This window comes from Aquarana catesbeiana, linkage group LG12, assembly GCF_042186555.1.
Source record: "Aquarana catesbeiana isolate 2022-GZ linkage group LG12, ASM4218655v1, whole genome shotgun sequence".
In the NCBI taxonomy this organism is placed as follows: Eukaryota; Metazoa; Chordata; class Amphibia; order Anura; family Ranidae; genus Aquarana; species Aquarana catesbeiana.
In genome coordinates, this window is record NC_133335.1 from 206,932,778 (window position 1) to 207,076,956 (window position 144,179).

The 144,179-nt window shown below is 43.3% G+C and overlaps 1 protein-coding gene across 2 annotated transcripts; it reads left to right on the forward strand.

Annotated features, from left to right (window-relative positions):
• Positions 1 to 16,285: 16,285 nt before the first annotated feature.
• Positions 16,286 to 98,712, forward strand: LOC141113455 (protein-glutamine gamma-glutamyltransferase E-like). Of its 2 annotated transcripts, XM_073606554.1 has the most exons (14): positions 16,286 to 16,387; positions 30,332 to 30,520; positions 33,396 to 33,608; positions 40,483 to 40,601; positions 44,243 to 44,371; positions 53,762 to 53,936; positions 55,903 to 56,038; positions 58,603 to 58,706; positions 67,026 to 67,268; positions 72,146 to 72,460; positions 86,379 to 86,441; positions 89,340 to 89,497; positions 90,743 to 90,876; positions 97,503 to 98,712. In XM_073606554.1, the coding sequence occupies exons 1-14, from the start codon at positions 16,366 to 16,368 to the stop codon at positions 97,657 to 97,659; spliced, it is 2,157 nt and encodes a 718-aa protein (XP_073462655.1). In that variant the 5' UTR covers positions 16,286 to 16,365; the 3' UTR covers positions 97,660 to 98,712. The 2 variants fall into 2 exon arrangements, with proteins under 2 accessions (XP_073462655.1, XP_073462656.1); XM_073606555.1 differs by lacking the exon at positions 86,379 to 86,441.
• Positions 98,713 to 144,179: the final 45,467 nt, after the last annotated feature.

The window sequence follows — 144,179 nt, forward strand, 5'->3', positions numbered from 1 at the left end:
AATGATTTGGATCAAGGTCCATAAAGACATGGATGAGCGAGTTTGGGGTGGAGGAACTTGACTGGCCTGCACAGATTCCTGACCTCAACCCAACAGAACACCTTTGGGATGAATTTGTGCGGAGATTGCAAGCCAGACCTTCTCATCCAGCATCAGTGCCGAACCTCACAAGTACACTTAACAACTCAATATTGAACCCTATGGACTAAGTCTGGGATGCCATTAAAGTTCATGTGCATGCAAAGGCAGTCTTCCCAATACTTTTGACAGTATACTGTATTTGCCGCTTTGAACTTTAGGATTATTGTGCATTTATGATGTCATAGATCTATTTTTATTGAGTAAAATCGTCATTCTTCATCCTGGAGAATGCAGTTGTTGACACAGAAAAGTTGCTAAAAGCCTGAAAGAATGAATCATTAAAACAATAGAAACTACAGGCCTGACAAATGCTTCATCAATGAACAGTAGCTTGTACTAAATTTTTGACATTGTCACACTGTCTGAGTGTTATGTCTGTAAATTAGACTTTGCAATTAATTCATGACTCACGGAGCTTTATGTCCTCAGAGCATACCTATTCAACAACAGCTAATGCCATTCATACCAGCGTCTCACAACTTACAGGGAGATAGCCTCGTATTTTACTCAGGTCTGTCATTTTCTTACTCACGTCAAGTCGCTCACTTATGTCTCCTCCCTATTCTTACCCAGCTTACCTTTGTATTTGGAAACAGTTGTCACACCCGCCATAAATCTGGTAATGGAAATGTATTATACTGCATTATTACAAATTGAAAATGGAAATGCTTTATGAAAATGGAAATTTTGTGCTGACCAGCAAAAGCAGGCATGAAATATTTTTACGAGCTGAGACCTAGACATATTCCATTACCTCTAGCCTGGGAGGAAGTGCAACATAAAGCAATTGTTGTCCCTCTTTGCTGGCTTGTATGTCACTGCAGGATATGGAAACTGGTGAGAAGAACCACTGCGCCGGGGAGCAGCATTGCAGCAGTGTTTCAAAACACAGGTCATGCATACTTGCCAACAGTCCCGATTTTCCCGGAACATTCACGGTATTCAGACTTAAAGGGGTTGTAAAGGTATTTTTTTTTTTTTTAAAAATAACAAACATGTTATACTTACCTTCACTGTGCAGCTCGTTCTGCACAGAGTGGCCCCGCACCTGGTCTTCTGGGGTCCCTCGGCGGCTGTTTCAGTTCCTCCCCGCAAGCATTTACCACCTTAATGCGAGCTCCCTCGCATGGTGGTGAGTGCTTGCGGGCGCGCTCCCGTGATACAGCCGGCGGCTATAGCCGCTCGCTGTATCACTCGGCCCCGCCCCCCAGCGCGCCGCGTCATCGGATGTGGTTGACAGCAGCGCGAGCCAATGGCTGCGCTGCTTTCAATCCATCCACTGCAGCCAATCAGCGACCAGGCTGAGCTGCAATGAAGATGACGAGGACGAGCAGCGAAGATTCGAGGCGTCAGGTAAGTAAAACGGGGGGGCTGGGGGCGGCGGTACTGTCAAAAGTTTTTTCACCTTAATGCATAGAATGCATTAAGGTGAAAAAATTTTTACCTTTACAACCCCTTTAAATCCCCATCTTACTTTGTCCGGGGAAAAGCCATAGGAAATTGGCTTTGTCCCGGTGTCCGTGATGAATCGCCCGTCGCCGCCGCTAGAGACCCGTGGTCGCCGCCATTTTTGTGAAGAGCAGCTCTCTTTGAGGCCGGGGCAGGGAAGAAAAAAAATGCGAAGCCCGGGTTGTGGGCCAGGCCATAGGGCGGAGGGTTGGAGGCAGCTCCATTTCTATTGGCAGCCGCTTTCATTGCCACCCGGGCTCCACCTATTGTTTGTTCCCCTCAGCCTCCACGAGAGCTGCGATTGGCAAAAATGGCGGTGGAGACAATATCACCAGTGTCGACCATGGACTTATAGTGGTGGCTCTGGCAATACAGCAGCATGGAGGTCTCAGAATCTAGCAGAAACCTGCATCTGGTGACAAGTGAGCTGCATCTTGGTGACAAGTAAGCTGCATCTGCATTTTTTTAAAATATATATACAGGGATGTGGATGTGATTAGTTGTCACTAGAACAGGTCAAACAATTGTATATACAGTATATATACTGTATATATATATATAAGCAGTGCATCTCTGGTGACAAGTGAGTGTTGTATCTCTGGTGACAAGTGAGTGTTGTATCTCTGGTGACAAGTGAGCGTTGTATCTCTGGTGACAAGTGAGCGTTGTATCTCTGGTGACAAGTGAGTGTTGTATCTCTGGTGACAAGTGAGTGTTGTATCTCTGGTGACAAGTGAGCGTTGTATCTCTGGTGACAAGTAGCAAGCTGCATCTGATGGCAAGTGAGCACTGTATATCTGGTGACAAGAGCGCTGTATCTGGTTACAAGGGAGCGCTGCATCTCTGGTGGCAAGCTGCATCTTTCTTTCTCTCTCCCTCTTTCTCCCTCCCTCCATCCATCTCTTCCTTCTCACTCCATCCCTCTTTCATCTCAGACTCTAACCACACCCCCTTTAAGTCATACCCAATGTGACAGACCTAGCTAGGACAGGGACTTTTGGAGAGGACTGAATGCTAGCTTCTTGCCGACTGATCATGGGCCCTGGCATTTGGGGGAACGGTGCTCCTTGTGAGCTGTATGTCTGGGGACCCTTGAGGTGGTGTTACTTTGGATTCAGGTCCATATCCCCCCAAGAGACACAGACTCTGGGAACCATGTATTTGCCATATTACAAATAGTGACTGATTCATACTGTTGGAACACATACTGTTAGATGCTAATGTCATCAACTCCAGCCATCTGTCTGTTGTCTTCTAAAAATGTAAAAGCTCCTTCCATCTCTCTTACATGTGTCTTTCCCATTGTGTGCCCACGCAGCACCAAAGCCTGCGATACCTGGAAGTAACTCTGGGAGCGATGTAGTATGTATGCATACTAGCACATTATGCCTTTGTCTTGCAGATCTTTTTTTTTTTCCTAAGTGGGTTTACAACCACTTTAAAGTGATACTAAACACACACTGTTTAATTTTCATTATCCCTTCTATTTCTATTATCTTAACAAAAAAAACAAAAGACATCTTAGTACCTTTTCGTAATCCATATACAGCTGTCACATGACCCAGCTGTCAGACTGAGACAGAAGTACAGTAAAAATTACACTTTTTAACAAAATGGTACAAACAGTGCAAGTGTAGTCAAAACATAGCCAGGGTTCGGTAACCAGAGCAGGTAGTCAGAACAAGCCAGTAAAACAGGAATCCAGAGATCAGTGTAGTCAGAGGAAGTAAACAGGATCAGAAACCAGAAGGGAAGTCAGCCAGGCAAAAGTCTTTAACAGGAAAACACAGCAGAGAGTATCCAGATATGTTGACCAAGGCAACGGCACATAAGATCTGACCCAAGCAGCTTAAATAGCCAACAGGCTGATTGACGGACAGGATATGATCATCAGGTGAGTCACTGTGAAATGATGAATATAGGCAATTAAACGACAGCTGAGCTCTGAGAAGGAAGGGCTGAGCCAAGCCCTGAAACCAGCTCTTTCCCTGCCTGTCTGCAGAGACACATAAGCAGGAGGAGCTTCTAGTCCTCTGCTGCAGGTCACATGTTCAAAATTAAAAAAAAAACAACCTTTTGAATACAGAGTAAAAATAAATAAATAATATCAATAACCTGTTTTAAATTCTTTGCATAAGTGATTTATTATATATTGTTTTAAATTGTCATACAAATATACATTTTAAATCAAATCTCACACCCCTCCTGGCTGTGTCTTAGAATAAGAGGGAGGTGAATCCACCATTACTCTACATGTAACGCTTCATGTACACTAGCCTACACTAGCAGCTTCTAAACTTGAGTTTAGGAAATTCTGGCGTTTGTTTTTTGCCAAAGTTGCTAAACGTAACTCCATAAAAGCCTGTGTGTCAATGTACACATAGGCTTTTAGCAGAGTTTTGGAGCTGCCGCGTTTAGGTGAGCTTCAACCTCCATCTCCTGAATGAGGAAGAATTGCATTCAGGATAGGAAAGATTTAACTGCTGGCTGCCAAAAGCGGCAAATTTGCAGCAAAATCGTGGATTTCCCAGTGTTTTACCTTTTCCCGTGGCTGTGGTAAATGTAGGCCAGTGTACATGAAGCCTAATATCCCGCCCCCATTGTATTTAGCTGGTTAGTGGGCATGAAGGGGGAGGGAGAAAGTGGGCTGTCATTTACCACTGTGTATACACCTACCTTTGTGACTCTATATTCACATGGGCTGCTCGGATGTTATAGGGAGGAAATGCTCAGCATAGAACCTCGCTGAAAACTGAGCATGTGCAGAGTTGCCACTGCAGCTGCAAAATCCATAGCTAAATTGGGGACATGAACAGAAGGTGGAGATAGAGAGCAGCAGGATCAACCAGGTTTTTTGCAGAATACAGAAAACAAATCTAATAGTGACTGAATGATTATGATATATGAATTTTCTGATGCAACTTTAAAAACTTCAGTGAAAATCATTCACCCGCTTCCTGTGAATTCAGGCCATCATGGACACACACACTGGGGTTTGGCTTATAGGTGAATGTTGCAGAGAACTGCTTATGCAGTAGAACTCCTTCTCCAAAGTTTCTTTATTTTTCAAATACGTAGCAGAACAGTTAGAACCTCTGTGTTGTTTTTTCCACTATAGGTAACTGAGAAAAAAAGACATCTGCAATGGGGTCAAAGCAATTAAACTTTTTTTCTTTATTAAAAATAGAGAATAGAAGGGTTATGACCTGTTTTTGTGTTTTAATTGCTGTCTGAATTCTTGCTGAGGAGATTTCACTTACTAAGCAGATATAAAAACCAAGCAGTAAATTCTAACCTTACTCCACTCTATCAAAAACTGAAAAAAGTTACACTTTAACCAATAACCAGTAATTGAGGATGGACTCAGGTGTGTTCGCAACTCCACGTGCCCGCGCCCGCCAAGAAACTGACACTCCGCAGCGCTAATCACAGGTAGTGAGACATTTCCTTATCTGTGCAGCCGCCGATTGGGAAATGTCTCACTGCCTGTGATTAGCGCTGTGGAGTGTCAGCTTCCTGTCGGCGCGGGCACGTGGAGTTGCAAACACACCTGAACTCATCCTTACCAGTGGGGATGAGCCCGATGTTCCGTTCGACTTGAACATCGGGTGTTCGCCCATTTGCCGAATACTGAACATTATGGGGCATTTGCGTGAAATTTGTGTCCCCATGGAACGCGCCATAATGAACAGCGAGACCGTCAATGCATTGCAGGATCGCAGTGATTATTATGTTTAATTATGTTGTTTTAGTGCTGTACTAGTACTGCTGTTTATAATATTCTGTGGAGTGTGTAACTTGACTTTTTGAGTGCTGGCAGCGCTATTCTATTCCCTTTCTCAAGCCCGGCCTCAGCTTTTGCTTTTTTTCTGTAATAATAAATCCCCCAACATTGGTGGTTAGAAGCAGACTGTAATAAAAACCACCTTGTTAAAGTATTGGGGTCTGTGTATATACTACCTTGTCTGACTACCCGTGTACCGACCCCGGGTTTGTTTGCCATCTGTGCTTGTTCACTGCCCACCCTGACCTTGGCTTGTCTTCTGGATTTCCATTTGTCTGCTGCTTGTACTGTGCACAGGCGAGTGGTCTCCGCATCAGCTGGGTGTACCTGAGGGCCGTGACCTGGTTCAAGCTTGCTGCAAGTCCATCCCCACCTTCAGGGGCTCTGGTGAAGAAGCAGGCTGGGGCTTAGACTCCGCGCCCTGGGGAACGCTAAGTTGGCAATCTACAAGAGCTCACTACCACAGACTCATGACACGTGGCATGTGGTATACTCTGTATATAAATGCATTTGGGAAACTGTATCTGAGGTGGCAGCTGATTTTATTACCCCCCTCCCCCCAAGCATCAGAAAAGAATGGCTGCATCAGCAGTCCAAAGCTCTCCTTTACCATCAAAATGCAGAACATTTACCAAGAGCCTTATTTCTAGAGAGCCCAAAGACTTTGTTTCTCCCATCTCCCTCTACGGTTCAGCCCCTATTGGGTGAAACATGTTAGAGGGGGTTCTCCCATATGTAGAAGACCAAGCTGAAGCCATTTCCTATTGGGTTAAACATGTTAGAGGGGTTTCTCCCATAGGTAGGAGACCAAGCTGAAGCCATTTTTTACTAAGAAGAGCTCACTATATACTGAAACAATGTGCATACAGGCGCCATTATTTTGCAGTCCCTCAGTGTGTCTAATGGGCCAGTAATAAACCTGACTAGCACCTGAAAACACTGTGGCCATTTGGCTGGGATAACAGATTAGGGCATTTGAGCCAAATCAATTTTGTTTGTTTTTTGTTTTACCATTTATTTTTCTGTTGCTACTTGTGTCTATTCTCTAATATCCATTTCCTGTAAATATGTTGTTTGCACCATTTTTCCTTTTCTTTTAATAAATTATATTTAAAAATGGTTAAATTATTGATTATACACAAAGCCAGAATCAAAGAATCCCTGTCTCTTTGAAGAGGGCTACTCTAGTGGAACCTCTGAATTACCCCTGTACCATGATCATATTTTTACAGCAATTATTTTAAGCAGTTTCTGCTTCTGACAGTGTTCCCAACAATCCTTAAATTTATGAACAGTTTGTAAAAAAATGGAGTGTTTCCCTTGTCCATAAATGTCCGTGGACAAGAGAAAAGAGCCTTTAAATTTTCTGGCTTTTCTGTGGCTCTGTAATGGAGCTGGACGATTATTAGCTGATTGTTAGCTGAGCTTGGCCTGGCTGGTGCAAGGGGCAGATTCAGGAGGGTGCGTGGTGACATCATGATGCTTGGCGCCTTTTCCCTTTAGTGTGAAGAAGATGAGAAGGAGGGGGGAAGAGGACCAACAGCCTGCCTGAACCTGAGCCCACCCTCAGTACCCTACAGAGCACCCAAGCATGCACACCGTACCCTAATGTAAACATCCCTTGTAATAGAAATAAGCATGACAGGTCCTCTTTATTGCGAGATCTGGGGTCAAAAAGACCTCAGATCTCACAATTACACTTATAAGCACTTCATAAGATGACATCCTCATATAGTAAGATCCCCTGAAAAGAAAAACACTAACATAGTGTACTAAAATCACCAGAAAATGTATTCCATCCACCAAACGTGTACCACACCTCATCCATAAGTTCATGTACTTTACCAAACTGAGAATAAAACAGGTAAGGACTCTTTGGTCCACTCTGTATCTTTGTATATCAGGCGTACTCCCATGCTCACAGTGTCACCACATCGCTAAGGACCATAGTACAGCAGTATAATATATAAAACCACCTTTATTCACTTTTTTAACCTGCTTACATCTGTCACAAGAAACAAATGCATAAAACTGTTCCAAAATGGCTGCTGCAACACTTCTGGTTTACATCTGACGTCAATGCTGACGCGTTTTATCGGGATCGAGGCCTCATAGGATTTGAACGTCAGACCCACAAAGCCAGATTTATATAGACCACTTCCACCCACACTTTAGTGGCCATCCACCATTTTTACTACTAGACAATATTATTACAATAGCAATATTATTGGCATAGCCTAGAGTATTGAATCACTAAGACTCTCATAAACAATCACAATAACAATTGCATGCGTTCCCAAAATATCTAAAAACAATAAATCATAAAATAATATTAAAACATTGCATGATTAAAATGTTGAAGGGGGATACATATTGTAGTAGGTGCTATTCCCGTCAGTGGTCAATTATAAACTAACACCCTAATCCAAAATGAATAAAATAAATAAATAAATAATATACTTGTTCCAATAAATATTACTCCCCCTAATGGCTACATATACAAGGACACCTTTACATATATCAAAATATCGTATAACGCCAAGACTGTACATACCAATAAAATAATATAAAGATTCAAACGTTCTTTTAAAATTAGAAATAAAGCAATTTAGATCTAGCTCCACATTTAATCCTTTTGGTCGCATAGTATCGAATTCATAAATCCGAAAAGTCTTGTTTTTAGAAATGTATTCAATACGATACCTCCCCAGTGTTCTTCAATTATATCTATGCTACAAAACGTTAGTTGTGATGGATCAGGGTTGTGAGCCTGTCTGAAATGTTTGGTCAAATTACAATTTCTTAGGCCCTTTTTTTAAATTAGAGACATGTTTCCTCAATCTGACATGCAGTTTCCTAGTGGTACGACCCACATACTGGAACCCTGGCATTCCAGTAGGTAGGTAACAAAGGCAGTATTAAAGCAAATACATTTTTTCATATTGTATTCTTTAAGTGTAACATTTAACCTAAATCTTCCCACCGTACGTGTAGTAATATTGATGGTTTTACAAATACTGGATTACATTTTTTACACGGATAAAAACCTTTTAGACCAAACATGGTTCTGTTACACTTACATGGAGAAGAAATTACATTCCTGATCAATTTGTCCAGTAAGTTTGATGTCTTCTGATAAATAAATTTGGGTTTAATGGGTACCATAGATCCCAATACTTTATCCTTCATCATAGTCGGCCAGTACTTTCTAAGGATGTTTTCTACCTGTTTATACCAACTGTAATAAAAAATTTGAGTGAATTTCAAATCCTTATTACCCTTTGAAGTTTTGTTTGTGTCTGTGAAGCTGCAGTTGTAGCACAGTAATTAGGGCTATTTTGTGGATTTAAGGACCGTGGTATACGACTAGGCACAGATTCTGCTTATTCATCCACTTTAAGCCCCTTCACTGTTAGGCAAAATCTGGCCATGCAAAACCATTTGTTTTTCTGTTTTATCCCAAGTTGCCTCAGGCCTTTCATAATCCTAGCAATGCTTACATTTTGTCATTCTGTTTTGAGTTTTAATTGTAAAACCAGGCAGAATTCTTGTTATGAGTATTTTTTATTACTTACATATTGTTTATACTGTTTGAATATCAATTGCCTTGTTTATAATAGGAGTTTCTCTCATATTTCAGAATGTCACCCAAAAAATGTGCTCCATCAGTAAACTTCCATGTTTTGTCAGTAAAAAATAGTCATGGGGGGTTGACAACCCTGGTTTCTGATAAAATGCACGGTGACAGTTGTTATGTAGGGGGTTAACTGCATAGTTAACCAAACCTAGCATTGAATGCTCTTAGTCTACTGCCACCTAGATTGTGGCTCCACAAGCTTGTCTGACCTGACATTTGTCATATATTGGTAGTAGTGGCTAGGATCTGTCACCACTGTTGTCCCCCCCCCCCCCCCCAGTGTGCGTGGTTAGTGACAGGCTGTAATAGTAACCCATCAGGATCGGTGGGCAGTGGCTGGCTGTAACGATTACTCCCCACCAGTTTAATTGAAACAATACAATTCCCCCCCAGCATTGGTGTTCAATGGTTTACTTATCTGAGAACAGTTCAGTCTTTTTCAGTGCTGGGGGCCGGAACACCTCTGACACTTTGCATATCACAGGCAGCCTCAGAAGGGCGTGATATACACGCTGCACCGAGTTTTTCTAACTTATAGAACAGCAATCCAAGCACATTTTAACAGAGACACGTACTATTCACAGTATGCACTGTTGCATTGTCTGTCTCATTCGCTGCAATGCCCAGACAGGAATGTAACAGATTTTACAATACAGTAGTTTCTTCAGAGAGCCTAGGTTCCTTCATTTCTTTTTGGAACATTCAGTGATTTAGCCTAATGATTTCTTAATGAAAAGAAAAACAAATGGTGTAAGATTTTTTTACAGATAAGGTATTACAAATCAGACAAGCAACAGTAAAGTTAAAAGGGTTTCAGGGCCGTAGATATTTTTTTGTTCTGGGGGGGTTCAGCAGCAGGTACCAAGTAAAAGTCTTTTTAAATAACACAAATTGCGTCAAATTCATAAAGACTGATAAAAGGAAAACCTATGTGTTGCTCAAAGTAAGCAATCACATCCTTGATCCTCTTGAGAATTGAACCGGATTTCTGTTTTGCCTTCTTCTAGTTTTTATGAACATTGCCCAGTGAGATTGGTGGTGCACTGTAATAGCCAATCTTACTGGGCAGGTACAAAGGGGCACCATCTTCTGGAAGGCAGCACACTCACTGATTTTTTTTTTACGCAGCATACTAGGCAAAAGAAGTGGTACTGTGCAAAGTCCATACATACTTCCCAACTTTCGAGCTTGAGAATGAGGGGCATGACAGGGAAGCAGTGATCTAGCCTAGCCTAGCGCGCCGCTGAAAAAAAGTGGGTATGGCCAAACATGATAATGGGAGGGTCTTAAGGGACACGGTTAAACAAAACCTGGGCTTCCTTGTACCTATAAATATGCTGAGGCTGAGTCTTACACAGGGCTTTTTCTCTCAGAGAATAGGTGCAGGAACGCAACCATGCCCACCACACACACATACCTGCCAAATGGCATCAAATAGTAGCTCTTCCCTGTGCATACAACCCCCTCCCTTCACTGCCCTCATCTTCTCCCCCCTCCTTAAAAGCTTCACCATCTGTCATATGTCGTAAACTTTGTTGCAATATTAAGCTGAAACACCTATCTGGCTGTAGTACCTCCCAGCATACTATACTATACTACAGTCACTTGCAAGGGAGATCATGCAGTAGGAGCATCAACAACTCATCGTCAGGGAAAAAATGGAGACCACAGAGGGTGCAGCCTACCATGCACCCTCTCCTGCCTATGACTGCACTGAACCCTGGGCACCTGTTCTGTATCTCCCTTGCCCCTGTTAGGCACTCAGTGGGATTTGTGCAGGAGATCTGACCTGTGGGAATTACTGGGAGGTAAATGCAGAAGCTGGACTTCAGTGTTACCAAGTGATAGTGGTGAGCATGGAGCAGAAGACCTGAGCCAGAGGTGGTAGAACTGAGTTGCCCCTAGTTCCTGCTGAAAAAAAGCCCTGGTCTTACATAATTGCTGTTGTGTTAGCCTGTTAGGCCCTGACTGTTCACATGTAGCAATTTGGGATCGTGGGCAGAATTGCTGTGATTCAGAACATCATCCACATCCACTTCTACGTGGCAGGCTGGTGGCTAACAGCACCCTTGAGGGTCCAGCTCCTCACCCAAGCAGCAGTCAAAGGTGAGAAGTGGCACTGCAAGGAGGTGGAACCAATGGAAATAGAGAGAATGCTCTCTGCTCAGTGCTGTCTCCTGTCCTGGTGGCTGTGGTTGGACAAGTCAAGAAGACATGATCTCATATAAAGGAGCCTGGAGGCACTAAGGTGCGGAGGCGGAGCAGCGAGAGCTAGGACCCTCTATAAAATTAAATGGACCCTGGGCAAACATTTTCAAAATGTGTTTACTGCGGCAGATCTGGCAGCGATTGTGATTGGTTGTAAGAGGTTACAGCACACATTACGGCTCACTGATTAGTTTCTAGAGATTACAGCAAATAATTTCTGCTTGCTGATTGGTTGCCAGAGGTTACAGCACATGTTAGGGCTCACTGATTAGTTGCTAGAGGTTACAGCTCATCATTTCTGTTTGAGGTTACTACACCTCATTACTGCTCACTGATTGTTTGCTAGAGGTTACTGCACATTATTACTGATCACTGATTAGTTGCTAGAGGTTACTGCACATTATTACTGCTCACTGATTGGTAGCTATAGATTACTGCTTATCATTACTGCTCACTGATTGGTTGCTAGAGATTACAGCAGTGTGACAAAGTTCTGTTAAGAATGCCAGGTGATAGTGGGAATGGCCAGATGCGTATAAGAATGGCCTAAGCCCCCATTCACATTGGAGCAACTTGTTGACCTGTCCAATCGCATGACAAGTCGCACCCTATTGTCGGCAATGGCCATTTTTAAATGCTGCACGGATCTGAAAAAGTAGTTCCTGCACTACTTTTGGTGATTTGTCTTCCAAGCCACACCTGAAAGTTGTATATGCCCTGTGTATAATAAAAAGTTGTGACAAACATTGTGTCGGGGAAAAGGACACCAGTGTGACCTATTTCAGAACAAATTGCCAAATCTAAAGTAGCTAAATCTGTAGCCCACCCTCTCCTGCCGGGAAGCTGCATGTTACCTAAAGAGCAATTCAACAATGATCTATAAAGGGAGGAGATAAGGCCCTTCTTATCTGTGGCAGTAGCTAACTGATCTATTAGCGGAGTGTTAACCAGTTGAAAAGACATTTGCTTAGCCTGTACAGAGAGGGCATGATGAAGTTGGAGATATTGGAAGAATCTGCAAGAGGGGATACCAAATTCACCCTGTAAATCTTGAAATGATTTCAGATGGTCATTTTCAGATAATGGTTAAAGGAACTGGGTTCTGCTGGAGTATTAACCATCAAAACCTTGCAGTTTACCCAACACCTTCAAGCGCCCTTCCCCCCAAATAGGAAGGTACCTGGACATCTCATTATTTGCTTCATCTCATCCCGTTCCTAAGAATTAAGGTAGGATATTGAGAGCATTTCCAAAACCCGCTGGCCTGCAATTGAGCCAACAAATATTTACTGGACCTGGACAACAGTAGAACTTAAATAGGATCTCTGTCATTCACAGCTCCCACCCAGAAAAGTGTTGCAATTGAGACGCTAGATAATACAGTCTGGCAGAGGAAACGGTCAAGCCCCCACTATCTTTAGGAAGCTGTAAAATGGGTAGGCTGGTTCTAAGGTTCTTTCCTTTCCATATTAAGTTCCAGAATAAAGAGTCTACCTTTTTAAACCAATCTAATACAATCCAAACAGGTGAGTTGTGTAGGACATACAACAGTTGAGGATCCCAAATCATTTTGGTAAGGTGTATTTGTCCCATAACAGACAGAGGGAGTTTACACCATGTCTTGCTCTTGTAACCAAAAAGGATTGACTCTCCAGGAAGTACGTTTAAAGGCCTGGGAGAGATTTATACTAAGGACCAAAGGAGAGTGGTCAGAAAGTTCTCTGGCCTGATATGAGACATCCGTGACATATGGCAATAAAGGATCAGTGCCCAAGGCAACATCAGTTCTAGAGTGAGCCCGGAGAATTTTCACTGCCTATAGCAGAATTCTGAGCATACAGCATATCCAAATTAAACAAAAAGTCATCAGTAGGACCTCAGGATGGAAAATGAGATCTAGAAAGAGGCTGTTCATTGCGATCTAGCTAATGGGCAGCACTCTTAGGAGTATCAAAAAGGGTTCCCCCTTAAGCCAACCACTTGCAACATAGCAGGGTACAACATTTCATAAGGACGTTGCACAGTACATGCATTTCATGTCATGATATTGGGCCCACAGCTTCTGGACTTCCACGGAAAAATCTGGGGAAAAAAAATTTTAATCCATTAAGCTCGATTGGACCGTTGGTGCAAGCCAAGGCACTGATGTTATCCCAATCCTTATAATGTAGCATCTTTAGGATGAGAGGACAAGGGTGAGTTCCAGGAGGAAGCGGTCGAGCGTGGATTCGGTGCGCTCTTCCTACTGCGAAGAACAGTGTAAAGTTATTGTTGTCAAAGGTATCCAGCAGCCACTGCTCTATATAAGCAGTCGGATTCCGCACCTCAATTCGTTCAGGCAGGCCTAATATCCTGTTGGTATTGCTTCCTTAATCAGTTCTCCATGTCATCAATTTGGCTGGCATTGTGTTGAACCACAACATTGGTAGCATTAATATCTCTCTTGGCCAGGCTCAGTTCATTTTCCAGGGAACTTACCCTGCCTCCCAGTGCAGAGGTGCGTTCCCTCACTTTCTAAACATTATGGTGATTGAGTGTCACATCTTCTCTCAGATGTTGAAACTGTGTAGTAAGTGCAACCAGTAAGCCTCGGTTCACACCAGAGGCGGCACGACTTGCAGGTCGCCTCACCGAGGCGACCTGCACACGACTGCCCGGGCGACTTGCAAAATGACTTCTGTATAGAAGTCTATGCAAGTCGCCCCAAGTCGCCCCCAAAGTCGTACAGGAACCTTTTTCTAAGTCGGAGCGACTTGTGTCGCTCCGATTAGAACGGTTCCATTGTACTGAATGGGGCGCTACTTGTCAGGCGACCTAGGTCGCCTGACAAGTCGTCCTAGTGTGAACCGAGCCTAAATGGTTACAACTCTGAACTGCCATAATGACATCCCTGAGAGTAGGCTCTGGAGGGGAATAATATAGAAAAGCTGGTGTCTGTGCTGCACAGTCTCCCTCTAATGCAGCAGGGTGCAAATTTCTCTCCTCTCCCTCAGGGGCGGCAGACATGGCTGTAATATAGACTCACTGGGGGGCAGTAGGTCTGGATCATCATGAGGACCCATGTCAGAGGTAGATGCATTGTGCATCTGTAGCTTCCTGGCTGTCACCAGAGCAAATTGCTCCAGTCTGCCAGCGGCCTCCTTGCTCCGATCCCTGGGAGTTCGAAGTGGAAGTGGGCAAGCACCATCTAGACTGCTTTGGTCCGGCACCCCAGCCTCTTCTTTATTCCTTTTTGTCATGGTCATGGTTATTCCTTTTTGTCATACCAATGGTTTGAAGAACATGTTCCACTTGCAGCTGTCTTACTCCTAGTAGGCATCCCGCTGGAGGTCATGATTTCATTGATATGCCTGTTTTTCACTTCCATCTTGTAAGTGTATTTAACCCTTCTTGATCATTAAAGGGTTTTATTACTGCACTTAGAAGTGCCTTCTTCTCTGTTTTGTTTTTCAAATATAGCATTTAGCAGACAAACTGAATGTGCTAATCAGGTACTGGAAGTTCAGAGTTCCCTAAATATATGGTCAAGGAGGCTCAGGTGTCAGCTACAGCATGGCCTTACTGCAGTACACAGCAGTGACCCCCAGATGGAGAAGGACCAGGATCGACCATTACCATTCTGTGTAGTGGGTCAGTATGGACCAATTTACAATAAGGCCCCCCTTTCGAAATCTGGTTTACAATATGTGCATCTCTACTCCCCCCCCCCCCCCTCCACACTACAATCTAGTCACATGTTTTTTTTTCCCACCTTGTACACTTCAGTTCCCAGTTCCCACTTACAATCCAGTCTTAATGTTCCCGTCTCATTTTCCTTAATTCAGTTCTACTGTCTCCTTTCTCTCATCCAAAGTTGGATCTTACTACTTCTTCTCTTCCTTCACAATCTAGTTTTTCTGTCTCTTTACCCCACACCCCTTCACAATCTACTCTCATTTCTCTTTTTACTCTTCTGTTCTAAAGGCTGGTCTAACTTTGCCATCTCCAAAATCCAGTTTTGCTGTCTCTTGCCTCCCCTCCCTCATTCACTTTTTGGTGTTATTGCCTTCTTTTTCCCCTTCACAATCTTGTTACACTGCCCTCTCTATTACCGCTCCCCAACTGTTGCTTCTTTCTCATTCTCTTTTACTATCCAGTCTTGCTTCTTCCCTTCTCTCCTTACTCTTCAATCCAATCCTGCTACTTGCAGTACCCCCTGGTCCACAACAGAGTCTCTGTGCTTTTACTTTGCTTCCATTGCATTGCTTCTTGTTGTATTGCCTTCTATCCTCCACTATGCAGCCATGTTGCTGCCTGTTCTACACCATTTGACTTTATTAGACTGCTACCTTCTCTATTATTCTTCCCCCACAGTTCCATTCCAATGTTTTTTCTCTCACCCCCCCTTCACTATTTGGCTCCACTGTCTCCTCTTTCTTTCCTCTCCACTATCTAGTCTTTCTGTGTCTTGTCTCCTCATGAGAAAATGGGAATCAAAACTGGTATAGTAAAAGTATTTGGGAATATATAAGATGCTTAATGTACTTGTTGTACTGTATATATAAGCGAATTTTATTGCAGAAGTGTGACTTTTTTGAGATGCAGGATTGGACAGGGTGATATAGCCACAAAACATGTTAGATGCCAGTGACTATAGGCTCAAAAACAACCAAACATAGTTGTTTAATAGGATTAAGGCCACAAAAAAAACAGTTTGTACTAGAAAATATGTGGCAGGTATATTCCTGCCCCATCTCAATCCTCCTGCAGAAGAGCACCTTAGGCAAGTGACTCTCCTGCTTCTGCCTCTGCCTGGTTCTGTTCAAAATTAAATAAATAAAGCGATTGGGAAACCCTCATATTGCGGGGTCGTAGTGCAAAGATATCACTAAAAGAGTCCCAAAGACCTATAATAACTAATGATAACTATTTAGGTAGCTAATAGGACATGCTGAAATGTAGCGTGCTACAATTGCTTTTGTCACTTACTTTGTGTACTTATACACTAGCAATAATTGCAGGAGCAAGTCAATATAACATTGTGATCCACCCAGCTAATTATAAATAAGAGTAATTAAAATCCAAGCAAGTATGTGTCACTATATAGGCTAGCTGTGATTACTCGAGTCACAATAGTCATAGACACCGAAGTATCAACACAGACATCATGGCTGGAAGCTTCTCATCAGGTATGTACAAGAGCCAAAATATTTTAACATGGGACAAACAACTAACTTTAGTTAACAAAGGGGAAGCAGTATTTGAAGTAATCTTAATTTTCAATTAAGACAGAATCCATTTCACCATCACTTACTGGAGCTCCTATTGAACAAAAAACTGAATTATTGAACATCAGTATCTGCTAGAATTTGTTAAGCGATGTGATATTCATTGGCATTGAAGAATCCAATTTACAGTTACTTTAGCGATTCTTATTGAACAAACAGCATGATTAGTTACACTTGAAAGACTAAATCCACCAAAAGCCTACATTTTAGATACCCCAGTAGGCTGAACCCATTGGTTGGCTTCTTATATCATGGATTGTCAGAGAGATGCCTCCTGCTACATTCTCAAAATTGTAAAAACATTTGTTAACTATACATTTAACTATCAAAAACGAAAATTGCTCATAATCAGTGTTGGGAACTTGGGTATAAATGTATTACCAACTTCCAATTCAGATCAACTCTAATTCAAATCGAAATGAATATATCACTTTTGAAAGGATTTAATTGTAAATTATACACTTCAAAGTAAGAGTATAAATCATGTATGCTTTCTAGACAGTATTTAATTAGTGTTCCGATAGATGTGTATGCCTTAGGGTTAAATTGGTAATGATTTAATGCATTTAGTCTTTTGTTAAGCATTGGTGGTTGGCATTGAGGTTACATTCACACCTCTGCTTTTGTCCTGTAGTAGATTAAAAAATTCTGCTTGCTGCATCTCAGGTTCGGTTTCCAACAAAATTTGATGTTCATAGGTATGAAACTTATGCATGTAAAAATCATTTGAAATGTACTATACTGCAAATTCACTTCATAAAAAAGTAGAAGTGTGAATGTAGCCCAAGGAGAGAATTAACCTTAAATAGACATTTATTTGCCTATTATGTTATATGAATATGCTGTAAGTAACGTGAACCATAAAGCCAGTTTATGTCTGCACTGCAAGCAGAGAAGTGATGGCTTAGACTTGGTCTTAAAGTTTGGTGAAACATAGTGATCCTGAGGAATTGTTTTGTAGTTGTAGATACCTCATAAATATGTTGTGTGTTGCCTAAAGCTGGCTTTTACACCTGTAGAATTTCATTTTAGGGGGAAAGTATAAAAATCACTTGTTCAACTGTTCAATGGTGCCTTCAAGGACTCGACTAATTTCAAGTGACTTTTTGTCATGCCATGTCAGTGTCTCAAATTTCATAAAATGATCAGTGCATTTATACATGCACATAACTTAAGTTAAGATTTTCTTAGCTGGGAGTTTATTCAATTATTCGAAATTCATTCCTTCCTATGAGATCTAACACCAGTGGCGGCGGGTGGTATATTTTTGGGGGAGGGGCGGCACCAAATCCACCCTGGGTGGTCGGTCTGTCAGTAGGGTCTGTACTTACCCCATCTAGGTCGCGGGCTATCTCCGGGGGGCAGGCGACGGCTTCACCCTGCGTCTCCTTCCTCCTCCTCCTCGGCGGACAATAGGATTGCTTCTCCTCTAGGCCAATCAGGTCTCAGGACCCACTTCCTGAGCCGGGATAGGCCAGGAGGAGAATCAGTAAGTCAATAGCCAATATTAATTTGCTATTGTCACACAACTGGGTGGGCTGGGGCGCAGTGCTCTGCGGCCCGAGCCCACCCTTTTTCAAAGCCTACTGCTCTAATCATGTGCTTCTAAAAAATAAAAAAAAAAACATTGAAATCCATGCCTCCTGTGTCCTGCATGTAGATTATTTTTATTCTTGTTGAATCATTCCTTTAACTCTTAGATAAGCAAACAGACATTCTGAAAACAACCTTTTTCATACAAAATTCTACAAGGCCAGCTTAGGCCCATTAGGCATCTGTTGTCTATGCCACTGACCATTTTTACAGCTATATTTTGCTCTGTAATTTGGTGTTAAAGAATAAGAGAAGTTTGAGTGACAAGTCCACAACAACTTTTCACTGAACTCAGCAACATTAGAGTGTAAGACTGGTCATAAATGGGCAAGTTCAGGGTTAATGTGCCACATGATGCCACATATGGACTGGGGATGGGCTAGAAGGAGGCCAGAAGAGCTTCCAACACTGGAATAGATTGTTCTCATTCTTGCAGATTTTGCAACAAGTTGGAAGATTTCGGTGAAAACAGATTGACCCTTCCCTCTTCTAACTGAAAAGAGATAAGGAAATGTAGAAAACACAAGTGACACAGCTATCAATTGTTCATAACTGTTGACTGAGTGAGTGCACGTTGTCTTGATTTAAAAGGTCAGCAGATACCTCCTGGGATCCTATCATAACCCTATGTTTTTATAATTTATTCAGCTACCCATTTAATTTACATACAAAATACAAGGTCTGGGTCATTTTCCATATTCAGCCCAATAATATATAAAATAGTTTTTCATTGTTTTGAAAGCTAGAGGGCTCTTCCCTGAAGAGAAAGGACTACATAAGGAGATATTTCTGTTGTCTAGTGTAATCTAAGGGGTTATGTACATTAATTGAGGTTTCCAATTAGCCGTCTTACTGCATAATTAAAAGGAAGACATGAGGTAGGGTCCTATTCCTATTCTTTCCAATTGGGTGTTTTTCTGTCTTGTTACATCCATTCCTTGTGGGATAGCACAGAAAATGGGTGCAGCAAATCAAAAATGGTAATGAGCTCACTATTGGAATCAGTGATGGGTATAGCATTCAGCTCCCTGAAGTACTTCTCACTTCAGCCGCTTAGCAAGCACTAAGCTTTGAATGCCTTTCTTTATCAAACCTCTGCTACATTATATAATTGCAATAATAATTAATTCAATAATAATTCAAATTCAAAAACAATCTAATTTAAAGAATTTCAACAAATGGTATGGTGAGGTTTATATTGGATTCTATAACTAATTTCTGCCTGAACATGCTAATAGCCTGACTCTATCTTGAATTTATTGAGTCACAGTCTCCAGAACAAGCATACAGCCAGTTTAGTAAGGGTAAAGTCATAATGTCCAATCTTCCTACTTATTCCTAGTCAGTGATGCAGAAAGTATTGAAGCCACTGGATCAGCATGACTGCAAGGTCAGAAGTGAGGTCAGCAGTGGCAGCCTATCTCCATAGGCACAATTTTACCATAGAGTTCTTTTGAGTAGTTTATCCTCTGTATGCCTCACTGCTACTGCTTATATTTGATTGTACCTTATAAACTGAAAACATTGGAGATCTATGGATTATATGGCTTCTAGGAATACAATGGAGCATTGATCTGCTATGGTTATGCGAAGTGGCATTTTACGGTGGACTGTAACCTGCAATAGAAAAAAACGCCGTCTTTCTTGAGAATCCTTCTATTATACATACTTATGACTTATTTTTGCTGTTTTTTGACTACCAATATGTTTCCACTAATGTAAAGACAATCTATATCAATTTAAATGATACATGGATTACATATACTGAAAATTGCTTCATTGGTGGTACACCTGGTATTCCACAATGTACAGAGAATGCTATTAAAAGAAACCCTATTGTATTTTTACAAGTCTTCCGCACTGGACACTCCCAGAAGTGTTGGATATCTGTGCCCCCCCCCCCCCCCCCCCCAATGGTATGTGGTTCTTTCCTGTGACTCCTACTCCACTACTGAGTCTTGTAGTAAGGTAGGGGCTGCGGGAAGGAGCCATGCCATGCAGTGGGGAAAACTGGCTTCCAAGACAAATATCAACAACACAAATGTCAAATGCTGGAAAGACTGACAGAGACTGCATTGCTAGAATGACTTAAGGTCAGAGACATGATGAGAGACTAGCTCTTTCCTTGTAGGAATTGCTTCAAGGACAGGCTTTATAATCTTTTTCCTGTTAATAATATGGCTCTCATTTCACTGACCAGGCTGGTAAAATCCTGGCCAGGTGGAAGCACTAATACCATTATTATATAGCAAAACTGATGACAATAAGAAAAATTAGATATACACATATATTTGTTTCATTCTTTCATTCTAATGAAGTCTACGATTCAGACCATTGCGATGTTAAACATTTACATGTTTGTAGGTCTTGTGTACTATACAGCACTCACATGCTTGGGCAGGCATAATCTGCCAGCTAGAAAGTCTGGTGTGTCTTTGAGCTATTTAGCCAATGAGAGCTTCTGTGAGTTGTTTGGCATCTATTACATCAGGGTTTATTAAAATAAGAACTCTCACAGCAATGCAAAGTAATAATTAGCTTTTTTCCTTGCTACTTAAAGTACATCTGAAGGCTCCATTTTCTTCCCTTTAAAATGACCCGTGTGTTATTTTCCTGTTTGCATGTTGGCAGATACTACCAGGTGGGGTGGGAGGGATTGAGTAGCTCTTGGATCAAATTTTTCTATGATAGGTAAACATTACAGTAGCCCAGTAGGTGGATTTGGACAAGGCCATCCTCTGACTGATAAGCTAGAGACTTGGGAATCAACAATGAGCAGCAGGGTGAACTTAAAAAGCAAAGACAAAACACAGATTCCTGTACACAACACAAGCAATGTTGATGCAGGGATCTCCCCCACTGTTCTATTGCATTCTGACAGGGAGGATTCCCCCCTCTGTCAGATCAGCTCTGCAGCCGTTGGCTGCAAGCACTAATCGAATGCTAGTTTTCCCAGCAGAACTGTTCGACAGAAGCCGGTTGTTAAAACGGCTTCTGTTGAATAGACAGTGGTACCCACGTATCGAAATTCATCCCGTATCTGCTGAACCAGCTGACTTTCAATATGTGTATACCCAGCATTAGACTGCCACCACTGTAGCAAAGACTCCTGAAGGATCTGTTGGATTTTTCCAGGCCTAGATATTTTGTACTACAGCCGCCCCAAACACTTGCTGACCCATTAGTGGCAACCGAAATACAGATATTCAGCACATCATTTTTTTTTGCAGATTTTATTACCACAAATGTCTAAGGCAACCTTTTTTTTAAGTTGCTCTAAAGTTTTAGGCTCAGTTCACATATGAGCCACATGCGGCTCACAGCAGGGGTCCTGTGCATGCTGTTTCACCATTTCAGGTCCGATTTGAGCCCACATTTTAGGCTGAACTCAGACCTGAAATGGACCAAAAGACACACAGCATTTTTGTGCAAAATGCGGAGATATGTGAAGCAGGTCCATAGAGAGCCGGTCAAAATCTCCTGCTATTGCGAATTGGAACCTGCATCCAATTCACAATTGTGTGAACCCATCCTTATGCCCCGTACACACGGTCGGATTTTCCGACGGAAAATGTGTGATAGGACCTTGTTGTCGGAAATTCCGACCGTGTGTTGGCTCCATCACACATTTTCCATTGGATTTTCCGACACACAAAGTTTGAGAGCAGGATATAAAATTTTCCAACAACAAAATCCGTTGTCGGAAATTCCGATCGTGTGTACACAAATCAGACGGACAAAGTGCTACATATGCTCAGAATAAATAAAGAGATGAAAGCTATTGGCTACTGCCCCATTTATAGTCCCGACGTACGTGTTTTACGTCACCGCGTTCAGAACGATCGGATTTTCCGACAACTTTGTGTGACCGTGTGTATGCAAGACAAGTTTGAGCCAACATCCGTCGGAAAAAATCCCAGAATTTTGTTGTCGGAATGTCCGAACAAAGTCGGACCGTGTGTACGGGGCATTAGGGTTTTTATTCTTAATGCATTCTCTGCATTAAGGTAAAAAACCTTCTGTGCTGCAATTGCCCAGCGAGACCCCACTTATACTTGCCTGAGCTGAATTTGGATCCAGTGATGTGCACAAGAGCAGCATCTGTCCTGGTTCTGTCCCTCCTCATTAGACAGATGGATAGCAGTGGGAGCCAGTGGCCAATGAAACTCTGTAATGACGGAGTGGGGGCGAGGCACACTGTCTGTGTCAATGGTCGCAGACAAGATGGCTCAGGAGGGAGCCCACACAAGTGCCCCCATAGGAAGCAGCTTCCTATGGGGGTACGCGCCGAAGAGGAGGAGCCAGGAGCACTGGTGGAGGGACACCAGAAGAGGATCTGGGCCGCTCTGTGCAAACCCATTGCACAGAGCACGTAAGTATACCCTGTTTGTTATTTTAAAAGAAAAAAAAAAACCTAAGTTTTAATGTTACTTTAACATCTTTACCATGGAGGAACCATTGAAATAATTTTTAGGTTTGGTTTTCAGGATGCCCCTACTATAATATTTTATCTATAGGCCATGACACATTAGCATGATCAATAAGTTGTGTAAAGTTTTAAATAAAACAATAAGAAATGTGGCATAGCTATTTGACACTCAGAGAGGGTAATGCTACAAAACCCCCTGCTCTATACCATAATATCAGTCTTAATATAAAACAAATAATATTAATGGCCAAATATAAAATGTAGACTATAAGAAGTATAGTGTCCTTTTATACTAGTGGTTTGTGGAAAAGTACCCTTTACATTGGTGGTGAAAATCCCTTACAGTGTAGAGGCATTACCTTACATTTGATGCCGGTAAAAATATCCCCCAATACATTGATGGCCAGTGTAGAAAGGAGATGAATCTGCAACTACCCAAGGAACGCCTAAAAACCTCTGGAGGAAACTTGGTTGAGAAAGCTTGGTCCAAGGGATAGAGTATTAGCTTAACAGGATACCCCAAAACAGCAACAAAATTCCATCCATTCAGTAGTTTCTTGTAGTATTCCTGACCTCAATTCAGGATAGGTAGATCCGATGGACACATACCTTTAGCCCACGTTCAAATTGGGCCGATTTGGCATGCGATTTGACTATTGCCGGCAGTGGCACCGTCCGAAATGTAGCACTACTTTTGACGACTTCAGGGGTAATTTGAATAGACATCTGCGCATGAACTCTCACAGATGTTTGTCACTACTGCACTCAGGCCTTCTTCAGTCCTTTCAGTTTGTGCAATGTATTACACAAACAATTTATCCCTTCAAGTCTATGAAATATTTTAGACAATCTGCAGTAAGAATGGAGACAAACATGTTCACAGCTCAGTTAGTGCAATAAAGGATCACAGCATTAATGGTACCATGTCTAAAAGAATTAACAGTTACTTTTCCCATCTCCACATCAATCATTTGATTGGTCGTATCCTTTAAGAAAACACATTTTAAACAACTGAATACACGACCACTACCATGTATTTTTTTTTGTGTTTCCTTTTTATATAGAACCTTTAAAGTTTGGAATTGTAGTAGTCTTTTTCACTAGCTATTACATATTACTCACATATAAACACCATTAAACCCTATTTTACATCATAAATCACATATCATTTAATCTGCATACTGTGACTAACTTTACGACATCCCAAACAAATACTCAGTAAATGTAATTTATTCTATTACTCATTTATAAAGTGGAAGTATCAATCTGTCAGAGTTTTGAGTCTATAATAAAGGTGCATCCTTGATACTTCCAGCAGGTTTCATAAACAGGTACACGGAGGTTGGAGATCTGCCTGCTGACACTTTAATCTGTTAGGCACACCAGTATGCCAACAACAGAGCTCTTTTCCAGCGATAAACCTACACCATGCTAACTGACCAAAGGCCTAGAAACTATAAGCATATAGGTGTCCTTTTATGAAACTGCGGTAAAATACCGCGATTCAGTTCTCAGGCATTCTCAGAGGAGATCGCTCTCCTCTGAGTGCCTGTTTATGAAGGTCTGTAGATCGCTTCTCATGTTGAGTTGAGGAGCGATCTACAAATGCTGGGAACTCCTGAGAATGGCTCCTCTCACTGTAATCTGGCGTGATGTAGCGGGATTACAGTATGAGGAACCATAAAATACAAAAGTGTAACACGAATCGGCACACATTATTCCCCAACATATTAATAAAATAATAAAGTTAAATTCCCCCTACACAATATACATTAACCTAGTTATAAAAAAAACATTGTTTTTATCAATATTTAAAGATCATACATGTCCCTATTTAAATGTGAATGGTGTATAGTAAATGAATGTAATGCACATATGTAATGCAGCTATACACCATTCATATAAATGCAAAATACATTTATAATCATTAAAAAAATAATTTTAATAAAGTATACAAGTATAAATATTTATTAATAAATTAAAATAAAATATATTTCATAATTGATAAACATAAAATTTGATAAACTGGTGCAATGCGAGAACACTGCGAATCCCGCATCGCACCGACTCGCATGTCAGTTCACATTGCCATATGCGAATCGCTGGGGAGTGTCAATACATTGTTAACGACACCCCCAGTTTAGCTTGCATATTGCACTGCGAACTGACAGTCCGGACATGAATCGGATCGCATATGTGTGAACACACATGCGATCCGATTCTGGTCCGAACAGAAAAAAGGGTCCTGTGCGTGTTTGCATTGAATGCGGTGCGATATCAGCCATACTATCTGTACGGCTGATATCGCACCGCACAGACATCGCATGTAATGTGAATGGCAGTGTGCTGCGAATTACATGCGATGCCTGTGCGATGTCCGGCATCGCACAAGTGTGAACTGGGCCTAAAATTTAACAACACCCCCAAATCAGTTCGCAAATCGCAGTGCGATCTGCAAACTCGGACAGTAATCGAATCGCATGGTTGTGAACACCCATGCGATCCGATTCTGCTGTGGACCAAAAAAAGGGTCCTGTAAGAGTTTGGTCCGAGTGCAATGCAAATTCAGCAATACTATTTGTATGGCTGAAATCGCATCGCACAGAGATCGGATGTGATTTTGCACTGCAGTGCGGTGCGAATCACATCCGATCTCGGACACCGCAACAGTGGGAACTGGCACCAAATCATATTGCATTTGCACCAAAATGGTACAGGACCCTTTATTTGGTCCGCACTAGAATCGGATCGCATGGGTGTGATCCGATTCCTGCACAATTACATAGTTCGCACTGCGATCTGTGAAATGATCTGGGGGTGTCATTAACTTTACATTGACACCCGCAGTGGTGCGCAGATGTCAATGTAGGTGCGATGTGAAAACCCACACAGGAATCACGCTGGTTCACGCATCGCACAAGTGTGAACCCAGTCAGAGACGTGAACATCTAAAAAAAATATCTATCTATCTATCTATTTATATATATATATATATATATATATATATATATATATATATATATATATATATATATAGCTATATATCTATCTATATCTATATATAGATTATATATATATATATATATGTATATATATATATATATATATATATATATATATATATATGTATCTATATATATAATATATATACACACTATAAATTCCTATCCTGCTGGTTTTGCGTTGTGTAATGGTGGGGAAGTTGTACTATGACTGTTTGGTGAAAGAAAGAAGTCAAAAGACTTCTTGCTTTCTCCAGAATATCAGCCAGTTTTACGCTTCTCACTCTGATTCTCCACTTCTGAAATGGTGAATCAGAAAGTGAGAATTCTGTCACAGATCGCCAGTGAGGTGCTGAGATCGCACCTTCATAAACTGGCCGTTTCTGTGACAATCAGTTACAGATTCTCACTGTGCTGAGATAATCAGCGGAGAACATGTTCTCCGCTGATTATCTCAGTTTCATAAACTGGTAATGACCTGAGATCAGCGGTGAGACTCGGGATCGCCGCTGATCTCAGTTTCATAAAAGGACACCATAGTAACAATCTGGGTCTTCTTCCCTTTGAATATTGGTGTTATCAATTATTAGCTCTTGGGAAATATTCAGCTCTTTTGCTATTGCTGACAAATAATTAAAGTATACTCAAAGGCCAATTTATTTTTTAGTTTTGGTTAGAGAGGAGAGAGATTAGAACACCTGTCAGGTTTTTATTGCTGTCTGTATCCCCATTATGGAGGTTCACCACCCCAATGTGTCCTGTTCACCGTTATCAGCAAAAGCGAAAGAACAATAATAGACCAGAAATCTTCCAATGGGGACACTAGTTCTGGTGACAACCAGGGATTTCCTCACTTTGAAGTGATGTATTCTCACTTCCTGTTGTGGCTATGGGACATGAAGTAAAGGGAAATTGGGACACAGAGGGCAAATAAAAAAAACAAAACAAAACTTGACAAGGTGTTTGAACCTTCCCTTACTCTATAAAAAAAAAAAGTTTTACTTTTAGTTTGACTTTAACTCCATAACATCCATACATAGGGTACCTATTAAAGCCTAACTCCAGACCCTATTTTTGTTATAGTTTTGGGTAAGGTATTTATTCCTGTATTTGATCCCATTAGGGAGATTTTACTTCACTTCTTGTCCCTCTGTCACCCCTACAAGAAATAGAGGACGTGGTCGTCGCTGGAACAGGAAGGCATGGACAGCAATAAAAACAGAAATGTAATCCTTTCCTCACTTTATGAATATGTTTTTCTTTTTTATCTCTGTCCCCTTTGGATAAATTTCACATCACTTCCTGTACTGACAGAAAGTCATGTGGAAATCATCACAACAGGGATACAGAAGGCACAAAAAAAAAACAACAGAGGTTCTAACTCTTGCATATAGCAGGGAAGTGGTGCTTGGGTCTGGAAGAGCTTCCATGGAGCACTAAAAACTTGTCCCAGTGGGATTAATTTTTACTTTTGTATTCTTAAAGCAAATTTTCACCCCAAAAACAAATTATTTGAACTTAGCTCCAGCCTCTCCCTCTCCCACAATCAGATAACATTTTTGGGGATTTTTTAAGTGCTTTTGACTTTTTTGTATTTTAGAGCAGCACTTCCTTCTTTCTCACCAAGGCCAAGACCAAGAATGATGTTGCACTTGATTCCAAGCATAAGCAAATGTGGGCAAAGACCTTTGGCACATTGGTTCATAGGTTGGTTTTCCACTTACATGCAGGAAGACGTGCATAGTTATGCAGGTCCCAAATAGTTGAGTGTCTATGCATGTGTGGGGAAACGTGCAGATGTGCCAGGTCCAAATGCCAGACAGAGCCATTTAGCACGTCTGCACACATGCCAGTCTTTCAAATATGGCGGTGACGGTGAGGAGAGGGGGGCAGGCATTACAGGGATTGACGTTACTCTAACTAAAAAAAAGTATCTTCCATTGCTCTCAGCCCCCTCCAAATTCCTTTTTTTAGAGGATAGCTACATTCATTCTCCATGGTCCCACTATATATACAAAAGTAGCCACCATCCACCCTCACTTGCTCTCTCCTGAGATAGACTAGAGCAGTGTTTTTCAACCTTTTTTCTGTAAAGGCACCCATTAAAATTCTGCACAATCTTGAGGCACCCCATTCTAAAATATATTAAACATTACATTATATTATGCATTAAACTAATAGTTTTACATATCAGTATCCACACACGTAAGACACCCAACACTGGAGGTGATTTTTTCCTCCACCTTTGCACATTGGTACTGACTACTATTCCAGACTTTCTCTTCTCCCCCAGTTTCTCTCCCTCATTTTGCTAATGCGACCCCAAAGCTGACAGAGAGTAGCAGGAAAGAGACAAACAAGGATGCCGTCAGGCACCCATTGTCCTCATTATCAATATATTGGGTCATCGGTTGTTAGGATGCCGGCAGCTGGCCTGCATGGTGCTAAAGTTTGTAATTCTGCACAACAAAAACTTGTGGCTTTGTGTATTAGGCAGGCGTGATTCCCCCACTTGTTTGTTGACAATTTTGGAGCAGTTTTAGGAACCCAGATGGCATCTCAGGGTGTCGTGGAACCCTGTTTGAAAAAGATTGGCGTAATACAACACAAGAAATTCATGTTGCCTCTTGATAGGCATTGCCTTGCCCTGAATGTGGTGCTTCTCCCAGAGAAAGTAGTTTCTTTATCTATGACCTTGTACATTTTCCCACCAGATATTTTGGAAAATTGGGAACAATTTTTAGGTGCTTTGCCAAGGCACCCCTGAAGAATACAGAAGTCACCCCAGGGTGCCATGACACTCTGGTTGAAAAAGGCTGGACTAGAGCAAATAAGTAGTTGATGTCTATGGATTCTTTTTGGAGAATATGGATATCTATTAGGGTCACTTTAACAATGACAGGATAGAGAGGGGAAGCCTTGGGCCATGTTGTGAGTGTGGAAGTTCAAGAGAAAGAGGATGAGATGTAGAAGGCTATTCTGTAACGTTGAAGACATTTCGTGTTCATCCAAACAGCTTCTTCAGTTTAAGGGTATGTTCACACCAGTTTCTGTGTGACAACACAACTGGTGTGTGGTGGAAAGCAGCGGAATTGCTGCAGTGCCAATACGCCAGCCGCGGCACCTCACACTGATCACTTTTTTTTTAATTACCTTGATTGAAAGGTCATACAGCGACATTTCATTAAGATCCATTGGCCCCCACTTGGTGTGAAAATTACCCCACATTGCTCTGTGCTAGAAAAGAATGGCACTGCGCTGGAATAACCATCCAACTCACCATCCAATCTCACCGCACATGATGTGAACATGCTTTCAATGAGTGTCAGGAACATACCCCAGAATTTAGAGCCACAAAGGTATCTAAGTCAACTCAACACAGTCACCATGAAATAAGTTAAAGTAGATCACTGCACTGATACCCTCATCTAAATGATGTATTCATGTATTTCCCCTATGATCCCCCACCTGGAAGATATATAACACTTGATTTGTAGCATTCGTTAATACATGGTTTAATTATATACCTCAGTTCTCCTGATGAAACAGAACACAAGATCTGAGAAATGCATCACGTTAAGCCGCTTTCTGTTCCAAGGCATGAATCAGCTGTGTTTTAAAGGATATATGATTCATTACCTGGATTAATGGTGGTTGTTATCCATCCTTATTTCATTTTTATATGCTGTGATAATGTAAACTGAGCAGAGGTTGTGGAGAGTGGCTTTAGAGGTATTTTGTCGTTTTGAAATCGTATTATTAAAGCAGTATTAAACCCAAACGCACACATTTATTATATTACAGCTTACCAATTCTAATGCCTCGTACACACGGTCGGACTTTACGGCAGACTTTGCCCGGCGGACTTTTCGACGGACTTTACGACGGACTTTCTGAATGAACGGACTTGCCTACACACAATCCACCAAAGTCCGTCGAATTTGTACGTGATGACGTACGACCGGACTAAAACAAGGAAGTTCATAGCCAGTAGCCAATAGCTGCCCTAGCGTGGCTTTTTGTCCGTCGAACTAGCATACAGATGAGCGGACTTTTCGACCAGACTCGATTTCGAAGGAATGATTTAAAACATGTTTCAAATCTAAGTCCGTCCAACTTTTGAGAAAACAAAGTCCGCTTGAGCCCACACACGATCGAATTGTCCGACGAAATCCCGTCCGCCGGGCAAAGTCTGCCGTAAAGTCTGTTCGTGTGTACACGGCATTAGATGTGATGGCTGCATTAGTTTTCTTTTTTAGGCTTTTTCCCCCCTTTAATTTCACCTGGTGATCTGGCCAGTAAGTCTGTTATTTTTCAACTGAACAAGCTGTCTTGCACATACAGCGGTTAGAAGGGCGGCCTACATGATTGTCTTTTATTTATTCATGTAAAACTTTATCCCAAGAAAGAAAAAAAAATGTTGCTGTAACTGCTTAAAAAGCGTGAGCCAGTGTATTTAATTTGCCAGTGTATTTAAATCCGCGAGTACATCAAGCAATTCCCTCCCCCCAGACTGACAATGCTGCAGTTGAAAGGTGTCTCTGTTGCTCCTTCATCCAGAGTGTAGGCACCCTGATACAGAAGGTGTGTTACTGGCAGGATCACCAAGTGAAAACAAAGGGAAGAAAGCCTAAAAAAAAAGAAAACTGATGCAGTCACCACATTTTAACATACCTAATGATTTATCATCTCTGTGAAATTTCTCTGACTTCATATTTGAAATTACTAGTACTGAAACCAAATAAAGATGTTATTTTAATATAACACCTGTACAAGCAATTTTATTCAAGTTTATGTAACAGTATAATCTCTTATCCACAGGTCTGCAATTGACCAACTATGACCTACAGGTCCAATCTAATAAATCCAAACACAACAGTGACTCTTACATGGGCAATGACCTGGTAGTACGTCGTGGACAGGAATTTACCATAACATTGCAATTCAATGCACCTGTGAAAGCTGGAGACCAGCTACAGTTCACTGCAAGTCTTGTTCCCACAACAGGAGGTAAAATTAATGGCATTTTACATTGAAATTGAATGTATAGGGTGGTTTTGTAGCAGTTCGCTTCTGTTTCAATTTTGTATTATGAATAAGAAATATTTATCTAATTAATATCTAGAGTACTATTACATGCATTTCAGCTTGCCTTGTTTTTAAGTGGAACTTTACTGTACCGAATCAGTGAGGGTTAAAATGCTGGTAAAATTTTTATTGTTGCTGGTACTTTTATTGGGGAAATGTCCCTTACTTCTTATCTTTAACACATAAATGCAATCTCCCATTTAAAAAAAAATAACACAAAACCAAATGTATTATCCATGTGTATTGGATCTCTGCACTACTTGGCATGTTTCTGTAGTCTCTGGGCAAAAACATAGCCATGGCGTTGAAGGTTAGATCTATAGGTTCACTGCACTGGAGTGATCCTGATCTTTGGCACCAAGAACTATGGAAAGACTCAGAGTAATACAGAGATCATATAGGCCATTCTTAGTGCAAATAACTGGTTAAAGCTTCTTGCCCATGCACGGTCCTCTAGACTATGGGTTCCTACATTTTTATGATTACAGACCCTTCAAAGGGATTTGCCAAAAATGTCCCCATACACCCTGTGTCGGACTGTCAAAATCATTACCATCCCCAGTCCTTTTAGGTATCACTCTGCAAGGTTGGACATAAAAACTGTGCAGCAATCCTCAGGGACTTAGTTGCCCATATGTACTAATTGTGGATCAGATCAGGGCCCGGACAAGGGGTGGGCAGGAGGGGGGCAGCTGCCCTGGGCACTGTGGTATCATGTGAGGTGGGGGGCACCACAAGGAGATAGGGGGAGGGGATTTGTGTTGGGTGAGGAAGTTTAGGGGGGCAGCATGGGGTAAGAAATGTTATAGGAGGGGAGGTGCGCTAGGAAAGGTGATTTGGGGGAATTTGGTTGGGAGGGGGAAGAGGATTTGTGCTAGGAGGGGGGATTTGGTGTGTTTGTGCTAGAAGAGGTGATAAGGTAGAGGGGTGAGGGGATTTATTATAAGAGGGGAATTTTTTTAGGGGAGGGGGGGATTTGTGCCAGTAGGGCTGATTGGTTGGGTATTTGTGATAGGAGGGGAAATTTAGGAAGGTGGATTATTTGTGCTAGGAGTCGAATTTGTGCTGGAAGGGGGGATTTGGAGAAGGGTCAAAGAATGTATACTTGGGGGGAAATTTGAGGATTTGTGCTAAGAGGAGTGATTTTTTTCAGGGGGGGGAGTGATGGGGGGATTTGGGAAGAGAGAGTATTTGAGCTGCAAGGGGGATGGGGGGGCAAAGATTTGTTCTGGGGGGGGATTTCAGTAGTGGATGGATGTCCTCAGCTGATTGGTGCTCACTTTTTTTGGGGGGGGTTGCTAGCACATAATGCTCATACATCTTGGGGGGCGGGGGGCAGTTTGCCACGTGTGCCCTGGGCTCTATATGGCCTTGTTCCGCCACTGGCGAGTCAGATGGATGGGACTCCATTCTCACGTAGACCTGGACACAGCTCAGTTCAGTGTAGGTGTAAATGAATATACAGTGATAGTACTCCTTTTACGTTAATATTTACTATCAAAACTCCCCTTAATTATAGGGATATTACTATCAACAGTTATTCATATAAATACTAACAAAAATATATACATACAAAATATGCATATTTATTAGGGCCATAAAAATGTTACCATTAAAATTTTAAAGTATAAATAGACCAGTCTGGACCATTAATGTTTAGTAAGGAGTGTAATAAGTTTTTAATTTCTTCATTCATACGACCATATAGGTATCAATGATACTCTTGGCACTACTTCAGAACATATGCAAATGTGTATGTTTTCATGCCACATGCAGGCGAAGATCTAATTTGTCCATCTAATTAGGTTCTTTCTCTTTAAGTGATGACTGTTCCCACATACATATGAATAATATAACCGGTATTTCTGGTACTGCTATTAAACACGTGCTACTTTAGTTGTAGCTCACATTATATGGGAAACAACAATTGCATTTCTCTATCAAGTAGATGTATTTATAGTTGTGTTATTATCCCGGAGAATGCAGCTTCCTATGGTGGCACACCGAGAAGAGGTGGAGCCAAGAGCACAATAGAATAAACATTCCCCATTAAACTAGCTATACATGGATCTAATTTTTGATCCATGTATGGGCACTGTGATTGTACAGAAGTCGCTCTACCAATCCAGTTCTTTACAACCACTCTGTCGGCTTTTTGGGCTCTAGCTGGCAGTGCTGTTCAGTGTATTCTAATAGCAGATAAGTCTTCCTGCTGTCAGGATACAATAGCTCAGCGAGAGGATTCCCCTATCCACCTTGAATATGTGGATGGGGGCAATGGGCTGTTTTTTTTTTTTTTTTTCAAATAAAATAAACTGACTCATGTATGGGGTGCCTTCACAGTGGACATTGCAGTCTAGAGCCAGCCTGATAGCTTTGAGAAGGGGGGGAGGGATAAGCAGGAACAGGGGAGTGCCTTGCAACCCCAGGCTATGGGGCTGTGTGAACATGACAATGAGGTTACTGTACTCCAATGGCCTCCACAGTCACCAGATCACAATACAATAGAGCACCATTAATGTGTAGCCAACAAATCTGCAGGAACTCAATGATGCTATCATGTCAATATGGACCAAAATCTCTGGTCCCTTGTTGAAGCTATGCCACGAAGAATTAAGGCAGTTCTGAAGGCCAAACCGGTACTAGCAAGGTGTACCTAATAAAGTAGTTGGTGAGTGTAGGTTCACTTGCAAGTCATTCCGTAAAAAATAACCCACTACTCCTTTAGGTATGCAAAATACTAAGACAACTGGTTGCATATTTATAATCCTATAACCCATAATTTCTACAATGACAGGTAACTCCGTCCTTGACAACACTTTCACTGATTCCCCATCACCTTCACCAAATCGCTGGGGAGCTCAAAGAGGCTCGAGTGGATCCAACTCTGTGAATATCACCATCTTCACCCCTAATGATGCAGTAATTGGACGATATGTTCTATACTTGTCGAGTGGAGTCGCCAGGCGTATTGGGGAGTTCTTTCTGATCTTTAACCCTTGGGCTTCAGGTAATAATCAACTATTTAAAATTTAACATCTGCTTAGTCCTGAAATAGTAATTAAAGCCAAACTATAGCATTTTTTCATTGTTTACTTTTTCATGTAAAAAAATAAAATCAAAGTGTATTTTAGGGCGAAAAAACATATGCAGCACATCTCTGCAATGCATTCACATTTCACATGGATTTACCCCCTTAAAGTGGTTGTAAACCCTAGAAAAAAAAAAAAAAAAAAACCCTGCAAGACAAAGGCATAATGAGCTAGTATCATAGCATACTAGCTCATTATGAATTACTTACCTGAGATCGAAGCACCTGCAACCATCCTTGTATCCCGCTCCGGTGGCCGACATCACTCCCGGAGTTACTTCTGGGTATAGCGGGCTCCGGCGCAGTGATTGGCCAGAGCCGCCATGGCGTCACTCCCACACATGCACGCGGGAGCTGCCGGTAACGGCACAGTCTAACTGAAGCAACGGCATGTACGTGACGTCGGCACGTGCAAATACAGGGGATATCTCCTAAACCGTGCAGGTTTAGGAGATATCCACTGTAGCTACAGGTAAACCAAATTATAGGCTTACCTGTAGCAAAAAGTGGTTGTAAAGGGTTTACAACCACTTTAAAGACCTTGTAATTACAGAAAAATACCTGTTCATCTGACGGAAATGCATTCAGCTCCCGATTTTCTGTTGTAGGTTGGAAACATACTGCCTTTACTGAACTGAAATTGCAAGGAATGGTGTCAACCTTGCCTAGCTTTCATTTACCTGAAATACAAAAGAACCAAGTTTAAGAAAGTGAACTAGGTAGAGCTAATAATAGTGTTTGAAATAACAAAGGCATAGGGAAAACGACACAGGACAGCTCTAAATTTCTGACATGATCAAAAGGTATTTTTTTGCACTTTTTGAATAATTTTAAAAAACTTGCTTATGATGTTATATTATAACCCTTTCATGACTAAGCCTATTTTTGAAATTTGGTGTTTACAAGTTAAAATCCGTATTTTTTGCTAGAAAATTACTTAGAACCCCCAAACATTATATATATTTTTTTAGAAGAGAATCTAGAGAATAAAATGGCGATTGTTGCAATATTTTTTATCACACGGTATTCGTGCAGCGGTGTTTTAAACGCAAATTTTTGGAAAAGAGACACTTTCATGAATTTTAAAAAATCCAAACAGTAAAGTTACCCCAATTTTTTTGTATAATGTGAAAGATGATGTTACGCCGAGTAAATAGATACCAAACATGTCACCCTTTATAATTGCACGCACTCGTGGAATGGCGACGAACTACGGTACCTATGAATTTCCATAGGCGACGCTTTTTTTTTTTTTGACGGTTACCAGGTTTGAGCTACAGAGGAGTTCTAGGGCTAGAATTATTGCTCTCGCTCTGACGATCGCGGCGATACCTCACATGTGTGGTTTGAACACCGTTTACATATGCGGGCGCGACTTCCGTATGCGTTTTCTTCGCTACGCGAGCTCGCGGGGACAGGGGCACTTTAAATTTTTTTTTTTTTTTATTTATTTTATTTATTTTTGTCCTTTTATAAATTGTGTTTAAAAATTTTTTTTTTTTTTTACTTTTATTGCTGTCACAAGCAATGTAAACATCCCTTGTGACAGTAATAGGTGGTGACAGGTACTCTTTATGGAGGGATGGGGGGTCTAAAAGACCCCCCATCCCTCCTTTACACTTCAAAGTATTCAGATCGCCGAAAACGGCGATTCTAAATACTGTGTACTTTTTTAAATTCGGCGCCATTAGCAGCCGAGTAAACGGGAAGTGACGTCATGACGTCGCTTCCGCGTTTACAACAAGAAGGCTGGAACGAAGCCGCTCACAGCTTCGTTCCAGCGCGCCCCCAGCCGCCGAAGATTCCCGATTGGACACCGGGCCTCCCGATCGCACGGGAGGCCTGGTAACAGCGGCGGGAGGCGGTGGGAGGGGGGGGATGTCCCCTCCCGCTCCTCCGGTATAACAACCGAGCGGCTTTTAGCCGCATCGGTTGTTATACTTGGGTAGCCGATCGCCCGCTGAAAACAACGGTACCGGGATGATGCCTGCAGCTGCGGGCATCATCCCGGTATAACCCCGGAAAGCCGAGTACGCATATGTGCGTACGGTCGATGGGAAGGGGTTAAAGACCAAAATGGAACAAATAAGTGTCCATAGTCAGAGTTTTCATATGTAGCACCCTCTAGTGCTAGAAATGTAAATAGTTTTTATAAATGTTTATAAATGTAGGTAAATTTATGCAGGCTTGGCTGGCAGCCAAGCCTGTCTGTTTTGTCCTGGGTTGGCAAAAATCCAGAGAGGGCTGGATGACTCACAGGTAGCATCACTTAGACCTCCGCCCTATTTCTAGAAGGTACTAGAACCTTCTGGAAAGGGGGAGGTAAGGTGGAGCTGCCTGGAGTGTTCTGTGGGACCTGACCAATCCCCAACTTGGATTGGCAGGGGGCAGGCCCCCTCAAATACTCAGGGTCAGCCCAGCTGGGGAGGAGTTGTTTGGGTGAAAACTGGAGATGGAGTGTTAGGCTGTTGTGTCCTTTGAGGGAGTTCCCCAGTCTGGGGGGGGGGGGGGGTTGACCTTGGGCCTGGGCTCGTGTGCGGACAGGGCCTTCCTAGAACCACGGAAGTGTCATGGTCAGGAGGCACTGTGAGCAAAGAGGACAGTGGGAGAACACTGCCAGGCAAGTCTCCAGGAGGAACAAGGAACAGCCAAGAGGGCTGACTCTGCTGATTCTTAACTCACTCCTGGGCAGAGTCTGTCTGACTGAAAACATAGACTTTCTGTAATTTTTAAGGAAGGATCAAGCTTTAGGTCTTATTCACACGGGCGTACATCCACAGGCATTACCAAGTGTACATCTTCGCCAGTCTGATGCAGGGAGCAGAATTCAGTCTGTGTACATACTAATATATTCATCGTACCCACACGAATATGCACAGCGGGATGCGCATGGAGGCCTGTACATGTCATTGATTTCAGCAGGCTGCCTGCACTCTCCTGCACAGAACACCTGTGCATCCCGGGTGGCTGAAAACAGCCCTTTGTGCAGGCGTACAGATCATTGCGCCCATGTGAATTAGGCCTTAAGGTATATGTAAACCATAATAATAAACTTTTCTTATTTGCTCCCTTTGGGAATAATTTAGTTATATTTGATTATTAAAAAAAAAAATGTTCAGAAAATTTGAGCTGGCCTGTGTCCTCTGCACTGTTCCCATGTTTTCTCAAAGAGGCCATTTAGCCCTCCTAGTAGAATATATAGCCTTTATGTTGCAGCAGACATCCCAAGTCTCCCGCTAGGAGCCAGAGTCTCCCACATTTTTTCTGCGGCTCTCTGACACCCGCAAGTGCATCACGATATCCCGGCCTCAGGGCCGATCCAGGGAGAGCTGCAGGGCCTCTGTCAGTCCCCCCTCTCTCTTAGCCCCTCTCTCTGAGCCCCACTCTCTCTCAGTCCCTCTCTCTCTCTCTCTCTCTCTCTCTCTCTCTCAGCCACCCTCTCTGCCAGTCCCCCCTATCTCTCTCTCAACAACCCTCTCTCTCTCAACCACCCTCTCTCAGCCTCCCTCTCTCTTAGCCACCCTCTCTGTCAGCCACCTTCTCTCTCAGCCACCCTCTCTGTCAGCCACCTTCTCTCTCAACCCCCCTCTCTCTGTCAGCCCCCCTCTCTCTCTCAGCCCCCATCTCTCTGTCAGTCGCCCCCCTCTCTCTCAGCCCCCCTCTCTCTCAGCCCCCCATCTCTCTGTCAGTCGCCCCCTCTCTCTTAGCCTCCCTCTCTCAGCCTTCCTCTGTCTCAGCCCCCCTCTCTCAGCCACCCTCTTTGTCAGCCCCCCCCCCTCAACCACCCTCTCTCAGCCTCCCTCTCATTCAGCCCCCCTCCCTCTCTCTCTCTAAGCCCCCCACTATCTCTCTCTCAGTTAGTTCCTTCTCTCAGCCCCTCTCTCACTCTCAGCCCCACTTCTCTCTCTCTCTCAGCCCCCCTATAAGTTTCAAGCAGAAACACTGCACATACTGACTCCTACAACCATGACCACTTCAAATCACTGAACTGGTCATGGTGGGTTTAGTGTCTCTTTAATATCTCTCAGAAGAAGTAAACCTGTGTATACTGATTCCATTTCATTTGATCATCCTTTAGTTGAGTTAAATTGCTGTGTGTGTGTGTGTGTGGGGGGGGGGGGGGGGCAGAGCGCCACCTCCCTGAAATTAGTTTGTCACCTCCCTGAACTAAGTTTTTGCAGGTTGGGATGTCTGTTGCAGAGATCTTATAATGAGAGTGGTTAGTGTTAGTTTAGCAAAAGACACTGTCAGCCAACAACTGGACTTAAGACCTGAGTGCACATCTGGATCAAAATGTATTTTTTGTACCTACAGGGTCTTTAAAGGTATAAAGCATGGGAAAACAGGCTTGTAGAGATGTACTGCATATGTTTTTTTCTGTTTTTGTTTTTTGACATACCTTTTAAGTACACTATTCACATACACAGCTCCCCTAAACTAAACTGCACTACACAACATATGAAAAGTGAACAGGTCACAGCAAAATAAAAGATCATGAAGATGAGTATTAGAGGGTGACTAAATACAAGTTAAAAAAAAATGTAAGAATTGAAGAATGCATAACAAATACATTACCTATAGGAATGTTAATAAGGTAAAGTTGCACTTTGAAGAGGCACTACAACCAAAGAAAAAGTTAACAGCATAGGCAAGTACTTTTATAACACTTATGCCCCGTACACACGGTCAGATTTTCCAACGGAAAATGTGTGATAGGACCTTGTTGTCGGAAATTCCGACCGTGTGTGGGCTCCATCACACATTTTCCATCGGAAATTTCCGACACACAAAGTTTGAGAGCTTGCTATAAAATTTTCCGACGACAAAATCCGTTGCTGGAAATTCCGATCGTGTGTACACAAATCCGACGCACAAAGTGCCACGCATGTTCAGAATAAATTAAGAGACAAAAGCTATTGGCTACTGCCCCGTTTATAGTCCCGACGTACGTGTTTTACGTCACCGCGTTCAGAACGATCGGATTTTTCGACAACTTTGTTTGACCGTGTGTGTGCAAGACAAGTTTGAGCCAACATCCGTCAGAAAAAATCCATGGATTTTGTTGTCGGAATGTCCGATCAATGTCCCACCGTGTGTACAGGGCATTACCCTTACTACCTGTATTGGAGCTGGCCTTTGCTGTTTTGCTGAGCTACAGACTCCAGTAGAATCTTTAGCATTCAGAAATGTTTTAAATATTGGATGCCTTTGGCTCTCTGCTACTGGCCGTGGCTCCCTCATCCCCTTCCTGTCCACAAAGTCACTAGTGTGTGTTTCTACAGAGCAAGGGATGTACTGACAGAGCAGGGCACTGTCATTGCTTCACGTGCATTTCTGATACTGAACATTAATGGGGCACTGCAGATTTTTAGTCATTTACCTTATCCCACCTGAACTTTTTAATTGCCACTCATTCACAGTGTCATCAATTTATTTCATTGCATTTGTATTTTAATTGTTGTTTTTTATTTGCTTTTATATTCAGGATTTCCCACTGTTGTAAACTGCAGGCCCCAGGAGGACAGGTGGTCTGCAATAGTTTAACAACAAGGGAAAACTATAGCACTTAATGATTAACCATCAGCAAGAACAAATATTCATTGCAAGCGCTGTTAATACTATTCTAATATTAATTAGTATACATCTAATGATTTTGTGTTTTAGGTTTCACCGCATAACGGCAGCTAAAAGTGCGTTAAATTTCACTTTATCCGTTTGAGCGCTAGGATCATAGTGTTTTTTAAGTTTTTTCACGTTATTTACATTGTGATATCTCTTTTAAAAAGGAAAGGATTGTTGTTACTTTTGACCAGCCCAGGCGAACAAACAATAAGGAGCAGCCCTACATGTCTCCACCATACCATACACCCTGATGCATTTCGTCTCGCCCACCAGGGCAATTCTTTCTTCTTTATATTTACTAGCCCTCTGGATTGGTATCAGGATAAGCCTGCACCCCATGTTCTGGGAAACAAGGATATACTTTTGCCTCTATATATATATAACAGGTCACTGGCGCTAACGCTAGATATACTTATCCTCACTAGCAGGGCTCTGCCCCTTCCCTGACAGTGGGCTTCACCTAAGCAACCCAGCAGGAGCTATATTTAATGCTTTATGAGTCCAAGGTGGCCACCTAAATCTCAGGAAAGCTTTGTGTCTAATGAGACTCTGGCTTTCCCAAGATGGTGCCCAGAGTCCATGGAAGAGGACACGTCCTGTGCCTGGCTCTTATCCAGGATCCAGTAGTGAACCACACTGGTCATGTAACCATTTTGGTTACCACAGAACCAGGAAGTGATTAAGTGGTCCTGAAATCACTGCATCACCACACCCTGCTAATCTGACTTGAGGTTATCAGCAGCTACACTAACACCCGCCAACACCAGTGTCTCTATAAACTCATCCTGATGATCTGTAAGAAGATAGAACAGTTACTCATATGTTGAGCCCCAGCTTTCTTTACTTGGGAATACATTAAAGATTAAGATTCCAGTCTGTGTGTCACAGTTTCTGCTCATGACATTAAATGGTTTGTCAACGTGCACTGTCATGTGTATCGGTCACAGAGAACTACCTATAAAGTCTCACATGCCATGTGCAGAATTTACTATGTACGAGTAATCCGCACATGTATGCTTTTACAGAAATTATGTATCCTGCTGTCACTCAGGATTTTTGGCAGGTACATTTTTTTGGAGCTGTGTAATACAATGTACGTACATGCCAAAGACAAGAAACAGACAGCTCAGACTTGTCTCGGTAACGCCCAATATTATTTTCTTCCTTATAGGTGATATGGTTTACTTGGCAGATCAAGCCCAAAGACAGGAGTATGTGTTGTCAGAATTTGGTCTTATCTTTGGTGGCGATGTCAGCTCTCCCGCTCAGTTTCCCTGGAACTATGGGCAGGTACTAACCGAAATTTTATTTATAATACACCCCATCTTGCATTTCCTGCATTTGTATAAACAATATAAGATCTTGTGTATATCAGCCTTTTCCAAATGTTTCAACTCAATGGAATCCTTGGAAAAAAAAAAAAAAAACAGGTCTCAGGGAACACATTTTCAGATTAATCAATTGGCAGTAATTGGGCAAATGCCCCTTACATTTTTAGTGGTAGATAGGAAAAATTCCCCTCTTCCAGCGGTGGTCAACTTGCTGCTGGCCCTGCCAAATCCCATTTGTCCTGGATCTTTGCAGGTACAATCACATGTGAGATAAGCAAGTCACAGTTTAACCCCTGGCTACCTCTTGAGGAACCTTAAGGTACCACTGGACCCTGGTGGAGATTGGCTAGTTTACATATTCTGAGCAGTGTATCTTGGATACAAATGTCACCATGTGTGGCTTGTTATGAATGTGATTCCAAAGGGGTGCAGCCCTTTGCACTGTACTTGTGTTGAAAAAAAAACACTACAAGTTTCTTAAAACTTACTTCAAATGTTGTTAAACCTACCCTCCACACTATGAAATGGCTACTCTAGCTGCATGTAATGAAAAGGTGGTCTTATTCAGATCTTAAATAATTCTCATAAATAGAACCTAATAAATGAATAGCAAGTTTATCTTGAAGTCAGCCCATGCTTTCCCATAGATTGCTACAGGCCCAGACTGGGACACATAATAGGCCAGGGCATTTTATACTGAGCAGCACCACGAGAGGTGACACACTGCAGCAGGAGTATTACACTGCAGATGTAAAGGGGAACGCTGATGTAAGGTGGTCTCTTGTCATCAGAGCACCCCCTTACATCACAGTCTACAGAGTTCCCCTTTACATCACAGTTCACAGAGTTCCCCTTTACATCATAGTCCACAGAGTTCCCCTTTACATCATAGTCCACAAAGTTCCCCTTTACATCATAGTCCACAGAGTTCCCCTTTACATCATAGTCCACAGAATTCCCCTTTACATCATAGTCCACAGAGTTCCCCTTTACATCATAATCCACAGAGTTCCCCTTTACATCATAGTCCACAGAGTTCCCCTTTACATCCTAGTCCACAGAATTCCTCCTTGCAATGTAAGGGGGAACCCTGTGAATTCTGATATAAAGGAGGACTCTGTGCACTCTGATTTAAGGGGGGACACTGGGATCTCTGATGTGTGGGGAGACTCTGGTGACCAGACCCCCCCTCACTAGGGATGGACCGAACACCCCCCGGTTAGGTTCGCACCAGAACATACCAAACAGGCAAAAAAATCGGCAGAACACACGAACACCGTTAAAGTTTATGGGACATGAACATGAATAATCAAAAGTGCTAATTTTAAAGACTTATATGCAAGTTATTGTCATAAAAAGTGTTTGGGGACCTGGGTCCTGCCCCAGGGGACATGTATCAATGCAAAAAAAAGTTTTAAAAATGGCTGTTTTTTGGGAGCAGTGATTTTAATAATGCTTAGTGAAACAATAAAAGTGAAATATTCCTTTAAATTTCGTACCTGGGGGGTGTCTATAGCATGTCTGTAAAGTGGTGCATTTTTCCCGTGTTTAGCACAGTCCAAGAGCAAACTGACATTTCTAAAGGAAAAAAAGTCATTTAAAAGTACTCGCGGCTATAATGAATTGTCGGTCCCGGCAATACAGATAAAAGAAGTCATTAAAAAAAACAGCATGGGATCCCCCCAGTCCATTACCAGGCCCTTTGGGTCTGGTATGAATATTAAGGGAAACCCCGAAACAAAATTTAAAAAAAGATTGCGTGGGGGTCCCCCCAAATTCCATACCAGGCCCTTCAGGTCTGGTATGGATATTACGGGGAACCCCGTGCCAAAATTTAAAAAGAAATGGCATGGGGATCCCCCTCAAAATCCATACCAGACCCGAATCTGGTATGGATTTTAAGGGGAACCCTGTGCCAAAATTTTTTAAAAAATGGCGTGGGGGTCCCCCCAAAAATCCATATCCGAGCACGCAATCTGGCAGGCCGCAGGAAAAGGGGGGGACGAGAGAGCACCCCCCTCCTGAACCATACTAGGCCACATGCCCTCAACATGAGGAGGGTGCTTTGGGGTAGCCCCCCAAAGCACCTTGTCCCCATGTTGATGGGGACAAGGGCCTCATCCCCACAACCCTTGCCCGGTGGTTGTGGGGGTCTGCGGGGGGGGCTTATCGGAATCTGGAAGCCCCCTTTAACATGGGGACCTCCAGATTCCGGCCTCCCCCCTCTGTGAAATGGTAACGGGGTACAAATGTACCCCTACCATTTCACAAAAAAGTGTCAAAATGGTACAAAAGACAAAACACAGCTTGGGACAAGTCCTTTATTAAAAAATTAAAAAATAAAAATGTCCCACAAAGTCCATTCATCTTCTCTCGCTCCGCCAACGGAACGAAAAAGAAAAAAACAAACCCACGACCGACCCGCCTCCATGGGAAGCACCCGCCATATGACGCGTCTTCGCTTTGACAGTTCTTATATAACTGAGGGCGGGGCCACACGGTGATGTTCCTGGGTGACCCTGCCCCCTCTGATGCACAGGGACTTCCCCATGGCTTTCTCGGGGTGTCAGAGGGGGGCGGGGCCACAAATTTACACTGTTATACAAGCTGTTAACTCACTACTTTACATTGTAGCAAAGTGTCATTTCTTCAGTGTTGTCACATGAAAAGATATAGTAAAATATTTACAAAAATGAGAGGGGTGTACTCACTTTTGTGAGATACTGTAAATATTGATCAACTTTTTCTTCCCAAAATTATAGGAACCGTATTTTACTGTTTATACTTTAATCTCATCAAGTACTGTGTAAAGGGTAGTTTAGTATTTAATAATTGTCCCACATTTTTTGTCTTGTTGTGTGTAATAAAATATTTACAAAAATGTGAGGGGTGTACTCACTTTTGTGAGATACTGTATATATATATATATATATATATATATATATATATATATATATATATATATATATATACACACATTTTTATTTTAGTTATATTTTATTTTTACGTTTTTGGGTTTTTGCACCAGTGACACCACACGCACAAAATGTTCGTCCATCCCTAGTCCTGAGCAGCTCTGGTAACACAGGCAAAAAGCTGGAGGTATATCAGTACCTCACTGGAACTGAAGTACTATTGCAATGAGAGAGGAGGTCCCTACTGTTGCTGGGTCAACAGGAATAACTCAAGGCATTTACTTTGGAACTGTTAAAAAACTTGAAGTGCAGGAAAATTTCCAAGAGCTGCACAGACAGCAATAATGATAATAATAATAATAATAATAATAATAATAATAATAATAATAATAAAACTCTTTTTAGTTGAAAAAGAGAAGTGTATATCCCCCTACAGCTTTCTGATGTTGTCTGTGTCACCATTCTATTAATGACCTTCCCTGACCTCACACCAGAGTGACAATTATCAATGGGACATCTCCACGGCAAAGCATCAGGCAGCAACACAAACATGCCCTAAATGTCCCCCACTTCATCCAAACTGAAAAAAGTTACACTTCAATGATTATGGTTTTATTCTTTCTAACTTTTTAACAAATGAAATGTTTACACTAGATATATAATTCACAGATACATTTGTACTCAGTTTCAGGCACAGATTCTCTACATCGCTCTCGTACTGCTGGATTCAACGCTGAGTTTTCGCAGAAATGCTAATGAAGATGTCAGAAAACGCAACGACCCTTTACACGTCTGCAGAAACCTGAGTGCTATAGTGAGTGAAGAAAAAATCTACAGTCATAATTATTCAAGGCTATTATTTTTCTTATGGATCCCAGTTCCTGTATCTATTTAGCTGACACCCACTATATGTCTACCTACTATTACCATGACATGAGGCTTAAACTCACTTTTATATTTTTAATTTATGCAGCAGCATGAATGAGACTACCCAGCTGTAAGCAGGAGAACTAATACTCTCTGGTAGTGACTAGCAGAGTCAACAGCTTTGGCTTGGAGATATCACCACTGGAGTCATGAACAACTAAACAAGCCTTGCGAATTGTTCATCTCAATATTGCATGTCTATAAGGGGAAGATATATACACGATATTGCCAAAAGTATTGGGACACCTGCCTTTACACGCACATCAACTTTAATGGCATCCCAGTCTTAGTCCTTAGGGTTCAATATTGAGTTGGCCCACCCTTTGCAGCTATAACAGCTTCAACTCTTCTGGGAAGGCTGTCCACAAGGTTTAGGAGTGTGTCTATGGGAATGTTTGACCATTCTTCCAGAAGCACATTTGTGAGCCCAGGCACTGATGCTGGACAAGAAGTCCTGGCTCACAGTCTCCACTCTAATTCATCCCAAAGGTGTTCTATCAAGGCTGAGGTCAGGACTCTGTGCAGGCCAGTCAAATTTCTCCACCCCAAACTCGCTCATCCATGTCTTTATGGAACTTGCTTTGTGCACTGGTGCACAATCATGTTGGAACAAGAAGGGGCCATCCCCAAACTGTTCCCACAAAGTTGGGAACATGAAACTGTCCAAAATGTCTTGGTATGCCGATGCCTTAAGAGTTCTCTTCACTGGAACTAGGGGGCCAAACCCAACACCTGAAAAACAACCCCCACACCATAATCCCCCCCCTCCACCAAATGATTTGGCCCAGTGCACAAACTTTAGTTTTCGATGGAGCAGGGAAGAGTAAGGAACATTGTCAGGTTGGTATTACTGTCTGTATTCCCACTTGCTAGATTCAACCCCATCTATTTTTCATAAAACAGAAAAACAGGAGTGCAAAGTGTAAAAGTAACTGATTTATTAGCAAAAATGTATAGCACACTTATGCCCTGTACACACAATCGCACATTCCGACAACAAAATCCATCTGATTTTTTCCGACGAATGTTGGCTCAAACTTGTCTTGCATACACACGGTCACACAAAGTTGGTCGGAAATTCCGAACGTCAAGAACGCGGTGACGTGCAACATGTACGAGGAGCCGAGAAAAATGAAGTCCAATAGCCAGTGCGGCTCTTCTGCTTGATTCCGAGCATGCGTGGCACTTTGTGCGTCGTAATTGTCTATACACGATCGGAATTTACGCGAACGGATTTTGTTGTCCGAAAATTTTAGATCCAGCTCTCAAACTTTGTGTGTCAGAAATTCCGATGGAAAGAGTCCGATGGAGCCCACACACGGTCAGAATTTCCGACAATTGCGACTGCACATTTTCCGTAGAAAGTCCGATCGTGTGTACAGGGCATTACAGTTAAAATCTGGTAGATCAGCATGGGTAGCAGAAGGCACCAGTACAGACACATAATCAGTTTAAGCTGAAAGAAAGAAGCGCCAATGGACAGCGTCCTCAGCTGCTAGTTGTTGCCTTGCGGTAACCTCTATGTGAAGGGCATGGGGGGTGGTAACGTTGTGAAGGACAACTCCTTCTTTCTCTTTCTCTGGGGGTTTGAGAAAGAAGGAGTTGTCCTTTGAAACTTTACCATCTCCCATATACAAGGCATGGGGGGTGGTAATGTTGGGAAGGAAAACTCCTTCTCTTTCTTTCTCTGGGGGTTTGAGAAAGAAGGAGTTGTCCTTCGAAACTTCACCGTCTCCCATATACTATGCTATACATTTTTTTCTAATAAATCAGTTGCTTTGATTCTAACTTGGATTACAATTCTCCTGTTTTTCTGTTGTTTGAGCTGCACTGGATCACCTCGGATCCCTTTGTGGAAAATGCAGGATCCTATAACGCCATGATTCTTGTTTCCCTTGTGTCATGGGGGGGGGGGGGGATGCCCTGGCTTCAGCTGATTGGGTTGGCACTGAGAGCTTCATGACATGGGTTTAGACTTAACTCAAGCTTATCCCTAGTGACCGTTTTCACTGAGAAAAGCGATGGAAAATCCAAAATACTAGAGTTGTCACCAGAATAGGAGCAGAGGCTAAAACCTTCAGTGGGGATGCCCATTCCAGCCTTAATATAATTATAATTCAGTACAAAATAAACAGCATAAGTATACATGATCATTGACAACCCTAACAACTTAATCTAGCTGTCTCTGGCACATAAATCATGTCACTGTATTTTGGCTCTGTTCTGCATATTAAATTTTAAGCCTTAGGAAAACATTGCTCAAGCAAATGATTTTGCTTTGCTTGCCCAGCAAGCTCCTTCTTGTCTATAATGATCACAAAATAAGCATAGATTTGTTTAAGGTGTAAGGACTATACAGTATAACATAGTTACATAGTAGGTGAGGTTGAAAAAAGACACAAGTCCATCAAGTCCAACCTATGTGTGTGATTATGTGTCAGTATTATATTGTATATCCCTGTATGTTGCGGTCATTCAGGTGATTATCTAATAGTTTCTTGAAGCTATCAATGCCTCCCGCTGAGATCACCGCCTGTGGAAGGGAATTCCACATCCTTGCCGCTCTTACAGTAAAGAACCCTCTACGTAGTTTAAGGTTAAACCTCTTTTCTTCTAATTGTAATGAGTGGCCATGAGTCTTATTAAACTCTCTTCTGCGAAAAAGTTTTATCCCTATTGTGGGGTCACCAGTACAGTATTTGTAAATTGAAATCATATCCCCTCTCAAGCGTCTCTTCTCCAGAGAGAATAAGTTCAGTGCTCGCAACCTTTCCTCATAACTAAGATCCTTCAGACCCTTTATTAGCTTTGTTGCCCTCTTTGTACTCGCTCCATTTCCAGTACATCCTTCCTGAGGACTGGTTCCCAGAACTGGACAGCATACTCCAGGTGTGGCCGGACCAGAGCCTTGTAGAGCGGGAGAATTATCGTTTTATCTCTTGCGTTGATTTTAATGCATGCCAATATTCTGTTTGCTTTATTAGCAGCAGCTTGGCATTGCATGCCATTGCTGAGCCTATCATCTACTAGGACCCCCAGGTCCTTTTCCATCCTAGATTCCCCCAGAGGTTCTCCCCCCAGTGTATAGATTGCATTCATATTTTTGCCACCCAAATGCATTATTTTACATTTTTCTACATTGAACCTCATTTGCCATGTAGTCGCCCACCCCATTAATTTGTTCAGGTCTTTTTGCAAGGTTTCCACATCCTGAATAAGTTATTGCCCTGCTTAGCTTAGTATAGTCCGCAAATACAGAGATTGAACTGTTTATCCTATCCTCCAGGTTGTTTATAAACAAATTAAATAGGATTGGTCCCAGCACAGAACCCTGGGGAACCCCACTACCCACCCCTGACCATTCTGAGTACTCCCCATTTATCACCACCCTCTGAACTCGCCCTTGTAGCCAGTTTTCAATCCATGTACTCACCCTATGGTCCATGCCAACGGACCTTATTTTGTACAGTAAACGTTTATGGGGAACTTTGTCAAATGCTTTTGCAAAATCCAGATACACCACGTCTACGGGCCTTCCTTTATCTAGATGGCAACTCACCTCCTCATAGAAGGTTAATAGATTGGTTTGGCAAGAACGATTCTTCATGAATCCATGCTGATTACTGCTAATGATATCGTTCTTATTACTAAAATCTTGTATATAGTCCCTTATCATCCCCTCCAAGAATTTACATACTATTGATGTTAGGCTAACTGGTATGTAATTCCCAGGGATGTATTTTGGGCCCTTTTTAAATATTGGTGCTACATTGGCTTTTCTCCAATCAGCTGGTACCATTCCAGTCGTAGACTGTCTGTAAAAATTAGGAACAACGGTCTGGCAATCTCTTGACTGAGTTCCCTAAGTACCCTCGGATGCAAGCCATCTGGTCCCGGTGATTTATTAATGTTAAGTTTCTCAAGTCTAATTTTAATTCTGTCCTCAGTTAACCATGGAGGTGCTTCCTGTGTTGTGTCATGAGGATAAACACTGCAGTTTTGGTTACTGAAGCCCCCCGATTCACAATATAACAAAGCAAAGGCTTGTACTGCTTATATTTTCTTCTATATAACAAAGTAGCTCAGGAGATCATTTGCAGCCTGTAATTCAAGGCGCACGAGCGCCGCCGCTGACCTCTATCTGTTCGTCCAGCCCCACTAATCTACATGCAGGGCACCAGACGCATGGATTCCAATCAGGGTTTTTTTTTTTTTTTTGAAGTACGTGATTAGAGCCTGAGGCTCTAATAGGCTTCGAAAAAGGTTGGGATCGGGGCACAGAGCACTGTGCCCAAAGCACACCATCTTGTGTAACAATATTCGCTATGGTCACACTGATTCTCCTCCCAGCCAATCAGGAACCTGTTTCCCGATTAGCCAAAAGGAGAAGCGTTCCTATTGGCCTAGGAGGAGGGAGGAGATGCACGGAGAAAGCCGCTGAGGAGACACAGTGGAAGTTGCCGCCCGGAGAGAAGCTCTGCCCACGCCATAGATGGGGTAAATGCGGGGTTGGTAAATGACCGACCGAGGGGGGGGGTTGTGGGAGACCCAACTGACCGACTGGGGTGGGACGGTGCAGTTGACCTGACCACACTGGGGGGGTGGGGGGGTTAGCTGTGGGTGCATTGTTTGTGCCCACCCCCTCAAACAAATACCACCTGCCGCCACTGCCGGAGATGCTGTTTTGCACCAGCTGCCCCCTCTTTTATTACCCGTTACGTAGCACCTGGGGGAGGAGCCAAGATAAATATAATAGCGTGTCGCTTTAGAGTCAGCTGGGAGTGCTGGCATCCAAGATGGTGGAACCTAGCAGCAGTCACAAAGCTTTTGGATGTCCATACAATGTAAAAAATATGTTAAAGTGATAGTAAACTCTCCTTTTTTATTTTTACCTATAGGTAAGCTTATACTAAAGCTTGCCTGTAGGTAAAATTAATATCTCCTAAACGTGCATCATTTAGGTGATATTCTAGAGAGCAGCAGCCGGTGACGTCACCGCCACATGTGCTCTGAAGAAACGGCATACCCCTGCTTTTCCTTCAGAGCTTGGTCGTGATGTCATCGCGGCTCGGCCATTCAGGTGGCTGCAGCCCGTGAACCCGGAAGGAAGACCGGGTGAAGATGGAAGCCTCTGCATAGGTGACAGTGTGCTGTTGGCATGCTTTGTTTCAAGGTAAGTCTTTCGTAATGTGCTAGTATGCGGTGCATACTAGCACATTATGATATTGCCTTGCAGGAGTAATCTTTTCTTTTTTTTTTTTTTTTTAGAGTTTACTACCTCTTTAAATGCACATATAACCTAACTGGAAGATTTATGTTAAAATGAATGGTCTGTAAAAAATAATGACACATTTTGAAAATGCTATCCGCCTGATTGCCTTTGACTCAGAAAAGCTGTTGTTTCATCAGTTAAGAGCACTTATGCCCTGTACACACGATAGGATTTTCCAACAACAAAATCCATGGATTTTTTCCGACAGATGTTGACTCAAACTTGTCTTGCATACACACGGTCACACAAATCTTGTCGGAATTTCCCAATGTCAAGAACATGGTGAAGTACAAAGCACACAATGAGCCGAGAAAAGTGAAGTTCAATAGCCAGTGTGGCTCTTCTGCTTGATTCCGGGCATGCGTGGAACTTTGTGCGTCGGAATTGTGTACACACAATCGGAATTTACGACAACGGATTTTGTTGTCGGAAAATTTGTGATCTGGAAATTCCAATGGAATATGTCCGATGGAGCCTACACATGGTCGGAATTTCCAACAAGCTCCCATCGAACATTTTCTGTAGGAAAATCCGACCGTGTGTACGGGGCATAAGTGTCACTTTTGTTTGCTGCTTCATTCCTCGGCTAGCAGCATGAATCACTTCTGACAAGTTTTCCTGACACCAAGAGAAAAAAGGTGACGGGGAGGGATCTCCAGCTGATTGACAGTCTTAGATCTGTTCCTGTGTGCTGTGTGAAGGGTGGTGTGTCCTTTTCCTCCAATCAGCTGTCAGAGCTCTCCTCACTGAGCTCTGCAGAGTGTAACTTCAGCTCTTCGCCCCCTTTTTTCTGAAATCTCAGACAAGCTTTAAAATTTAGCACTTTAAACAGATGTGGAGAAGAACGTCCTGAAGATAAACAGGTACAACTTATGTAGAAGGATTTGTTTAATTTCTTTGTATCATCTGAGGCCAGTCACTTCACTGGGCATATGAAAGGGTTTACAACCACTTTAAGGGCAGGTGTGCCTGGAGGCAGCCTTCCTTAAAGATGCAGGGACACACCAGAAGCCCCGCATAGAACAATGGAAGCTGAAAGTGTCCCTGTGCCATACCCAGCAAGGCTAAACTAAGGTCACTAATGGCAACCTGCTTATGTCTCTCAGTACAGGCTTCCTTACCTGAGCCAACACCAAGTTGTATGACTTTACCAGCCAGAGTCTGTCTGATTAAAAATAATATTCTCTCCAATATCAAATGATTGGTAGCCATAAATCATATGTTCTAGGATGGGAGCTCAGATTCTGCGTTTTTTTTTTTTCTTATTTGTGATCAGCAAAAGGAACCTCTTTTGCGTAAAGCAGAACTCCAGGCAAAAACAAGATAAAAATAAACAATTCTTTCAAAGAAAAAATTAAAAAAATACTTTTAATGGTTTATTAAAATGTCACTAAACCCACATCATAAAAAACTATCAATAAATGGTGTATTAGATGTTGTTCATACTCAGTCAATATGAGGTTCGTTATCTGTATTCTGCAAAAAACCTGGTTGATTCTCCTGCTCTTTGTCTCCGTCTCCTGTCCATGTCCCCAATGCAGTTGGGAATTTTGCAGAGCAGTGTTGGCAGCTTTTCACATTTTCAGTTTTCAGTGAGTTTCTATGTTGAGCATTTCCTCCCTATCATATCAGAGCAGCCCATGTGACTATAGAGTCACACTTGTGGGCGTATACACAGTGGTAAATGACAGCCCACTCCCTCCCTCCTCCTCCATGCCCACTACTCAACTAAACACAATCTACATGTAGATTGATGGAGGCTTTACTTCCCTCTTATTCTAAGACACAGGCTGGAGAGGCGTGACACAGCCTGTGACTGGCAAAAATCCGCCCACACAATGTTATTGTCAAAAAATAATAAATATTTCATTTCAAATATATATTTGTATGACAATTTAAACAGTTTATTAATATTATTTATTTATTTTTACTCTGTATTCCAAAGGCTATTTTTTAATTTATTTTTTGAACATGTGACCAGCAGCAGAGGACTAGAGGCTCCTCCTACTTATGTTTCCCTGCAGACAGGCTGGGAAAGAGCTGGGTCATGTGACAGCTGTATATTTATTAGCAAAAATGTACTTTGTTTTTTTTAACAAAATAATATATAATATATTATATAATGATATAATAATATATAATATAAATAATATATAAATAAAATAATTCTAATAACAAAAATAGAAGGGACTATGTAAAAGTGTGTGTTTTGTATCACTTTAATGAACTACATTTATGTTAACCACTTCAGAATTGGAAGGATTTACCCCCTTAATGACCAGGCCATTTTTTGCAATACGGCACTGTGTTAATTTAGCTGACAATTGCGCAGTGATGCGATGATGTACCTAAATAAAATTGACTTCCTTTTTTCCCCACAAATAAAGCTTTCTTTTGGTGGTATTTGATCACCTCTGCAGTTTTTATTTTTTGCGCTATAAACAAAAAAGACCCACAATTTTGAAAAAAACAATCGTTTTTATTTTCTTCTAAAAACATACCCCAAAAATGTTTTAAAAATCAAAATGTCTTTATCAATTTAGGCCAATATGTATTCTGCTACATATTTCTGGTTAAAAAAAACAAGCGTATATTGATTGGTTTGCGCAAAAGTTATAGCGACTACAAAATAGGGCATTGATTTATGGCATTTTGATTATTTCTTTTTTTTTTTACTAGTAATGGTAGATCAGCAATTTTTAGCGGGACTGCGACATTACAGCGGACAGATCGGACACCTAACTGCCATTTCTGACACTTTTTTGGTGAACCAGTGACATTACTACAGTAATCAGTGCTAAAAATATGCACGGACTTTGTACTAATGACCAGGGCATTTTTTCAGTGGGAACGCGGGGGAACGCAGTGGGAACGCAGTTCCGGCACCTCCAGCACTGAATGTATGTAATGGCAAGGGGTGCTGGGCTGGAGGGTCTATTGTTGCTGGAGCGGATCTATTTTTGAGTGGCGGTCTATTGTTGCTTGTGGGTCACTTATTGCTGGAAGAGATCTACTATTGATGGAGGGGGTCTATTGTTGCTGGCTGCTAGATAGTCTATTGATGCTGGCTGCTGGGAGATCTGTTGTTGCTGCTGGGTGGTATTTTGTTGTGGGGGTCCATTATTGCTAGGGGGGGGTCTATTGTCTCTGAGTGAATCTATTGTTGCTTGGGGGGGGGGTCTATTGCTGCTGGCTGTGGGGAATCTATTTTACTACTATCATTAACAAATTTTATACAAATTACTTAACACCACACAATTATATTTGGCTCTGTACTCTCTAAAAGGGCAGTACTGAGAGGTGGATAGGGGATGAAACCAAGGAGTGGTGCTCAGAGGTGGGTAGTGGGCGGAGATAAGAAGTAACTCAGAAGGGGGCAGTTCCTTCACCTATTCTCTGAGAAAAAAAGCCCTGCTAATGACACTTGCAGGGATGCAGTTAACATCAGGGGCGATCAAGGGGTTAACTGTGTTCCCTCGGTGTGTTTACTAACTGTATGGGGGATGGGCTGCTTGGGAGACAAAATCTCTGTGTAATCCCCTGTCAGAACGGAGATCTGCCTTGTTTACACAGGCAGATCCCCGTTCTGTCACTGCGGGGAGCGATTTCGGGCAGCCAGCAGACATCGAGTCCGCCAGACCCGCTGATTGGCTCCCCCCGCTGGCCAATGGGCACGCATGCCCACAAAAAGCCGTGTACGAGCCCGACGTACACCTACGGCGATTCGCACAGCCGAGCAAACCTTCTGCAGTATAACTGCGTCGGCTGGTCGGCAAACGGTTAATGGTGCCTAGGGTCCAGCTGTAAAATAATAACATAGTTTCGTAATGCTGACATGCTTAGTTGAGAGGAGAATGTTAACAAGAGGTTCCTTGGGTTCATCTTTAAAATAATAACGTAATTTGTTAATTCTCACATGCCTGGCTGAGATGAGAATGTTAATGATAGGCCCGTGTTAATTCTGAGAAAGCCAGTAAAATTTTGTGTACAATGTATTTCTGCCAGGTAAACAGTAAAGATGATAATGGAGTGGTGATGGGTAACTGGAGCGGGGACTATTCTGATGGTACAAACCCCAGCGCCTGGAATGGAAGCACAAGCATTCTGAAGAGCTGGTATGAACGCAGACAGTCGGTAAAATATGGACAGTGTTGGGTTTTTGCTGGCGTCCTGTGTACAGGTAAATTTATATTCTAATACAATATGATTTTTACAGATGTATCATTTCTTTTTAAAACAAACAAGCAGTTAGCCATTGAAGCGTGGGCACAAGTTTAACCACTTAAGCCCCGGACCATTTGGCTGGCCAAAGACCAGAGCACTTTTTGCGATTCGGCACTGCGTCGCTTTAACTGACAATTGCGCGGTCGTGCGACGCGACTCCCAAACAAAATTGACTTCCTTTTTTTCCCACAAATAGAGCTTTCTTTTGGTGGTATTTGATCACCTCTGCGGTTTTTATTTTTTGCGCTATAAACAAAAATAGAGCGACAATTTTGAAAAAACGTGTTTTTTTTTACTTTTTGCTATAATAAATATCCCCAAAAATATATAAAAAAAACATTTTTTTTCCTCAGTTTAGGCCGATACGTATTCTTCTACATATTTTTGGTAAAAAAAATTGCAATAAGCATTTATTGATTGGTTTACGCAAAAGTTATAGGGTCTACAAAATAGGGGTTAGTTTTGTGGCATTTTTATTAATATTTTTTTTTTATTAGTAATGGCGACGATCTGCGATTTTTATCGTGACTGCGACATTATGGCGAACACATCGGACAATTTTGACACATTTTTGGGACCATTGTCATTTTTACAGCGATCAATGCTAAAAAATTGCATTGATTACTGTAAAAATGACACTGGCAGTGAAGGGGTTAACCACTAGGGGGATAGGGAGGGGTTAAGTGTGTCCTAGGGAGTGATTCTAACTGTGGGGGGGAGGGGCTGTGTGTGACATGTCACTGATTATAGCTCCCGATCACAGGGAGCAGAGATCAGTGACAGTGTCACTAAGCAGAACAGGGAGATGCTTGTTTACATTAGCATCTCCCCGTTCTTCCTTTCCGTGAGACGATCGCAGGTATCCCCGCGGACATCAAGTCTGCGGGACCTGCGATCCTACTCATGGAGCTTGCTGCATGGTCGCGCTCGCGCCGCTGGGGCGCACATGACCACATGGTGGCAAATTCAAAGGGATGTACAGGTACGCCCATTTGCCCAGCCGTGCCATTCTGCCGACATATATGTACATGCCGCGGTCGGCAAGCGGTTAAAGTGTCCTTAAATCCACGTCATTAAAAACTTTCCTGTATTACATGGTGTTTATACTTACTCAGTCACTATGGGGTTTTTTTCTGTATTAGGCAAAAAAACCTGGTTGATCCTGCTGTTCACCGTCCCTTCCTCCTTTTCTGTGTCCCTGCTGCAGCCTGAGATTGTGTAGACCAGCCATTGCCACATCTACTGAGAATGCTCCATTTTCAGTTCCCTTCTAAGCTTTTCATTACCTCCTTTTTCTTATCTGTGCAGCCCAGATGGCTATAGAGCCACACATGTGGGCATGAACACATCAAAATGAAAGCTCATGCCCTCTTTCTCCATGCCCACTAAACAGCTAAACACAATGGGGGCAGGATATTGTATGTTGCTTGATGGAGGCTTCACCTCCCTGAAATTCTAAGCACATACAAACAACTGACATGGGCTGGAGGGGCGTGAAACAGGCTGTGATTGGTGGAACCTCCACCTAGATCGCCCACATAAGTTTTTGCACAAAAACAATAAAGATTTGAGGTCAAATACATATTTTTGTGAAGATTTAATATGTATTTTTCCTTTGTATTTTGAAGGCTTTTTTTTAAACATGTGACTAGCAGCAAAGAACTAAAAGCTCCTCCCACCAATGTTTCCCTGCAGACAGGCTGGGAAAGAGCTGAGTCACATGACAGCTGTATATCGATTATGAAAAAAAAAAAAAACACTTAGATTTAAAATAAATACAGTGTCATCATCCATATACAGAGGGGAGATAATTAAAATTAAACAGTAAATTAAACAGTGCGTGTTTGGTATCACTTTAAGACTATAAAATTGGTAATAAGTGTATTTCCTTTTTAACTGATTCTCTCTTTTCCCCTCTTTAGTCAGCAGAGCCCTGGGTTTACCCTGCCGGGTAATTAGTAATTACAATTCTGCCCATGACGCAAATGGCGACTTGCTAATTGAAAAATTCTTTGACATAACAGGAGAACCAGTAACGTTAAGTGATGACAGTATTTGGTAAGTATTAGACTACTGTGTAATGATCCATCTGATGGCAACTTGCAATTTTCAAGAAACAGTCACACCTCTGCTAAGCATTTTCATTTACTCTTATTCACCCTGTGAATGCTGTAGAGCAGGATTGTACACTTTCTACAGAATGTGTCTAGGGACATCTAGTGTTTAAATATGATATTGGCATTTTTTTTCCCTTTCAATGAGCAGCTGCTTTTATAGCATAGGAAATTAAAAAAGGATTGTCATATAAAAAGTTAGCACCTTGATTCATTACAATTTTGATTCAGCACCTACAACCTGCAATTTGTATTTATATTTTTAAGTGACATTTAATTCTGGTTTTAAAAAAAAAATATATATATATATATATATACGCACTATATTACCAAAAGTATTGGGACGCCTGCCTTTACACCCACATGAACTTTAATGGCATCCCAGAGTCTTAGTCTGTAGGGTTCAATATTGAGTTGGCCCACCGTTTGCAGCTATAACAGCTTCAACTCTTCTGGGAATGCTGTCCACAAGGTTTAGGAGTGTGTTTATGGGAATGTTTGACCATTCTTCCAGAAGCGCATTTGTGAGGTCAGGCACTGATGTTGGAGAAGAAGGCCTGGCTCACAGTCTCCACTCTAATTCATCCCAAAGGTGTTGGAGGTCAGGACTCTGTGCGGACCAGTCAAGTTCCTCTACCCCAAACTCGCTCATTCTTGTCTTTATGGACCTTGCTTTGTGCACTGGTTCAAATTATTTGGTGGAGGGGGGGGGGGGTTATGGTGTGGGGTTGTTTTTCAGGGGTTGGGCTTGGCCCCTTAGTTCAAGTGAAGGGAACACTTAAGGCGTCAGCATACCAAGACACTTTGGACAATTTGATGCTCCCAACTTTGTGGGAAAAGTTTGAGGATGGCCCCTTCCTGTTCCAACATGACTGCGCACCAGTGCACAAAGCAAGGCCTATAAAGAAATGGATGAGCGAGTTTGGGGTGGAGGAACTTGACTGGCCTGCACAGAGTCCTGACCTCAACCTGATAGAACACCTTTGGGATGAATTAGAGCATAAACATAGTCACACAAAGTTGGTCGGAAATTCCGAACATCAAGAATGCGGTGACGTACAACAAGTACGATGAGCCGAGAGAAATGAAATTCAATAGCCAGTGCGGCTCTTCTGCTTGATTCTGAGCATGCGTGGCACTTTGTGCGTTGGAATTGTCTACACATGATCGGAATTTACTCGAACAGATTTTGTTGTCAGAAAATTTTAGATCCAGCTCTCAAACTTTGTGTGTCGGAAATTCCGATGGAAAAAGTCCGATGGAGCCTACACACGGTCGGAATTACCAACAACAAGCTCCGATTGCACATTTTCCGTCGGAAAGTCCAATCGTTTGTACAGGGCATAAAGCTACATAAATAACAACAAAAACATGAAGTCCATAAAAAACTGAGAGAATGCTTCACATCTGGTGTGCAAAAAAGTGCAGAGAAATTGTTGCAGGAAAAACTTTTTGAGGCGTACCAAGACACCCCCACATGTGTCCCCACTCACCAGATCACAATGACACCCAGCTTTTCAGTCTGGGGGTCAATACAGACTTATAACGATATCCAAAGGACGTCCACAGAATGGCAGATTCAATGATGTGACTTGATGATAAATAATCCGTCAAAATGATTTCTCAGCCATAGAAACCAGGTACCCAAAAGGTTTCAAATTTGTCCGACGGACTCGAGTCTGGTCGAAAAATTTGCTTGTCTGTATGCTAGTTCGACGGACGAAAACCCACGCTAGGGCAGCTATTGGCTACTGGCTATGAACTTCTTTATTTTAGTCCAGTCGTACATCATCACGTACAAATCCGTCGGACTTTGGTGTGATCGTGTGTAGGCAAGTCCGTTCATTCAAAAGTCCGTCAAAAGTCCGTCAGAAAGTCCGTCAGACCAGTCCGGTCGAAAAGTCCGCCTTGTGTACGCGGCATAATACTGGAATAAATACCATGGTAGGTCCAGTTCACTACTGGTTTGTTTACTTGGTTGCCAGTCAAGCTCGATGAAGGGGGCACTTAGACACATGAAACATGTAGGCTATTTGTTGAATTGTACCCCCCGAATTTTAATGGAATAAAGTTGTATCTGGACCTCTTAGCGATGGTGTGGCACTTAAATTTCAACTCTCCTTACATTACACTACAAGCCAAGGAGACTGTGGAGATCCTCTGGGGTGTATAAGCCGCCTGCCCAGGAACCAGATCATTTACACCAACATTATTACCTTAAGATAACAATACCAGTAAAATAAACCTAGGGGTCCAGTGCTATCTTTACACTTTCCTCAACAGCAATAACAAACTGACAGAGGTTTTTATTTTTTCCTGCTCTCTCCAGAAATATAAAAACATGTCTATAGAGTGCATACACTTCAGTTCTACAGTTATATTTTCTTTATATCCATTTACTGATAATGTTATTATTTCAGAAATCTTTCAGTTTGCACCAGGTCTTATCAGATTTATATTATCTGACTTAAGTAATATTTTGCTTTTTGTTTGTTTTTCTGAATATAGGAATTTTCATTGCTGGAATGAATTTTGGTCCATTCGACCCGATCTTGGTAGCTCCTATAATGGATGGCAGATTTTTGACTCAACTCCTCAAGAAACAAGTGATGGTAACAATAAAAAAAGTTTTTATATTTTATTAAAGTAAAGTTTAAAATATTTATTTTTTTATAGTTGTAGAACTTTGATCAAAAATACAATTTTCATGTCATGATGCTATTGGGGGATTTTTCTGCAAATTAAGATGTCACTTGGCATCAGGGGTGGATCCAGGGGGGGGGCAACGGGGCAATTGCCACCCCCGAGAAATCCGTTGCAGGTGACCTCCGTGGGCGGCTCCGAGAGCGGGCGGCTCCACCGCGGGAGGATAAGAGAGCGGCGGCTCCGCGGGAGTGCCGGGCACCTCCGTTTGAGGGCGGGCAGGCAGGCAGGAGAGAGAGCGGATTGGTCGGGCTGCCGGGTCAGGTGGCTCCGTGTGTGGATGGGAGAGTGAGACTGAGGCAGGCTAGGTGTGTGTGTGGGGGTGGCTGGCCAATCAGCAAGCCGACGGGCAGGAGAGCAGAGAGATGACATCATCTCTCACTGCCCCCACATCTCTGCATTAACTTCCGCCCTCACTGTGCAGGTAGCGTGGGCAGCAGGGAGATTACATTATCTCTCTGCTGCCTGTCTCTGGGACAAGGAAACAAGAGACAAGCAAAACACCACCTTACCTGGCACGTGACAATCCACATCTGGTGGCAAGTGACAATCCGCATCTAGTGGCAGATGACGTGGCAAGTGACAATCCGCATCTAGTGGCAGATGACGTGGCAAGTGACAATCCGCATCTAGTGGCAGATGACGTGGCAAGTGACAATCCGCATCTAGTGGCAGATGACATGGCAAGTGACAATCCGCATCTAGTTGCAGATGACATGGCAAGTGACAATCCGCATCTAGTGGCAGATGACGTGGCAAGTGACAATCCGCAATGTGTGGTATATGACGTGGCAAGTGACAATCCGCATCTAGTGGCAAATGACGTGGCAAGTGACAATCCGCAATGTGTGGCACGTGACAATCTTCATCCAGTGGCAGGTGACGTGGCAAGTCACAATCCACAAGCTGTAGCAAGTGACAATCCGCATCTAGTGGCAGCTGATGTAGCAAGTGACAATCCGCAACATGTGGCAGGTGTCAATCTGCATCTGGTGGCAGGCAAGTGACAATCCACAAAATGTGGCAGGCGACGGTGGCAAGTGACACGCTCGGGGTTCCCACTGATTCTGCATTATGGTGAGTTGAATGATTTCATTTTATATTACAATGTATTAATAGAAATAATGCGCTTCAATCATCCTGACACCATAACAACCATAGTGCCGGGATGATTAAAGCACCAACAACAGCCATTTCCCCGATAAATTGACCGAAAAAAAAAAAAAACGTATTTTCTGGCAGTGCCCCTCCCGAGACTAGGCTCTGGATCCGCCCCTGCTTGGCATGATGTAACAAAGGAGGTGGGCATAGAGAGGAAGGAAAAATGTTGATTGGTTATATTTAGTGTGTTTTCCTGATTCTTGCAGTGAAAGAATGGACACAAACATTTTTTTTACACTTGCACCTAGCAGATAGGAAACTTATTTCTCTAGAGAAATACCTATCAGAGCTAAAGTTATTGTTTTTACCAAAATATACAAAAATATAATGCATTTAATTTATTGTTATGATATTTACACCCGAGTGCAGAGTTTTCCTTTATTTATACAAAATTATAAGCCAGCTGGTACTACCAAGAATGTAGAATATTTTGTGTGGATGTTTCCCTTATTGATATTGATTCTTAACCACTTCACCCCCGGAAGATATGGCTGCTGAATGACCACGCCATTTTTTGTGATTCGGCGCTGCGTCGATTTAACTGACAATTGCGCGGCCATACGACGTTGCATCCAAACAAAATTGACGTCCTTTTTTTCCCACAAATAGAGCTTTCTTTTGGTGGTATTTGATCATCTCTGTGGTTTTTATTTTTTGCGCTATAAACAAAATAAGAGCGTTAATTTTGGAAAAAAACACAATATTTTGTACTTTTTGCTATAATAAATATTTTTTTTTAAAAGCTATTTTTTTCTCAGTTTAGGCTGATATGTATTCTTCTACATATTTTTGGTAATAAAAATCGCAATAAGCATATATTGATTGGTTTGCGCAAAAGTTATAGCGTCTACAAAATAGGGGATAGATTTATAGCATTTTTACTATAATTTTTTTTTTTACTAGTTATGACAGACACATCGGACGCTTTAACACATTTTTGGGACCATTGGCATTTATACAGCGATCAGTGCTATAAAAATGCACTGATTACTGTAAAAATGTCACTGGCAGGGAAGGGGTTAACACTAGGGGGCAATCAAGGGGTTAATTGTGTTCCCTGTGTGTGTTTCTAACTGTAGGGGGAGGGGACTGACCTAGAGGAAATGACAGATCGTGGTTCCTAGCTATTAGGAACTCACGATCTGTCTCTCCTCACAGAACAGAACAGGGATTTGTGTGTTTACACACACACACACACACATGTCCCTGTTCTGCATCTCGTGCCCGTGATCGCCCGTGGCCAGTGATCATCACGACCGCCTGTCACGAGCATCAGCACCCCCGCGATACAACGGGCGCGCGCGCCTGCTATCCCGCTTAAAGGGACCGGCGTATAGCTACGACGATTTGTTCGATCGTGTCAACCTGCCGCAGTATAATGACAGCGGCTGGTTGGCAAGCGGTTAAAGTTGTTTGTAGTATGGTCTGAATTTTAGCAGTGGTGCAGTAAAAACATGTCTTCCTGGTGTGTAAGTGGTAGGTACTACCTTTTTTTCTTTTATTGCTTATCTGGGCAATAGATGGATTTCAGAATAAAACTCTCCACAAGCTATGATTGAATTAGTTCCAATTTTTTTGACAAATCTGAAGTAATCTGGAGGTATTGGGAATACGTGAGACAATAATTGGTGAAGATTTGTAACTGAAAACTCCCAGATAGTAAATTTATCATGCTATTATACTCTATTATTATTTTTTTTAATCGGATTTTATTTTCTTTTTTTATACCACAACAACATATACACAAAGATAAAATTGAAATCAAAACACAAAAAACATACACAAAGAAAAAAAAGGGGGGGGGCAATTTTAGCCCATCCCTTTTCCCACTCCTTCCATTATCAAGTCAATACACAATCCTTTTAACCTACAAATAAAAAACTGTTTTTCTTTTTCCATAGTCTATATTCTGGCAAAGGTACCTCCCAGCTCAGTCCCATATCCATATGGTCAAGCCACGGCTTCCAAATAGTATCAAACCTCTTAGATAAATGTCTCATAAAGAAAACATGCCTCTCATTGGAAATGGATCTATTCAGATCAAATATCCAATCAGATATAGTCGTAGGGTGAGGGGAGGTCCACCTAATGGCAAATACAAATCTCCTAGCCACAAAGAGCGCTCGTGCAACAGTAAGCCACCTTGGTAGTTTAACCGCTTCAGCCCCGGACCATTTGGCTGGCCAAAGACCAGTACTTTTTGCGATTCAGCACTGGGTCGCTTTAACAGACAATTGCTCGGCCGTGCGACGTGACTCCCAAACAAAATTGATGTCCTTTTTTTCCCCCACAAATAGAGCTTTCTTTTGGTGGTATTTGATCACCTCTGCGGTTTTTATTTTTTGCACTATAAACAAAAAAAAACGTCAATTTTGAAAAAAAAAAAACGCATTATTTTTTACTTTTTGCTATAATAACTATCCCCCAAAAATATATAAAAAAACATTTTTTTTCCTCAGTTTAGGCCGATACATATTCTTCTATATATTTTTGGTAAAAAAAATCGCAATAAGCGTATATTGATTGGTTTGCGCAAACGTTATAGCGTCTACAAAATAGGGGATAATTTTATGGCATTTTTATTAATAATTTTTTTTTTTTTACTAGTAATGGCGGCGATCAGCGATTTTTATCATAACTGCGACATTATGGCGGACACGTCGGACAATTTTGATACATTTTTGGGATCATTGGCATTAATACAGCGGTCAGTGCGATTAAAAATGCAGTGATTACTGTAAAAATGTCACTGGCAGTGAAGGGGTTAACACTAGGGGGCAGTGAAGGGGTTAACACTAGGGGCCAGTGAAGGGGTTAATGTGTGTCCTAGTTTGTGTTCTAACTGAAGAGGGGAGGGGACTGTGCAGGGAAGTTAACAGAACGCTGTTCATACTCTGTATGAACAGACGATCTGTCACTTCACCCCTCAGAGAACCGGAAACTGTGTTTACACACACAGTTCCGGGTTCTCCGTGTGCCCCGAGCGATCGCGGGAGCCCGGCGGTGATCGAGACCACATTTAGAGATAGGACCAATATTGCACTCCCATTTCTCTCTAGATGGACAATGAAACTTATTAGAAGTACACTGTAATAGAGACATACGTAGCAGATATTAGGCCTTTGGTAGCAGATGCCTGAACCACTCTTTCCAAGACAGGGACCGGGGGAAACAAAACAAGAGGAGAAGAAAATTTGGCATACAAGCCATGTCGCAGCTGCAAAAATTGATAGAACCATCTAGGGTTCAAAGAAAATTCCCTTACCAACTGATCCACAGATTTAAGTACACCCCTCTCATAGAGTTGAAAGAGGGTAAGAATCCCCGCTTGTTCGGATCGCTGAAAGCCCTGGAGGGTCAATATCTCAGGTAGCCTTTCATTACCCCAAATAGGGGTATATTTTGTCATGGAGGACACCCCCATTATCCTTTTAACAGATTCCCACACCTTATATGTAAGTACCAGGGTGGGTAAATTAGAAAAGGAGGAGCACCCCTCCAGGGCCAATAGCGGCTGGCGTCCTTGAAAACCAAAAGGAACTAAGCGAAATGAGGGAGCAGTTGGGGCCTCTGATTCCCACTGTACTAGATGCTGCAATTGAGCAGCGAGAAAATAAATCTGCAGGTTTGGGGGCGCTAACCCCCCAGCCTCCTTTGGAAATGGTAGGTTATCTAGTTTGATACGAGGGTCTTATTTCCCCAAATCAAATTTCTAAATATCATATTAATCTTAATAAAGTTCTTCAAAGGGATCCAAACGATCCACCCGTCAATCATAGCTAGTTGACAGGTAGATCTGGTCCATGCAAAGTGGCTGTCATTAGACCTCTCGTGGCATGCTCTTCCCTGCCGGCCCCTCTTTCCCTCCCGTCCACCCCAGAAGCACCTGGGGTAGACGGGAGGGAAGGAGGGGCCGGCGGGGAGGAGCGTGCCAGGAGAGGTTTAATGAAAGCCACATCCCACGCTACTCTGCAAGTAAAGTAAACAGCAGCTGCTTGGATCTTGCTGATGTGTTTCCCCCATTGTGTGTCCCATGGTGTGCCCAGTGCCTTGCTGTGTGTCCTATCGTGTGCCCAGTGCCTTGCTGTGTGTCCTATCGTGTGCCCAGTGCCTTGCTGCATGTCCCATGCCTTGCTGCGTGTCCCATGGTGTGCCCAGTGCCTTGCTGCATATCCAATGGTGTGCCCAGTGCCTTCCTGCATGTCCCATGGTGTGCCCAGTGCCTTGCTGCATGTCCCATGGTGTGCCCAGTGCCTTGCTGTGTGTCCTATGATGTGCCCAGTGCTGTGGTGTGTGCCCCATGCCTTGCTGTGTGCCCAATTATGTGCGCCATGCCCTGCTGTGTGCATAGTGCCCTGCTGTGCACCCCATGCCCCGCTGTGTGTCCTGTTAAGTGCCCCATGCCCCGCTGTGTACCCTGCTGTGTGCCCAGTGCCCTGCTGTGCACCCCATGCCCTGCTGTGTGCCCCATGCCCTGCTGTATGTCCCATGTCCTGCTGTGTGCACCATTATGTGCCCCATGCCCTGCTGTGTGCCCCATGTCCTGATGTATGCCCCATGATGTGCCCTGTGCCCTGATGTGTGCCCCATGCCCTGCTGTGTGCCCCATTATGTGCCCCATGCCCTGCTGTGTGCCCTGTTGTGTGCCCCATGCCCTGATCTGTGCCCTGCTGTGTGCCCCATGCCCCTCTGTGTGCCCTGCTGTGTGCCCCACGTCCTGATGTGTGCCCCATGATGTGCCCTGGTGTGTGCCCCATGCCCTGCCGTGTGCCCCATGCCCTGCTGTGTGTCCTGTGTCCTGATGTATGCCCCATGATGTGCCCTGATGTGTGCCCCATGCCCTGCTGTGTGCTCCATGCCCCACTGTGTGCCCTGCTGTGTGCCCCATGCCCTGACCTGTGCTCTGTGCCCTGCTGTGTGCCCTGCATTGACCCCCATGTCCTGATGTGTGCCCCATGATGTGCCCTGTGCCCTGCTGTGTGCCTTGGTATGTGCCCCATGTCCTGTCGTGTGCCCCATTATGTGCCCCATGCCCTGCTCTTTGCCCCATGTCCTGATGTGTGTTCCATGATGTGCCCTGCTGTGTGCCCTACTGTATGCTGTGTGCCCCTTTATGTGCCTCATTTCCTGCTGTGTGCCCCATGTCCTGATGTGTGCCCAGTGCCCTGCTGTGTGCCCCATGCCTCTCTGTGTGCCCTGTGCCCTGCTGTGTGCCCCATATCCTGATGTGTGCCCTGTGCCATGCTGTGTGCCCCATGATGTGCCCTGTGCCCTGCTGTGTGCCATGGTGTGTGCCCCATGCCCTGCTGTGTGCCCTATGCCCTACTGTGTGCCCCATGTCCTGATGTGTGCCCAGTACCCTGCTGTGTGCCCCATGCCCCGCTGTGTGCCCCATGTCCTGATGTGTGCCCAGACGAGGTCGGCGCCGGCGCAAAGCGTCACCTCCCTGAAATTATTTTTTGCAGGTTGGGATGTCTGTATTCTGCTACATATTTTTGGTAAAAAAAGAACCCCAATAAGTGTATAATGATTGGCTTGCGCAAAAGTTATAACGTCTACAAACTATGGGATATTTCTATCTTTTTTAAATTTTTTACTAGTAATGGTGGCGGTCAGCGACTTATAGCAGGATTGCGATATTGCAGCAGACAAATCGGATACTTAACTGACACTTATGACACTTTTTTGGGGACCAGTGACACTAATACAGTGATCAATGCTAGAAATATGCACTGTCACTGTATTAATGACACTGGCAGGGAAGAGGTTAACATCAGGGGCAATCAAGGGTTAACTGTGTGCCTAGCTTAGTGTGTTACTACTGTGGGGGAGGTGCCTTTACTACTGGAAGACATGGATCAGTGTTTCTGCTTTACTAAAACACAGGATCCATATCTTCTGTACTGACAGAATGACAGTCTGCCTTGTTTGCAGAGTGGCATTTCATCAGTGTAACAAATAATTAGCGGGTTCCGGCGGAGATTGGGTCCACGGGAACCGATGATCAGCTCCGACTGTGTAAAATCACAGTGGGAGCCGCCGGCGGTGTGTATTCGTACCCAAAACCCAGACGTGCAGAATCACGTATATATATATATATATATATATATATATATATATATATATATATATATATATATATATATACACGTGATTCTGAACAGCGTGGCAAATAGTTAAAGTCTTCCTGACCAGAGGTGGGTATAAGTAGGGCTCGCAACATGGAAGAGTCCACAACACTAATGCCACGTACAGATTTTCCGTCCGAAAAAACTTGAATGGTTTTTCCGACGGAATTCCGCTCAAGCTTGCCTTGCATACACACGGTCATACAAAAGTTCTCTGAACTTTTGACCGTCAAGAACGCGGTGACGTACAACGAGACGAGAAAATTAACTTCAATGCTTCCGAGCATGCGTGGAATTGTTTCCGAGCATGCGTAGGAATTTTGCGCGTCGGAATTTGTACAGATGAACGCATTTTCGGATAGGAACTTTTTCTGACTGAAAAATTGAGAACCTGCTCTTAATCTTTTGCTGGTGGGAATTCGGCCAGCAAAAGTCCGATGGAGCATACACACAGTCGCATTTTCCGACCAAAAGCTCTTATTGGTCTTTTGCTGGCCGAATTTCCGATCGCGTGTACGCGGCATAACTCTTGAGCAGAAAGGCACCTGAGTAAAGTGTCTGCAGAGTTCTGTTTAAAAACAGAGCGTGGAACCTCAACCAAAACCATGTAAAGGGTGGGAAGGGTTCGAAATTCTGTCAGGGTTTCATGGCTGCCTCTCCTTGTCAAGCACATTTCTCCTCATATCCTGCCCTAAGGACCATATTTCAAGGGAGATAAACCTTCAATGGGGACACAAACAACAATCCAAACAGTGTTTTTATCGTTTTATCCACTTTAAAAATATATTTTATTGCTGTTTGCGTCTGCGTTGCAGAGATTTTGCTCCAGTTCCTATAAATGGTGGACAAAAATCTCAGTGGCAACACACACAGCACAATAAAAATTCTAACCAATTCTAAAAAAAAAGCATTAAATGGACTTCATCTTTATATTTACAGGCATTTTCCAACTAGGTCCAACATCTCAAGTTGCGATAAAAGAAGGAGATGTGAATAAGCCTTATGACACTGTTTTTGCATTTTCGGAGGTAAATGCAGATGTCAACTACTATACTGTACAGAGTAATGGATCAAAGTCAAAATACAAGACAGAGACAGCAGAGGTTGGCTTATTAATCTGCACAAAAGCTCTGGGGACATCTAATTATGAGGATATCACTCATTTGTACAAGTACCGAGAAGGTAAGATTACTACCATATAAACAGTTGATGATATCAACAACATCACATACTGAAATTTTTTTAGGAATCTTTTAATTTACTATGGAGATCGGCAGTTTTATAAATGTTTAGGGCTGCATAAATCCAATATTAGGCCTGTTATTTACCTGTATAATATTTTCCTGTAGGTATCCAAAAGAAAACTTTTTTTTCGGGGGGGGGGGGGGGCATCATTTTAAGGTCACCCATGCTCCACCACTTTTCAACAATATCATGAAGGGGAGGGGCTTAGTCATCATATAAAGCGCAGGCATGCAAAGGTTTGAGAAACCTGATGCAAAAGCTTAATATAAGGATCAAGCTGCCATTGTCTGATTGGCAATTTCTAATCTGTTTTTAACCCCTACCCTGCCCTGCCCCTAAGTCCGCCCCTAAACACACCCTAGTAAATTAGCTCATGAAATTACACTGTTAAATGTTTTATGCAGAATTAAGTTCCAAAAATAAATATTAACAAGAACTTAACAATATTAACATAAAGCATATCAGTGCTCATCAGTGCATCCTCATCAGTGCCCATCAGTACAGTCCCATCAGTGCAGCCTATCAGTGCCCATTAGTGCAGCCCCATCAGTGCAGCTTATCAGTGGCCATCAGTGCCGCATATCATGTCCCATCAGTGCAGCCTATCATTGCCCATCAGTGCAAACTATCATTGCCCATCAGTGCAGCCTACCATTGCCCTTCAGTGCAGCCTACCATTGCCCTTCAGTGCAGCCTACCGTTGCCCATCAGTGCAGCATATTATTGCCATCAGTGCAGCATATCATGGCCCATCTGTGCAGCGTATAATTGCCCACCAGTGCAGCCTACATGATACACTGCACTGATGGCCAATGATAGGCTGCACTGATGGCCAATGATATGCTGCACTGGTAGGCACTGATAGGCTGCACTGGTGCCTACCAGTGCAGCATATCATTGGCCATCAGTGCAGCCTATCATTGGCCATCAGTGCAGTGTATCATTGCCCATCACTGCAGTGTATCATTGCCCATCAGTGCAGCATATCATTGCCTATCAATGCAGGCCAGCATTGCCGACCAGTGCGGCTTATCATTGGCCATCAGTGCAGCATATCATTGGCCATCAGTGTAGTGTATCATTGGCCATCAGTGCAGCATATCATTGGCCATCAGTGCAGCGTATTATTGGCCATCAGTGCAGCGTATCATTGGCCATCAGTGCAGCATATCATTGGCCATCAGTGCAGCGTATTACTGGCCATCAGTGCAGCATATCATTGGCCATCAGTGCAGCATATCATTGGCCATCAGTGCAGCGTATCATTGCCCATCAATGCAGCCCATCATTGTTCATCAGTGCAGTGTATCATTGCCCATCAGTTCAGCATATCATTGCCCATCAATGCAGCCCATTATTGTCTATCAGTGCAGCGTATCAGTGCCCATCAGTGTAGCGTATCATTGCCCATCAGTGTAGCATATCATTGCCCATCAGTGCAGCATATCATTGCCCACCAGTGCAGCATATCATTGCCCATCAGTGCAGCCTCATCAGTGCCCATCAGGGCAGCCAATCAGTGCCCATCAGTACAGTCCCATCAGTGCAGCCTCATCAGTGCCCATTAGTGCAGCCTCATCAGTGTACATCAGTGCAGCCTCATCAGCACCCATCAGTGCAGCTTATCAGTGCAGCCCTATCAGTGCAGCTTATCAGTGCCGCCTCATCAGGGGCCATCAGTGCCGCCGCATATCATTGCCCATCAGTGCAGTCTATCATTGCCTATCAGTGCAGCCTATCATTGCCCATCAGTGCAGCCTATAAGTGGACATCAGTGCAGCCTATAAGTGGCCATCAGTGCAACCTATCAGTGCAGCCTACCATTGCCCACCAGTGCAGCGTGTCATTGGCCATGAGTGTAGCATATCATTGGCCATCATTGCCCATCAATGCAGCCCATCATTACGCATCAGTGCAGCATATCAGTGCCCATCAGTGCAGCCTATCATTGCCTACCAGTGCAGCATATCATTGTCCACCAGTGCAGCATATCATTGCCCACCAGTGCAGCATATCATTGCCCACCAGTGCAGCATATCATTGCCCATACGTGCAGTATATCATTGCCCATCAGCGCAGCATATCAGTATCCATCAATGCAGCCTATCATTGCCCATATGTGCAGTCCCATCAGTGCCCAGCAATGCATCAGAGATCAATCAGGAGGATCTGCCGGCCGGAATACACAGAGCGGGGATCTGCCGCTGAGACGCGGCTTGTATATGAATAGCCGCTGCTGTCAAACAAAGTCCCGCCCCCTAGACTGGTTACTCTAATAGACAGCACACTGGTCCAATGCCAGACTTCATTTGACAGCAGCAGCTATTCAAATACAAGCCGCATCTCAGCGGGAGATCCCCGCTCTGTGTCATCCAGCTGCCCGATCCTTCTGACAGTTTCCTGGCTGATCGCTTCTGGCAGAAGCGGTGCGGCCTTTTGTACAGGACATCAGAGTGGCCCGGGTGCCCCCCTCCGGGACGCTCTGATGGCCGCACCGCTTCTGCCAGAAGAGATCAGCCAGGAAACTGTCATCCCAGTCCGCCCCTGCTCCACACTAGCCCTCCGCTAATTTCCACTCGCCAAATGCTAGCAGACGAGTGGAAATTTTGAGGGTTGCGTGTGCGGACACCTTGCTGCAGGGGGGCCCACTTCCCCCCCTTGCCCCCCCATGCGGATTCCCATGAGAGTTGAGATGAACGCTGCTCAGCTATTCATAGGCAGCTTTGTATTTTATGAATTAATACAGATCTTACTGATTGGCTAAGGCTGAAAAGTGGGCGGATGACCTCAACCTCAGTCGAGCTGAGGAAGTCTTATATTCAGAGAATACAAAGCTGGCTATGAATGGTTGAGCAGCACTCAGCCTGATTCAATTTTGTTCTGGGAGTGTGAAGGGAAGTTCCAAACCAACTGCCAGAACACAAAGCTGTATATTGTATGTAGCTGAGGCTACATACAATTTATACAGAATGCCCAGCTAGAGCATCTATTAGTATAGGAAATCATTTAATTGGGCCAGCTTGGCTCAAACTAACTAGTTAAAGAGCCAATAACCTGGGGATCAGCTTTAAGCTGCCTTCCATAGTTTCTCCTTTCTGCCCTCATCAACACGCTAATGAAAATTTTAAATAAAACATTACTGGGTTTCTGTGCTTCACTATACCATGCAGACAGGTTATGGCTAGTGGGCAGACCCATCAGTTTGCTGTACATTTTTCAGGATATGAATCTGAACCCAGGACCTCTGCTGTATCTGGCTGTAGTTGTTCTTGCTGAGCTACCCGCTATGCTGGACAGCTCCCTGCCTGTTCTCTTGGACAAACTTACTTTCTATCTTGTTTTTGGTGAAATTGAATCCTTTACCCCTCCCATAAATTTCCTGTTTAAGTCTCGCCCTTGCACTTCCATTTTGCCAGATTATGCAGCTAATATCTTGTTCCTTGCACTCCTGCTAATGTCCGTATCTTAATTACCATTCATTACTGACATTTGGCTAGTTCCTTGACTATGCTTCTGCTTGGTCCCAACCTGCAGCCATTTGTTGCCAACATTTGGTTTGTTCCTCAATTACACTTCCCACTTGATCTCAACCTGCAGCCACTTGTTACTAACCTTTGGCTTGTTTTCTGACTATGTTTCTGCTTGATCCCTACCTGCTTCATCTACTATTGTACCCTGGCTTGCTCACCTCCTAGTGGGCAATCCTGAGAACTGCAACCTGGCATTGGCACACTGCGAAACACATCTTCACCATCATCAGCCCTGGTGAAGACTACTTTGGTGAGTCAGCATCACCCGTGTGATTTATCCAGCTGGTTTCTTTATTAGCCTTTTCACTGCTGTATTCATTGGCCTCCAAGCCTGACCTCTGATCATGACAACATAACTTCCTGAAAACTCCATAATTGGCTGCAGCCACCATTTAAAAAAAAATTCCAACATGTCCTTTCAACAGAAGTCAATCAAGTGATTAACATCTGACAAGCAGGGACGGCCACGCATTGATCAAAATTTGGCCAGTCCATGCTGAACCACCCAAATTTTGATAAGTCTATGCCTAGCTTAAAGTGGTTCTAAAGCCTAAACATTTTTACTTTAATGCATTCCTTGAATTAGGGTAAAACATGTTTAGGTTAAAAGTATTGCCCCCTCACTCCCCCAATACTTACCTGAGCTCTCAATCAATCCGGTGTTGTGCTCATCTGCAGTGGCTCTCCTCTCACTTCCCTATCTCACAGGCTTTGCTGAGGCATCAGGAGCCATTGGCTCCCGTTGCTGTCAGTCAAATCCTGTGATGAGGGAGCAGGGGGTGGGGCTGAGTCTATGGACACAGGCAGTGTGGCTCGAGATTGAGCCCACAAGTGTGCCACAATAGGAAGTGGCTTCCTTTTGGCTTCCTTTGGTGGCACACCGAGAATAAGAGGAAGAATGCCAGCGAGGGACCCGAGAGGAGGAGGTTCAGGGCCACTCTGTGCAATTCCATTGCACAGATCAAGTAAGCATAAATCTGTTTGTTATTTTTAAAAAAATGCATTTAAAATCACTTTAAGGGGGGAATTTAGTTTGAATAGATGCATAATAATAATGATAAACACAAGCTCACAGACACTGAAAGACATAGACATAGAAAGAGATATATTTCAAAATAGGCTGATGAAAGGACATACCGTAGGTATTAGTAGACACCTACTCTGTCCAAAACTAACTCAACATTGAGTGATCAATTTCAGGATGGGTTTTTTAATACAAAACTGTGGACAATGCTGAGATGCATAATATCAATTCTCTGTACTAACAATGAATTCTCCATTTAGGCACTTCCAAAGAGAGAGAAATTTACAGGAAAGCCCAACAAATAGTTGGTGTAAGTTCTGGATTCATGGGATTTTCAGCTGATGGATCTGCAGATTCCTCCCCTGATCGAGAACAAGATGTTTCTGGAGCAATAACCTTTTCTGGAACACCCCAAGTTGGGGAAGATATCACTGCCATACTGACTCTAACAAATTTGAAACCTACAAGCAAAAATGTCACTTCCAACATATCTGTGGCTGCTGTTGTGTACACCAATGCAGTGAGACACTCCATTCTCAAGAAAACTGTCAATGTGCATCTTAATCCAAATGAAGGTACCCTCTTTGCAATATTATTGAATGACTAAATTAACTATGTCTGCTTTATCTCCTTGGAAAGCTAGTGATTTGCTTAGCCAAGGGTGCCTGACCATAAGAACCTGGTGCTACTGAGTTTTGGTCAATGCACTGAAGATCTTCTATGATTTTGGTGGTTGGGCCTATGCTACTAGACACCAGTGGAGTGTAGGCTTCATGCACATTGACATTTGCAGGTATAAAATATGGCTAGCTTAAAAACATATCATCTTTCCAGGAAGGAAGAGCCACAGCTGGGGTGTACTGTGAGCCATAAAAGTGAATACAATAGTGGTTCTGTGTAACACCATTTACCCAAGCATGCGTACACATTTTTTTTTCTTAAATGCAACATTTCCACATTTGTGGAAATAGATTGAGGGCACATTTGCAGGTACACAAGCATCTGTGTTTACATGAGTACAGAGGTGGACAGCCATTCACTTCTATGCTTGGCTATACTCCCCATCTGTAGCTCTCTGGGTGCTGGAAACACTGTTTTTTTTACTAGAGGCATATTTTTGCTTACAAATGCCCATGTGCATGTAGCCTTAGGCCCCTGTTATATTAAGTGCAAAAGAACTGGAAAGAATAACAACTACTCAGCAATCCTCTTTTAATAACTTCTCTAATTACTGATAATTGTACATCTTTGCCTTTTGATTTGCCTATTAAAGTTCACCTGTGCTTAGACTAATGCCGCATACACACGAGCGGACTTTACAGCAGACTTTGCCCGCCGGACGGGATTTCGTCGGACAATTCGATCGTGTGTGGGCTCCAGCGGACTGTTTTCTCAAAAGTTGGACGGACTTAGATTTGAAACATGTTTTATACCAATCCGTCGAAATCGAGTTCGGTCGAAAAGTCCGCTCACCTGTATGCTAGTTCGACGGACAAAAAGCCACGCTAGGGCAGCTATTGGCTACTGGCTATGAACTTCCTTATTTTAGTCCGGTCGTACGTCATCACTAGGGATGAGCTTCGTGTTCGAGTCGAACCCATGTTCGACTCGAACATCGGCTGTTCGATCGTTCGCCGAATTGCGAACGTTATGGGCCGTTCGCGCTAAATTCGTGTGGCGCGTCACGGCCCATAATTCACTGCGGCATCGCAGTGCATTGCTGGCTGATGATTGGCCAAGCATGCACTATGACCCGCATGCTTGGCCAATCACAGCGCTGTCAGTAGAGAGAGCTGTAATTGGCCAAAGCCAGGGTGGCTTTGGCCAATTACGGCTCAGGGCATTTAGTACACACCCCACACTATATAAGGCCGCCTGCACGGCGGCCCTGTGTAGTGTGTGTTCCGGTGTGCTGAGAGATAGAGAGAGAGAGAGACAGTGTCATTTGATTTGAGTTAGATAGATTAGGCAGAACAGTCAGTCAGTTAGCTGCACTTACAGTGTATTGTGTATATATATGCATCCCAGGTGTTGCATATATATATATACACTGTATTCAGTTTAGCTAGATCCGTTCCTGTTATCTTCTATCTAGACTATTTACATTTAATGCAGTGCGTCCTGCTCACAGTGTTCAGCTAGATCCGTTCCTGTTAAATTCCTACTGACCGGCAGGCTTGTCTGGTTACAGTATATAAAGCTACCTGAAGAAAATTACAGGTGTTCTATTTGATCCTATTAGTACCACGGTCAGGCAGCTAGACTATTTACATTTAGTACAGTGTGTCCTGCTCACAGTGTTCAGCTAGATCCGTTCCTGTTATCTTCCTACTGACAGGCAGGCTTGTCTGGTTACAGTATATAAAGCTACCTGAAGAAAATTACAGGTGTTCTATTTGATCCTATTAGTACCACGGTCAGGCAGCTAGACTATTTACATTTAGTACAGTGTGTCCTGCTCACAGTGTTCAGCTAGATCCGTTCCTGTTATCTTCCTACTGACAGGCAGGCTTGTCTGGTTACAGTATATAAAGCTACCTGAAGAAAATTACAGGTGTTCTATTTGATCCTATTAGTACCACGGTCAGGCAGCTAGACTATTTACATTTAGTACAGTGCGTCCTGCTCACAGTGTACAGCTAGATCCGTTCCTGTTATCTTCCTACTGACAGGCAGGCTTGTCTGGTTACAGTATATAAAGCTACCTGAAGAAAATTACAGGTGTTCTATTTGATCCTATTAGTACCACGGTCAGGCAGCTAGACTATTTACATTTAGTACAGTGCGTCCTGCTCACAGTGTACAGCTAGATCCGTTCCTGTTATCTTCCTACTGACAGGCAGGCTTGTCTGGTTACAGTATATAAAGCTACCTGAAGAAAATTACAGGTGTTCTATTTGATCCTATTAGTACCACGGTCAGGCAGCTAGACTATTTACATTTAGTACAGTGCGTCCTGCTCACAGTGTTCAGCTAGATCCGTTCCTGTTATCTTCCTACTGACAGGCAGGCTTGTCTGGTTACAGTATATAAAGCTACTTGAAGAAAATTACAGGTGTTCTATCCCAGCTTAGTGCAGCTACAGGCCATTAGTATGTCTGGAAGGCCAAGAAGGAGAGGCAGACAGTCACAAGCCAATAAGAGAGGGCAAGCAGGCTCTGTGTCTAGTGCTGGTCGTGGAGACGGTGCATCCTCATCAGCACGTGGCCATGGGACACGCTTGGCCTTTTTTTCGGCAGCTGGCCATGTTGAGCCGCAACATGCGGAAGACTTGGTCGAGTGGATGACCAAGCCGTCCTCATCCTCCTCATCCTCTCTCACCCATGCCCAGGGTGCTTTGTCTGGCAAAGCAGCGGCCTCTTCCCTCAGCTCAATGTCATCAGTGACTCCTTCCCTAGCTCCACCATGTCCTCATGAGGATTCCCTCGAACTGTTTGACCACAGTGTTGGGTACATGCTCCAGGAGGATGCCCAGCGTTTGGAAGGCTCTGATGACGATACTGAGCTCGATGAAGGCAGTAACATGAGCGCGGACAGAGGGGGTGCCCAAGAAGGACAGCAATCTGGCAGTCATGCTCCCCCTGCTGCAGCATACTGCCAGGTTTGCTCCAGTGATGAGGAGGGAGGGGATGATGAGGTCACTGACTCAACGTGGGTGCCTGATAGGAGAGAGGAGGAGGAGGAGGAGGAGGAGGAGGAGGAGGAGGAGGAGGAGGAGGCGGCAGCACATCACCAACGAGGCAGGATGCCCTCCAGGGGCCAGCCTAAGGGCAGCACATTGACTGCATCACACCCCAAAGCTCCACATGTGCAGGGCGCTGCAGTCTCTGCGCGTTATTCAAAAAGTTCTTTGGTGTGGGCCTTTTTTGAGACGAGTGCATCAGATCGCACCGCTGCTATTTGCAACATATGTCTCAAGCGTATCTCGCGTGGCCAAAATATCTCCCGCTTGGGTACCACATGCTTGACCAGACATATGTTGACCTGCCATGCAGTTCGTTGGCAAGCGTATCTAAAAGACCCACACCAAAGAACAAAGAGGATCTCTCCTTGCTCCTCATCAGCTGAGATTTCCAACCCCACTAGACCTTCAGTCCTCTCTGAGACCTACAGTGAGAGGAATGAAGGTGTAGAATTAGGTGTGTCACAGCCAAGTACTTGTGGGCAATCTGCTTTTGGTACACCGACGTCAGATTGTACCAGGCAAATTTCCCTGCCCCAGCTGCTGCACCGCCGAAAGAAGTTTGCTCCCAGCCATCCACATGCCCAGCGGTTGAATGCTAGCTTGGCAAAATTGCTAGCACTTCAACTGCTGCCTTTTCAGTTGGTAGACTCTGCCCCCTTCCGTGAGTTTGTGGAATGTGCGGTTCCTCAGTGGCAGGTACCCAAACGCCACTTTTTCTCACGGAAGGCGATTCCGGCTCTCTACCGGCATGTGGAAGGCAATGTCCATGCCTCGCTGGACAGGGCGGTCAGCGGTAAGGTGCATATTACCGCTGACTCATGGTCCAGCAGGCATGGACAGGGACGTTACCTAAGTTTCACGGCGCATTGGGTGACTCTGCTGGCAGCTGGGAAGGATGCAGGACAAGGTGCAGTAGTGTTGGAGGTTGTTCCGCCACCACGCCTCCAAAATGCTGATTGTGACACACCTCTCTCCTCCACCCCCTCCTCTTCTTCTTCCTCCATGGCCTCTTCCTCGGAACCAGCGGTGCTCCGTAGGCGTTCAAGGGGCTACGCAAGTACGCAGGCCAAAAGATGCCATGCGGTGCTTGAGCTGGTGTGCTTGGGGGACAGGAGCCACACTGGGGCAGAGGTTCTGTCAGCTCTGCAGGGGCAGGTTCAGAGGTGGTTGACGCCACGCCAACTTAAGGCAGGAATGGTGGTTTGCGACAATGGCACCAACCTCCTCTCTGCCCTCCGACAGGGACAAATGACCCATGTGCCCTGTTTGGCTCACGTCCTTAACTTGGTGGTGCAGCGGTTCTTGGGCAGGTACCCGGGCTTACAGGATGTCCTGAGGCAGGCCAGGAAAGTCTGTGTGCATTTCCGCCGGTCATATAATGCCAGTGCTCGGCTGACGGACCTCCAAAAGGAGTTTAACCTGCCCAAGAACCGCCTAATCTGTGACATGCCCACCAGGTGGAACTCAACGTTGGCCATGCTGCAGCGGCTGCACACGCAGCAGAGGGCCATCAATGAGTACCTGTGCGACTATGGCACCAGGACAGGGTCAGGGGAGCTTGGTTTTTTTTCCCCACGCCAGTGGGCCATGATCAGGGATGCATGCACTGTCCTGTCACCATTCGAGGAGGCCACGAGGATGGTGAGCAGTGACAGTGCATGCATCAGTGACACTGTCCCCCTTGTCCACCTGTTGGAGCACACGCTGCGTGGAATAATGGACAGGGCACTTGAGGCAGAACAGAGGCAGGAAGAGGAGGACTTCCTTAGCTCTCAAGGCCCCCTTTATCCAGACAGTGTTCCTGCGTGCCCGCCGATCACACAGGAAGAGGACGAGGAGGAAGAGGAGGAGGAGGAAGATTGTGTCAGTATGGAGGTGGAGCCTGGCACTCAGCATCAGCAGCAGTCTTTAAGGGATCAGTCCCAAGAAACACATGGACTTGTACGTGGCTGGGAGGAGGTGGCTGCGGACCATGTCGTTCTTAGTGACCCAGAGGACTCCGGACCGAATGCCTCAGCAAACCTACGCTGCATGGCCTCCCTGATCCTGCAAAGCCTGCGTAAGGATCCTCGTATTCGTGGTATCAAGGAGAAGGACCAATACTGGCTGGCAACCCTCCTTGATCCACGTTACAAGGGTAAGGTTGCGGACCTTATCTTGCCATCGCAGAGGGAGCAGAGGATGAAACATCTTCGGGAGGCCTTGCAGAAAGGTCTGTGCAACGCGTTCCCAGAGACTGGGAGGTTACAAACTCCTGTTTCTGGACAACGTGTTGCTGAGGCTTCGGTCAGTCAAAGAAGGAGCGGTGGAGAAGGTGGCCGTCTGACCGATGCGTTCAGACAATTTTTTGGTCCGCAGCCCCAAGGTATGATCGGTTCCAGCAACCATCGCCAGCGTCTGTTTTACATGGTGCAGGAATACCTAGGGGCAAGATCAGACTTGGACACCTTTCCCACCGAAAATCCTCTGGGTTACTGGGTCTTGAGGATGGATCACTGGCCAGAGCTTGCACAGTATGCAATTGAGCTACTGGCCTGTCCTGCATCCAGCGTTCTTTCGGAACGCACATTCAGTGCTGCTGGAGGCGTGGTAACCGATCACAGGGTGCGTCTGTCCACCGACTCGGTCGATCGGCTGACCTTCATAAAAATGAATGAGTCTTGGATCACCACCAGCTACCAAGCACCTGATGCTGATGTAACCGAATAATTTTTTTTGAAATCTCAGATCCCTTCAAAGACTGCCTATGCTGATGCTGAGTGACTATCCCTGAGTAATTATCCTCTTCCTCCTCAATCATCACGCTGATAGCTTGTAAGAACATTTTTGGTTCTGGGCGCCACCACCAGTGCCTAAGGCACAATTTTTCAGCCCCTGTTTAACAGGGGCGTGTAATTACAATTTTTGATGCAATACTTTGCAGTAGGGCTCGTTCCTGCGTTCCAACTAGAGTGTCTGTGAGGGGTTGCAGTGTTGTGGCACCAGCACCAGTGCCTAAGGCCCAATTTTTCTGCCCCTGTCTAACAGGGGCGTGTAATTACAATTTTTGAAGCAATCATTTGCAGCAGGGCTCGTTCCTGCGTTCCAACTAGAGTGTCTGTGAGGGGTTGCAGTGTTGTGGCACCAGCACCAGTGCCTAAGGCCCAATTTTTCTGCCCCTGTCTAACAGGGGCGTGTAATTACAATTTTTGAAGCAATAATTTGCAGCAGGGCTCGTTCCTGCGTTCCAACTAGAGTGTCTGTGAGGGGTTGCAGTGTTGTGGCACCAGCACCAGTGCCTAAGGCCTAATTTTTCAGCTGCTGTTCAACAGGGGCATGTAATTACAATTCTTGATCTAATATTTCACAGCAGGGCCCTGTGAGGGCTTACAGTGTTGTGGCCACAGCAACACCTAAGGCCCAAATTTCTGCTGAGTATATAGGGCAGGACCCTACTTTCAAACATCTAACTTACAAACGACTCCTACTTGCAAACGGAAGGAGACAACAGGAAGTGAGATGAAATCTACCCCTAGGAAGGGAAATTCTCTCCTGTAAGAGTTAATATGGGAAAACAAGTTCTCCTTTCCACTGATGCTTTCCAATCCTTGTTCCACAAAAAAACCCAAATTTTCAAAAAACATTTTTCATTGGGACAAAAAAGTGAGGTGAAATCTTCTGAAGAGGAGGAAAGACAGCAAAACAAATGTCACAGGGGTGATAACCCTTCCCTATGTTTTCCAAAAAGCTTAGAAAAGATTTTTTGGCTGGAGCTAAACACGTTAAAAATGTTCAAAATTACAAACAGATTCTACTTAACAACAAACCTACAGTCCCTGTCTTGTTTGCACCGCCTGTATACTGCTGTTCAGAGTATATAGGGCCTGGTGGCCCCACACCTTTCCTTATTTTAATTTGGGTGCGGGGTTCCCCTTAATATCCATACAAGACCCAAAGGGACTGGTAATGGACTGGGGGGTACCCATGCCGTTTGTCTCACTGATTTTCATCCATATTGCCATGACCCGACATGACATTAAACCCGCAAGCAGTTTTAAATGAGATTTTTTCCTTTAAAAATGACATTTGGTGCAGGGACTGTTCTAAACATGGGAAACACGCGTCACTTTACAGGCATACTATAGACACCCCCCAGGTACGATATTTAAAGGAATATTTCACTTTTTTTTTTTTACTTTAAGCATCATTAAAATCACTGCTCCCGAAAAAACGGCCGTTTTTAAAAGTTTTTTTTGCATTGATACATGTCCCCTGGGGTAGGACCCGGGTCCCCAAACCCTTTTTAGGACAATACCATGCAAATTAGCCTTTAAAATGAGCACTTTTGATTTCGAACGTTCGAGTCCCATAGACGTCAATGGGGTTCTAACGTTCGTGCGAACTTTCGGTCCGTTCGCGGGTTCTGGTGCGAACCGAACCGGGGGGTGTTCGGCTCATCCCTAGTCATCACGTACGAATTCGACGGACTTTGGTTAATTGTGTGTAGGCAAGTCCGTTCATTCAGAAAGTCCGTCGAAAAGTCCGCCGGGCAAAGTCTGCCGTAAAGTCCGACCGTGTGTACACGGCATGAGAACATTAAAGTTTTAACATATCTAGCTGCTTCGACTGTAAAGTAATGCATCCTCACAGAGCACATTAGAGAAGTCAGGTTTCAGTCTGTTTCTAGCAGCTGTTAGTTTACATTATGTTCTCCATATAAAATAAAGGGTAGAGGATCTGTAGTGTAAAGTAATATTAAAGGGTCCTGCTGATTAAATGACTTACTTGTTATGCCCCATGTTTCTACATTCAGCTATACCTTTCCTCCAATTCAATACTGTCCCCACATCACTGACCACACTTTCTGGTTCTAGAGCGGCTCTTTTCCCTCACAGGCATCTGCGTGCGAGCCCCCGGTCAGGACTACACTATGTACAGTACTTATTATGTGCTATATGCAAGCCAAGCCAACAGTATCCAAAGTAAATATTTGTGTCCACATATCAAGAAGACTATATATTCGAGAATGTAAAACAGACTTCTAATGCCGCGTACACACGATCGGAATTTCCGACAACAAATGCACAATGTGAGCTTGTTGTCAGAAATTCCGACCGTGTGTATGTTCCATCAGACATTTGCTGTCAGAATTTTCAACAACAGATGTTTGAGAGCTGGATCTCAAATTTTCCGACAACAAAATCCGTTGTCGTAAATTCCGAGCGTGTGTAGACAATTCCGACGCACAAAATTCCACGCATGCTCGGAATCAAGCAGAAGAGCCGCACTGGCTATTGAACGTCATTTTTCTCGGCTCGTCCTATGTGTTGTACATCACTGCGTTCTTGACGTTCGGAATTTCCGACAACATTTTGCGACCGTGTGTATGCAAGACAAGTTTGAGCCAACATCCGTCGGAAATAAATCCACGGTTTGGTTGTCGGAAATTCCGATCGTCTGTACGTAACATTAGAATTCATTCTCTAAAAAAATATAGAGCATTTAATGCTAAAGTTTAACCAAAAAATATTTTAACCTTACAGCTTTAGTGAACTAACCTACCTGTAGTTAGGAATGTTCCACGTTGTGCTGGATCCTGGAGAAATCTTCACTGTAGGGATGTCCTTTTTTGTTCCTGCCTCTGAATTTTAAGCTTGCAGAGGGCAAATAGACAAAAGTTCTTTCATTACTTTTACAGCCTGAAGATATTAACACACTGCACGCTGGAAGTTAAAGTAGAACTATAGGCAAACCTTTTTTTTTGGATATATTAAGGAAGGGTTCTTACCCCTGTCAGATATTTTTTGGCCATCTGTGCCCCATTAGGGAGATTTCCCTTCACTTCCTGTCCCATAGTATAAAAAAAGGAAGTAAGAGGAAATCTCTGCAAATTAAGAGAATACATTGGGGACCCCCAGGTCACCAGAACTAGCGTCCCCATTGGAAAATCTATTATTTTTCTGGGGACAACCCAAAATTTGTGATTTTTATTTTACTTTCACTTTGTAATGGCCCTAATGGGGTTACAGACAGCAATAACAACTTAATAGATGTTTAAATCTCTCTCCAATTTTTTTTTTTTTAAATTGACCTTAAACTGTTTGTAAAGGCTTTTTTTTAACCTTAATGAGTTCCCTGCATTAAGTTAAAAAAACGTTCCATGGATAGCACCCCTCCCCAAATACCTAACTGAGCCTGATCTCAATCCAGCACTATGCCCGAAAGAGGTGGCACTGCTCTCTCTCTCCTCACTGGACATGGAAGCAGCAGTGGAAGCCATTGGCTCCTGCTACTGTCAATCAAATCAAGTGAGGAGGGAGCGGGGGTGGGCCTGAGCCACACTGTGTATGTCAAGAAACACACACAGCCCGGCTCAGGATTAAGCCCACACATCTGCCCCATAGCAAGTAGTTTGCTGTGAGGGCAGAAGAAGAAGTGGATGAGCACCGGAGCACCGGTGGGGGACTGGAACCGTTCTGTGGAAAACAAGCAGTTTGCTATGAGGGCAGAAGGAGAAGAGGATTAGCACCGTCGGGGGACTGGGAGCCACTCTGTGGGAAACTGTTGCACAGAACAGGTAATTATAACATGTTTTTTATTTTATTTAAAAAAAAAGAAAAAAGTTTATTTTTACAATCACTTTAAAATCCAGGAGGAATGATCAAATCTAAAGGGTTAAAAATACATTTTAACAAAACTTTAGCTTTAATACTACTTTAAGTGCCTTTGTTGTTAACTTTGAAGATGAATTTCTACACGATGCCTACAGAACTTTTACTGTTTGTTCAGAATATGTAAGTACTTTTAAAAAGCCCATCCCCATGTAAACCATTCAACATGGTTGTTTTTACACTCACTGAAGTAAAATGAAGAGTAGAAAATCTTAGCAATGAGAAAGCAAAAAAAAAAATCACCCCTACAGTCATGTATGGAGCCATCTACAAAAGGCAATGTTGTCAGAAGTTCAACGAAGGAGGCCACAGTGTTATATAAAAGAAAGCCCCTTTGACATCCAACCGTGCAAGCTCCCTGGTCCTTACCAACCATTGGCAGCTACGGTAAAGAGCAGAGCCATCTAAACAAATGCAGAGTGCCTTGACCTGTTTTTATAAGATGTCAGGGTTCTTTATCACTACATCTCCCAAAAATTAGCAGGAAAATTGCTAACTATGAAAACACATGAGCAAATTTGTTTGATATGCCTGGATATGCTAATGAACTGAAGGGATTTTAAAAGTGCACTTGTCCTTTAAGTTGGATTAGTTAAAGTAAGTTGCTTCACAGTGCATATCATCACCACCGTCATCAATGTTTTATTGAGCTCCACTGGTGTCTATAATGCAGGCGTTATAGGAGTTTCAATATATGCACAAATTTCTTAGGGTCTCAGAGTCATGATATAGATTTTTCATGTTCTTAGAATTTTGTGAATATGTGTTCATGTATGTTGTATTCCTTACATGCATTTTTTGCATTATGCATCGCTGCCTTTTATATTATGTAAAGTAACATTTAATGTTGGCTTTACATTTGCCCCAAACCCTCGATTTGTGCCGCGGCTGCCGCCCCTTCTTTTCTTCTTCTAAATTGGTTTTCTTTGCTTGCCAGGAGCAGTTTTAGGTTTGGAGGTTTGTCCATGGAAATATTTGTGGTTTTCATTAATGGCCAGGGTAAAACAGTATTTATTTTAATATTAAACCATCATTACTGGACATATAGTGAGTGGTTAGTGATCCTCCAAAATAAACCAGAGTTCCTGGAAATAATTTTCAATTATTGACAATTATACGTTGTATTTTTCACCCCATCTAACCACCCCTTAGGAATGTCAAACGCTCCAAATACACAGTGCTTCACCAGTTTGCATCTTCCATCCTACAGTGCAAACAATATTCTGGACATAGAAAAACATTAATTATATAGTTCTCCCGTCTCCGCCGTGGACAACCCGTATTTAGTTAATAGTCTCCCCAAGAGACAGACAGGGTTCTTATAGGCTGCTATTGTATTAGGTATCAAATCAAACTAAAAAAACATGCATAGCTTTGAAAATTGTTTTGCTGGTGCTCACTGGTGGACTAGAGAGGGCGTTTGTGCACAGAAAACCATTGGGACTCTTTTAGTGGTGCTAATTGTTACTCACCCAAACAATTGCCCAGCGTTTTTTAAGGGTGATGGCTGCCAGTCTCTGTCTTTACCAGCTTTGCATGCTTGATGTTGGTCAAGGATGCTCCTGTAAACACTTCCAAGGTGCAACTGCCCACCCTGCTCCTTGTCCCTGTTTCATCTTTACACACATCACCTATTGATGTGTTTATTGCTGCTATCCATGTTATGTCCTGTGGTATCACCAGCACAGAAGGATCTGCAGACCTAGAACAAGATGCTAATTGTTATGCACCCAAACAATTGCCCAGCGTTTTTTAAGGGTGATGGCTGCCATCTCTGTCTTTACCAGCTTTGCATGCTTGTTGTTGGTCAAGGATGCTCCTGTAAACACTTCCAAGGTGCAACTGCTCACCCTGCTCCTTGTCCCTGTTTCATCTTTACACACATCACCTATTGATGTGTTTATTGCTGCTATCCATGTTATGTCCTGTGGTATCACCAGCACAGAAGGATCTACAGACCTAGAACGAGATCAACCCGAAGACTGGTATGGGTAATCTGCAGAAAGGAGACTCTCTATATTTCCTTCTGAGGTTCCTTTTATTGTCTACTGATGAACCCTCTTGTCTTTTTTGGAGCCCCTGTGCTCTAGAACAGGCTGCACAAGCAATATATCTATCCCAGCTGGTGTCTTCAGAGAGCATTACATGTGAGTAACTAAATGAGGATTACCACGTGTCATATAAGACCTGCGTTGCCCACTTCACCTTCAGTGGATTAAGCCTGATTATTAGTTATATGGTTGGAAAAACTAAACTTTTCACATTTATCGGACAGCAGGAAGGCAGAAGAAAATTGTTCATGAATGAACACACTGTGGGACATAAAAAAATATTCATGAAAATTCTAACACTTTGTGGTGCCGCAGTGAGTGGTTGCCAGCAAATGCAAATGAGGATCCTTAGTTGTAATGCAGTGGTTATGAGTGGTGATCAGCAATAGGGATGGCCGAACGGTTGGCACAGGGTTCCCCTTAATTTCCATACCAGACCTAAAGGGCCTGGTATGGATTTTGGGGGGACCCCCACGCAATTTGTTTTTAAATTTTTGATTCGGGGTTTCCCCTAATATTTTAAACCAGACCCAAAGGGCCTTGTAATGGACTGGGGGGGGGGGACCCATGCCATTTTTTTCAATGAGTTTTATCTATATTCCCGAGACTCGACAATTCATTACAGCCGCGATCAGTTTTAAATTACTTTTTCTTTTAGAAATGTCATTTTGCTGTGGTACTGTTCTAAACACGAGAAAACTGCGGCACTTTACAGGCATACTATAGACACCCCCCAATATTTAAAGGAATATTTCATTTTTTTGTTTCACTTTAAGCATTATTAAAATCACTGCTCCTGAAAAAACGTCCTTTTTTAAAACTTTTTTTGCATTGATTTATGTCCCCTGGGGCAGGACCCAAGTCCACAAACACTTTTATGACAATAACTTGCATATAAGCTTTTAAAATTAGCACTTTTGATCTTTCATGTTTGTGTCCTATAAACTTTAACGGTGTTCATTTGTTCGTCCAAATTTTTTGCCTGTTCAAGTGTTTGGATATTCTGGTGCGAACTGAACCGGGGGTTGTTCGGCTCACCAAGTGTGTCCCTGCAAAACTTTAGTGACATAGTGGCCAGCAGGTTGGAACCACAATGTTCAGTGTGGGATGCAGGCATCCAACACACCCAGAAATGTTGGATGCTGAAGGTTTTTTTGGCCAGCTTAACTCTACAAGGAAGTCAAACCGAAGTCACAAGATGCTGGATTGGAAAGGATTATGCTTCTTTTACAACTGGCTTGTTTTTCTTTTTTTCAATTTTCACAATGCAGTCGCTTTATGAAACATTTATAACTTGGTGAAAGGAAAATATGAAGAGAAAATGTACATTTACTATTGGATCTATGGCTGAGAACCTGATTACTGTTATAGAAGTATACAAATGAAGGTTCATTCTCCAATATGAAACAACCACGGCGTTGAGATGCCAAATCAGAAATGGTTGGTCTGTGGTAAAGAGCATCCCAGTGAAGGAGAGGTGAGTATGCAACCAGGGCATTACATTTACATTAAAGAGGGTTGGTGTTAAGGTTGGGGTTACAGGAAGAGTTAGTTTGAAGGCAATCTTATGGTAAAATATCTACAGTATGTTGAGTGTCCAAAACTTCTAAAACCAAGGTTCCAAAGGTGACAGCTAATATGTTGTATCTTGTAAGTCCACGGCCATTTCTATTAACTGATCACCATCACCAACCACATAAATACTCTTCTTCATTTAGTCACATTTTTTCTTGCAGAAACTGCACTATTACAATCTGAATTAGCCATGCTCAAACCTCAACCCTATTTATCATTTCCAGTTTGTTCAAGCTGCCTGTGGGTATAAAGGAATGAGAAAATATTTTGTGCCTTCCTTTCCTTTGTCCAACATGCAGTACAGACTTTTTTCAGTGTTTTCCTAGCATGAACCCATCTATAGTCGTCTTGTTGTACAACTGCTTTAGGAAATAATTACAATCAAACATTTTCTAGAATAATTTTGTTTAAATAAAATAAAAATGTCTCTGTCTTAGGGTTAACGTAATGTGGCTTAATGGCATACTGAGGGTAGAATGGGCAATAATGGTTTTAAATGGCACCAGTTAATCTTGTACTTGTCCTACCGTAGGTGGGGGGCAGGGATTTCCTGCTTGCTTGTCCTGCATTCCAACTAAAAAGAAAAAAAAGTTTGGTAAGTCTGCTTTTTTTATTGTTAAAGCATTTTTGCTATAAGGATGTCAGATAATGTAATTAAGGTTTATACATAATACTTTTCTGTGCACCATGGCTTTCTTTTATATTAGCGATGACAGTTCCCATGTATTTGCAGATAACATGAAAAGATTGGTTGTTTTACACCTTCTTTGCCAATAATGTGCCTCAGACTGACAGATACCCCTTAGATATTACTCTTATTTGTCAGATATGACCACATCTTGTCCCTTAAACAACATTAATAGATACACCTGCCCGCAACTCTCATTAAGAACAATAGGATGGTCCCTGTTTGCGTATAGGCCACCTTCCCTGAAAAGCAGAGATCTTAGACAGCTTACTCTTCACATGTATGGGCAACTTCATTCTACAGGAGCTTTGTAAAAAAAAATTATTTTGTATAAACCTTAATATTTTAAATTGATTTGATATGTTTAGAGCCTAGTAAATGGGTAAGTAGAAATGTCTTTTCTGTTTGTTACATAGCCACTGCCTTGAAGCCTGTTCATTATAGTATTTAATTACAAGAAAATAGAAAGTACAGTTAGCCCAGAGAATGCCTGTTCCATTCAAATAGCCAGTCATGGCATGAATAGAAAAAAATAGTACATTTGCCTTGCGCATTGTTGGGTGATAAAGTGGACACAGTCTACTTACTCTACTCCTTTATTAAATCAACCCAAATGTGTTGACATAATGAGGTTGATTTACTAAAGGCAAACAGACTTTGCAAGGGAAGTTGCACATTTTTGCAAAATGAATCTTCGCTTGCAAACACCCAATCACATGTAAAGAAAATTAAAAGCAACAGCATTATGCTTACACATGATTGGATGATGGAAGGCGGCAGAGCTTTACCTCATTTACTAAGCTCTGGGGAAATTTCCCTTGCAAAGTGAACAGTCTATTTGCTTTTAGTAAATCAACCTCACTGTGTTTAATTTGTTAGAAAGCTAACGGACTACAATTTATTTCCATTTGCCACAATATATCAACCTATTTAACCAGAAGAATGACCCCAATAACAGCATGACTTTTCAATTGTTCATGTCTGAAATCTAGGTAGATAGTTTCTTGGCAGGACCTTGGAGCAAGCATCCAAGGCATTGGTTATGTTTACACACAAAAAAAAAAATCAAATTTAAGACTTAACTATACTTACTAAAACTTTTTTTCCAAACTCCAGATTACTACAGTATATACTTTTGCCTTTTCTTCAAAGTAAGCAAATGGCCTTCACTATTGGATTCATTGACCAACAGGCAGAAGAAACAAAAGCAACATGCTAAGAAGCATATGAACTATATTGAAGCACAGCAAAAAACGTGGACAATAAAAATGCTGATAAGGGTAGAGCGGTTGATTTACTAATGCCGCGTACACACGGTCGGACTTTTCGTCTACAAAAGTCCAACGGACGCTGACGGACTAAAGCTGGCTGGTAATCCGATCGTGTGTGGGCTTCTCCGGACTTTCAACGGACTTTTTTAGCCTCAAATCCGACGGACTTTAGATTTGAAACATGCTTCAAATCTTTACGTCGTAAGTACGACGGACCCCGAAATCCGCTCGTCTGTGTGCTAGTCCGACGGACAAAAACCCATGCTAGGGCAGCTATTGGCTACTGGCTATGAACTTCCTTATTTTAGTCCGGTGTACGTCATCACGTACGAATCCGTCGGACTTTTGTGTGGTCGTGTGTAGGCAAGTCCGTTCGTAAGAAAGTCTGCCGCAAGTCCGCCGAAGGTACGTCGGAAGTCTGTCGGACAGGCTGTCGGACTTTTGTAGACGAAAAGTCCGACCGTGTGTACGCGGCATAAGAATGGAGAGTGCAAAATCTGGGGCAGCTCTGCATAGAAACCAATCAGCTTCCAGGTCTTATTGTCAAAGCTTAATTAAACAAGCTGTAGTTAGAAGCTGATTGGCTACAGTGCACAGCTGCACCAGATTCTGAGTGCACCAGTTTTAGTAAATATCCCCCAGAGTGACAGACAGATAAGCTTGTTACGATGCTGCTTCTGCTTCACTATGAGTAACAAAGCTTGGAGTGGGCTCATGATGGTTAGTGGGTTGAATGATGCTAACTGTCATTCAACCCAGAAGACTGAGGACATCTTTTGCGGTAAAATAAGTACTGCAGGGGAGAACTGCAATGGAGCAAAACTTTTATTAAATTTTAAAAGTGTTTTTATTTCTAGCTTATTGTAGGAGGTCCTCTTTAATTTTAATATGGAACTATGTTAATTGCTATTGAAAACTTGCCCGCTTTTTGTGCTAGTTTTATTATCTTGTCAAAAAGCCCTAGAAAAGCCCTTGTGGGTATAAAAAGACTATTTAAAGAAGACTATCAAATGATGATGATATGAACATAACATGGACAAGACCAAAGTAATGAGGTAAGAAAGACAAAGACACACATCTGAAGATCCAACGTCCTGACCAAGTTGTGGAGCAGATGACTCTTTAAGAAATCTGAGCACAAAAGCCTGACCACATCTGAAGACACAGATAGGCTTGGCATCCCTGCCAAACTTCTATATTGCGTACATGACAAAACAGATTCATTTTAATTATAAATGAATGACAATTTTTAGATTTTAGCAGGGAATGCACATCTCTACACAAGCCATTTCATTTTTAACATGAAAAACCAATGGTTTTATCATGTTAAAGTTGTAGACAAAGCTAAAGAAGGTTGTATACGCAAATTGTAACAAATGTGGCCAGCTTAGAACAGTACAGTCTTCTAGTGCATGAATAGCTATAGCAGCTGTTACTAGAATATTTTTCAATATCAGATTATTAGGCTTTGTAAGCGAGTACCTGTCATCAGTAAAGGAACTAAATCTTCTGTTACTTTTCATCTTTTTTTTAGTCAAAGAGATCCCAATTCATGTGAAATACTCTGAATATGAAAAAGCTTTGACAACAGATTCTATGATCAAGGTGACAGCAGTGTGTCAAGTTGAAGGCTGGGGTGATCTAATGGTGGAAGGTATTATTACATTGAAGAAACCAAATCTCATAGTTCAGGTGATTTTCCTTTTTTTTACACTTGTAAACATGTTTTAAAATTCTGAATCAGTCTTAGTTTAAGAAATTTAGCAATTCGTTTTTTATGAACAAGCCATTTATACTTTTTTTATGTTGTACACTATGCCCACCTCTCCTAACTACAGTATGTGTGTTTATTTTTCCAATGAATGCAAAGTGTTCTTTGGTTGAAGAAGGTGGAGATTGTGATATCACTATCCTGCCTCTCCACCTCATCCGTCTCATTGAGAAAATGTAAAGTGTTCTCTGCATGGACACGGCTTGGCATGGCCAAGCGAGCAACCACCTGTGTTCACAATGCAACAGCCACTCAGCACAGGATCCAGAAGAAAGTGGAGATCACTGTTGTAGGGGTGTTTACTACAGTGATTTCCAGTTTCTAGAGGGATGCTACAGGTATGGTACATTCATAGTTGCACTGGTCCAAGCTGGGCCAATGTAATATGGTACAAAATATCCATATCTGGATTTAAAGTGGTTGTAAACCCTCACATATACCCAGGGAAGTGAATAGCCTCAGATGATACACAGAGATAAAACAAATCCCCTTACATATGATTTACTTGTATATCTACTGTCTTCAGCTCTCTACACTCATTAGAAAGTGCACATCATGTTAAAACATTTTCTTCCTCTTACAGCAGCACATAGGGGTGGATGTGGAGAATAGGCCTACACTGTATGTGAGCTGATTAGAGGAAAGGAACTGAAGGAACTGAAGGAACATATAGAGCTGTAGTGTGAATAGACAAGCTCAGTGCTAATCTCCCTCTAAGCTTCCGCCTGTCCCAAATTTTCAGCTCATGTTATCTCATGTGTCAGACAATTTCTCAGAAGTGACACATGCTAATAACAAAGGAACAAAGCACCAGAGAGAAACAGCCTTTAGAGCTTTGGATAGAGAAAAGTAGACATTACAGATATATTTGCTTGGTTCAACTATCATGAATGGGGTTTACAACCACTTTATCTTGACTGGCTCCGGAGGTTTCACAGACAAAATCATTCTTTGTTTCTATTATGCAGGAAAATAACAAAGAAAATAGACTGAAGTGAGCACAGCTTTAATTGGCCAAATTAACATTTTAGTGTTTGGTCAATTGAACCCATCATCTCAGCATTCTTTATTGTATGCTGGACCCAGGTTTTTTTCTTTAGCTTTTTGTTGTATTTAGTAAATATTTTCATCTGTGCTATTGTAACTTTTGCCCTCTCATCTGTCAGGCTATTGGACCAGTCGAGGTGGGCAAATCAACAGCTATTGAAGTTAAATTTACAAATCCTCTGCATCTCCCAGTAAATAATTGTGTGCTCACAGCAGAGGGTAGTGGTTTAACAGAACATGTAGTAAAGAAGAGGTGAGTACTATATAGCAGATGAAAAATGTTTTGGGTTTTTTTGGTAATCATTTACACTGCTACAATTGCTAGCAAAAAATCTACGTATTTATACATAAACAAATAGAACCAATAGTTTTGTTTGGTTTAGGCTACATAAGTAGCATGTAGTAATTAATGTCACTTAATTGCATAGTGCTTCAATGATGTGTGATTGATTTCTGCTTTATACTACCTGTAACATAATAGGAAGCTGTTTGTCCCAGCAATCCACTCTTTACAATTAGAGCGAACCAGAACTCAAAAAGTGAAGGTTTGCCCACCTGATAGGGAAAATCTAGAAATGTTAAAAGTGTCTAATCAGTATTATGAAAGATTTTGTCATTTGTATTATACCCTTCTTAAGAAAAAGTGCATTTCCTATGCTTAGGCAATATTGGGCCTTGAGCCTCATACAATAGATGTATATCTGCAGTGGTATATAATCTAAGGCACTGTTGCCTGTGCTAGTCTCATGGGATTTGGAGTGAAATTAAAGTAGAACTATAGGCACAACCTTTTTTTTTTTTTTTTTTTTTTTTACTTTTGGATAGCTTACGGGAAGGTTATAACTCCTGTGTCTTCCATTGGGGAGATTTCCTTTTACTTCCTGTCCCATAGTCAAACACGAAGTGAGAGGAAATTCCTGCAAATTAAGGGAATTCATTGAGGACCCCCAGGTCACCAGAACCAGTGTCCCCGTTGAAAGAGTTCCCCTCTATTTTTCTGGGGACAACCCAAACATTGGGATTTTCTTTTACTTTCCATTTTATTGATAATGGTAAACAGGACAAATAGAGAGGGTGAATCCTCCACTCTATCCAAAACTAAAAAAAAGTTTTGTCTTTAGTAACACTTTAATAATGTCACTACTGTGCTGCTCCCTGTTCAGTTTGCTGGAGAGGAAGCTATACATGGGGACTTAAGTACAAGGATCTCCCTGCTTTTTCTTCATCCAGTCTATGGGTCTGTGCTTACTGATTCTTACCTGCTGCTTCTTAAATATTCCCTTCCCAGTCAGCAGATCATCATGAGGTAGGACAGCTTTGTTCTCCTTTGCCCTGCCTCTACCATGATGACTGTCTCCACACATGGTAGGTCAGCAATATAAAAAAGATCAGCTGCAGGTGGACCACAGGCAATACAGGTGACAAGTCCTTTGCCCCTGCTTCTCTCTTTTGGTGACTGCAGCTAACTGAGTAACTGAGCATCTAAAGATGTGTGTGTAGATCTAGCATAAATATTGATGGCAGTTTTTCCACATTTTCTTTCCTTCAATACTTACCCTCATCAATGAGATACAACAGCAGCTATACTCTTAAGCCCCATACACACTATAACAAAATTGGGCAAACATATTCATTCGAGGAATGATTGTACAATTTTCTGATAGTGTGTACACAACTTTCAACAGCCGATTCTGACCTTCCGAATGAAAATTTCTGAAGGGACAAACGCCGACATTTTTCCTGTACAGGAACAGAACAAACGTTTAATGTGTACCATTTTCTTTTGATTTTCGTATGAGAAATATCAGATACAAAAGACTGCGCATGATCAGAACAACAAATAACAAAATAAAAGGTCGTATGAGAATTTTCATACATTTTTTCTATCCTTGGTTCCGACTTCCTGGGAAACTTTTTGGAATGGGTCCAGAGACTCCAGCTAATTAAAGCGGAGTTCCACCCAAAAATGGAACTTCCGCTTTAAGTACTCCCCCTGACATGCCACAATTGGCATGTCATTTTTTTGGCTGGGTACCTGGTTTGGAGTGGGACTTCCTGTCCCACTTCCTCCTTCCGGGCTTCTAACCACCTAGGTGATTCCTAGGCGGCCCCTCCCTCCCGGCAATGTTCTGGGACACGTGACAGGTCCCAGAACATTGCCTGGCCATTGACGAAGCACAGTGCAGCTCGCGCATGCATAGTGCGCGGCTCGCGCATGTGCAGTGTGTGCCCGGCTGTGAAGCCGCAAACTGTCACAGCCGGGTGCCCACACTCTCAATGTCGGCGCCGGCAGAGAGGAGGGGGAGAGAACAGAGGCTTCGAGCGGCCGCATCGCTGGACCATGGGACAGGTAAGCGTCTGTTTATTATGCCTGAATTTGGCCCTGAAATGGAGCCAAAGACGCACAGCGTTTCTGTGCAGTGCGCTCCGCAGCCGCAACGGAGATATGTGAACCGGCTCCAAAGGGAGCCGGTCACATTCTCCTGCTATGCGACTTGGATGCGGGGAAACCCGCATCTAATTCGCATAGGTGTGAACCCGGCCTAATCTAAAAGAAACTGTGGAACTCCGCTTTAATGCAATTGCTGGGTCAAGGTTGCATGAAGCTCCCTTTGGCCTGCCTGCCAGTTTACTGATTGGAGTAATACATCAGCATCACTACTCCCAGTGACTCAGTGGGTCGTAGTTGAGGCTTATGCTTTGCACTGCAGGTGGAATGCCGGGAGGAGGTATTGGCTGTCCTTTCTTCTTCTCCTCTTTCACCTACTGTATCTCTGGCCGTTAAGAGATTTGTGCATGTAGAGGGAGGAGAATGAAGAATGTGTGAAGTTTTGGGTACCTTGATTTTATTAAAGGACAACTGGATCTTAACTAGGAGTTATTACGGATGTACAGTATGTAGATAATTGAATTTTGATTAAAACGAAGAGAACAGGGCAAAGGTGTCAAGAAAGGAGAGGGTCTACTCTCTACACTAGCACAAGCTTCTCATTTAAAAAAAGCCATACATGCCAGGTCTTTGTCCATCTTTGAACCATGCCTATTTGTATATCTGAGCCAATCACACCCTTGATCCATCATTAAGAAAGACTTGTCCAGTAGGTCATAAAAGCTTATCATTGTCCTTGGCCTCAGGCTTTGGCTTGCTTTGTTGAGAAAATACACCGGAAATTCTGATCATCGCTATTTGTTTCCAGCAGGGCTATGTGTTACCAATAAATACAGAGAGGGTCATGCTATAATTATTCAAAGTGGCTTTCCCATTAAAAGAACAGTCAGTGGCCCTGCCTGCCTAGTCAGCATTTGTTAGCTCCTTTATGATCTCTTGAATCTACACAGCTAACGGTGGTTAGTTATGTTATATGTTAGTTTTACAACAAAGCTGCATGGAGATGAGATTTATCAACTCCAACAACAATGTCTACTATCCATGTCAGTATTTTGTTATGGTTTCCCATTTGTTGACTGCCAGTATATTGTTACGGTTGCCCATTTGTTGTTTGCCCACTTATCACATGTTGTTTTCTCACTTAACATCACAATTGCCCCTTTGCTGCCCGTGTATTGCGGTAAATGACGGTTTGTTGCCCACATTGTTTACTGTGTATTGCCACTATTGTTTGTTGCCCGTGTATTTTCAGGTTTTTCATTTTTTTTACACACTGTTTTCCATTGGCATATCAAACAATGCCACAAAATCTTCCAGTATTTTGGCCATGACTCTAATTTGGCATCACTCAATGCCCACCCTTGCGGAGTTTCAGGCTGATAGGCATACAAATGTGTGTTATGTTAAAGCGGGATTCCGGCCAGGGAAATTTTTTTTTTAAAGTCAGCAGCTACAAACACTGTAGCTGCTGACTTTAAATAAGTACACTTACTTGTCCTGGGTACCCGCGATGTCAGCCGCCCGACGCCGACCCGTCCCTCGGCTCTCGGGTCCCGGCACCGCCATCCTAACTAAGGGAAACAGGCAGTGGAGCCTTGTGGCTTCACTGGCAGTTTCCTACTGCGCACGCGCGAGCGGCGCTCTGTGAATGCCCCCGTGGTTTTCTGGGAACACACACAGTTCCCAGAAGGCAATGGGGCCACTCACCAAGGAACAGGACACGCCGCAGAATAGGAAGAGGCAGATTAGTAAGACTGCCTAGCAACAAGGGTTTAGGTAAGTTTAAACTTTTTTTTTTTTTTCAAATGTTTTTTTTTTTTTTAGGATTTTTGGTGCAATTTTTTTTTTCAGGGTGGCCCTCCACTTTAAGGAGGCAGTAACTACAATTAGGCTACGTTCACCTTTTTTCCCCTAACATCCAGCTCCGTATGTATGTAACAAAATACCATTAATGTACCTCAGTTGCAGAAAAATAAATGCTCTCTTTAATTTGTAGAACAAAGCCTTACCTTAGCCCTTGCTGTGTTCCATAAAAAAACTTAATGAGTTCCTGGTATGTAGATTTAGGACATAGAAACCAGTAAGACCCCTTTCACACTTTAGGCATTTTTCAGGCGCTAAAGGGCTAAAAATAGCGCCTGTAAAATGCCTAAAAAAATGCCTCCCCTGCAACCCCAGTGTGAAAGCCCTCAGGCTTTCACACTGGGGCAGTGCTCTTGCAGGATGCTAGAAAAAGCAGCAAGCAGCATCTTTGGAGTGGTTTAGGAGCTGCGTATACACCGCTCCTCTACCGCCCCTACCCATTGAAATGAATTGGCACCGCTGCCGAAGCGCCTGCAAATCGTTTGTTTTGGCAGCGGCGCTTTTTGGGCGCATTTAACCCTTTCTTCAGCCGCTAGCGGGGGTAAAAGCACCCCGCTAGTGGCCGAAAAGCGCTGCTAAAACGGCGGTAAAGCGCCGCTAAAACTAGAGGCACTTTAACGCTAATGTGGCCACGCTGATAGTGTGAAAGGGCTCTAAGACACAGGAAGCAGTTTACCAGCACACACCCTGCAACTAGATTTGCACAGCATCCTGGGATCCCTCCATCCGTGCATTTGCCTAGCTTGTCAATGTAAGCTGCCACAGCTACTATGTTTGCATGGTATCCCCAGCCTCCCTCCGGACAGGCCTGGGATGCATGCTAAACTCTGTGGGGCCACGGGTTGGAAGCTGCTGATGTAGTACAAGGGCCTGCCTGATTGGATACAGAGTAAATGGATAAATAGGTGGGTCATCCTATTCCATAGTTTTGGTAAATCTAAAGGAAACTGTACAGAGATTGTACAATCAGATTGTATAGTGTATGACCACCTTTATACACCTAAAACGAATTAGTCAAGCTTTAATGGCAACCCAAACACAGAAACACACATTTTGTGACGTGAAAAAAATAAGCAAAAAATGCAGCAAAACGCACAGTAAAAAACTTGCAACCCGCAACCCGCTGAAATGGCCCATGAGCTACTTTGCCACGTGTATTGCAGGCCATTGCCCATGCCCATTGCCCAAACACCACCAGGACCAAACTGTGCCAGCATCGCTCACACTCCCTTTCCTCTGTTAGAGAGTATTTCAGTGTAAATTGATGTAACCAGTTTGCCATCTAGTGACTGCAATGTCTGCATGTAAGGCTGTCACTGCATTTTTCTGGCTTAAGCTACATTATCACAACAGGGGCGTACTGACAGGGTTCTCAAGGGTCACCATTGCCACCTGGCCTCCTGCTCCAGGGGGCCCTTGCGGCCCCCCTGTATTCCTGGATAGGAGGGTGGAGGGGTGGTTGCATGTAGAGGAACTGATCCCTCCATGCAGCTGCAGAATGCCTGCTTCTCCTCCTCTCCCTCCTGCAGACATTCATTGGCTGCAGGAGGGAAATGAAGGGCATTAATTCCTCCACATGCTTTTCCCACCGCCTCCCTATCCCTGCCCTGCTGCCCCTGTGTGCTTACCTGCCCCCCCCCCCCCCACCCTTTGCAGAGCTGCTGGGTTCCCCCTCCCGCCGGCTGCTGCGGGGGATCTGTCAGGAAGGAGAGCGTGGAAGGAGCTGGTAAATCTGTTATTCCTGTTCATTCATTCTGTGCAGCTGAGACTGCAGAGAAAGGGACTGATGAATCTGTCCTTAGTTCCTTTTCTCTGTCCCAAAAGGGGTCCTAAAAAATATGTAAAAAATAATAAAAAGGAAAATTGTAAAAAAATACAAATAAAATGGTAAACAATAATAATAACAAAATATAACAAACAAAAATAAAAACTACTGACACCAGTGGCAGAACTATCATGGTCGCAAAGGTCATACTTGAGACTGGGCTCTGGTGTTCTGCCACCATGAAGGGACCCCAAGATGGCAGAAAATTGGCCTGCTGCTCGACCGTAATAAAGGGTCTCACAGTGGGAGTAAAGGGCCCCAGGATCAAGGCCTCGGACCGGAGGCAGGGGGGCCCTTCATAGTTGCACCAGGGCCCTGAAGGTTCTAGTTATGCCTCTGGATCACAGCATCACAAGTATTACTTAATCTGGCCATACACTAGCGGAATTTTGATTGAAAATTTTCATTTTAAGTTTGTGTCATTTTCTAATCATTAGTGAGGTCCAATTGATGTTTTCTTTTGACTGAAGTGAAGATAAAATGTGAAAAGGCAGGACAGAATTCTTTTTCTTGCATGAACAAATTTCTAACAGTGAATGTGGTTTTCATTTGGGAAAGTCCATTTATTCCAAAATCAAATATTAGAAGAAAACTATTTTTGAAGTCAAATCAAACAACATTCGTCATGCCAATCAATATATGGATGAGAATTTTCATAGAAAGGCCATAACACAACCTGTTATGAGACATTACACAACATGCCACATAGGTTGGACTTGATGGATTTGTGTCTTTTTTCAACCTCACCTACTATGTAACTACTTGTCTGCTTAATTATATTATTATCTGTTTATCGTTACAGTGTTGGTACCTTGGAACCCGGAAAAACGATGACTGTTACTATGGACATCAAGCCTTTTGCATCCGGACACAAACATTTGTTATTCAATTTATCAAGTGACAGATATAAGGATATTAAGGAATTTGTAGCTCTGTCAGTGTCAGAACTTGCTTCATAACTTTGGCTGCAATAACAGCTTTTTTGTTTTATTTATTTTTTTCAGAACCCACTGGTAGTTAGTTATTCTCTGAAAATAAAGAGATCATTTACTTTATTAGATGTCATTTCTGTTATATACAGTGGGGACGGAAAGTATTCAGACCCCCTTAAATTTTTCACCCTTTGTTATATTGCAGCCATTTGTTAAAATCATTTAAGTTCATTTTTTTCCTCATTAATGTACACACAGCACCCCATATTGCCAGAAAAACACAGAATTGTTGACATTTTTGCAGATATATTAAAAAAGAAAAACTGAAATATCACATGGTCCTAAGTATTCAGACCCTTTGCTGTGACACTCATATATTTAACTCAGGTGCTGTCCATTTCTTCTGATCATCCTTGAGATGGTTCTTCTACACCAGGGATATGCAATTAGCGGACCTCCAGCTGTTGCAAAACTACAAGTCCCATCATGCCTCTGCCTCTGGGTGTCATGCTTGTGGCTGTCAGAGTCTTGCTATGCCTCATGGGACTTGTAGTTCTGCAGCAGCTGGAGGTCCGCTAATTGCATATCACTGTTTTACACCTTCATTTGAGTCCAGCTGTGTTTGATTATACTGATTGGAGTTGATTAGGAAAGCCACACACCTGTCTATATAAGACCTTACAGCTCAAAGTGCATGTCAGAACAAATGAGAATCATGAGGTCAAAGGAACTGCCTAAAGAGCTCAGAGACAAAATTGTGGCAATTTTAGCAAATGGCTGCAATATAACAAAGAGTGAAAAATTTAAAGGGGGCCTGAATACTTTCCGTCCCCACTGTATACTTGTACTTGTTCCTTTAATGTATAATTTGTTTGATTAAAAAAATGGAACATGTAATATATTTTGCTTTTAGATTCGTTAATATAATTTTATTAAAAAGCAAAACATTTAGTGTTACAAAAAGAAAAATAACCGCACCTGCAGAAAATGCTACCTGGAACTACACTTGCAAAAATACAGCAAATTTCTGTTATCAATACTGATAAATGTCAAAATAAAATTTGAAAATTTTCACTTTCAGATTCTCAAGTTATCTTAACCTTTTATCGTTTTACTTTTATAATAAACTGAAATTGTAAACATGTAACCATAATCTTAACAATCAGTAAAAGATGTTTAAAACAAGCCATCAATGACCCCTGCAGCTGCAGATACATAGGAGCAATTCCTCTCCAAATGCTTAAAGTACAGTATACTGTATATCAGGGGTCAGCAACCTTTTTACACTTAGGGGCCGGATTCAATGTATGTGAATGCATGGAGGGCCGCATTCACCTGCTAATAAATAAAGATAATAATAATCCTAGCATAGTAATAATAACAGTACAGGTTTAAGTCACTTTAAGGTGATTCACGAATACAATACCAGTTTACCCTGAGGGAGCATGCGCTGGGGATTCAGATTTTACTGCCCCTTCCACCATCCTGGCACCCAAGTGTGGCTGACGCCAGTCTTGCCAGCCAGCTTGGTCTGGAGACGGGGTTCCTGTCCCTAGGGAAAAGGGGTCCCCGTCCCTAGGGGAGATGGGGGCCTTGTCCCCAGGGGTTGTCATGGCTGGGATACATAAAAATGTTCATAATTCATGAAACACTCAGTCAAGGAGTTATCATCCCAGAAGAAGCATTCCCCCACCAGAGGAAAGGTTGATTGGATTATCCTCTCCAGTAGAGGGTGAAGTTCAATAAATAAGCCCTTATGTTGAAACAGAATAACCTGAACAATGGTACCACTTTACACGAAACCAACTGACAATGAAATTACCTGGTGTTTTGGGATCAGAATATCAGAAGGGTGAGATTGTCTCTTCAGTAAGAACCTAGTGTCGACTGAGCTTTTGCCCAGAACAATTGTGTAGACACACAGTTAATTATACACAAATAGCCCAGTTTCAGCTCAAACAGAAACTACTATATATATATATATATATATATATATATATAAAATTACTATGTTGCATTTTGTAAGAATCAATGTATACTGGAGTCATCCATATATTTGACAAGGACTTGAAACCAGTCTTTTATGGTTAAAAGATTGTGTTGTTTGATTCCATAAATCTCTGCCAGTCCCAATATATTTGGTTAGGTATAAATTTCTTATAGCCGGCAAAGTAAATGAGGTGGGGACAGCATATAACAGGACTTGAAGGCAAGCAATCACCATATTATCTTAACATGAAACATATTAAAACACATTTCATAATAATACTAGACACCATATTCTGATTACACATTTACCATGATCACAAATGGGTGGGTGAGAATTAGGGAGGTTATCTCCCATATTTTGATCCATCCAATGACGAGATGGTAAACATTAGGTGGGAAGGTGACAATCCAACAATGGCATTGCACCCTACAAAAGCAGAAACACACAGGATTCAAGAGACAGAGGACCACACATCCACACGCTGACATACACTCTCTGGACGAACACAAGCTTGGTGATAAGTGACCGTTCCCCATTTTGTTGGATGTTGCTGTTAGGATGAATCGAATATACACCTTTCCCTTTTTAAACAGTGGTGAGATACGGACCATATACAGTATCTCACAAAAGTGAGTACACCCCTCACATTTTTGTAAATATTTTAATATATCTTTTCATGTGACAACACTGAAGAAATGACACTTTGCTACAATGTAAAGTAGTGAGTGTACAGCTTGTATAACAGTGTTAATTTGCTGTCCCCTCAAAATAACTCAACAGAAAGCCATTAATGTCTAAACCACTGGCAACAAAAGTGAGTACACCCCTAAGTGAAAATGTCCAAATAGGGCCCAAAGTGTCAATATTTTGTGTGGCCACCATTATTTTCCAGCACTGCCTTAACCCTCTTGGGCATGGAGTTCACCAGAGCTTCACAGGTTGCCACTGGAGTCCTCTTCCACTCCTCCATGACCACATCACGGAGCTGGCGGATGTTAGAGACCTTGCGCTCCTCCACCTTCCTTTTGAGGATGCCCCACAGCTGCCCAATAGGGTTTAGGTCTGGAGACATGCTTGGACAGTCCATCCCCTTTACCCTCAGCTTCTTTAGCAAGGCAGTGGTCATCCTGGAGGTGTTTTGGGTCGTTATCATGTTGGAATACTGGCCTGCGGCCCAGTCTCCAAAGGGAGGGGATCATGCTCTGCTTCAGTATGTCACAGTACATGTTGGTATTTATGGTTCCCTCAATGAACTGTAGCTCCCCAGTGCCGGCAGCACTCATGCAGCCCCAGACCATGACACTCCCACCACCATGCTTTACTGTAGGCAAGACACACTTGTCTTTGTACTCCTCACCTGGTTGCTGCCACACATGCTTGACAGCATCTGAACCAAATAAGTTTATCTTGGTCTCACCAGACCACAGGACATGGTTCCAGTAATCCATGTCCTTAGTCTGCTTGTCTTCAGCAAACTGTTTGCAGGCTTTCTTGTGCATCATCTTTAGAAGAGGTTTCCTTCTGAGACAACAGCCATGCAGACCAATTTGATGCAGTGTGCAGCGAATGGTCTGAGCACTGACAGGCTGACCCCCCACCCCCTCAACTTCTCCAGCAATGCTGGCAGCACTCATACATTTTTTTCCCAAAGACAACCTCTGGATATGACGCTGAGCACGTTCACTCAACTTCTTTAGGCAACCATGGCGAGGCCTGTTCTGAGTGGAATCTGTCCTGTTAAACTGCTGTATGGTCTTGGCCACCGTGCTGCAGCTCAGTTTCAGGGTCTTGGCAATCTTCTTATAGCCTAGGCCAACTTTATGTAGAGCAACAATTCTTTTTTCAGATCCTCAGAGAGTTTTTTGCCATGAGGTGCCATGTTGAACTTCCAGTAAATAGTATCAGACAGTGAGATAACACCAAATTTAACACACCTGCTCCCCATTCACACCTGAGACCTTGTAACACTAACGAGTCACATGACACCGGAGAGGGAAAATGGTTAATTGGGCCCAATTTGGGCATTTTCTCTTAGGGGTGTACTCACTTTTGTTGCCAGCGGTTTAGACATTAATGGCTGTGTGTTGAGTTATTTTGAGGGGACAGCAAATTTACACTGTTATACAAGCTGTACACTCACTACTTTACATTGTAGCAAAGTGTAATTTCTTCAGTGTTGTCACATGAAAAGATATAGTAAAATATTTGCAAAAATGTGAGGGGTGTACTCACTTTTGTGAGATACTGTAAATATTAATCAACTTTTTCTTCCCAAAATTATAGGAATTGTATTTTACTGTTTATACTTTAATCTCATCAAGTACTGTGTAAAGGGTAGTTTAGTATTTAATAATTGTCCCACATTATTTGTCTTGCTGTGTGTTGAAGCCGTGTCTGGGTGAAATTTAAGATCTCTCTGTATTGCAACTAATTTGGCTATTGTGGTCCCATGGATATTACTTATTGCCCAACCCAATCTGGTAGCCCTGTTAAATTAAGACTTCTTTCAAATTGATAATATCTATGTGTTGGCTCCTCAAGACATATTTTCGGCCTTTCTTCCAGCCAGAGAGAGTCAGAAAAGTGTCTTCCGAGTGGCAAGAGATATTGTGTTTTTGAATTAAAGGTGCGGTTAACCACACCCTTTTAACATAGTCGGTTGGGGCTACCGTAGGGTTATTTTTCAAATATTAAGGAAAATTGTTTTATTGTTGTGTTGCTGTCTTTAGTAATGTGTGTGAAATATTAATCACCAGAAATTCGTTTTTTGTATGAAGTTGTATGACTATACTTGTATATTACATATATATATACAAATGGGCGCCAATGCTAATGTGGCGCACGCACACGTGCGCACACATGCGCGCACACATGTGCGCATGCGCATAGGCATTCGCCTGAGCCCGCGGATCTGCCTGTCAGGAGGGACATCATTGGTATTGTGCCCACGCATGAGCAATGGCCTCTGTTTCTGCACACTTGCTCTGCTATGGCCAGCGAGTCCCTGACAATAGGTGTCAAATGGAGTTTTCACCCTACAAAACTGTTACTGCTGCCAAAGCTGCAGCCTACAATTTAAAATGTGGCCATAATCAGTGTCCCACATAATTTGGCCGCATTGAAAAGCGCTTACTTTCTGTCTGAAAAGGACCCTATCCGAACCTGCCAGAATTTAAGACTCTATTTTATGAAGCATTGTCTGCTTCTATAAAATTGGAGCTGGCAAGGGATTTTAAAAAGGGACGTTCCCTGGATTGGTTAGTCAGAGAGAGTGATCACATATACTCAATCCAGCAATCTAGTGAAGGTGGGGTGAAAAGAGAAGCCAAACCCAACTCTAAAACCGCAGCAGCCACGACTGTGACTCCTCAACCCCTCGGTCTGCTAACAGAGAGAAAATCATATGCTGAGGCAGTCCTAGATGGGAAACCCACAGGACCTCCCGGAGTTACGCCCCAGCCACAGCAGATGATGGGGGACAGACAGAGGTTGCAAGGTTACGGTAGTGAGGGTGAAAGGGGCCCCGGGCACAGAAATGGCCAGAGGGGATATCCACAGGGGTCCCAGAACAACCAACATTCAAATTTGAATCAAGATCCCAATTTTAATAGGTACCTCCTACTTTAACAGGAACCCTAATTTTGACAGAAACCCTAATTTTAACAGAGACCCCAACTTACAAGGGTACCCACACTTTAACAGAGACCCCAACTTCATACCCTCACTTTAACAGAAACCCCAACTTCCATGGGCACCCCGGTTATTACAGAAACCCCAACTTTAACTGAGACTCCAACTTTATAAGAGACACATAGCGGAGGAGAGCAAAAAAAATCCCAAGAAATTCTTTAAGTATGTAAACGGTAAAAAAGGGAGCACAGACCATACTGGCCCCATAAAGAATGAGGAAGGACATCTGGTTACAAAGGATGGGGAGATGGCGAAGGTATTGAATTTATTCTTCTCCTCAGTCTTCACGAGGGAATTGGGGGGCTTCAGTAACCAAAACTGCAGTTTTTATCCTCAGGACACATCACAGGAAGCACCTCCATTGTTAACAGAGGACAGAATTAAAATTAGACTTGAGAAACTTAACATTAATAAATCACCGGGACCAGATGGCTTGCACCCGAGGGTACTTAGGGAACTCAGTAAATTGCCAATGTAGCACCAATATTTAAAAAGGGCCCAAAATACAGTCAGGTCCATAAATATTGGGACATCTACACAAATTTACATTTACATCCAAATCAGGTGAACGGTGTAGGAATTACAACAGTTTGTATATGTGCCTCCCACTTTTTAAGGGACCAAAAGTAATGGGACAATTGGCTGCTCAGCTGTTCCATGGCCAGGTGTGTATTATTCCCTCATTATCCCATTTACAAGGAGCAGATAAAAGGTCCAGAGTTCATTTCAAGTGTTCTATTTGCATTTGGAATCTGTTGCTGTCAACTCTCAATATGAGATCCAAAGAGCTGTCACTATCAGTGAAGCAAGCCATCATTTGGCTGAAAAAACAAAACAAACCCATCAGAGAGATAGCAAAAACATTAGTGTGGCCAAATCAACTGTTTGGAACATCCTTAAAAAGAAAGAATGCACCGGTTAGCTCAGCAACACCAAAAGACCCGGAAGAGCATGGAAAACAACTGTGGTGGATGACCGAAGAATTCTTTCCCTGGTGAAGAAAACACCCTTCACAACAGTTGGCCAGATCAAGAACACTCTCCAGGAGGTAGGTGTATGTGTGTCAAAGTCAACAATCAAGAGAAGACTTCACCAGAGTGAATACAGAAGTTTCACCACAAGATGTAAACCATTGGTGAGCCTCAAAAATAGGAAGGCCAGATTAGAGTTTGCCAAACAACATCTAATAAAGCCTTCACAGTTCTGGAACAACATCCTATGGACAGATGAGACCAAGATCAACTTGTACCAGAGTGATGGGAAGAGAAGAGTATGGAGAAAGGAAGGAACTGCTCATGATCCAAAGCATACCACCTCATCAGTGAAGCATGGTGGTGGTAGTGTCATGGCGTGGGCATGTATGGCTGCCAATGGAACTGTATTTATTGATTATGTGACTGCTGACAAAAGCAGCAGGATGAATTCTGAAGTGTTTCGGGCAATATTATCTGCTCATATTCAGCAAAATGCTTCAGAACTCATTGGAGGGCGCTTCACAGTGCAGATGGACAATGACCCGAAGCATACTGCGAAAGCAACCAAAGAGTTGTTTAAGGGAAAGAAGTGGAATGTTATGCAATGGCCAAGTCAATCACCTGACCTGAATCCGATTGAGCATGCATTTCACTTGCTGAAGACAAAACTGAAGGGAAAATGCCCCAAGAACAAGCAGGAACTGAAGACAGTTGCAGTAGAGCCCTGACAGAGCATCACCAGGGATGAAGACCAGCGTCTGGTGATGTCTATGTGTTCCAGACTTCAGGCTGTAATTGACTGCAAAGGATTTGCAACCAAGTATTAAAAAGTGAAAGTTTGATGGATGATTGTTAATCTGTCCCATTACTTTTGGTCCCTTAAAAAGTGGGAGGCACATATACAAACTGTTGTAATTCCTACACCATTCACCTGATTTGGATGTAAATACCCTCAAATTAAAACTGAAAGTCTGCAATTAAAGCAAATCTTGTTTGTTTCATTTCAAATCCATTGTGGTAGTGTAAAGAGCCAAAACGATTAGAATTGTGTCGATGTCCCAATATTTATGGACCTGACTGTACATCCCTGGGAATTACAGACCAGTTAGCCTAGCATCAATAGTATGTAAAATCTTGGAGGGGATGATAAGGGACTATATACAAGATTTTAGTAATGAGAATGTTATCATTAGCAGTAATCAGCATGGATTCATTAAGAATTGTTCTTGCCAAACCAATCTACTAACCTTCTATGAGGAGGTGAGTTGCCAGCTAGATAAAGGAAGGCCCATCGACATGGTATATCTGGATTTTGCAAAAGCATTTGACACAGTTCCCCATAAACATTTGCTGTACAAAATAAGGTCTGTTGGCATGGACCATAGGGTGAGTACATGGATTGAAAACTGGCTACAAGAGTTCAGAGGGTGGGGACAAATGGGGAGTACTCTGAATGGTCAGGGGTGGGTAGTGGGGTCCCCCCAGGGTTCTGTGCTGGGACCAATCCTGTTTAATTTGTTTGTAAACAACCTGGAGGATGGGATAAACAGACAGTTCAATCTCTGTATTTGCAGACAATTCTAAGCTAAGCAGAGCAATAACTTCCCCGAAGGATGTGGAAACCTTGCAAAAAGATCTGAACAAATTAATAGGGTGGGCAACTACATGGCAAATGAGGATTAATGTCGAAAAATGTAAAATAATGATTTGAGTGGCAAAAATATGAGTGCAATCAATACACTGGGGGGAGAACCTCTGGGGGAATCTAGGATGGTAAAGGACCTAGGGGTCCTAGTAGATGATAGGCTCAGCAATGGCATGCAATGCCAAGCTGCTGCTAACAAAGCAAACAGAATATTGGCATGCATTAAAAAGGGGATCAATTCCAGAGATAAAAAGATAATTCTCCCGCTCTACAAGACTCTGGTCCGGCCACACCTAGAATCTGCTGTCCAGTTCTGGGCACCAGTCCTCAGGAAGGATGTACTGGAAATGGAGCGAGTACAAAGAAGGGCAACAAAGCTAATAAAGGGTCTGGAGGATATTAGTTATGTGGAAAGATTGCGAGCACTGAACTTATTCTCTCTGGAGAAGAGACGCTTGAGAGGGGATATGATTTCAATATACAAATACCGTACTGGTGAACCCATAATAGGAATAAAACTTTTTCGCAGAAGAGAGTTTAACAAGACTCATGGCCACTCATTAAAATTAGAAGAAAAGAGGTTTAACCTTAAACTACATAGAGGGTTCTTTACTGTAAGAGCAGCAAGGATGCGGAATTCCCTTCCACAGGCGGTGGTCTCAGCGGGGAGCAGCGATAGTTTCAAGAAACTATTAGATAAGCACCTGAATGACCGCAACATACATACAGGGATATACAATGTAATGCTGACATATAATCACACACATAGGTTGGACTTGATGGACTTGTGTCTTTTTTCAACCTCACCTACTATGTAACTATGTAACCCTTATTTTAATGAAAATCCTGATAATTGTAGGTCACCTCCCAATCAGGAACACGTAAGTAACCCCAGGGTTGGTGTAGCTCCCCAAATTCCTCAAAATCAAAGGGAACCACGGGAACTCCCGAGAGAAAGGCTGCAGCATCAAGACCAGAGGAGTGGTGATGAGTCTGATACATCTGTGCAGTCCCGTCCTGAACATAACCGGGTCAGGCAAAACAGGGCAAATTGCCAAAGTGCCATAGGCCGGCGAATCGAACAGGTAGAGACCCAGATTAATCGAATGTGCGAACAAATGACACACCTGATTAACCAAAAATCTGCTAACCCGTCTTTTTTAAGGGACCACTCCTGTGACCAACTCAGAATGCGTAAAACCCCAGACAGTCTTCCAGCAGGGGACAACCCTGGGTGTGAAGGTGTGATGACAGGAAACACACACCATACCCTTGATATGCCCCTAAACAGGGGGCTCCATCAAAGGGCCAGGTGGAATCAGTGTTGGGTTATTAATTATGCTCATGTTTTTCAGTATCCTTCTAACCCCTCTAATGTAACTGAGCCACTGGGAGTCGTTGTACATGACCAATCAGGTTGGATGCATCCTACTCCTTGTGCTTCCGTCTCGAGTAAGCCCCGCAGGCCATCTTGCAGGAATCATAAGTGCAAAGAAGCTGTGACATGCGGTGAGATAAATGCCAACTGTAAATTATTGGAAAGCCCACAGATCCTCAACCACGCTAATTTCATGTGTGAGTTGACTGAATCTGATGGAAGATATTTTACTACAGTGAGACCTTGGATTGCAAGCATAATTCCAGAAGCATGCTTGTAATCCAAAGCACTTGTATATCAAAGCGAATTTCCCCATAAGAAATAATGGAAACTCAAATGATTTGTCCCGCAACCATTTATTCATAAGTCCTTCAGTTTACAGTCCATAGAAAAAGATTATAGCAATGTGATAGGTTGTGAAACCATAAAATGCCCATCTACAAATGGAAGCCTCCACAAGAGGATTTGAAGAAAAATTCATCAGGAGCTACAGTGTATAAAAGAGAAGAGAGGTGCCTCTAAGTGTAGCAATACAGTTACATTTAATGAAGGTACAACATTTAACAACTTACATAGTTCATAATTAAAAGAGGCACATCTAAGTATGCAGGCATCCGGGGTAAAGTGGTCCACATAGACCATCCTCCGCACCGCCGGCTCTCACCACTGTTATAGGGCGTACACACGGTCGGACTTTGTTCGGACATTCCGACAACAAAATCCTAGGATTTTTTCTGACGGATGTTGGCTCAAACTTGTTTTGTCTACACACGGTCGCACAAAGTTGTCGGAAAATCCGATCGTTCTAAACGTGGTGACGTAAAACACGTACGTCGAGACTATAAACAGGGCAGTGGCCAATAGCTTTCATCTCTTTATTTATTCTGAGCATGCGTGGCACTTTGTCCATCGGATTTGTGTACACACGATCGGAATTTCCGACAACGGATTTTGTTGTCGGAAAATTTTATCTCCTGCTCTCCAACTTTGTGTGTCGGAAAATCCGATGGAAAATGTCCGATGGAGCCCACACACGGTCGGAATTTCCGACAACACGCTCCGATCGGACATTTTCCATCGGAAAATCCGACCGTGTGTACGGGGCATTAGTCTGCAACCGTGACTGGGAATTCTACCCTGCAGTAGAGCGAACTGAAAGCGAGGCTTGAACTGCTCATGAAATTAGGCTATTACCCTATTATTATTTCAAATCTCCCACACCATCATATGATAATTGGAATGGATCTCCTTAAGAGGCTCAACACAATTGTTGACTGTGTTAACCAAATAACGTGGTCACAAGTCAATTCCCCGATTAAATATGAGAGACTTAAAACTCCCCATTCCCAGTAACACTGCCACCTGGTAGAAGAAAGGCCTGGTTCCCTAGAAATCCATTTCAGGCAGGCCCAGATTAAGAGCATCATGGGCCTGGTGCTAAGGATGTTGGTGGGCCTTTTTATGAAAATAAATAAAATGAAAACGCAAACAATTTTTTGTTAAATTTAAATTAGAGAGAGAGAGAGAGAGGGAGAGAGACGGGGAGAGACGGGGAGAGAGAGAGAGAGAGAGAGAGAGAGAGAGAGGGGGAGAGAGAGAGAGAGAGAGAGAGAGAGAGTGAAAGAGAGAGAGAGGGTGGTAGGGTGTGAGTTAGAGAACAGGGTGAAAGAGAGGGGATGAGAGAGAGAGGGGGGTGGGAGTGAGGGGGTGAGTCTGTGGGGGGCACAGCATAGTACATTACGAGGGGGGGGGTATAGCACAGTACATCACATGGTTGGCACAACACATTACATGGTGGATACATGAATACACATGAACAACACATTACATGGGGGGCACTGCAAGGCACATGACATGACATGGTGGGCACAGCGCATTACATGGTGGGCAATGAATGGCACATAACATTACATGGTGGGCACTGCATGGCATAGCACGTTTCATGGTGGGAAATACAACTGCACATTACATGTTAGGAACTGCACATGACATGGTGGGCACTGCAAGGCACAGCATGACATAGTGGGCACTGCACATCACATGAAGGGCAATGCAATGCACAGCACATGACATGGTCAGCACAGCGCATTACATGGTAGGCACTGCAATGTACAGCAAATGACATACTGGACACAGCACATTACATGGGGGGCACTGCAAGGCACATGACATGACATGACATGGTGGGCACAGCACATTACATGGGGGGCACTGCAAGGCATATGACATGACATGGTGGGCACAGCACATTACATGGGGGCACTGCAAGGCACATGACATGACATGGTGGGCACAGAACATTACATGGGGGCACTGCAAGGCACATGACATGACATGGTGGGCACAGAACATTACATGGGGGCACTGCAAGGCACGGGAGATCGTGCCACATTCGCGGGTGTCCGTGAGCCTGCCGTCAAATGCGGGAGTATCCTGCGAATTGCATAATTGTTTTATTATTATACGTGAGGGGAGAGCAAATGGCAGAAAGTGAAGGAGTGGGGAGAGGGGATGATCGGTGTGATTGGGAAGGTGTACAGACTTACATTACATGGAGAGAGGGGGAAGTAAAGTTAGAGGACAGTGACAATAGCATAGCAGGTGCCCCTTCCTCCCCCCAGTCCTGGCCCTGCATGTACGGTACCTTCTCTGTGTGTTTCCAGAGATCCATCTGTGTGCACTGCTGGCTGCCGAGTCTGTCACAGGGAGATGGATGGAAGACATGGACTGCTGCACGGACCTGAGCCTGCCACCGTTCTTCTTCTCCTGCCGATTCCCTCAGCACTTACTTGCTGAAGGAGGCAGGCAGTGTGTGAACCAATTCACTCCTCCGCCAGCAGCACAGGGACTGAGAGCCGGGGCTTCAAACTTAGTATCAGCAAATGCGGCCAGTGTAAATCCGCATAGGAGCGGAAATAGAAAAAATAGTCCCTCCAGTTAGTCTCCCCGGCTCTCCCGATGACCTTTATGCCCCCCCCCAAGTCCAGGGGTCCTCTCTTATCAGCAGCCCTGGATAGAGCACTGGATGAATGGCCAGTTGGCCACCTACCTGTATGCAGGCTGGGCAACGACTGCCCTGGCACTCCACTGGCCAATCCTGTGTTCTATGGGCTAGATAGCAGCAGGCGGGGAGGTGTACAGCAGAGTCTGATGGCCGGCCAGCTGACTCAGAGATGCTGAATTCTTGTGTTCCACCACCATGGGACCGGGAAAAGTTGACCAGCGAGACCGGAAGTGAAGCAGTTCAGCTAAAAGCACCGCCCTATGTCCTCCATGGCTCCACCAATCACAAAGAATAATTGTATAGTGGGAGTGTTGGGGCACACGGCTCTGTGCCCTGAGGAAATGCTAAAGGAAGCCAATCAATCTTCCCAGCTGCAATCACATGATTGCAGAAACGTCATGATTCCCATAGACACCTGTGTGTACTACATCACACTGAGACCAAGCAATTTCATTGAGAAACTCTTCTCTTTAATTCTGCCACTATTTTGGTAGTTTTATGATATTTATATTTTGATGTTTTTGGCAGCAATACATGTATTAAAACTAAAATCCAGGTATGATCTTAATTGCATATTTATATAGGTCCATCTTGGACCAATTAAAGTATGCATATTTCATACCTGACAGACTGCTGTGGAAGCTGACAACCTTTATAGTATCTTGCACGATTACACTGATAGTCACAATCTTCCGTGTTGAGCAACTGCCTAATGCATACATTTACAGAACGTCTTGTATTTTTCTAACCAACCTTCCTTTCCACCTCCTCCAATCAGAGATCATCTTGTATTCAGTAAAAAAAAAAAAAAAACAAGGCATTCTGTGAATGCTGCCATTAGGCTACAGCACCCATGTGAATGAGCCCCATGACCTCACTCACATACGCAGCTTTATTTAACTCAAAGCGGCTTTATCTTTCAGATTTAGCAGGGATTTTGTAAGTTATGTTGTGTTTGTGTCCACTTTTACAATTTTACAATTTTATAGTAATTTTTATTTCTTTTTGGAAAAGGAAATTATGACAAAATAGTCAGAATATTCACAGGAAAAAAAGAAGCTAAATGCAATATGAGTTTAACCACTTGACGACCGCCTCACGCCGATGTACGTCGGCAAAGTGGCACGGACAGGCAAAATCACGTACAGGGTACGTGATTTGCCTTCCGCGGGTGGGGGGTCCGATCGGACCCCCCCCCGGTGCCCGAGGCGGTCGTCTTTTGTCCAGCGGCGATCGGTGATGAGGGGGAGACCATCCGTTCGTGGCCCCCCCCTCGCGATCGCCGCCGGCCAATGAAAACACTCCTTTGCTGCTGTATGCTAAACAGCAGCAAAGGAAGTGATGTCATCTCCCCTCGGGTCGGTATTTTCCGTTCCGGCCCGAGGAGAGAAGACATCTATGTGAGTGCACAACACACACACACACAGTAGAACATGCCAGGCACACAAAACACTCCGATCCCCCCCCCGATCGCCCCCCGATCCCCCCCCAATCACCCCCCCCCCCCCCCCCCTGTCACAAACTGACACCAGCAGTTTTGTTTTTGTTTTTTTTTTTTTTTTCTGATTACTGCATAGTGTCAGTTTGTGACAGTTACAGTGTTGGGACAGTTAGTATTACCCCCCTTTAGGTCTAGGGTACCCCCCTAACCCCCCCTAATAAAGTTTTAACCCCTTGATCACCCCCTGTCACCAGTGTTGCTAAGCGATCATTTTTCTGATCGCTGTATTAGTGTCGCTGGTGACGCTAGTTAGTGAGGTAAATATTTAGGTTCGCCGTCAGCGTTTTATAGCGTCAGGGACCCCCATATACTACCGAATAAATGTTTTAACCCCTTGATTGCCCCCTAGTTAACCCTTTCACCACTGATCACCGTATATCCGTTACGGATGACGCTGGTTATTTCGTTTATTTTTTATAGTGTCAGGGCACCCGCCGTTTATTACCAAATAAAGGTTTAGCCCCCTGATCGCCCGGCGGTGATATGCGTCGCCCCAGGCAGCGTCAGATTAGCGCCAGTACCGCTAACACCCACGCATGCAGCATACGCCTCCCTTAGTGGTATAGTATCTGTACGGATCAATATCTGATCCGATCAGATCTATACTAGCGTCCCCAGCAGTTTAGGGTTCCCAAAAACGCAGTGTTAGCGGGATCAGCCCAGATACCTGCTAGCACCTGCGTTTTGTGCCTCCGCCCAGCCCACCTAAGTGCAGTATCGATCGATCACTGTCACTTACAAAACACTAAACGCATAACTGCAGCGTTCACAGAGTCAGGCCTGATCCCTGCGATCGCTAACAGTTTTTTTGGTAGCATTTTGGTGAACTGGCAAGCACCAGCCCCAGGCGTCAGGTTAGCGCCAGTACCGCTAACACCCACGCACGCAGCATACGCCTCCCTTAGTGGTATAGTATCTGAACGGATCAATATCTGATCCGATCAGATCTATACTAGCGTCCCCAGCAGTTTAGGGTTCCCAAAAACGCAGTGTTAGCGGAATCAGCCCAGATACCTGCTAGCACCTGCGTTTTGCCCCTCCGCCCGGCCCAGCCCAGCCCACCCAAGTGCAGTATCGATCGATCACTGACACTTACAAAACACTAAACGCATAACTGCAGCGTTCGCAGAGTCAGGCCTGATCCCTGCGATCGCTAACAGTTTTTTTTGTAGCGTTTTGGTGAACTGGCAAGCACCAGCCCCAGGCAGCGTCAGATTAGCGCCAGTACCGCTAACACCCACGCACGCACCGTACACCTCCCTTAGTGGTATAGTATCTGATCGCATCAATATCTGATCCGATCAGATCTATACTAGCGTCACCAGCAGTTTAGGGTTCCCAAAAACGCAGTGTTAGCGGGATCAGCCCAGATACCTGCTAGCACCTGCGTTTTGCCCCTCCGCCCGGCCCGGCCCAGCCCACCCAAGTGCAGTATCGATCGATCACTGACACTTACAAAACACTAAACGCATAACTGCAGCGTTCGCAGAGTCAGGCCTGATCCCTGCGATCGCTAACGTTTTTTGGTAGCGTTTTGGTGAACTGGCAAGCGCCAGCGGCCTAGTACACCCCGGTCGTAGTCAAACCAGCACTGCAGTAACACTTGGTGACGTGGCGAGTCCCATAAGTGCAGTTCAAGCTGGTGAGGTGACAAGCACAAGTAGTGTCCCGCTGCCACCAAGAAGAAGACAAACACAGGCCCGTCGTGTCCATAGTGCCCTTCCTGCTGCATTCGCCAATCCTAATTGGGAACCCACCGCTTCTGCAGCGCCCGTACTTCCCCCATTCACATCCCCAACCAAATGCAGTCGGCTGCATGAGAGGCATTTTTATGTCCTCCCGAGTACCCCTACCCAACGAACCCCCCCAAAAAAGATGTTGTGTCTGCAGGAAGCGCGGATATAGGCGTGACACCCGCTATTATTGTCCCTCCTGTCCTGACAATCCTGGTCTTTGCATTGGTGAATGTTTTGAACGCTACCATTCACTAGTTGAGTATTAGCGTAGGGTACAGCATTGCACAGACTAGGCACACTTTCACAGGGTCTCCCAAGATGCCATCGCATTTTGAGAGACCCGAACCTGGAACCGGTTACCGTTATAAAAGTTAGTTACAAAAAAAGTGTAAAAAAAAAAAAAAATATGAAATAAAAAAAAATAGTTGTTGTTTTATTGTTCTCTCTCTCTCTATTCTCTCTCTCTATTGTTCTGCTCTTTTTTACTGTATTCTATTCTGCAATGTTTTATTGTTATTGTTATTGTTATTATGTTTTATCATGTTTGTTTTTCAGGTGTGTAATTATTTACACTTTACTGTGCTTTATTGTTAACCATTGTTAACCATTTTTTTGTCTTCAGGTACGCCATTCACGACTTTGAGTGGTTATACCAGAATGATGCCTGCAGGTTTAGGTATCATCTTGGTATCATTCTTTTCAGCCAGCGGTCGGCTTTCATGTAAAAGCAATCCTAGCGGCTAATTAGCCTCTAGACTGCTTTTACAAGCCGTGGGAGGGAATGCCCCCCCCCCCCACCGTCTTCCGTGTTTTTCTCTGGCTCTCCTGTCTCAACAGGGAACCTGAGAATGCAGCCGGTGATTCAGCCAGCTGACCATAGAGCTGATCAGAGACCAGAGTGGCTCCAAACATCTCTATGGCCTAAGAAACCGGAAGCTACGAGTATTTCATGACTTAGATTTCGCCGGATGTAAATAGCGCCATTGGGAAATTGGGGAAGCATTTTATCACACCGATCTTGGTGTGGTCAGATGCTTTGAGGGCAGAGGAGAGATCTAGGGTCTAATAGACCACAATTTTTTCAAAAAAGAGTACCTGTCACTACCTATTGCTATCATAGGGGATATTTACATTCCCCGAGATAACAATAAAAATGATTAAAAAAAAAAATATGAAAGGAACAGTTTAAAAGTAAGATTAAAAAAGCAAAAAAATAATAAAGAAAAAAAAAACAAAAAAAAAAAACACCCCTGTCGCCCCCTGCTCTCGCGCTAAGGCGAACGCAAGCGGCGGTCTGTCGTCAAACATAAACAGCAATTGCACCATGCATGTGAGGTATCACCGCGAAGGCCAGATCGAGTGCAGTAATTTTTCCAGTAGACCTCCTCTGTAAATCTAAAGTGGTAACCTGTAAAGGCTTTTGAAGGCTTTTAAACATGTATTTATTTTGTTGCCACTGCACGTTTGTGCGCAATTTTAAAGCATGTCATGTTTGGTATCCATGTACTCGGCCTAAGATCATCTTTTTTATTTCATCAAACATTTGGGCAATATAGCGTGTTTTAGTGCATTAAAATTTAAAAAAGTGTGTTTTTTCCCCAAAAAATGCGTTTGAAAAATCGCTGCGCAATTACTGTGTGAAAAAAAAAAATGAAACACCCACCATTTTAATCTGTAGGGCATTTGCTTTAAAAAAATATATAATGTTTGGGGGTTCAAAGTAATTTTTTTGCAAAAAAAAAAAAACTTTTTCATGTAAACAATAAGTGTCAGAAAGGGCTTTGTCTTCAAGTGGTTAGAAGAGTGGGTGATGTGTGACATAAGCTTCTAAATGTTGTGCATAAAATGCCAGGACAGTTCAAAACCCCCCCAAATGACCCCATTTTGGAAAGTAGACACCCCAAGCTATTTGCTGAGAGGCATGTCGAGTCCATGGAATATTTTATATTGCGACACAAGTTGCGGGAAAGAGACAAATTTTTTTTTTTTTTTTTTTGCACAAAGTTGTCACTAAATGATATATTGCTCAAACATGCCATGGAAATATGTGAAATTACACCCCAAAATACATTCTGCTGCTTCTCCTGAGTACGGGGATACCACATGTGTGAGACTTTTTGGGAGCCTAGCCGCGTACGGGACCCCGAAAACCAACCACCGCCTTCAGGCTTTCTAAGGGCGTGAATTTTTGATTTCACTCTTCACTGCCTATCACAGTTTCGGAGGCCATGGAATGCCCAGGTGGCACAAAACCCCCCCAAATGACCCCATTTTGGAAAGTAGACACCCCAAGCTATTTGCTGAGAGGTATAGTGAGTATTTTGCAGACCTCACTTTTTGTCACAAAGTTTTGAAAATTGAAAAAAGAAAAAAAAAAAATGTTTTTTCTTGTCTTTCTTCATTTTCAAAAACAAATGAGAGCTGCAAAATACTCACCATGCCTCTCAGCAAATAGCTTAGGGTGTCTACTTTCCAAAATGGGGTCATTTGGGGGGGTTTTGTGCCACCTGGGCATTCCATGGCCTCCGAAACTGTGATAGGCAGTAAAGAGTGAAATCAAAAATTTTCACCCTTAGAAATCCTGAAGGCAGTGATTGGTTTTCGGGGTCCAGTACGCGGCTAGGCTCCCAAAAAGTCCCACACATGTGGTATCCCCATACTCAGGAGAAGCAGCTAAATGTATTTTGGGGTGCAATTCCACATATGCCCATGGCCTGTGTGAGCAATATATCATTTAGTGACAACTTTATGAAAAAAAAAAAAAAAAAAAAAAAAAAGTGTCACTTTCCCGCAACTTGTGTCAAAATATAAAATATTCCATGGACTCAATATGCCTCTCAGCAAATAGCTTGGGGTGTCTACTTTCCAAAATGGGGTCATTTTGGGGGGTTTTGTGCCACCTGGGCATTCCATGGCCTCCGAAACTGTGATAGGCAGTGAAGAGTGAAAGCAAAAATTTACACCCTTAGAAATCCTGAAGGCGGTGATTGGTTTTCGGGGCCCCGTACGCGGCTAGGCTCCCAAAAAGTCCCACACATGTGGTATCCCCATACTCAGGAGAAGCAGCTAAATGTATTTTGGGGTGCAATTCCACATAGGCCCATGGCCTGTGTGAGCAATATATCATTTAGTGACGACTTTTTGTAAATATTTTTTTTTTTTTTTTTTTTTGTCATTTTTCAATCACTTGGGACAAAAAAAATAAATATTCAATGGGTTCAACATGCCTCTCAGCAATTTCCTTGGGGTGTCTACTTTCCAAAATGGGGTCATTTGGGGGGGTTTTGTACTGCCCTGCCATTTTAGCACCTCAAGAAATGACATAGGCAGTCATAAACTAAAAGCTGTGTAAATTCCAGAAAATGTACCCTAGTTTGTAGACGCTATAACTTTTGCGCAAACCAATAAATATACGCTTATTGACATTTTTTTTTACCAAAGACATGTGGCCGAATACATTTTGGCCTAAATGTATGACTAAAATTTAGTTTATTGGATTTTTTTTATAACAAAAAGTAGAAAATATCATTTTTTTTCAAAATTTTCGGTCTTTTTCCGTTTATAGCGCAAAAAATAAAAACCGCAGAGGTGATCAAATACCATCAAAAGAAAGCTCTATTTGTGGGAAGAAAAGGACGCAAATTTCGTTTGGGTACAGCATTGCATGACCGCGCAATTAGCAGTTAAAGCGACGCAGTGCCAAATTGGAAAAAGACCTCTGGTCCTTAGGCAGCATAATGGTCCGGGGCTCAAGTGGTTAAAAAAACAGCCATAAAAATGCAGGTAAACGCAAGTGCTTCCATATGAGTTTTTCTTGCATTTTGTACTCTCACAATTGTGAACAGCCGTTAGGCATGTTTTGTATTCCAATAGACTTGTAAAGGAATACACCTCAAACAAACAAAATCCCATGGACACAGGCCCTTCATCTAGTGGTCAGAATATCTTTACAGGTCATTGATGAGCCTCAATTCACACAGTTTTAGCACAAAGATAAGGCTCTCTATTTGTAAACTGCCATTTTCAAATCTAAAATGCAAATAACGGTTATTTTTTTAGAAAATAATAATCCTTTTGTGTAACCCTCTTATCCCTAATTGTATTGCAACTGTAACTGTCTCCTTTTTATTTTGTAAGGCTCTGCGCAAACTGTTGCCATAAAAAAAAAAAAAAAAAACTGGTGCCATTAAAAAAAAATAGAAATTTTTTTTGCTATAATAATGTTAGTTGTGTGAACTGAGCCTATTCAAAATCTATATTTGAAAAATCTGTTAAACTAGAAAAAAAAATGTTAATTTTTACAGTTTCATAAAGTTGGTTGAAAAAAAAAAAAAAAAAAATGTCAGTTGGAAAGTCCTCTGTGATGTCATCACCTGCAGGAATAAAAAAGCCAGCCAGTGCAGTGCTCATCAGATGCCTAGTAGGAGCCACACTGAAAGCATTGCTGAGGTGTTGGTCCTGCAATTTTCAGATTGTTATTGTCTTTAGTGAAATTTTTCACATATATATATACATTAACATCAAATAGGCATCTAATAGACATCTAATATTACCAAGATGTCAAGAGAAAGCTATTCACGACGCAACAACCGTGAAAGGCTATCAGAAAGGGAGAGATACCCATTTCCATATGGTAAGTCATGTGATCCATTTTAATATTATCATTTTCACTTATCGAAATGTACTTTTAATTCATTTTCTAATAGTAATTTTTAGATTTGATGATTCCCAAAATGAAAATAGTTATTCTCATGAAAGAGAAAGTCAGTAATGAGTTTTCAATTAGATCTAATTTATAGGAAATAGGAGTTTATATCTGTAAACCTAGTGGAAATGGATTTCTTCAGAGGCTCATTTCACTCGGCTTTAACACAAGCAGAAGAAGATCTATTTTTAGACATGTAACGGTTTTTTATTTTCAAATCTCACTGGATGGCTCAGCAGAAAATAACTGCCAATCCTTGGAAAACATCCTGGTGTGTTAGCTTTGTGAATGGAGCCTATGGCTAATGGAGCCACGTATTATGGATGTAATCTTTCATATAAGATATGCAGATCCTCATTACAGAGCAATCACATAGGTAAAATAATTAATTATTTCATATTTAAAGTGGAGTTCCACCCACTTTTACAACTCTTTAGCATCCCTCACTAAACTGTGCACTGTAAACAAATTGGATTTTTTTTTTTTTTTCAGCACCTACTGTATATCTGCTGTATTCATTTTTCACTTCCTCCTCACTGGCCGCGGCCCATCGTATCATTTCCTGTTTGCAATGCCTTCTGGGAAGGGGCAGCAACTTCTTCTGAAACTGCCGTTGCTATGGAAACCTGACCTGAAACCTATTACACTGCTTGTGCTGCACTAAGCATGTGGGGCAGCAACTTCCTCTGAAACTGCCGTTGCTATGGAAACCTGACTTGAAACCTATTACACTGCTTGTGCTGCACTGAGCATGTGCGAGATCTGCAAGGATGAGATCCAGGAAGAAATACAGTCTGGCTTCAGATGCCCACTCTTAAGATGGCCACGGCCTGCTATAAGTTTATAAAATAACAAACTACTGCTATAAACTAACAAAACAGACCTTAGTTTACAGACTAACTTTACTAGAATACATTAAGCTTGTGTATTATAGGGGTATTTTTATTTAAAAAGTATAATTTCGGACGGAACACCACTTTAAAATCTGCAATTCTCAACATTTTTGCCCCAGAGGAAGCCTTGAAATTACATTTAGATCTCAAGGAACCTCTGCTAAGAATACAGATAAACACATCCTCCTAACATACCTCTCATATAGATAGAGATTCATATATATACATATTACTGGTGATCGTATTTATGATGGAAATCTGGTTAGAATTATAGAAGATTGGCACATGTGTGTCCTGTATTAGGGATTCTGCAGGAGAGTCCCTACACTGGAGCTCCTCCCTTCACACTTCTATGGCAGCAGTTACAGAGGGGTGTTTATTAGGGGGGGGTTATCCTCTGTTTTGGATATTAAATACATTGGGGGACATTTATCAAATAAATTAGGAACACAATTAGTCACAAATCAGTCTAAATCTCTTTTAGCAAAGTCACTGCGACTGGTAAACTGACTTGTGTGACTATTTTCACTAAAAACACTGAAAAAAAGAAGGATAGGGGTGTGTGGCGCTACCTGTGCCGGGGTATCCTGTATAGTAACTGTGCCGTGCCTTTAAACTTAAATCTGATAAAAACCTCTTGCAAATAAATCCATAAACATAAGTGAAAACTACAAAAAACGCATACCCCCTACCATATAAAGTGATTACACCTTGCAATAACGTTGGGAGAGATAATAGCCATCAGAGTCTCCCCCAATGTCCCATAACAAATGGTATAAATCAATGTATATACACCCTATACAGTGTCTAATGAAGTGATAATAGATAATCAGTGTCCAACAGGTGAAGCATATATATAATCAAAATGATCTGGAGTCCATTGTGACCAACAGTCCCATCAGGCAACCAATAAATGAATACAACAGTATAAATAAATAAAAATTAAATCAAAAATGGATAAAAGATGAAAAAAATGCGAAAAAAAATGTGAAGAAAAAATGTAAATGTGAAGCTCCAGAATGGCACAAAGTTCTTGTAATTAGTGACTCTCGTGATGAAAACTGATGATATCCAGTGACTTTAGTGCTCCCCCTCAAGGGTCCCCACTCACCAGCTCCTCATACCCCTGCAGAGGTATTAGGCATGTAGCAACAGACGATAAAGGGCGTCCCAGATCCAGTGCAGCCGTCACCAGGTGTCTCAGCTCCAAGCAGTGGATGTTGCACCGATCTCTGTATCACGCCCTCATAGGAAAAAACAGGGCTCCCATAGTGTAGTAAGTTTTATAAAAAGGATTTTATTAAAAAACAGCCAATAAAATCAGCCTGAGCTCCCCATGCAAGGGGAACCAGAAAACTCACACTCGATTGGGAGAAAAACATATACAGAGGGAACTGTGGATAGGAGACATCAGCCGAACTGCGTGCGCCTCCGCTGCGTTCCAAGCTCGCTCTGAGTTCCGGGTGTGACGTCACATCCATTTTTGATTCAATTTTTATTTATTTATACTGTTGTATTCATTTATTGGGTGCCTGATGGGACTGTTAGTCACAATGGACTCCAGATCATTTTGATTATATACATGCTTCACCTGTTGGACACTGATTATCTATTATCACTTCATTAGACACTGTATAGGGTGTATACATTGATTTATACCATTTGTTATGGGACATTGGGGGAGACTCTGATGGCTATTTCCTCTCGCAACGTTATTGCAAGGTGTAATCACTTTATATGGTAGGGGGTATGCGTTTTTTGTAGTTTTCACTTATTTTTCTGGATTTATTTGCAAGAGGTTTTTATCAGATTTAAGTTTAAAGGCACGGCACAGTTACTATACAGGATACCCGGGCACAGGTAGCGCCACACACCCCTATCCTTCTTTTTTTCAGTATCTTATCTCACCCCCTTTGGGAGGTGCGATTCAGGGGAGGCTGCAGACCGGTCTATCTGTGAGCGTGGAAAATTTGTGTTTGCTAGTTCACTAAAAACAGACACAGAATTAAGAAGTGATCAGGGTCAGGATTACTGCAGTCACAAGTGCAGCCAAAGAAGGAGTTTAGGATTTAGGCCCCTTTCACACGAGGCGGACTCCGTTTCTACGGAGCCCGCCTCGGTCCGCCGGCTCAGCGGGAGATCTGTCCATTGATCTCCGCTGAGCCGGCGGATGACAGGTCCCTCTCTGCTCACTGAGCGTGGAGGGGCTTGTCAGGTGCCGCTGCCGCCTATGGAGGGATCGGATGAAAACGGACAGCATGTCCGTTTTCATCAGATCTCACCCGATCCGATAGCAACGGACCTGGAAGTAGGGCCATCCGTCTGCTTTTAGCGGATCGGACCGGGTCGAATGTCAGCGGACATGTCTCCGCTGACATCCGACGCTCCATAGACTAACATGGAGCGCCCGTTCAGGTCCGCCGTCAAAACTGACAGGCGGACCTGAACGGTCCGATCGTGTGAAAAGGGCCTTAGGCTCTAACCTTGTAATAAATCTCTTTCATGATTCATCTCACTGCTCCTGTTTAGCACTGCTTTACCTTGCAACAGGATTGAAAAAAAAGAAGTTTAAAGAACATTATTTGGAATTTGTCTTTTAATTGTTATTATCTTGTTTATTGTTATTGCAGGGCAATATTCTCCAATATCTCAAAGGAGAAGATCAAGATCCCCACTGCGGGACAGAGAGACTGAACATCGGTTTCACCGGAGATGTCACAATCGCATCATCCAGAGATACAGAACGCAGTCATCGAACATGACTGAAGATCAGCTGCGCCAGAGACATCAGGACCCCGACGTTCCAATGGAATATACGCCGCCTGAAGTCGATCGGAACCAGCCAGATCCGGGGAGCATCCAGAGCCCCCATCTTCATGATCAGCAGAGGGAGGAGCATCCTACTTGCAAAATCTGCCAACAGCAATTGGAAGAGGGAGCAGAGATCCGCAGACTATCCTGTTCCCACCAGTTTCATGCCCTTTGCATCTTCAGATGGGCACAAGAGAGGGATTCCACCTGTCCCATCTGCCAGGAAACGTTCCCTTGGTATATGACGGTAAGTGTCTTACATCTGGGTTTTTTTCTCCCACATTTTAAAGGTGATTTTTTTTTATTAGCTGGATAAAATGATATAAACTTATTTAGTTGATTCAGAATTTTACCTTTGGGAAACTCTTAATAATGTAATAAATGTAATTTCTCTCTTTTCACATACAGCGTACAATTGTCATAGAGGATTATGGAACCATGAAGTTGATGATCCCTGGCTCACTCTGGGCCAGCCGGGCCTCATTTTCCATTGGATTTGACAACAGAGAGCCAACTATACAAGGACTGCCAGGTAAAATATTAATACAATTTTTGTTGGGTTAGTGGGAAAAAAAGCCTTCTGCTGTGTGAAGGAAGCTTGGGTTGGTTACAAAATGAAGAATAGCTTTGTAATCATTCAGCAGGAACCGGCCGACATTCGGTCAGTGTGTACAGCAGTCTGTCCTACAGATCATTAGACTGGCTTTTGTCGAAGGGACATTCTGGAAAACCAGCATCCAATAGCCCTCACAGCCAATCAGCTGATCAGTGTATTCTGCTGGTGGGGGAGGTGGAGTCCCCATGTCAGAATACAATAGCACAGCGGGGGAGGTCGCCTCACCAATGTCGCTTGTGTTGGTACGGCAATCTGTCAGGTTTTTTTTTTTTTTTAATTCAACCTGCTGGGTTGAATGAAAAAAAAAAATTGTAGTACCGGGGCATAATAATCATGTCTGCTGCTTTATTCAAATTTTCTACTTAGCTGCCAGACAACATGCAGCTGTTAAAGGGCTAGTCCACACAAAATTGATATCTAAGTGAAGAGGAGAAAGTAGAATTCTCACTACTGGTTCCCCAAGAATAAATAAAATGCCACACACATGGGGATCAAGGCATCCTCTATATAGATATACAAATGATTATACCATCTGCTGATGAACATATTTATTATGAAAATTAGGTTAGAATTGCAGATATTTGTCCTGTGTTTGTCCTGCCCTGGAGTTCCTTGCTCTAAACATCTGTAGCAGCAGTTACAGAGGGGGGTATTGTCACGGAACGTCCCACACTCCGCTTGAGTGCTTCCGTCATATACCGCTTCCTAAGTTCTGGAACACGAGTCCAATGGATCTGGCCATAGGAACCCCAAGAACTAGACAACACCAGTCTTGGAGTACATCAGAACTACCTTTTTATTTGAGATCTCACAGACCTTTATACAGCAGGGATGACTCAAAGCTAACTTAATTAACATGAGCTAATTTACTACAAAATGTACCCAGACCAGATGCCAGTCTTGTGGGCACCGAGCTTCACACATTAATATAAACACAATAGCTGGAGCTAATTACAATTAACAATACAAACAACAATCTCCCCCCTCCTCAGCCTAGACCATTCGTCTATTAGCCAGTGCTGGTGGCTAATGTGATCAGCTCTCTCAATTAACATAAACACAGGTTGATAACACCAGCATCTCCTCACAGGATGTGTCCCAACAGAATGAATCAGTCTTATCAGCAGGGGGCTGCTGGAGGAATCCCCCCTCCCTCTTCAGGGACACAAATCTACAGTAAGGAGTCCCCATATAATATATACACGACTGAGTCCGATTAATACAGTTCGGACTGGATTTCTCATTCACCTCACAAAGAGTATTGTTCCATTGAAAATCCAGGGCCCATAATCAAAAGGCAACAGGCTTGCATACAGTCCTCTCCAACAGCCTCTGTTCTGGCTAGGTCTGTCACATTTCTCCCCTTTCGGCAGGAGACTAACACAAGAGGAGACCCCAGACGGGTTGACTCCGAAGTTAGTCCATATTTCCAGTCCTCTACTGCCTGTACCCACACAGTACCCCAAACAAATTATTCCAAACAGTGTATTACTCACCCAGCCATCCTCTGCCTCTCTCAGAGAACATATCTGCCGCTGGGGAGAGGCCCGGGCTGGCCCTTCTCCCTGGAATCCTTTCTGCCGCTGGAGAGAAGACAGGGGGACTGGGCTCACTCCATCCTGCTGTTGGGGATCTGGGCCGACTGCCCAGCATCACTGGGGTATACAGGTGGGGACTGAAGCCCCATCAACCGACACCAGATCAAGCTGCAGTTGTGAGGTGATGACTGCATTCTCTCCTTGGATCCTGATCTCCAGCTCGCGATAGACTGCCACCTCCTCACCTTGGGCCTCTGTAGTTGTTGCTGGTGCTGGGCAGAGGTTGGTAGCACTCTGCCCTGTTGCCAGCACTTCTGCTGGGGACTCCGCATCCTCTGCTCCGGCTAACTGTTGGGGCAGGAGGCTGGCTTCCTCCACTCCCAAACTGTGTAGCTGCCATTGGGGAGGTGAGCTGGCTGCTTCCTTTTCCATTCCCTCATCTGGCTGCTGGGATGACATGTCGATGGTACTGTCTCCCAGGTACATGGATCTTTGCTGGGGAGGAAAGCCCACTTCCTCCACCCTGGCCAACTGTTGGGGAGGGACAACACACACCTCCTCTCCCTTCTCCCCCTGTATCTGCTGCTGGGAAGTGATTGCCATCTTCTCACCCTGAGCCTCCACAATTGCTGCAGGTGTGGGGCAGAGGTCTTGGACCCTCTGTCCGGTTGCCAGCACTTCTGCTGGGGGTTTTCCAGGTGGTTCCTCCTCTACAGAAATGTCTATTAAATCCCCAGTCTCTGGAATTGGTAAAAGTGTGGGACAGAGGTCTTGGACCCTCTGTTCAGTTACCAGATCTTCAGCTGGAGAAGTTTGTTTTAACTCCATAGATGCTGCTGGCAGAAAATCACATGTCCCTGTCAGTGTTGTGGGGGAAAGGCCGACTACCTCTTCTCTCAAGAAGGCCGAAGCCACTGTTGGTGCTGGGCAGAACACAGTGAACTTTGGCCCTGATAGCAGCTCTTCTGCTGGAGGCTCATCAGGTTGTTCTTCCTCAGCAGAAAAGTCTATCAAATCCCATGTCTCTGCAGCTGATGTCTGGGGATAGAGGTTCACCATCTCCTGTCCATGGAACCCAGAAGATGCTATCATTTCTGGGCAGAGGTTAGCAGAGCTCTGCCCTGTTGTCAGCACTTCAGGTTTGGGGACGGCAATCTCTGGATTTTCCACTGCCGATTCTCTGGCATGCTGCTGAACTTGTTCTAGCAGTTTCCTGTATGCCCTTTCCAGATGCTGTTCCTTCCTTAGCAAATGGTCCAGATCAGGTTTGAGCTCTGAGACCCCTGCAAGACCGAGCATAGACTCTCTATAGTCTCTCAGGTCCTCAAGGTCAGGTTCCCCTTCATCGCCAAACATAAAAAGATCTGTAAGGTTCTCCCACAGCAATCCAGGGCCGCCAAAGTCATATCCCTCCGGAGAGCATTCTGTTGTCTCCCCTAAATATCCCTCCTCTGCGTGCCATTGCAGAGCCCGATAATGATTGTCCAGCTCTATCTCCTGCTGGACCAGCCTGTCCAACTCAGTCACCCATTGCTCCTGGGGCTGCTCTCCCAGGAATGCCATCCGCAATGCCCGTTGGTCACTGGCCCGTTGCTCTTGGGTTGGAAAGCACTTGCCCTGTTTTATACCAGCGAGACGGAGGGCTGCAATCCAGAGCTCCACCCGAATCAGCTGCCTGAGCTCCAGGTATTCATCCTCAGACACAGTCCTGGTGTACGTTGAAAGGATGATCCGCAGCAGCCCCGGGAATTCTGATGCCAGGTCCATATCTCCGCTGGGGTGACTGAAGTCTGCTATGCTGATCTTGGATCCAGTTGGAGGTTTGGATGTCCCAGACTTCAGGAAGCTTTCCCGCTGCTTGCCACCAATGTCACGGAACGTCCCACACTCCGCTTGAGTGCTTCCGTCATATACCGCTTCCTAAGTTCTGGAACACGAGTCCAATGGATCTGGCCATAGGAACCCCAAGAACTAGACAACACCAGTCTTGGAGTACATCAGAACTACCTTTTTATTTGAGATCTCACAGACCTTTATACAGCAGGGATGACTCAAAGCTAACCTAATTAACATGAGCTAATTTACTACAAAATGTACCCAGACCAGATGACAGTCTTGTGGGCACCGAGCTTCACACATTAATATAAACACAATAGCTGGAGCTAATTACAATTAACAATACAAACAACAATCTCCCCCCTCCTCAGCCTAGACCATTCGTCTATTAGCCAGTGCTGGTGGCTAATGTGATCAGCTCTCTCAATTAACATAAACACAGGTTGATAACACCAGCATCTCCTCACAGGATGTGTCCCAACAGAATGAATCAGTCTTATCAGCAGGGGGCTGCTGGAGGAATCCCCCCTCCCTCTTCAGGGACACAAATCTACAGTAAGGAGTCCCCATACAATATATACACGACTGAGTCCGATTAATACAGTTCAGACTGGATTTCTCATTCACCTCACAAAGAGTATTGTTCCATTGAAAATCCAGGGCCCATAATCAAAAGGCAACAGGCTTGCATACAGTCCTCTCCAACAGCCTCTGTTCTGGCTAGGTCTGTCACAGGTATATTCTCCATATTGGATACAAAATATATTTAATAACATACAGAAAATAATAGGACATTTTGCCTGGACATTCTCCTGCTACTGAGGACAATGTCCTAAGGTCACCGCTGTGACTTTACACAAATGAAAAAAAGGTTAAAAGTAAAGAAATAAGATTTGAAATGTGTCTTTAGCATTAGACAGGAGGGAAGCCTCTCCAATTTACTAAACATCATTGTTTTTGCAGGCCAAGATTCTCCTATACATCATATCAGAGAATCCAAAACTTTAATATGGGCCCGTTGGCCTGAAGAACAAGAGCTCCAGAGTTCCAGAAGCGTCGAGAACACTGACGGAAACAGCTCTACGGTGGACCAGAACCAGGCAGAACCGGGGAGTGCCCAGACTCCACCTCCTTGTAACCAGCACAGCGATGAGCTACCTGAATGCAGCGTCTGTTTACTGGAGATAGAAGAGGAAGACAAATCTTCTAGACTACCCTGTTCCCACCAATTCCACAACGACTGCATCAGCAGGTGGATGGAACAGAGCAGAACATGTCCACTCTGCCGGGACGGGGTAAATCACCATATATGGGTAAGTGTCCTACATCGGTTATTCTTTTCTATCACTTATACTATTTCTGAGTACAAGTGATTGTTTTTTAATATCTGGCAAAAACATTTAGAAATGATTTTGTTCATTAAGAGCATTTTCTTTACGAAACCCTCTTGATAAATCTAACTTTTCTTCTCTCACCTACAGTCCGCGTTTGATCTACCAAATTATGGACGGATGGCCGTTATCATCCCTGGACTATTATCATCTCTACAGCCACCAGTTAGGATGGACTTTGATCGTGAAGCACTAACTTTACGAATTCATACACCCACCAGAGATGAATAAGGGAACAATTTCAGCAGCAGTAGGTAAGCCATGCCTGATAGAAAGATAGATTTCCCCCCATTACAATAGTTTTCTTTACAACTAACAAAATGATCACTTATTGAAAAATAGGGATCCTTATCCTTGTGTGATAGCTTTGTGAATAGAGCCTAATGACACTGAATCCCGTTATAGTGAATGTAATCTATGAGGTTTGCTATAATGCAGGTCCTTGTTACAGAGCGATTAGATGGATAAAATCTATCAATAAATTGGTGAATCAGATAAATAAAGCCTTCTACTCTGTGAAGGTAGTTACAAAATGAACATTAGCTTTGTATTTGCTCAGAATCATGTCCGCCAACTGATTTGGATTGTCTGCTTAGCTGCCAAAGGCTATAAAGCTCTTACAGGGCTAATTCACTAATATTTGATACCTCAATTGTTGGTAAATGGTGGAGGTACGGTGGAGGTACGAGTGAAGCTCGTTCCCCAGGAAGCAATAAAACCTAACAGAGGTTCTAAGCTTTCCCTGCTCTATGGAAAACAAAAAAAGAAAATATTTTATTGGATGATTCATTAGCTGCTGTGGCTGAATCAGGATATGAATGCAAGAGACGAGAACCTGTCCACTGTGACGGCAGAGGGTTACTTGGCTAATTCCGATTTGTGTCTTTTCTCCCAAAACTGCCTCCTTGACCACTGTTGGGTGACAGTGATTGTTTTGTTAGCTGGTATAATTATTTAGAACATTTCTTTTGCTGGTTATTTATACTTCTTTTATGAAATCCTTAATACATTTTTCTTCTCTCCCCACAGATACAACTGCTGAACTGAGGATAGATAGTGTGTTTGTTGTGTTTGCGGTGTGTGTGTGTTTGCGGTGTGTGTGTGTGTGTGTTTGGTACGGGCAGCACAGTGGCATAGTGGTTAGCACTCATGCCTTGCAGCACTGGGTCCTTGGTTTCCTTGGATATTACCTGCATGGAGTTTGCATGTTCTCCCTGTGCCTGAGGGGGTTTTTCGCCGGGCACTCCGGTTTCCTCCTACACCCAAAGACATGTTTAAAAGGTGTGGTGAATGATTAGGGACTGGCCAGAGAGGGATTACTTTGACGCAGTTGGCCAGCTTAAACATACATTGCAATGTGTGTGAACTAAAAATCCCTGTTCTTATGCAAAGTGTATTAGAAAGGGTGTATAGCAGTGTGCAGAGTGTTCATTCAGAATTTTCAGTGTTAACATGTGGTCACACCCCTTTATCACCTGAGATATATATATATCTATATATAGGTATATATATACATAGTTGCCAACAGTCCCGAATTTCCCAGGACAATCCCGGTTTTGGGACCCTCGTCCCGATCGGAGGCTGTCCCGAATCGGGATTTGCCCAGGGAAAATTGGGAATGTTTGCAATTTCCATTTTTTGGGAAGCGGGCTTCAGTAAAATGGCGGCCGGTCCCGCCGCCGCCGCTCGATAGCTCCCACTTGTGTTCAATAGAGAGGGGAAGATCCGTGCAGCCAATGAATCGGCTTCTCCTCTCGCACGGATCGGCCCCTCCCCTCTCCACTGAACACACGATCAATGAACTGAAATCTATATGAGGCAGGTAAGTAGATAATCAGGAAGTTGGAGGCGGTAGGAGACAAAGAGGGAGCTGATCGCTGAGCTGGGAACTGTAGGAAGCAGAGAGGGAACTAGTCGTAGACTGGAAGCTATAAGAAAGGGAGCTGTAAAAGGATCATGAAACTGTAAGTTGTAGGAGACAGAGAAGCAGATGAAGCAGAGAAGGAGATGATCCTAAACCATGTAGGAGGAAAGACGAGGCAGATTGGTTGTTGGCTCTGAACCATAAAGACATGCAGGAGGCACAGTGGACCCTGATTGCTGCCGTGAATGGACAATAGAGCAATGTGACAACATACCCTATAAAAGCTTGAGATGCAGAGAAGGCACGGTAGTAGCCAAACGGGAAGGAAAGAGAGAAGAGACAGGTCATATGCCGATTAAGTATTGGGACGGGAGAATAAGAGATGGCAGATTTGTATAAATATGGTCAGAAGAAAGAAAGTGAGTGTCAGAATGTGAACTGATCAAAGATGTGTGAGGGCACAGAGGTAATCATACACTGGCAGAAGAGAAAGAAGGCCAGAGGTCTGATCATGACCAGAGGATAGATGTGGCTGAGGCTGAGTATGATCTGATCACAGGCTATTGTTAGAGTAGTTAAAGTGGCTCTGAACATGGCTGAGGGCAGAAAAGGAAGATAATCGTAATGGTAGCAAAGATAGATAGGGGATAGTGGGAACAGATGTCTGCTCTGAGGGGGTCTGCACTGATGAGGGGGGTCTGAACTGATGGAGGGGGGTCTGCACTGAGGGGATCTATACTGACTCTGCTGGGGACACCTGATGCAAGGACGGACTCTGCTGGTGGCACCTGATGCAAGGATGGACTCTGCTGGTGGCAGGCGACGTGGCAGGTGACACGCACAGGGATCCCACTGATTCTGCATTATGGTGAGTTGAATGATTTATTTTTATATTACAATGTAATAATAGAAATAATGCGCTTCAATCATCCTGACACCATAACAATCATGGTGCCGGGATGATTGAAGAGCTAAAACCAGGTGTTTGGAGTATCTTTATCTGCTGATTGTTAAACTTTCTAGAATACACATATTTCTATTGTTGTGTAGGATCTGGGGCTGCTGTCCCTTCATTCCTCTCTTCCCCTTTCCCTCTCCATCCCTTATTAATCTCAGACTCTAACCACACCCCTTTGAGCCACGCCCATTTAAGCCACACCCACTATTTCACGTAAACCACGCCCATTTTTCGCCGTAGCACGCTTTGCGCGCCGCAGTTTTGGTTTTTTATGCTAAGCCACGCCCACAAATGCATGCCCCCGCCCCCTAATTATTATACAGCTCCGCCTACAGCCAAAAAAGTGTCCCACATTTTTATTTTGCAATGTTGGCAACTATGTATTACAGTTTTCGGGACCCGCGGGCACGCTCCCGCGGCGCTAGGCGGGAATTTCAAAGGGACATACGGGTACACGGTTTTACCTGCCTGTACCATTCTGCAGATGTAAATCGGCGGTCGGCGGTCGGCATGTGGTTAATATGCACCTTAAAAATCCCATAAATCTCCTATCTACTACAATGATTGTCAGCTTCTCAGGTATGAGATATGCATACTTACATTGGTCCAGCCAGACAAGCGTAAATACGCAATTAAGATCATGCTGGAAGTTTAGCTTTAAAGGAAGGTTTCCCACAGGATCTCAACAAAGTCACCCAGAATGAGGGATCCCCTGCTCTCCTCTATGACACACTTCTACAATGGGGGATAGCACTGCCCCTCTGAAATTAGTAAACATATAGTTATATAGTTAGTTAGTAAGGTTGAATAAAGACACGAGTCCATCGAGTTCAACCTGAGCGAGTGTGGGTGCGTGTCTACAATTATCCCTATTTGTATTTAAGGTACCCATATAGCGCTGTGTCAATTTCTACGCAGCGCTCCACACATATATCACACACTCACATCGGTCCCTACCCTCAAGGAGCCACAATCCAAGGTCCCTAACATTCATATACTAGGGCCAATTTTTGGACAGAAGCCAATTAACCTACCAGCATGTCTTTGGAGTGTGGGAGGAAACCGGAGTACCCGGGGGGAAACCCACGCAGGCACAGGGAGAACATGCAAACTCCAGGCAGGTAGTGTCCTGGTTGGGATTTGAGCCAGCGACCCTTCTTACTGCTAGGCGAGAGTGCTACCCACTACACCACTGTGCTGTAGTGTAGCAACTGCTAAGAACTTATTTGAACCACTTTTCACCACTTCTCTAACACTCCAGGGAAATGAAATATCCAACCAATAGAACAGAATTACTTGCTCATCTCTATTTATTAGTTTCTATTTTTGATGCAAAACTTAGTCTATTATACCTTGACACCACCAAGTAAATTGCAAGTATATTTTACATTTTAGCAAACAATTTACAATTTAATTCAGAAAGTTAACTAAACAATAATAGAGACCACAGCTTAACCAGATATGTCATCTCACCTGGCCACCAAACACAGGTAGAGTAAGAGACCTGCCACCTCCTTCACTGAGCACCATGAAGCCTCCCAGGCTGAACTATCTGTGGTCACTTGGATTATTGCCCTGACCATCTTGTCCCGGCTTCCTAGGATAACAATAACCAGAATTAAATATTATAACTCCACAAAAAGACATCAAAATATTCACATTATAATAACGTACAAAATACTAGACTAAAAAAAAAAACAGAAACTGCCCCAGTTTTCTAAGGTTTTAGGCCTTTGTACACAGGCTTTGGGTTTTTTTTCTTGCATGTTTGTATGGACTAGTGAAGCCACTGATCAAAATTATGGGTCAATAGGAATGGTCAGGAGTGGCAGAGCCAACATCCAACGCTACCATACAGTATTGAAACTGTTTATGTAGCACAGGATTTGCATCCAGGCTGTAGAAGAATGCACCTAAATATACATGCCACCACTTGGTGTCTGCATTGTAATGTTGGAGGCTCTCAGTGTTGATACACTTCATGTTTTTAAAATGTTGAAAGGCAGCTGAGGCTGTTTTTTTTTTGTTTTATTTGATCATAAATGCTGGATCAGTGATTTTTTTTTAAAACATCAAATTCTGTGGCTTTTTTCGATCCAAAAGTTAAGGAAATGTGGTTGATTTACTAAAACTGGAAAGTGCAAAATCTGGCGCCGCTGTGCATTTTTTTTTTTTTCATGACCATTGTATAACAGATGATCCATACTTCCCCATACCACCCTTACCATTAACCCATAAATGGAGACCACACCAAGTTGGAGTAAATATTGGCCGTAGAAGCCTCTTTATTAACAAAATCAACTTAAATTAACATAACCGTATAAAACATCTGTTAGACCAAAACCATCAGTCAATACTCGCGTTGGTCTTTGCAGGAATCCCAAACTAAAATATGTTTTAATAATGTACTGCGGTACCTTTTATATACTAATAGGCCTCCAGCTGACATACTAGCTCAGAGACAACCCACTGACTGCAGTGCACCCAATAACCAAATTCCAGCTAAACCACCGTTAAGAGGAATACCACCAGATGGGTCCCGAACTCTTCCTTATCTGAGATTTCTTCATTTACCCGCAAAGACCAACACTCGCCACAGCACCCAAGGGGAAAACCTTACCCTTGTGTGCCCCTCCACACCCTCAACGCTCTCTGGATTCCATCCTGCAACTCCAGGACCCACATGTCATTCCTCACTGCATTGAAGTATACTCCATCAACCTGAAGGTATTGCCAAGTATCCACTTCCAGCTCTAAATGTCTGATAACCTGCCCCCCATACCTAACCACAAATCTGCTAACATCCCTGTTAACCTTCAGGCCTTATTGAGCAGCTATACTGATCTAGCCACTCACCAAGTCGTCCGAGCAATGATGTCGGACCACATGATAAGCATCCGGTACACCCAACGGACACAGGCTTCCTGCTTAGGAATACCCAATTGTCTCCCATCAGGCCTAACATCTGCTCTTTTTGCCCCCCAAAACACATATGAGTGGCCCAATATCCAGACCAGGTCCTGCACGCCACCTGAAAGAGAAGAAAAAACATACCACAAATAACAACCAACAGGCATGCAGAAACATGCATACCCACCCAAAACATGCCCAATAAGCTTCCCCTCCCCTTTTAATCAGACAACAGGTGAGGACGAACATATAACTGGAACCAACGTGATTCCCACCTAATGCACTTGACCACCTCTTCATCCAACTCCCATCTAGCAGCCTCCGTAGCCACGCCGATTCGGAAAGAATACAAGGAAAATTCCTTTTCCCCTAAACCTAACACCCTTAAGCATTACCGGAAAACAGAAATGAATTGAAATCTGGACAAAGGGGATCCATCAGCATGTACCAAAAAAGACCCTCCCAATCCGGGACCCCCTCACAGCCTCCACCGGAGATAAGGGCGAACCCGGCACCAAAAATACCTTAACCTTCCTACCCCTGCCCACCTGATCCGTTTTGGACTTGCGCAAAACCAGGGATACCCTATCCTCCCCATAGGTGAACTCTGTAGCCCCCATGTACCCTCTTCGAAGGGCTAACTAGTTTGCCGATCCGAAAAGCACCAAAGAACGCCAGGGAGAAAGCCGTTTTAAACAAAGAAACTTCATAGGCCGATGAACACCAACTGGGCTAAAACCTCCAGCAGACTCTCAAACGAAACAGGTCGCCTGGAGTCCCTGCGCTTCTGAGCGCGCCGATACCCCTTCAGTGCTTGACGTACCCAAAAATCTTTAGTGAAGTCCTGGCAACCCTGCAATTTGAATAAAAATGCCAATCCAGCAAATTTTCTCTCTAACACCAACACCCTCTCCTGAAGATTACGTGAGACAAAGTACAGCACCACCAAAGACCAAATCCAGTCGAGCCGGCTGCATCCGTGTAAAGTTCCAGGTCAAAGTTGCTAACTTGCCCAGACATCTACAATGCCCGCTCATTAAAAGATTCCAAGAAAGAGTGCCACACTCGCAAATCCTCCCTGTGCTCCTTTACAAGGTGCACGAAATGAGTGGGTGATTTGACCCCGCCGCACTTGCCGACAGCCGTCGGCAAAATACTCTCCCCATCGGTAGGATGCGACACACAAAATTCAACTTACCCAGCAATGACTGCAGTTCCCGAAGTTGAACCTGGCACAATCCCAAGACTCCCTGAATCTCTTCCTTGAGTGCCGCCAGCTTGTCTTCCAGCAGGCGACACTCCATTGCGTCAGAATTCAATACAATGCCCAGGAAACTAATTCGGTGGTTGGCCCCTCCGTTTTTTCCAGGGCCATGGGGATGCCGAAACGAGTGTCGATGTGTTCCAACGTAGCCAGTAGTGCCGCGCAGATCTCGGAGGAGGACGGCCCACACAGTAATGGATGATGGAATTCACCCCGAGACGTCTCGAACTACCCACTCCACAAATGAACTGAACTTCTCAAATAGTGCACATGAAATAGAACAGCCCATGGGCAGGCAGCGATCCACATAGAATTCCTCCTGCCAATGACATCCAAGCAAACAAAAGCTGGATGTACGGGAAGCAATCTAAATGCAGACTCAATATAAGATTTTGCCATCATAGCCCCTTGCCCGTAATGTCGTACCCAGAAGTGTAAGATACTGCACATACCTCCGAGTCAATCGCATCATTGACCGAACCTCTCTTCGGGAAGGAAAGGTGGTGAATTAGCCTAAATTTATTGGGCTCCTTCTTCAGCACAACCCCTAAGGACGAGATAATCAAATCCGCTAAAGGTAACGAAGGGAAAGGGACACCCATGCGGCCTAATGCAACTTCCTTCCGCAATTCCTCAGAAACCACTTCTGAATGTTGCAAGGCCTAACGCAAGTTCCGGGTCTCCACAAACTAATGTCCTTGTGGTCCCACTGCAAGGACGGGCAGATCGCTCTCTGCTGTCGGAAATGTTCGTCGTACCTCAACCATGCATTTCCCCTGTAGACTCTGTAAGCCTCCCCGACTGCGTCCAGATAGCAGAAGAGCGCCGAACAGTGTTCCGGGTTCTTCTCACCAATCACACTAGCCATAATGGCGAAAGCCTGTAGCCAATTAGGGAAAGTCCACAGAATAAGTCTTTACCGTCTCTTTTCCTCATTCTCCTTCTTGTTCTCCTCTGGCTTGACCCTATCCAGATTTTCGCCAATGGTAGCAGTGAGAATATCTCCACATACTCACCTTTCCAAATTTTCTTTTTTTTCCCCCGGACCTCCAATTTAAGGTTGGACTCCCAGGGGCCCCTCAAAACACACATAGACTTTACATTTTGCCGAGCGGCCTCCCCCGCCGTCTCAGCCTTGTCCCCTGCCGCCGACTTACCGGACACCGCAGCCTGTCCCATCTCTGTGGTCTCCACGACGGCGGGCGCCGCCGCCACAGTAGCAGTGGGGGGCAACCCCAGACCCGGGAGCCCCCGTCGCTGCTGCCCCCCTGCAGACGGGACCCAGGCCACCACCAGGGTGGCTTGTCCGCTCATCCCAGGTTCAAACCTCTTGACCGGTTCCTTAAAACCCATCAGGAACCCCTGTAACCCTGTATCTGACCACAGATCGAACCAGCTAGGGAAGACCCCGCGAGCAGCTCTGCCCGCGTTTCCAAAGACTCTCTAAGGGACCTAGGCCCACCCCTTGAAACCAGCCCCTCTTCCCCCTCAGACTTTATAGAACAAGAATAAGCAAAATTGGACTTACCAGGCTGCCTAGGAAGAGTCCCACCAGCCAAAGGTCCATCGCTGCAGAACGTCCACGAGGCTCCTCCTCTTCTGACACGGACAGCTCGCCCTCAGATCTCTCAACCGACACCTCTTCACCTCTCAACGACAGCCCTCCAGGGGATGTGTCTCTGGATGCCAAGGATCCCTCTGGAGCAACTACACTTGCAAAGTGCACAGTCTGTTTGCCTTAGTAAATCAACCACGTTGTGTGGGTCTTACACCCTGACACTTCTATTCTGATAGGGATAAAACATACTAAATAACAGAACAAACAATGATCCCTGAGATGAATTTCTGTAATGTTATAGTGTATGGCGATTCAGATATTACAATTGTCGATTTGTAAGTGTTGCCCTTTAGGCTAGGTTCACACTGCTGCGAATTCTACTGCGAATTTGAGCCGTTGCGATCGCTCAAATTCGCAAGTTGCTCCCCCCCGTTCTACAACGTGTCTCTGTGTAGAAGCAGCCATCTTAGTGAAGCTGTGGGATTGAGTTGCTAAAGGCAAATAGACTGCACTCCGCAAGGGCATTTGCTCCAGAGCTTAGTAAATGGGGGAAGCTGACTTCCATCATCCAGTCATGTGCAAGCAAAAATGCATTTTTTTTTAATTCTTGCATGTGATTGGGTTTTTTTTGCAAAGTGAAGCTTTGTATCATTTACTAAGCTTTACTACTACAAATGCCCTTGCAGAGTGCAACTGTCTGTGCATAGTGCACAGTTTATCTGCCTTTAGTAAATCAACCCCCATGGCTTTGCTTCTCCATATCAGAGCAACTCCTCGCAGACTGGTGAGTTGATGATTGGTGTGGTAATGATCAAGAAGCAGCAAGAAAGTTGGATGAATCACAGATCCACAGAATGTTTGCTGCAGGAGCTGGGAGATCCTTCCACTGCATATCCTCAGGTACAGATTTCTTTCCGGTGGAACGCAAGCGTCACTTCCGGGTTGTCGCATAGGTCATGGTGTAGGTGAGGGCGTGACCTACACGACAACCCGGAAATTATGCTTGCGCTCCACCGTCCACTACCACCTACCAGGAAGCTAGTGTGGTGTCTGCAGAGAAACACACACCCCATCCTGGACGGCTGGATAGGGTGACAGCGCCCTTTGGGCTTTTTTATCTGCTTGTTTTACTTTGTTACAATGTACGTAGTTAGGATTAAGGGGACCACTGATGTATAGGGGATTTTAACATTAATAAACAGGATTACTCTATGTGGTGTTACTCTTGTGTTTTATGGTATATATGGAGCCCCTTTGCCAGTGGATCTTGCTGATGATGAGGACTTAGTATTGAAGTGGATGTTGAATACTTTACTCAATGCTCTTTTATTAGCGGCTTCTGGTGAGTTTGACCCCCTGGGGGAGTGTGCATCACATGGTGGAATACGTTTATTTTCTGGTAAAAGGTGCACGCTTGGACATCAGTGGTTCTACACCTGTAAAAGCTTTTGAACTGTCTTCATTATCACCTTCTACATAGAGACTTACAACTGTGTTTCTGGCCATATTCAGGGTACTACTTACTGTATGTACAGTTAACAATTTGTGATGTTCCGTGTAAAACGGCAAAGCTTCACTCATTGAGTTCAGGTCCACTTTAACTGTTTCATTATAGGATCTCAGCTGAAACGTTATAAAGTAAACATGATTCATTTAGCCCCTAGTGCTTGATGCTATTAAAAGCGTCTGACACAGTGGAAACCCCAATTCAGAAGAATGATCCTTCAACTTGGTGTGTCACAGAAATATGTTATGCTTTTGGGGGTCACATAGGGTCACGGGCTATTTCTATACCATTCAAGGATCTGATTCCTGAATAAATACACATAGTTCACACTCTGCAAGTTCCCAAGAGTATGACCAATAATACATGGCACCAGCGATTATCTCAAATATGAAATAGACTCTAATGCCCTGTACACACGATCGGACATTGATCGCACATTCCAACAACAAAATCCATGGATTTTTTCTGACGGATGTTGGCTCAAACTTGTCTTGCATACACACGGTTGCACAAAATTGTCGGAAAATCCGATCGTTCTTAACGCGGTGACGTAAAACACGTACGTTGGGACTATAGCCAATAGCTTTCGTCTCTTAATTTATTATGAGCATGCGTGGCACTTTGTGCGTTGGATTTGTGTACACACGATCGGAATTTTAACCGATTTGTTGTCGGAAAATTTTATATCCTGCTCTCAAACTTTGTGTGTCGGAAATTCCAACGGAAAAAGTCCGATGGAGCCCACACACGATTGGAATTTCCGACAACACAATCCGATCGCACTTCTTCCAGCAGAAAATCCGACCGTGTGTACAGGGCATAACATTTTAAGTAATTGTGCCCGACATATTCAAGCATGTGCCTCTTTTGGAATTATTTTTAGATTGCATTTATATAGCATACAATGGATATTATTAAGATATATGAACAATGTGGAAAAACATTTATTATGCACATCCTTATTTTTAGGGGTAGTAAAAAAAAGGAATTTTATTTGCACATTTGGATAATTCATGTTAGCTTCATCAATCAAACTGAAAAATACATTCTTCCAATAAATCAACACCACCAAATAAAATATGTACATGTAGTTAAAATAGGTGAATTCTTTCAGTTACAGTGCAGACTGCAGACAAGCTTACTGTAAACAATGTAATGGCTGATACCTGTGTCAACAGCTATTAAAACACAGAAAGAAGAAAATGCAGCGGTAAGTTATCCTTTATAATGAACTTTTACCTTTAAATGTGTTAAACCACTAGGAAGACTCAAGTTTAGGCACCCAGAATCTTATCAAGCAACATTGTTTAGTTACAGACCCAACCCTTAAAGTAATATTAACCACTTGCTTACTGGGCACTTATACCCCCTTCCTGCCCAGGCCAATTTTTAGCTTTTAGCGTTGTTGCACTTTGAATGACAATTGTGTAGTCATGCAACACTGCACCCAAACTAAATTTTTATCATTTTTTTCACACACATAGAGCTTTCTTTTGGTGGTTTTTAATCACTACACTTTTTTTATATCTTTTGCTGTCTTTCAACTATAGCGTGGCCGGAAAGTGGTTAAAGGCAAGCTTTTTTTCTTCCTTCTTAACCACCTCAATACTGGGCACTTTCACCCCCTTCCTTCCCAGACCAATTTTCAGCTTTCAGTGCTCTCTCACTTTGAATGACAATTACTCAGTCATGCTACACTGTACCCAAATGAAATTTTTATCATTTTGTTCACACAAATAGAGCTTTCTTTTGGTGGTATTTATTCACCACTTCATTTTTTATTTTTTGTGATATAAGCGAAAAAAGAGCGAATATTTTGAAAAAAAAACAAAATTTTCTACTTTCTCTTTTAAAAGAAACCAAAAAAATTTAATTTTGTCGAAAATTTAGGCAAAAATGTATTCTACCACATGTCTTTGGTAAAAAAAATCCTGATAATTGTATGATCATTGGTTTGTGTGAAAGTTATAGAGTCTACAAGCCATGCTACGCATTATTGAAAATGTATCAATCCTAATGCACTGATGGCCTAATGCACTGATCTCATTTCTTGAGGCCCTAAAATGTCAGGACAGTACAATAACCCCCCAAAAGACCCCTTTTTGGAAAGAAGACAGTCTGAGGTATTTAGTAAGAGGCATAGTGAATTTTTTGAAGTTGAAATTTTTTCCCCACAATGCTTTGGAAAATTAAGAAATATAGATTTTTTTTTTTCTTCACTAAATTGTCATATTTACAAGTTATTTCTCACACACGGTGCAGGCATAATTGCAATTACACCCCAAAATACATTCTGCTATTCGTCCTGAGTATGGCGATACCCCATGTGTGAGACTTTTCCACAACCTGGCCACATACAGAGGCCCAACATCCATATAGCACCATCAGGCGTTCTAAAGGCATAAATTACACATTTCATTTTCTGAGTACCTATCACATTTTTGAAGGCCCTGGAGCACCAGGACAATGGAATTACCCACAAAATGACCCCATTTTGGAAAGAAAACAACACAATGTATATTCTATGAGGCATACTGAGTCTTTTGAACATGTCATTTCTTCCCACAAGTTTTTGGAAAATGTGGAAAGAAAATGAAAACCTATTTTTTTCTCACAAAGTTGTCAATTTAGAAGATCTTTCTAACACATAGCATGTACATAGCCAAAATGACACCCCAAAATACATTCTGCTAATCGTCCTGAGAATGGCGATACCCCATGTGTGAGACTTTTCCACAGCCTGGCCACATACAGAGACCCAACATCCATATAGCACCATCAGGCGTTCTAAAGGCATAAATTACACATTTCATTTTCTGAGTACCTATCACATTTTTGAAGGCCCTGGAGCATCAGGACAATGGAATTACCCACAAAATGACCCCATTTTGGAAATAAAACAACCCAATGTATATTCTATGAGGCATACTGAGTCTTTTGAACATGTCATTTCTTTCCACAAGTTTTTGGAAATAGTGGAAAGAAAATGAAAACCTATTTTTTTCTCACAAAGTTGTCAATTTAGAAGATCTTTCTAACACATAGCATGTACATAGCCAAAATGACACCCCAAAATACATTCTGCTATTCGTCCTGAGTATGGTGATACCCCATGTGTGAGACTTTTCCACAGCCTGGCCACATACAGAGGCCCAACATCCATATAGCACCATCAGGCGTTCTAAAGGCATAAATTACACATTTCATTTCCTGAGTACCTATCACATTTTTGAAGGCCCTGGAGCACCAGGACAATGGAATTACCCTCAAAATGACCCCATTTTGGAAAGAAAACAACCCAATGTATATTCTATGAGGCATAATGAGTCTTTTGAACATGTCATTTCTTTCCACAAGTTTTTGGAAAATGTGGAAAGAAAATGAAAACCTATTTTTTTCTCACAAAATTGTCAATTTAGAAGATCTTTCTAACACATAGCATGTACATAGCCAAAATGACACCCCAAAATACATTCTGCTACTCGTCCTGAGTGTGACGATACCCCATGTGTGAGACTTTTCCACAGCCTGGCCACATACAGAGGCCCAACATCCATATAGCACCATCAGGCGTTCTAAAGGCATAAATTACACATTTCATTTCCTGAGTACCTATCACATTTTTGAAGGCCCTGGAGCACCAGGACAATGGAATTACCCACAAAATGACCCCATTTTGGAAAGAAAACAACCCAATGTATATTCTATGAGGCATAATGAGTCTTTTTAACATGTAATTTCTTTCCACAAGTTTTTGGAAAATGTGGAAAGAAAATGAAAACCTATTTTTTTTCTCACAAAGTTGTCAATTTAGAAGATCTTTCTTACACATAGCATGTACATAGCCAAAATGACATCCCAAAATACATTCTGCCACTCATCCTGAGTATGGCGATACCCCATGTGTGAGACTTTTCCACTACCTGGCCACATACAGAGGCCCAACATGCAAGTAGCACCTCCAGGCTTCTAACACATAGCATGTACACACCAAGAATTACACCCCAAAATACATTCTGCTGAGCAAAAGGTAAAAAAAAAAAGCTCACCTGTGGTTTTAGCAGGCAGGAATACCGTTCCAGAGCAGCCAAAGCATTTGTCCAGACAGCCAAAGGAAATGTCCAGGAATTGTCCAGGCAGCAGACAGATATGGAAAAGTATGAACATGGTTCAGTACAGTCCAAGGTTTAGCAGGCAGTTCAGGTAACAGGCATAGGCATGGCCAGTCCAGGTGGTAGGCAAAGGCATGGCAAGGTCATGTGGCAGGCAAATGCATGGCAAGGTCATGTGGCAGGCAAAAGGCATGGCCAGTTCAGGTGGCAGCAGGCAGCACTTTATACATTGGGCCTTGGTCAGGTAAGACCTGAGGACAGGGGTAGAGGCTTCTTCCCACCCAAATCTCTACGAAGCCTCCGAGTCTCCAGACCCTAATCCGAGAAAACTAAAAACCCGGAGAAAAATGTTTTCTCCACTCGGAAAACCTTTTCTGGAGCCCCTCACATATGTGAGACCCCTGTGCTGTACAGTGGCAGGGCAAATGATCAGTTCAGGAGGCAGGCAAAAATCATGGTCATTTAACAGTCCGGGTCAATTCACGTTGAAGGCAGAAAGATGTTTGGCAGAGGCATAGTCGTTAACAGTCCGGGTCAATTTACGTTGAAGGCAGAAACATGTTTGGCAGAGGCATAGTCGTTAACAGTCCGGGTCATTCACAGAAATGGCAGATAGTGGAAAAAAATCACCTTCACTGTACTAATAGTGTAGTGAAGTATGATAGCTCCGATAGCATGTTCCAATACAGAGCCCTGGCTCGGAGGGACATTCGGGACAGTAGTATCGGGTGTCACGGCGAATTCCTCTACTTGCACATACACAACATTTTTTTGGGGGTTTGCGACCTGTTTGGGTAAGAGGGAGGATTTCGGGAAAGTGCCTTTCATGGAGTCTGGCTAACGCATCGGAGCGAATTAGTTGAGGGGCTTGGCCTTGGGGATAGAGAAGGGCTGTTAAAACTTCTTCTTGGAATTTTAGATAGGGTAGGGAACTTTGGGTGCACTTAGAAAAAATGATATAGGAATTAAATAGGGCAAGTTGCATCAAATAAATGGCGACTTTCTTGTACCAAAATAGTGATCTCCTGGTGGCCAAGTAGGGCTGCATCATCTGGTCGTTCATATCCACCCCCCCCCATGTATAGGTTGTACTCATGCACACATTTTGGCTTCTGTATGGGGCCTCCTCTTCTCTGAAGTTCCACCAAGGTGTCGTCATGTATTGTTGAAAGGATGTAGACATCTCTTTTTTTATCTCTCCACTTCACCGCTAGTACTTCTTCAGTTCGCATACTGGCCATTTCACCCTTCCTTAATTTCTTGGTGACCAATCTTTGTGGGAAGCCTTTGCGGTTGGTCCGTGCTGTCCCACAGGCCACAGTGTTCTTCAGGTACAAATGGCGGAAAAGTGGGAGACTAGTGTAGAAATTGTCTACGTAAAGGTGGTAACCTTTCCCAAGTAATGGTTGGATCAGCTGCCAGACAATTTTGCCACTTGTTCCCATGTAGGTAGGGCATCCAGGGGGGTTTAGCTGTCTGTCTTTTCCCTCATAAATCATAAAATCATATGTGTAACCCGTGGCCCTGTCACACACCTTATAAAATTTTACCCCACGTCTGGCTCTTTTACTGGGGAGGTATTGTTTTATTCCCAGTCTTCCGGTGAAGTGCACCAGGGATTCATCCACACATATGTTTCTATCAGGGGTAAACATCTCCTTGAAGCTGGCGCAAAAAAAATTGATTAGGGGCCGAATTTTGAATAACTTATCGTAACTGGGATGATTTCGAGGGAGGCATTGGGCATTGTTATTGAAGTGTAAAAATCTCATGATCATCTCATAACGGGTTCTGGGCATAAATGACGAATAGATCGGCATGTGGTGGATAGGTTGGGTAGACCAGTAGGAATGGAGTTCATTTTTTTTTGTCAGCCCCATGTTGAGGGTTAGGCCAAGGAAAATTTTAAATTCTTCTACGGTGAGGGGTTTCCAAACAAAAGGACTGGCATATGAGGAACTGGGATTGTTGGCTATGTGTTGGCTGGCGTATAGATTACATTGCTCCACAATGTAGGTTAGGAGTTCATTGGTAAAAAATAAATGAAAATAATAAAGTGGGGTTACATTTTCCGTCTGCATCTGAGGGCCTGGCTGGGCTGTGAAAAGGGGTATTACAGGTTCTACTGATGTATCGGGCAGCCATGTTGGATACAGTAGAACATCTGGGAGGCTAGTATGGGCACTGCCTCGTTGATGGGATCCGTTGCTAGCATCTGGCCTATCTTCTAGGAAGGTTGCAGAAGTGCTGGTGGATGCCCGCCTATCCCGAAGTGCTGCGCTGCTGGTGGATGCCTGCTGGTGGATGCCCTGGAGTGCTGCGCTACTGGTGGATGCCTGCATGTCATCCTGGAGTGCTGGGCTGCTGGTGGATGCCTGCATATCATCCTGGAGTGCTGCGCTGATGGTGGATGCCTGCTGGTGGATGCCCTGGAGTGCTGCGCTGCTGGTGAATGCCTCCTCCTGCTCATTTCTCCTGATTCTCCTTGTTAGGATTGTATCTTCCTCTGTTTCCAACTCGGAGCCACTGCTTTCCACTGGCTCATAGTCACTATCCGAGTCTGACGGAGAGAATTCCCCGCTACTCTCGTCCGACATACTCTGGAGTATTTGGAGAGCCTCCTCTGCGCTGTAAGACCTTTTTGTCATGTTGGCGGGCAGATGTGT

Coding starts and splice junctions, on each gene's coding strand:
- LOC141113455 (XM_073606554.1), top strand. CDS start 16,366: ATGGCTGGAAGCTTCTCATCAG. Junction 56,039..58,602: donor TTAAGTGATGACAGTATTTG/GTAAGTATTAGA, acceptor TTCTGAATATAG/GAATTTTCATTGCTGGAATG. Junction 72,461..86,378: donor GCATCTTAATCCAAATGAAG/GTACCCTCTTTG, acceptor GTCCTACCGTAG/GTGGGGGGCAGGGATTTCCT.